The following is a 144,179-nucleotide window of genomic DNA, read 5'->3' as shown; positions in this document are numbered from 1 at the left end:
TAACTCCAAATGATGCGAAGTTCATTACCGGGCTAAGCATATAAGGTAAAGCCGTGAAGCAAAAATAGTACGCGCAAGAGCTTGATTGGGACAAGATTTACAAGTGGACCAAGGAAGTGTTCCAATGGGATGAAGATAAGACCAAGAAGGAGATGCTAGTAGGCAAGGCAAAGCAGAGGATATTTCATCTCTCGAGGCTGAGGAGCAACTTTATGGGAACAAAAAAGCTTCGTCATGAGGGAAAAGAGGTGACGCCGCAACGTATCATCGCCACGGCCAATGCGTATGTCCTTTATATCCTTGGAGTTGTTATCTTCCCCGACGTTTCCGGTGCCCGTGTTAACACCAACTTTATCCAGCTGTTGCAACCATTTAACAAGATACAGGACTACTCTTGGGTCACTGCCATCCTTGCACACTCTTTGACGCAGTTGAGAAAGGCTTCTAGGGTTCAAAGGAACCAACTCGTAAGGAATATGGCTTTTCTACAGGCATGGATACATTTGCACTTCCCAATATTTTCTAAAAGGGCTTTTGAGAACAAGGATTGGGACGAACAACAGTATGGAACCAAGTACACCTACAGAAGTAAGCCGAAGAAATAAAGAATGGATTATTTGAATTTGAGACGCCAGTTAGACAACTTGACGACGAAGGATGTTGTCTTTGATCCTTACAAGGAGGCTTCGGCTAAAGAAAAAGGAAAGATGGTTGGGTGCTCAGACCAAAGTGAATATCATGGGCCTTTGTTTCACCCAAGAGGATATGTAATGTACAACCCGTCGAGAGTCGCAAGACAATGCGGTTACATACAAAGAATCCCAAAGGCGCACAAGGATTTCAAATTAAATTACACAAAAACGAAAGCACATGAAAGTGATATTGTCATTGTTCTCAAGCCTTTGACATCATGTGAGTATTGGGATAACAGAGCGTTTCACAAATATCCTTTGGTTGGTCCTTCTCGAACTGATGACGATGCAATTGCGGGTTACATGCCGTGGTACCTCAATGTTTCGCATACTCGAGTGATACGAGTAGATGAGAGGCCCATGATAGAGGAGAAAGATACGGTTGTCGAATACTTGGTGTGTATTGTTACTCAATTACGATTTTGTTAATGGTTTTAGCATTATATATTGAATGTTTGTTATTTGAAATTGAAACAGAGAAGATGAGTCGAATACTTGATAACCCGGGCAAAGCTGGAAATCAGGTAAGGGAAAAATGTAAAGGCCAATGAAAAACTAATTGATGAATTGAATAGTCTCGAAGATGTAGAAGCTGGTGCAAAGTTTGGGGAGCAGGATGAGGATGATTCTGAGGAGGATGAGGAGGATGAGCCAAAGAATAAGAGAAAGAGATCCCCTTCCAAAAAGATGTCTGAAGGTGCATCGAGCAGCGCCCAACCTACTAAACGAGCACGCGGTGGACGTGGTCGTGGTCGTGGTGGGGATGTTCATGAATGAATGGTTGTAGTCATGTTTATGTCTTTAAGTATGGATAATTATGGAGTCAAAACTTATGTTTTGTCTTAAACTTATCGTCGAATTATGTTTGGTTACACTCCTAGTCTATGAATGACTTAGTCTGGTTTCTAGTTTATGAATGACTTAATGTGTTTGAAAAAAAATCAGGATTCTAGCATTTTTTTCTATCAGAATCGGGTTACATATAACTATATGTAACCCGATTCTGACAATTTCCCAGAGGTTCAGTTTCAGAATCGGTTTACATTTAACTTTATCAAACCCGATTGTGATGAAGAAAACTCTTGTAACTTTTGAAGCCAAGAATCGGTTTTCATCAACCAATATGTAGCCCGATTGCTAAGAAGAAAAGTTCTGTAACTTTTAGAATCGGTTTACATGTACACAAATGTAATCCGATTTTTTTGAAGAAAAGTTTTGTAACTTTGACAATCGGTTTACATGTGCATTAAAAAAGCCCGATTGTTGAGACGCACAATTTATATGATTTTGTAAGGACACAATCGGTTTATGTGGACATACATAAAATCCAATTGTTTGATTTGAATTTGAAAAAAAAATAGCCGTTGAGTCCTTATCTATATAAGGACAACCTCTTTCACCCACTCCCATATCACACACTTAGCCTAGAAAATGGAATGGGAACCGCATGAAGATTTGTGTCTCGTTAAATCCTTTGCTAATACGTTCCGTGAACGTCCGAATGAAATCTATTCAATGTTTTGGAAGAGAGTTAAAGAGTTCTTTTATGGGCGTACCGCGAATCCCAACAACCGCAAATGAAGAGAGTTGGCATTTCGATTCCAATACATTAAAGGGCAATGTGGGAGTACGTAATAGTTAGAAATATGGTGTACCACTATCATCCAAGAGCTCCTCTCAGGGAAAAGTGAGTAATGCTATCATTTTCATACCCATGTCAACTACATTAGTTTCACATACTAACATATAAGAATTCATTGAATTTTAGCTGGAACGTTTCAACGGGCTATGGAGAATTTGTAATGGGAAAGAAAGTTCATTCACCACAAAGAATATACGACGTTGTACCGACGTGCTCGGAGGTTCATTGATGAACATTTGATGTGTCAAATTCTAGAATTCCCATACTGAGTCCTATATATATATGTAGTGGGCTAATTTCCTCAACTATGTAATGAATATTTTGTTTCTGAAAGTAAGGCATAATCGGTTTACATGTGTATTAAAAATGTCCGATTTTTGGAATCGGTTTATGTGGGTATTGATAAAACTCCGATTCTGGGTTTACATCTTCCTAAGCATAAAACTCAACCCAGAATTGGTTTACAAATGCACTAACATAAACCGATTCTGGATCGAGTAAAAACTAAATTTTTTTACAAGTTTTGATTATCGATTAATGAAAGTTAATTTCAGGATTAACTTGATTAAACATTTTTTAATAATCCGAATTAGCACTAATTTAATAAGGGTATATTGCGCATTAATATAAATATTGGATAAGGGGTTTCTATGAATTTTCTCCCAATGATCCTATTTTGTCATCTAGTATTATGCCCCAATTAAGTGGCATAGACCCCAATTTAGCCAGGCTACTTATATATGAATTCTACCTTTTCGACAAAAATAAATAAAAGTACACCTATAAGGCATATTTTTTCATTTGTTTTTTTGATACATTTTGGGACACTACGCGGGGCATCCAAGTTAGTAAGGCCGGCCCTGCGGTTACAACTTGGGTTTCCTCCCCGCATGTTAATTGTGATGTGAATATCAAACCGAACACGTTTGTACAGGTTGCTAATTGCTTACAGTACATGCAATTACACCTGATTCGACCATCCCCTAACGTGGAACGTACAACGCATACTTAGAAAGAGAGAAATTCAAGGATTTGGTTTGTGTAAAAAAAGCAAAAGACAGAATAATTCAAGGATGCTTTGTATAAAAAAAGCAATAGAGAGATTCAAGGATTTTAGTGGCAATACGAAACTCACGCATTTGAATGAACAAGAGTTCTTCCTCTTCAACAAACTCATCATATAAAAGGAGAGACATCGACCAGCTTAATTCATCACTTAAAAACAGAGTTTTCATTAACTCTTTTTTTAAGGGAATAATTGTATACTATATTTTTTTTTCTTTTTCTTTTTCCTTAAATAATTATAAAAAAAAAGGAGAGGGTTTTGAGGTTGCTAGGGAAGCAAAAAGTAAGATCAACGAGATGGCTGCTAGAGCGAGTGCATTTCTTGCATTGTTGATCTGTTTATCAACAACTGCTTTGATTAGAGCTGAAGATCCGTATCTCTTCTTTACATGGAATGTTACTTATGGCACCATCTCACCACTTGGAGTCCCACAACAAGGCATTCTCATCAACAACCAGTTCCCTGGTCCTAACATCAATTCCACCACCAACAACAACATTGTCATCAACATCTTCAACAACCTTGATGAGCCAGTTCTATTCTCATGGAACGGTATTCAACACAGGAAGAATTCATGGCAAGATGGTATGCCCGGGACTACCTGCCCAATCCAACCTGGTACTAACTACACCTATCATTTCCAGGTTAAGGATCAGATTGGTAGTTACTTTTACTTCCCTAGCACGGCTTTCCACAAAGCTGCCGGTGGTTTCGGTGGTCTACGCGTTAACAGCCGTCTCCTCATCCCTGTTCCCTTTGCTGATCCCGAAGAAGACTACACCGTCCTCATTGGTGATTGGTACACTAAAGACCACAAAGCCTTAAGGAGTGTTTTGGACAGCGGTCGATCTATTAACAGACCCGACGGTGTCCTCATTAACGGTAAGTCCAGTAAAGGAGCTGACAAGAACGAACCACTCTTCTCCATGAAGCCTGGTAAGACCTACAGGTACAGAATCTGCAATGTTGGTATCAAGAGCACATTGAACTTCAGGATCCAAGGTCATATGATGAAGTTGGTTGAGATGGACGGTTCCCACGTTGTACAGAACACCTACGATTCACTTGACGTTCATGTTGGTCAGTGCTACTCAGTTTTGGTTACAGCTGATCAAGAACCAAGAGACTACTACATGGTTGCTTCTTCAAGATTCATCAAGGAGAGCACCAACGCCACCGGTTTGATCCGTTACGAAGGAAGCAGCGCCCCTGCTTCTCCTGTTCTTCCAGAGGCACCAACTAGTCTAATCTGGTCACTCAATCAATTCCGTTCTTTCAGATGGAACCTTACCGCCAGTGCTGCTCGTCCCAACCCACAAGGTTCATACCACTATGGTGGTATCAACATTACCCGCACCATCAAGATCGTTAACTCTGCTTCAAAGGTTGACGGCAAGCTTCGATATGCCATTAACGGTGTTTCACACAACAACCCAGAGACCCCTCTCAAGCTTGCTGAATACTTCCAAGTACCCGAGAAGGTCTTCAAGTACAACACAATTGCTGACGAGCCAACCGCAGAGAGTGAAACCAAGATCACTGTCTCACCCAACGTTCTTAACGCAACTTTCCGTGACTTCGTTGAAATCATATTCGAAAACCACGAGAAGTCAATGCAATCATACCACTTGGACGGGTACTCGTTCTTCGCTGTTGCAATTGAAGCAGGAAAATGGACTCCAGAGAAGAGAAAGAACTACAACTTGCTCGATGCTGTAAGCAGGCACACAATCCAGGTCTACCCTGGTACTTGGGCTGCCATCATGCTTACCTTCGATAATGCTGGTATGTGGAACTTGAGGTCTAACCTTTGGGAAAAGTACTACTTGGGTCAGCAAATGTACTTCAGCGTTCTTTCACCGGCTCGATCTCTCAGAGATGAATACAACATTCCCGACAACTACACCATGTGTGGTCTTGTTAAGGACTTGCCTAAACCACCTCCTTACACTATCTAAGTTTAAAATTCTGTAAACTGTAAAGTTTGAGTTCATGTATTTTATACTTGGATATTAAATAAGAGGCTGCTCAATATATCAATTGATAGTTGTTTGGCAAAGCATGGTTGTGGTGTTACCAAATTGATGGAAAATGTAATAAGAGGCAGTGTACTAATGAAGTCATCGTCTTCGAATCAGTGTTCATTTCATTTCCTTCCAAAAAAAAATTTACAAATAAAGAAAACACCTAATGAGATTTGATTTGAATGTTGAACCCTTTTTAACTTTTAGTGATGAATTGCTAAAGGTGTGTACCAGTATTGCTAGGACGGGGTATAGTTAATATAAACAAAATAATCCTAAGTATTGGATCTATGGATTGGTATCTTCCCTTGTCCTTTTTTTTTAGCGATCATGTTACGACATACATATTCAATATATATTAATTTGAAAAAAAATTATATAAATCGAATATTTTTATTACATTGTCTTAAATTTTTATTTGATACTACGTTGTAATATAAATTTCAAAGTAAATGTTTATACAGAAATTTTAGATGGTAGCCTAGTAACAAGCTGGGCAAATATTACGTTTTAATTTCTGGTTTACGAATAAACATACAGTTCAATACATAACATCAAATAAATAAAATCGGCAAATTTAATTTCAAAAAATAAACCTTCTACCGGTAACCAATTTTAGTCAACTCACTTTAAATTAAATTTCTCAAAACATTAAATCTCTTGATCATTTCTGTCTCTTTTAGCTTTAATGATATTATATATTTCAAAATTAATTGGTTATAATGGTACAAGGTTTTTTTTTTTTTTGTATTCTAAGCATGTTTTAAGACAAATGAATTATAATTTTATCTCTTTAATACCTAAAAATAGTTGTCCAAGAATGCAGTTGATTTTAGACCAACAAACTTACCTATAAAGTTATTTCTAAGCTCTTAGCCTCTAGATTCAAAGTCATCTTAGAAAAACTATCTCTTTTTACCGAACAACCTTTGTTACTGGTAGATGCATTACTGATAACATAGTAAGTGCTCATGAGTTGGTAGACTCAATGAAAAGGATCAAAGCTAAGAATGGTTGGATGGCCATCAAACTGGATATGGCAAAAACATTTGACAGGATTAAATGGTCGTTCCTCGTGAATATCCTTAGGAAATTTGGTTTCATGAGTTGGTAGACTCAATAAAAAAGATCAAAGCCAAGAATGCTTGGATGACCATCAAACTGGACATGCCAAAAGCATTTGACATGATTAAATGGCCGTTCCTCTTAAATATCCTTAGGAAACTGGATTTCTGTAATAATTTTTGCACAATGATTGATCAATGTATTAACACGGTTTTAACATTCATTCTATTGAATGACTCTCCATGTGTAGTTTTGTCTCCCCCAAGAGGATTTAGACAAGGGGATACTTTGCCCCCTTATTTTTTCATTCTTCGTATGGAAGCTTTTTCTAGAGTTTTACTTTCTACTTTAATAATCTTATTCATGTTATTAAAATTAATCCCTATCTTCTTGTACTTTCACATTTATTTTTTGCAGATGATTTACATATTTGCTAGAGCCAATGCCGATGAAGCCAAAAATCTGGTAAACCTTATTTAACAATTTAAATATTTTTCATGTCAATATGTCAGCTAAAATAAATTTGGTATAGGTTTTAGTAGTGGTGTTCCTAATGGTACCAGGAATAGGGTTTCCAACATCCTGAAAATTAATAAACTTATTATTAATGACAAGTATCTCGGAGTACCTCTTCTTTTTAAAAAAAGAAAAGTGCATTCTTTCTCTATTCTTCTTAATAGATATGGTGATAGGTTTGATGCTTTGAAACCTAAGTTTCTTAAGCTTCCAGGCAGAACTGTCCTGACTCAATCTGCACTAAGTAGTTTAACATCCCACCATATGTCTATTTTTTTTATTCCTAAAACTTTGACAGGAAAAAAGGATGCTATCCAAATGATATTCTGGTAGAATAAAAATAAAGGTAAAAAAGGTGTTTACATTAAGAAATAGAAAGATGTAGCTCAACCTAGAGTTTTGGGGCTCAACCTAGAGTTTTGGGTGGTTTGAATATCAGACAATTTGAAATAATGAACTTAGCTTTATTGGCGAAATTGGCTTGGAGAATGTTGCATTCTTGAGATGCTTTGTGGGTCAAAATTCTTAGTGGGAGATACTATCATAATTCTGGTCCCCTGTTTGATAGCCTAATTGCTAATGGGTCCAAAATTTGGAATGTCATTTTTACAGGCCTTGAGATAGTTAAAAAAATGCATGCTGGGAAATTGGTGATGGAATATCCATATTTAAAGGAGTAGATGGATTCATCTATAAATTCGATTGTAAACTCTCAATTTGTTTCATTTATGTGTCTCAATTAATCGATTTTGATATAAAACAGTGGAATATTCGTATTCTTAATGCTTTAATTGACCCCCATATTATTGGAAACATCCAGCACATTAGAATACCTTGTGATGGTAAAGATTATCTTAGGTGGCAACCTAATTCTAACAGTGTGTCACTGTTAAGTCTGCTTATAAGGCTATTCTGCATGATAGAAATCAGGACAAAGGTTTGTTAATATTGTCCCCATCTCCTGGAATTCCTTTTGGAAAAATATATTTCCTGGTAATATCCTGTATTTTCTTCGGAAATGTCTCCAAAACTTCCTCCCTGTGGGTGAAAGATTTATTAGATTTGGTTACAATATTGATGCCATTTGTCCTCTGTGTAACAATCATGAAAGAATTCAACATCTCTTTATTGATTGCTCATTTACTCAATGTGTTTAGAATGCTATAATCAATAGTGCTAACATGGTAAATGCTCAGTTTAATGATTGATTGTACATCATGTTTCGGGATAATAATCAAAGAAGCACCAGAGCAAGTATTGTAGAATGGTTTGAATTTGTGATGTGGCAGATGCAGATACAAGAAAGTGTTTTAGAATGTTCAACCTAACATGTAATATGTAGTTCTGATAAAAGTTGATTATGCAGATATGCATAGGATAAGAGTTGTTACTGTTGTACCTGTTGCTAATAACAATGCATAGAAATTTCCAATGGCGAAAACCTGATCAGCCTTTTACAAAAATTAAATTTGATGCATCCTATGAGGAAGATGCACATACTTTTTTTATCGGAAAAGAGAAGATATATTAGATGAGTAAAATGTACAGAAGGCTACCAAAGATAGACTGAAAGAGAAAAAGAAAAGGAATTTTTTTTACAAGGACAACTTACAAGAAAAGATTCTCACAGTCTTTAATCACTGAACTAGAGAAGTTCACGTGTACTTTTTTCCAAACTGCAACAGCCCAAAGAAGAGCAAAGTTTTAGCCTCATTACCTAGATCGTCATCAGTCTTGAAGGTGTGCTTGGCATCAAACACGTAGTTGTTATGTTCTTTCCATAAGCACCAAAACATTTCTGCAGGAATTGAACTCCATATGTAATTTCCGTTAGTTGAAAAGTTCGTACTATGCCAGCAATTAGCCAACAACATAATAGTTCTAGGAGTGTCGTAAGCACATCACGATCTAGGCAATAACATTGACCAAACCCTGAAAGCAACCCTGCAGTGTTGAAAAAGGTGATCTTACGTCTATGCATTGTCACCACGAAAAGCGCAGTAGTTATCTAGCACAATTCCTTTGCGCAGAAGTACATCCTTCGTATTTAACTTGCCATGAATCAAACTCTAGACAAAGATATTGATCTTTTTTTCTTTTTCTTTTTTTAAGTTTTACAATTTAAGTTGTATTAATCTTGCTATTTATTAATACATTTTGGATTTACAAAACAAAAAAAAAAGATCTTTAGAGGTATAATCGATTTCCTGATGGAAAAAAAATGATGCACATATTATGGGAAGTGGACTAATCTTAAAAAATTTTGCAGGCAATACATATGAAATTAGATGCAGCAGGAGTAGAGCACTAGATCCTGAACAAGCCGAAGCTTAAGTCCTTTTGGAAGTTGTTTTATGGGCCGAAGATAAGGAAATTGCGACTTTACACCTTGAAGAAGATTGTCAAAATGTCATCAATGTTGTGAATGGCAATTTTGAAGAAATAAAATGGAAAACCACAAACTTAATCATGGACGTTCTTAAAATTTTATCTTCTTTTAGTAATTGGAGATGCACTTTTGTGCAAAGGGATATAAACCATGTGGCTCATGCTTTCGCTAAACATGGGATCTTAACTCTTGAAACTTTAGAAATGTTTTCTAATTTCCCTGCTTGGATATCTGAATGTATCCATAGGGATAAGTAGTTGTAATTTCCCACCTTTTTAATAAATCTCTTTTTGGATTAAAAATAAATAAATAAACAAAGTCATAATTGTACACTCCCGTACATGCCATGTGTTTCATACAAAAAATAAAATTTGGAAATGTCTTCTAATTTCGTGCTTGGATATCTGTATGTATTTATAGGGATGAATATTTGTAATCTCCACACTTATTAATAAATCTCCTGAAAACAAATTGGTAGTTGTATACTTCACTGCATGCCATATGTTTCTTTTTGTCTGTGAATTCAAAGTTATTGTCACTGGTGATGATCTCATGCGGGAAATGAGTTAAGGTTAAACTTAAAATTGATTTATCAGTTTTACGAAATTATTGGGAGGAAAAAAACGACATTATAAAAAGCCATCAAGTTTGCTCAAGATTCTTCTAAACTTAGGATCAACTCTAATTAGAGGATTTTGTTTAACCATGCACATAAACTTTAATTCCAATAACAAAATAAGCAGGAGGGTTTCAGAGAAAGCTAAGTAATTATCAGAACAATGAATAATTCTGATGAGCAATATAATTCACCTCAAACAAAATGAAGTTAATAATACGACCAAAAAGATTCAGAAAAGAGAAAAAAGAAGAATCATATTATTGGGGCTGCAAATGGTTAGCTTTTTTGGGGCTGCATAGGGTCATGAAATATTATTCCATAGAACCCCTTATCCTGATATTTTTTGTAATACCGAATCTACCCTCGATTTGATTAGTGATAATTAAAATGATTACGGTCCACGAGTTATAACCCCAAAGGAGTCACTATCCATCCACAAAAAACCCGCCAAAACAAAAGCAACACAAAAACCCCAAGAAACAAAATTTTGATGAAACCAAAATTTGGTTTCATCATAAAATTTGATGAAACCTCGTAGAATTTGACGAAACCAATTTTTGATTTCATCATAAAATTTGATGAAACCAATTTTGAAATTTGGGGTTTTTGTATCAATTTTTTAAAATTTTGGGGTTTTTGTATAATTTAGCTTAAGATGGAGTTTTAATGAATCCCAACATTTGAGTGGGGTTTTTGTACCACAAGTTTGGTCACCTTGGGTTTTTATGACTAGTTTTGAAATGATTAAGTTAACTAATAAATATAAGTGAATGGATTAGAATAATCAAATGTTTAATCTTTTGAAAATTAAAAATTGATTTTCCTAGATTTTTAAGATGGACAAGGATGATTATGGTGAAATTGTTTTGGAAAAATTTGAAGAAAAATGATGAAACCCTTCGTCACAATACTCAAGAAGATCTTATAATCAACTCCCAAAAACAATTTTATCGATTCAAATCCTTTAAAAATTCGGTAAAAATCTGAGTTTTTTACTCTTTACGGCTAGGATAATGTGTCAAACCATCCGTAAAAAGGTAAATACAATTGGCAACTGAGGAACTCCCAGCAGTACATAAGCATAACGGATGGGAAGTGGAGAACTTCTGGCCATTATTTGTTCCAAAATCACCTGTTTCTATATTACAGCTGGGTTAAGATGTTTAGAAGGCAATTTTTCCGTCCGTAATTGAATATGTAAGTTAAGAAATTTAGATTTTCAACATGAATACATACTACGATTGAAGTGTAGTAGTAATAATTACATTAATTAGACCAAAATATAACCCATTACATATTTACTAGATCCGCATTACAAAATTGGTTTTAATAACATCCCTTACGATGTATCAAGAAGTCTTTGATGATGGCGAATTGAGCTTCGTAGTTGAAATTATAACATTTTCATTTTATTCATTCTTTCTTAGCTTGAGCTACGAATTCCTCACCATTTTCACCTCTAATTCGAAGTTGCTTGCAAATTCGAAGTAAAGCCATATATTCTTCGACTTTTTTACGTATGTATGAAAGTCGAAGATACGTACAATTTCACTCCGTCACTGTTATTAGTGTTATCCGTTTTACTACAAAAAAAATTCAAAAAACTTACTCCAATGTGATTAACTAGATAAACCACATTTCCTTCGCTCTTCTCCCATCTTTGGATAGCATAATATAAAATTTTTGCAAAGAGATAGGTCTTCATCCAAAGTAAAGTTGGGTTTATCCTTTGAATACATTGCATTGAGTTTGTAGGGGTTTTGGTGGAGATTATTGATGTAAAAGGTGTGGTTTTGATTTAGAATGGATGGTTATATGGAGGTGGAGTTATTTCAAGTATAAATAAGTGGTTGAACAGCTAGAACCTTCTATAAATCAGTCTTTTTAAAATTCAAAAAGTAACCGAAAGGATGTGGAAAAAAGGAAATTCTTGTATTTACGGGTAGGAAATTGATAGATCGACCAAGCCGTAAGTAAGTATAGACCTGTAGGTTTTTGGGTATATCATATTTAAGGATAGGAATCCACACCGTAAAATAGAGCTTTTACTTTATGTCAGATTTACGGTTTGGAGTCCTAACCGTGAAACATATACTCGGTCTGGATATCTAGTCGTAACATGGCCAATTTTTTTGGGGGGGTTATCAGTGAAATACACGGGTAGGTCCTTCCCAACCGTAAATGAAACACGGTTGGTTTACCTATCTGTATCAGTTTTTACGGCTAGAAATTTCTAACCGAGACTATGTGCCATTTTTCTTTACAAACTCAGAGACCATTATGGTTGATAAATCCATCCAGGGATAGGAAGTATGTTTTTAGATAACAATTATAGGAATTTACAGCTACATTTCATAAAGCAACGACCTAGTTGTAAGTGCTCAACAATTTTGATATTGTTGCTTTTTCATCGTTGTACTTAGATATAGACAAAAAGAAATACTAACATTCACTTATACATGAAAGTTATAAAAAATTCATTCGCCCAAATCCATAACCAAACAACGAATATACTAAATACACAAATTCTTAAATGATAAAAAAAATCCATGAAACAATATACTAAAAATCCACTACGTCTCAATTAGTCATTCATTGGATTCCTAGCCCGATTCAGAATCCGAACCCGATCGCGATGCCTCGTCCGAATCCTCGTCCTATTTATCCTCTTCCACAACCTCTTCTAAAACTTTAGGTTTTTTACCTCTTCCATAGCCACCTTGAACTGGAGCTTTTTTACCTCCACCACGTCCACCTCGAACATTTGGGCCTTTGCCACTTTTATCAATTGTACCTTGACCACGTCCACCTTTTTTACCTCCACCACGTCCAGCTCGACCACCTTTTCCTTTCTTTGATTGAACATGCTCATTGGAGGGAGTCTTATCCCTCTTACTTCTTCTTGTACAATCCTCTTCATAAGCATATAGACCTCCTTTGTCGGGGTTTAGTATGCCTTTAACTCGATTTCGGATTAATCTTTGTTCAGGGACCGTTATCTTGTCACCTGGATTAATGCTACGGGTTAGGTCCTCGACCACCCAATGAACTTGTTCAATCTATTTTTTCATATTAAATACACGAACTGTAATTATTCGTAGATAATTATAAAGAACATATACAAACAGAAGATTAGTAGTATACGTACCACCATCTGCCTCCAGTCACTTTCATCATTCCTTGATGTCCTTGATGTCGAACTCTCTCCCTTCTTGAAGTATTTTCTCGCTTCCGGATCCAAATTTTCCACATAAGGATGAGACCGTTCTTGATACCATTCCGTGTAACTCGCATCCGCATCAGAAGTTCCATGAGAAGCTTCAAGCCCTCTTGTACTCATTTGGTTTACTTCTTCGGAGTGAGCAATCCAATAATCGACCAACGGTGCTGGTTCATAGGTCAATTTGACATTCTTCTCAGTAAAAAGGAAGTTGCCAACGCTCAGTTTAAAACGAGAGGTTTCAGGTACTCTTTTCTGGAAAATACCAATTTGACGGAGCGTTATACGAGGATCTAAAATGACGAACCCGGTTGGATGAAACAAAGGTCCAAGGTAGGTCGCCACATCAGAAAATACTCTATCACCAACTTCATCTTCTTCGTCTTCATCAAGTCTCATATATGGATCAAAAACCACATCATCCATTGTTAAAAAGTCCAACGTTTTCCTTATTTCGACCATTTCCATCTATTTAGCTTTGTGTTGAGTCCCTCTAAAGGGGTATCTTCCTCCTGTAGGTTTCCATAGAAGCCACTTCTTATCCCGAGAAGTCCTCAGGCATTTAAAATGGTCGTAAGCCCATGACTACGGGAAAAAAAGAATTATAAATAAGATATACGCACAAACCAATAGAAAAAAAAAACAAAAAAAAATTGTTATATGTGTTAGATCATTGCTCGGTCAAACTCGCAAGCGTTGTTATCTCAAGCTTGTTTGTCAAGTTTAGTTGATCAAAACTATAAGTCTTGATTTCTAGTCTACTTATAGCTATGTCTTGGATTAGGATAGAATGTGTAGTTGAGCTCTAGACTTCATGGCGTTCATCGTTTGAAGACGAGGATCTATTGAGGAGAGCTTGGAGGAACTTCATCAACAAAAGGTATGTGGAGACTAAAACTTATCTATCACTCAGAAGTCTATTTTATTTTATCTCCTAATGAGATTAAGACGTATAGCTATACAGACTTTTATATTATACACATTTGATATTTCGAGATGAGTTTAACTCGGTTATCTATTTATCGAAATATGTGTTGGAAGCTTTTTTCTTTAACTACGTTCATCATATTCTTGACAAGTTTAGTTGGAAATAATTAATTTGTTGGAAACTAAATAATAAGTCAAAAGATGATCATGTGAAAATCGCCTTGATTCATCTTACATGATTTATGTGAGACAATCATTTGATGTAGACTCAGAAAGTTTCATATTGATCATTCAATCACTTGAAAATTACTTATAAGCTTTGGGTGAGACAGCTATTGTCGTCTTCTAAGGATGTTTCAATGATTGAAATGGGAGTTTAGAACAATTAACCTTTGTCTGGATACAACAGAGTATGCATACCAGTATGCAAACTGTTGTGGTATGATTCAGGTCCGGAAACCTTGTTTGCATACCAGTATAAGAACGGTTTTAACTGTTAAAGTCCGACAACCATGTTTGCATACCAGTATGCGAACGTAGATACCTGAGCTAAGGTCCCGGACAACAGTATGCATACCGGTTTGCAAACTTCTGGACAAGACCAAAGTCCGGAAGCTATAGTTTGCGTACCCGTTTGCAAATTAGTGATTAAAGTTCTAAAATTGGTTAAGTATGTTTTCACACTCATGAACAAATACATTTATGAATTAAGGAATGCAATCTTTGCAAACCGTGGATTAATGTTCATAAATTGATTCTCATGAATCAATCCGATTTTGATTCAATTGGTTCATATATATTTCTGTGAAATAGTGAAAAAATGAACAACTCTATATGAAACACAATTAGATTCATTTGATTATCTTTCATGTTTTATTGATCATCATAGTTGATCTAGAAGTGTTAGATGAATGTGGTTAAGATAAAAGTGTTCATATGGCTAACTTCGGTTAACTATTATTGAGCCAACTCAATATACACGTTTAGGTACGGTTACCCATATCTAAATGAAAGTAGATTTCATTTTTGTGTAACAAGCTAAGACCATCTAACGGTGGACAGATATTGCTTTGGTTTTAAGCAGACTTATCTTGAATCTCAAATTAGGTTTTCATACAACGGTGAATATTGACTGCTTTGTTACCAAGCTATCTTAGCTTTGATTGAAAGCAAACCCTGATTTGAAAGACTATGTGAGGGAGAACTCTAGCAACTGGAAAACCTAATTCCGACACTTTCCTGTGTCCTAGTTGCGACTAGAGTCGATTCTCCTTTAACCTAGGTTTTTCCAAAACCATTATAGGTTAACGACTTGAAGACTTCATCTGGGATTCGTGAAGCTAGACCCAACTTTTTTCTCTGTAGTTGCGTGATCTGATCTTACTTGTTCTATCGTATTGAGTATTATCTTCTCTAATATCAACTTGGATTTATCTCCGATAGGTAATGTTAGAGCATTGCTCGGTAAAACTCACATGTGTTGCTATCTCAAGCATGTTTGTCAATGTTAGTGATCAAAACTATAAGTCTTGATTTCTAGCCTATTTGTAGATGTCTCGGACTAGGACATAGATAGTGTAGTTGAGCTTAAATTTCTAGACGTTCATCTCTTAAAGACGAAGAACTACTAAGGGGAGCTTGTGGAACTTCTTCGACAAAAGGTATGTGGAGACTTGAACTTATCTATCACTTGGAAAGTCTATTTCTACTATCTCCTATACTGAGACATAAGTCGTGTTACGATATAGTTTTCTTTATACACATTTGAGATTTCGAGTTGAGTATATCTCGCTTACATATTTCTCGAAATATGTGTTGGTAAGCTTTCTCTTCGACCAAGTTCATCTTATATCATGAGAAAATTTCCGAGTAACATCTTACATGGTTTGTATGATACAATCATTTGATGTATGCTTGGAATGTTTCGACAATGATTATTTCAATATCTTGAAAATTGCTTTGATGCCAATAGTGTGTGAAAATGGCTATTGTCATTATAGAAGAATGTTTCAATGATTGAAATAAAGAGTTGATGATGTAACCATCTTTGGTTATATGCATATATAGTGTGTTCGCACATTAGTGTATAAGTCCATAAACCGGGAGCCAAGAGTATGCATATGTGTGTATACAAAATTGGTGAAGGAGACAGGTTAATTATGCGTACTCGGACGCATACTGGCGGAAGTTCTCGAACCGAGAATTTCTGCTGAGTTTGGTTTTGGCAAAACTCTTAACTAGTCACCTTAAGTATGCGTACCCGTACGCATACTGGCGGAAGTTTTTGAACCGAAAATTTCTGCTGAGTTTGGAAAATTAACAAACTCAAAACCGGTTGCGTAAGTACGCATACTTAAGCTGGTTACTTTGTCAAGTCGGTCAGTTCATGGACTTAAACATTTAAATCATAAGGAATGCAATCTTTGCAAACCGTGGCTTTAATGTTCATGATTGATTCAAGTGAATCAAACCGATTTGATTTCAATTGTGTTTTCTAAATGATTGAACAACTCTTAACTAGTTTTATTTGAGTCATTTGAACTAGTTATGGTTAAGATGAATAAGGTTGATATGAGAGTAATCATATGGATAACCTCGATTAACTATTTGTGAACCAACATGGTGTACACGTTTAGGTACGGTTACATAAACCTAAATGAGGGTACATTTCATTTGTGTATAACAAGCTAAGTTCGATATAACGGTTAAAAGATATTAGCTTGGTTGAATCAGGTTTTTGATCTAACGGTGATTATTGAATGCTTTGTTACCAAGGTAACTTGGATTGCAAACCCTGATTTGAAAACCATATAAAGGAGAACTCTAGCAACTGGGAAAAATAATCCCCACACCTCTTGTGTGTTACTAGTTGCATAACTAGAGTCGATTCTCCTTTAACCTTAGGTTTCTTCTCGAGACCATGTAGGTTAACGACTTGAAGACTTTATTGGGATTGTGAAGCCAGACCCAACTATTATCTTTGTAGTTGCGTGATCTGATTTTGCTGTTTCTATCGTGTTGAGTGCAATTGAAATAATTGGCTCGAGATTTTATATCTCCGATAGGCAAGATAGAAAACTAATCACAAACAAACTTCGTCTCATCGTTTGTGATTCCACAATAACTTGTTTCGCTAGTCGATTAAGTTTATTGTGAGGTGATTGATAATACTAGGTTGTTATTCGGGAATATAAGTCCGGTTTATTAATTGGTTCCTGTTCACCTTGATTTATCAAAAGACGGAACAAAAACTCTTGGGTATTTCTGTGGGAGACATATTTATTCAATCCTATAGACTTTTCTGGGTGAGACAGATTTGTCTATCAAGTTTTCGACTTTGGTTCATATCAACTCTTAGTTGTGGGTGAGATCAGCTAAGGGAATCAAGTGCGTAGTATCCTGCTGGGATCAGAGACGTAAGGAGCGCAATTGTACCTTGAATCAGTGTGAGATTGATTAGGGTTCAACTGCAGTCCAGTCCGAAGTTAATTGGTAGTAGGCTAATGTCTGTAGCGGCTTAATACAGTGTGGTGTTCAATCTGGACTAGGTCCCGGGGTTTTTCTGCATTTGCAGTTTCCTCGTTAATAAAATTATGGTTTCTGTGTTATTTCTTTTCCGCATTATATTTTGTTATATAATTGAAATATCACAGGTTGTGCGTTAATATCAATCAATTAGAATATCCGACCTTTGGTTGTTGATTTACATTGATTGACACTTGAACATTGGTCTTTGGTACCGTTCAAGTAACTCCTCTTATATTCAATCAGGCTCGCAGATTTCTATTTGTTGATTTGATTGAATTAAGAGTTAGAGATATTAACCTCTTTGATATACTTTAATCTAGATTGAGTCTGACGGTCTAGTTGATTCTCTAGAAAGTGTATTGGAGTAAGTCCTCTCAGATTGCGAAACGAATTGTTGGGTGTGGTTGTTAGACCCCCGCATTATCAGGTAAGATATAAAAAGTAATCACAAAGCTCTCCGTATCATTCTTTGTGATTCCATAATAACTTCTTCTACTACCATATAGTTAAGTTATTGTGAGGTGATTGATATTTCTAGGCTGTTCTTTGGGAATATAAGACGGGATTATCAATTCATGTTCACCTTGATTTATCAAAAGACAGAACAAAAACTTCATAGGTACTTCTATGTGAGACAGATTTATCTATTAGAATAGACTTTTCTGTGGGAGACAGATTTTTTTATAAGTCTTCGACTTTGGGTCGTAGCAACTCTTAGTTGTGGGTGAGATCAACTAAGGGAATTAAGTGCGTAGAGTCCTGCTGGGATTCAGAGGCGTAGGGAACGCGACTGTAGCTTAATTGGTGTGAGACTTAGTTAGGGATCAATTATATTCCAGTCCGAAGTTAACTTGTAGTAGGCTAATGCATGTAGCGGCTTAATACAGTGTGGTGTTCAAATATGGACTAGGTCCCAGGGCTTTTCTTCATTTGCGGTTTCCTCGTTAACAAAACTTATGGTGTCTGTGTTATTTCTTTTCTGTATTATATTTGTTTATATGATTGAAATATCACAGTGTAGACACCAAAAAACTAACATGCCACGCGGCACAATACTAAAGCTGGAGCAACTTATTATGTTACAACAACATACACCACATCTCTCCTTAGGATGCTAAATTATGAAGTTATCTCCATCAATGTGTGGCACAATGTTAAAGGTGGGAGTATCAAAGTACGCTACAACGGAGTACACCAAATCACTAATAAGATTGTTTAGTTGTTAAGCAATAGGTTGTAGTATAGGCGCAGTCGTCAACCACGTGGGCTCAGAGTACGTGGCATCCTATGACTAAAAAGGTATGCTGCCAACGAAGGTACAACTTGTACGGAGGTTTCACAATTCACGATGACACGTGGGGGAGCTAAGGTAGCATTGTCTGATTGGAGATGGTGGGCGGCCAACGAAGGTATTAGATTGACCAAGGACCATCTGATCTCGATGGAACATAAGACATCAAAGATATCCATGATGCATGTGGAGCTATAAATACCCATCCTCATCTCAAAATAAGGGGAGAATTGGGTTAGTTAGGAATTAGGGAAAAGACTCTCTCACCCTACTCTTTACTTCTACAGCTTCATACTTTCTTCAATGGAGTTCTTCCACTCAAATGTAACAAGATCAACAATAAACTTATCATCTTTACCCGTGGACTTAGGTTAAGATTAACCGAACCACGTAATCTCTTGTGTGATTTATTAACTTAGTTGCACTTACATTATCTTCTCTCTTAGAGATTTACTTACTGAGTTATCTCTGTTTTCTAAGTTATCTCTGTATTTTGAGCTATATATCTCTGTTTTCTGAGTAATATGTTCATCTAAGATATCTCTTTATTTAGCTTATTTGCTTACTCGCCTTTGTATTACAGAGATACCTTTGTTTCTTAGCATCTTCTCTTAAAGTATCTTTACTTACTTAGTATATGATCTACTGAGTAGATCTTATTTCGAACATACCTTTTATTTACTCAACACTATCAGTTCAACTGAGGTATCCATACTACTTAGTATTGGATTCTCTGAGCTGTTCATATTACGTAGACTATAGGAAAAATAATAGTCACAGTTCGGCGCTAGAAACGAGCTGGACCGAAAAGCTCTCGATTTTTGTTATTTTGGCTATTTCATCATCTTTTTTCTTTAGATCTTCGTTAGAAGATCGAATCTAAGAATAAGATAGTTGGATATTACTTTCTAGTAAAGATTATCGTTCTTTGACAAGTTTTCGAGTATTAAACCTTGAAAAAAGCTTGAAACATTACGGATCTACAAAAAGTGGTTATGAAACACCATTAAAAACACTTTTCAAAGCTTAAAAAGATATTATTTTATTGTTATTTGCTTGCTCATGAGAAAGCCTTCTCTGGATTTGAATACCTTTGTCTTCGAGGGATCTCAGTAAAAGTTTTGGAGTAAAATACCTAAGGTTATATTTTAACTGAGGGTCGTTTTCTTTAAAAGACGCCTTCTTTACCTCAGCTTGCAGTACTCTCTGTCGTTTTTGAATCTGAGGTTCATTTAGGAACTAAATCCCAAACATTGTACAGTTCTATTAAATACAAACTCAGCAAACACATCTCTGTTAAGTTTTATACTAAACTTTTTTTCCGTAATGGGACTACTAGGAACGTATCGTACCCCTTTTTCTCTTTACTCTCATGAAACGGAAATATGAAGGTCAAAATTACGAAGTCTTGGAGCGAAAATGAAGCTTATCTTTGGCTCGAGTGTATTCATATACACTTTCAACAGCCGAATACAAAAAAAAAAGAATTTCCTTGGTTTGTACGTACCTAAGTACGAACTGCTAGGGGCAAATACGAAGGATATTTTTGGCTCGAACGTGTCCATATACGTTCTCAACAGCCAAACAAAAATGCAAAGGTTGTCCTTGACTCGAACGTATCCATATACTTTCTCAATATTCAAGGACAATGATAAAGACGAAGGTTATCTTTGGCTCTTCTCAACAGTCAAAGATAAAAACGAAGGATGTCCTTGGATCGTACGTATCTAAGTACGAGCATCCAGAGGCAAAGATGGAGATTATTTTTGGCTCGAATGTATTTATATACATTCTCAACAGCCAAAGACAATTACGAAGACTTCCTTTGGATCGTACGTATCTGAGTACGAGCAGCCAGGGGCAAAGACGGAGCCTATCTTTGGCTCGAATGTATTTATACACATTCTCAACAGCCAAAGATAATTACGAAGGCTGTCCTTGGATCGAACGTACCTAAGTACGAGCATCCAGGGGCAAAGATAGATCTTATCTTTGGCTCAAATATATTTATATATATTCTCAACAGCCAAAGACTATTACGAAGACTGTCCTTGGTTCGTACGTACCTAAGTACGAACTCCTAGGGGCAAAGACGAAGGCTATCTTAGGCTAAAACGTGTCCATATACGTTATCAACGGCCAGAGAAATATACGAAGGCTGCCTTTGGCTCGTACATACCTAAGTACGGGCAGCCAGGGGGGAAAATTGATCTTATCTTTGGCTCGAACATATTCATATACATTTTCAATAGCCAAAGACAATTACGAAGGCTGTCCTTGGATAATATGTATCTAAGTACGTGCATCCAGGGGAAAAGATGGAGCTTATCTTTGGATCGAGTGTATTTATACACATTCTCAATAGCCAAAGACAATTATGAAGGCTGTCCTTGGATCATATGTATCTAAGTACGAGCATCCAGGGGGAAAAATGGAGCTTATCTTTGGCTCGAATGTACTTATACGCATTCTCAATAGCCAAAGACAATTACGAAGGCCGTCCATGGATCATACTTATCTAAGTACGAGCATCCAGGGGCAAAGATGTAGCTTATCTTTGGATCGAATGTATTTATACGTATTCTCAACAGCCAAAAGACAATTACGATGGCTGTCTTTGGATCGTACGTATCTAAGTACGAGCATCCAGAGGCAAAAACAGAGCTTATCTTTGGCTCGAGTGTATTCATATACATTGTCAACAGCCAAAGACAATTACGAAGACTGTCCGGCTCGTACGTATCTAAGTATGAGCAATTAGGGACGAAGATGAAGCGTAAGGACAAAGGTCCAAAATACGACTCGCATGGAAAGACAAAGATTTGTTCCTTTAAAATTCTTAAGCTTATTGTTTTGCGAAATTCCATTGGCAAATGAAGGTCATCAGAAGACATTACCTTCTCAAAGTATATATCTTTGTATATACCCCGTAAGGCATAGTTCATCGAGCAATGGCTCTGTGAATTATTATAGGTACGTAGAATCAGCAACATCAACGAAGGTCAATCCTCCCAACCAGATCTATAGACGAAGGTGGAGGTCACGATAATCCAAAGACATCAGAAATGATTTTATTTTACAACTTAAGTCTGAATCCGAAGGTATGCATGGGAGCGAAGCCTGTTAAAGGAAGACATACCACTGTCAACTATACATGTGAGTGAAGCCTGTTAAAAGCAGACTCACCATTGCAAATAATGGGTTATTCAAGATACGAAGGTACAAGTCAACAAAGCCCGTGTGTGTATGTATATGCATACTCAAAGAGGCTACAACTCATACTCAGCTACAAGGAGTCACACGACAACACATAAGCAGACGCAATCTCTCAACCACCACTATTGCGATGCTCCCAGCCTACAAATGCACGAATCCTGTATACATTTGTATACCCACAAGTGTGCAACTCAAACGCAACGATGAATGAAGTCTGTATACATATGTATACCCAAAGCCTCGGCAATACCCCGACTATCCCATCTGAGGAACCTATGAAGTGCCAAAGACTAACGCAAGGGGAAGTTCGTCGAATGAAGAAATCCTTCAAGGCTAAGAAGAAGCAACAAGTCAATCCTAGAGGGTAACCTTCGAATATACAGGGTGCCAAAGGAATTTGTATTTTTATGCAGGAACGAACCCTTCAAGAGCAACTCACTGCAACCATAACGAAGCCTACAAGGGGCATCTCACTACAAGCGAAGTACGTTGTGGCACCCAAGACGAATATGTAGCTGACAAAGACGAGGAGGAAAACTCAAATTACACGGACGAAGGCTCCATAGATGCAAATATTTTTCCTTTCAAAAGTTGCAAGAACCAGCTTTCAAAAGAAAAAGGGGGCAAACATACACCAATCATGGCGCCTATACAACATCACTTAAAAACAACAAATGCATGTTATCTTTATAACATATCTTAATACAATTTTAAGATATGTTATCTTTATAGGATATAATTATATACGTAATTGTGTTTTATCCCTAGAATGAGGTATTATAAGCCTCAACAATCAATATAAAGCTTGGATTTCGAATGTAGCTTTTAATGTGTGTGAAATGAAACAAATATGCAAAAACAAAGGGTTAGAACTGACAGCCACCGTCAGAATTGACGGAAAAAAGGAAGGGTTAGAAATGACACCCACCGTTAGAATTGACGATGAGGCAGGGCACGGCATAACTGCGCATATGTCAATCTCGGATCCTCAGGGAAAACGAATCCCACTAAGAGGCAAATAATAAGCAATATGTCCACAAATAGAGATAATTTGTCGAAGTAAAGCATCTTTCGCGCTGAACACGTAGGGTTACAGGAAAATTATTGCCCACGTAGGGACCCTCGCCACCACAGTACCTTCTGGATAAAGGATATCCTGGTAGGACGTCGAATGTTCCACCAAGGTTAATCATACCTTAGCACCGAGCGATGGCTTGATTGTGCGATAAACTGGACATAGTATGCCATAAATATTGTGCAGAAAAGCAAGCAAAATGCTATAACACATATTACCAAAAGGTAAAAAAATACGGAGTGGTATATGTACGTATCATATTTACGCAGGTACAAACAAACACGGCGAAAAGCATAACCAAAGATAAAGGTTCCAAAAGGTATACTTCCATTGCAAATGAGCGAAGCTACAACAACGAAGGTACACCAGGAGACAACTCCATACCAGGCAAGTAAAGAGACATCTTAGAGTCACCTTAGCCGAAAGAAAAACTAAAAGGTAAATAATATATGCCTAAGCAATAAGCTCAAACTCAGCTAAAACTTAACTGCATGCTATGAGGGGGTACCTTCTAGCCTCATTATATCTTGCTCAGGCGACGGCTGGTCCACAAGGTAGCAAAAATACCTAAGCATCGAGCGAAGGCTCCGCTTTAAAAAAAGGGTGAAAACCACCATCCCAGTCAAAGCTGTCATTTACGAAGGCATGTCCCTTGTAAACAAATATATACATACATGCATGCATACATACATACGTACATGCATACTTACATATATACATACATACGTGCATACTTACATACATACATGCATACATATATACAAACATACGCGTATTTGTGTGATAATATCCTTGTAAACAAATATATACATACATGCATGCATACATACGTACATGCATACTTACATATATATATACATACGTGCATACTTATATACATACATACATATATACAAACATACGCGTATTTGTGTGATAATATTATCATCTGAATCGTGTACTTCGATACTTCGAGGGTACCTCAGTAAATTATTTCTATACTTCGAAGGTACCTCAATATATTACTTCAATACTTCTATACTTCGAAGCTACCTTAGTAAACTACTTCGATACTTCCCTACATCGGCAAACTACTTAAATACTTCAATGGTGCCACAACGAGTTTACTTCGATGGTACCTAAGCGAATTATTTTGATACTTCAAGGGTACCTCAACAAGTTACTCCGAAGGTATCTCAGCAAACCAAGTCAATACTTCGATGATATCTCAACGAAATAAACAAAGGAGGATAAGGGTTTTTTCTTAAGGATCATTCTTCGAACAACCCTCAAGAAAAGGAGCAAACTGTAGAGACCAAAAATATACTAATACTAAAGGTGGAGCAACTTATTATGTTACAAAAACATATACAACATCTCTCCTTAGGATGCTAAGTTATGAAGTTATCTCCATCAACGTGTGGCGCAATGTTAAAGGTGGGAGTAGCAAAGTACGCTACAATGGAGTACACCAAATCACTAACAAGATTTCTTAGTTGTTAAGAAATAGGTTGCAGTATAGGCACGTGGGTGTGTCTGTCAGAGGTAGCTGAGCAGTCTGCACAACTTTTAGTACGAAGGCGCAGTAGTCAATCATGTGGGCTCAGAGTACGTGGCATCCTATGACTGAAAAGGTACGCGGCCAACGAAGTTACAACTTGTACGGAGGTTTCACGGTTCACGATGGCACATGGGGGGAGCTAAGGTGGTATTATCTGATTGGAGATGGTGGGCGGCCAATGAAAGTACTAGATTGACCAAGGACCAAAAGATCTTTATGGAACATAAGACATCAAAGATATCCGTGATGCATGTGGAGCTTTAAATACCCATCCTAATCTCAAGAGAATGGGAGAATTGGGTTAGTTAGGAATTAGGGAAAAGACTCTCTCACTCTACTCTTTACTTCTAGAGCTTCGTACTTTCTTCAATGGAGTTCTTCCACTCAAATGTAACAAGATCAACAATAAACTTATCATCTTTACCCGTGGACTAGGTTAAGATTAACCGAACCATGTAATCTCTTGTGTGATTTATTAACTTAGTTGCGCTTACATTATCTTCTCTCTTTGAGATTTACTTACTGAGTTATCTATGTTTTCTGAGTTATCTCTGTATTCTGAGCTATATATCTCTATTTTCTGAGTTATTTGTTCATCTGAGATATCTCTTTATTTAGCTTATTTGCTTACTCGCCTCTGTATTATATAGATACCTTTGTTTTCTTAGCATATTCTCTTACGAAGTATCTTTACTTACTTAGTACATGATATTCTAAGTAGATATTATTACGAACATACCTGTTATTTAATCAACAATATCAGTTAAACTGGGCTATCCGTACTACTTATTATTGGATTCTCTGAGCTGTTCATATTACGTAGACTATGGGAAAAATAGTAGTCACACACAGGTTGTACGTAGTTCAATCAATTGGTAAATCCTACCTTGTTTGTTGGAGTGTAATTGATTAGCACTTGGACATTGGTCTTTGGTACCGTCCAAATTATTTCTCATATCAATCGGGCTCACAAATTTCTAAATGTTCGATTGCAGATTGTATTGAGAAATTGAGATATAACTCTTTGGTATATTTCTTGATTGAGATTGCTTTATATGTTGGTGCTCTCGGAATTATATTGGAGTTAGTCTATAAAGATTGCCGAATGAATTATTGAGTGTGGTTGTTATACCCCCGCTTTTTTAATATGAAAACAAAAAGATACCTGGATAAGAGCAACACATCCCACAATTTGTGTTTCGTTCCACCTAGAAGCTTTCCAAAGATTGTCCATCACACTAGAAAGGAGGGCAGTGCCCCATGAGTACCTAGATACTTTGTTTTTTGACGAATCGAGACTGAGAGACTACAATCACTGCAAGTAACAAGCATTCACCCTATTTCACGAGAAATCGGGGAAAAAGACAGTGCCAAGTGAGTGCAACAAGTAAGCTATAGTTGTATGTCTAGATCTTGCTTCATCCATTACCACCTTTCCACTAACAGCGTTGGAGCCAGAATCCTCAAAATTCTCCCTTAGACGAACCAAGTTAATCTTCCTTGCAATACGCACTGATTCATGACGTTCACCCGGTGCACGAAATTTCCTTTTAGCTCTAGGAAAGGCTCCGCCACCTATCTCAAACTCTTCTTCTGCTTCATCTTTGCACCATCCAAGACACTCTTTCTCCAAGACATAAATCTCTTCAAAAGGGATAGAATTTTTGAAACCCTCAAATACAACTTTTCCTTCCGAAACAAGACCGCTAATTTTTGGTAGGCCTCGAAAGGTGTATAAAAATGATGCGATGAAAACGGGCCTACAGTAATACCGCAAGTGCACGGTCGTCAGTTGTAGCTCGTGCAAGTACGGGTCGATCCACAGAGATCGGGTGTGTTTCGGAAGTGTTTTAGCTAATTGGGTTCCTAGTTTGCTTTGGGCTTAGAAGCCTTTTGGCTTAAATTGGGCCTTGAGTACTAATGGGTTTGAATGCCCTTTGAATGAATTGGGCTTAGTGGGTTTGTTAAAAATAAAAGGAACTGAGCTTGGGCTCAGTATGTTCTTTGAAGTGCAAATGGGCTTAGGACTTAAACTTAAGCTTTTGATTAAGCCCACAGTGGAATTGGATTGGGTCTTAACCTTAACCTAAACTGGGCTTTGAGCCTTAGTGAAATGGGCCTTAGTGAACTAAACCTTGGGCTTTTGTTTCAGTCAAGAATCTGGGCCTTTGGGTTCAGTTGGCTTGGTTTAGCTAGGCCTTTGGGCTTCACTAGATTGAATTTGGGTTCAGTTGAACTTTGGACTTGGGCTTAACTGGGCTTGAATTGGGCTCAGTTGGATTGGAACTTGGGTTCAGTTGTTCTAGACCTTGGGCTTCTGTTTTAGTAAAGAATCTGGGCCTTTGGGCTGATTTGGACTTGGCTTGGCAACTGCAAGGGCAATGCACAACAGGAGCAGGTGCACAGCAAGGATTGCAGCAGCAGCTTCAGCAGCAGCACTAGCAGGGGAAGCAACAGCAGGAGCAAGGGCTGCAGCAGTTGCAGGGCAGGAGAGGAAGCAAAGCAGCACAAGTGCTGCAGTAGAAGAAAAAGGCAGCTGCAGCTTGACAGCAGCAGTTGCAGAAATGCAGCAGCAGCAAAAGTGACAGAAAAAGAACTGCACAGCAGCACAAGAGCTGCAGCAGCAATTGTAGCAAATAGAAGAAATGCAGCAGGAGCAAAAGTGACAGAAAAAATGCAAAACAGAAAATGCAGAAAAACCAAACAAGTGAAAGAAAATAATACTAACAGTTGAAGATGGGTGGCAAACTAGGGCAATGATTCCACCTAGACTAAGTTGGATATTCCAATTACAACCAAATTGTCCTCCCAAGGTACTAGCTATCTGATTAGAGCATAACTAGTCTGAGGTTTGGACCATAAGCAATTCACATGGGTTGCTGCACTTTCAGTCACAGGGGTATCCTAACTACAGAGTATGCCTGACATACAATGTGAGAGCAAAGTGATGAAAAGCAAAAATTGTAATCTCCTACACAGTGGCTTTAAGGTTTCATCTTCACCCTAGTGGTGAATTAGAACATGCTAACAAACATCAAACAGATACACACAACAACATCATACACATCACAGTAAAAAACATATGCAAATGGTTAACAGTGCAGTGTAACAGGAGCAAGATAATAACAGTAACAGTTGAAATTAAGCTAACCCAAATTGGGTGGAAACTTGGCTAGTCCAAGAACAAGTTTTTCATCTCCTACACATTGCCTATTTATACCCAAATTAACAAATTAGGGTTTCACACACATTTTTCCCAAAAGTATCAATACACAGTACAATTTAGGGATAAATTATTACCCAAAATTTGGCCTCCAAACTCCAAAAATTGCTCGACCCATGCTCTGAATCGTCCTTATGATGCTCTTCCTGCTCCTATTGTCCTTCTTTTCTCCACTGTGATACCCTAGCTATGTATGTCTTCTTGGTAGCATTAAAAATTAATGCTAAGAACAAGACAGACACGACTAGGGAAGATGTAGGTGATGGTGGTGGTGTTCTGGTGGTGATAGGGGTGGTGTTGGCGGCATGGCAGAGAGGGGTTGCAGTTGCAGAGCCCTGCAACTGTCGGGGAAGAAGGTGGAGAGGGTATGGTGGTCTGCAGCGCTGGGGTGATGGTGGTGATGGGTCGATAGAATGAGCTTAGGTGATGTTTGGTTGGGGTGTAGTGGCTCGGTCACTAAGGTGTGTAGCGGGATCATCGAGTTTGATGTTTGGCGAATCTCGACCGTGGGATGCGATGATGATTGGTAGATCGGACGGTGATTCGGAGGCAAGCGATGAGCGACCGTTGGATTATATAATACAACAAAATGAACGGTACTTGATGGAGTTAGGTGTTGTAGTGTTAGGCGAGTATATCAAACTTCGATGCGCAGCAAGGGAGCGACCGTTGGATTCAACTACCATCTAATCTGAAGGCTTGGAATTTCAGCGCTGTGGTGCTTGGCAGAGACATCAGATTTTGATGATCAGCAAGGAGCGACCGTCGGATGCTTCTGAGAAATGATCTGATGGCTGAGAACGGAGGCGCTTTTGTGTGTAGAAAATGAGGTTGTGCGCACCATTCTTCGCGGCTTCCTTGCGTAATTTCTCCCGGCTTTTCACTACTTTTCTGCTCTTTTCGCTCCGCGACTCATCCGAACTTTATTTACTACCTAAAAATGCAAAATTAATTAATAAAAATATTTATTCTTGAAAACAATGAAAATACAGAATATGGGATAAAATGTAGAATTAATGCATAAAAGATGAGTTAAATGCCAACAAAAAGGGATAAATATATACAATATTTGGCACTCATCAAATACCCCCAAACCTGAATTTTACTTGTCCTCAAGTAAAACAAAACTAAGGAAATCCTAACTATACCACTGTCGCTGGTCTCTCGAATGCATTTAGCGTATGCACTAAGCCTTTTAAACCACTAAGTGTCCCTAGTGGACGAGTTGAAGTCTCGTGAAGGTTTACCAGAGGTGTGCCTACAAAACCTAAGGACAAAATATAAGCTCATATTCCATCAAACGTGACATGTGCAAAACAGTTAAGCTCACAGCAAAATGGAGATGTCAATCTAGCTATCGAAGGCACAATCCTAGCACTGATAACAAATACGGACATGTGATAAGAGTGTAAAGTGTATCTACACATGTGTAAAGAAAGATCTGAAGTCATGACTACTAATCACCAAGAGATAGTTTCTCAGGCTAAGAACTGAGGTCGAAATCTAGCTAGCTGTCCGGACTTTACGAGAATTGTGAATGAGTTGGAGGTATTTCACAATTACTCGCGTTGTACATCAATGGCATACACCCTCCTTGCTTATTACAACGAAACAACAAAAGATGACTATTTACATGACTCTTATTTACATTGACAAATCTCTTTTTATTTTTTTTTGGAACAAGAGATGATGGAATTGATAAATACTTGATTTTTTTGGTATTTTTCTGATATTTTTTTCTGAATATATACTTTTTTTTTTTTTTTTTTTTTTTTTTTTAACAATTGTATAAGGAAACATTTTGATAATATACAAAAGGAAACAAAAATTACATGACACTTTGCAAGAGGTAGCCCTTTTTGATGCACCCAGTTAAATTCGATGGTTGTCTTTCTTAATGTAACCTCCATCTTCTATCCCAACCAACCAAAGAACAAGCTAGTCAAGTTTCGTTCAGTATTCTAAAGTGATTGGCAATCGTGACTTCCTATCCAACACCTTGAAGATCGAGGCCATACATGTATTGGTAGATCGTGCGCGTGCAAATTTCTTATCACTATGTGAATTGTGCTAGAATCAGGGTGCCTAAATATCTAGACTAAGACTCCTAATAAAAATACATATTTGCACAAGAGTCAACATTTCAAGGTAAATGAGCTCCATTTTTTATGATTTTTTTTTTTTAATTTTTTTTGAATTTTGATTTTTTAATTTTTTTTTGAAATTTTTCAATTTTTTCAAAAAGAAGAAGGAGTTCGTTTTCAATTATAGCATATTATCGTGGCATCTACTCTATACCCCCAAACCTAAACTAAACATTGTCCTCAATGTTTCAAAATATGGAAAGAATTAAAATGCAACATATGGAAATGGACATGCTGAGTAGAGTAAAAGGAGAGAGAATACCCGATTTCGGCGAAAGCAGAATTAAAACTCCGTTATTCAAGGCAAAAATCCAACATATTTCAGCCGAGATCATATTGGATTAGAAAAATATATACAAAAGGAACAAAAGATTTTTTAAGAAATTTTAAGAAATTTTAACTACTGGATTATATACAAAAAAATTCACCATACACTAACAATCTAAAGAGTTGAGGATCAACCCAAAAGACAAAGTGTAGACATTTCAACAGCTTCACACAATAATAATATGATAGAAATGCAAGTGAAACTGTGAAACAAAATGAGCTACCCCCAAACCTGGATTTTACAGAAGATATAGTTTTGAAAACAAAATCGCGTAGTTTTGGGGGTTCATCATGCAAAAGGTCTAGCTCGAAATGAACTGTGCTAGGGACGGGCAAACATGCTATTTCCAACTGTGGTTCCTCAAATGTATTATATTTGGAAGCAAAATAGTCCAAGAGGACTTGGGAAGCACACAGTTCCAAACCTAGGTTAGGAATTCTCAGAAAAATTGGTTTTACAATATTGGTACAAACCAAATCTAGGTTGGGTGGAAGGCCAACATATTGTGACTTAGGTAGAAGAATAGGCATATTATCATCAATCAAATCAAAATCTTCTAAATCATCTACACATGTCACATCATGCTCACAATCATCATTCAATTTAGCAAGTTCACACTCAGAATCATCAACATCATTAACAAATTCATTCTCATGCATCGGCAAATCAGGAGAAATATCACAATGTGACCTAGGTAGAGAATCAGACACATCAAATATATTTTCATGCATATTAGTGTCTGCAGAAGATTCAACTATTCCTATGTCATGCTCATCTTCACAGAATAATTGTACAAATCCCATGTCGATATCAAAATCATATGAATTACAATGAGTATTAGCAAAAACAACATTCATGAAGGTCGAGGGCGAGAAGCCATATGTTATTGAACCAACAGGTTCCATAATATTTTCATGTTCTTCTAATATATCATCATAATCATCATAATCATCGTCATGGTAGCATGCATATTGGTCCTCATTAAAAGTGGTGGTGTCATTAGTCGATTCATGTTCCTCTAAATTAGGTTCATAATCATCATTTACATGGATGGGACTAGACACTTCATTAGGGACAACATACATTTCCTCATGAATTTCCTCCTTTTGTAGGTGAAGCAAAATCTGATCTAAATGTGCCTTAATTCGTGATGTAGATCTATCGAAGTTTTGCTCACTGAGTTTGGAAGCTTCTGTGGTGGAGTCTAAATTCATGGGAGTACAAAATTCTTCATGTTCAAATTGTGGTGAATGGTACATGTATGCATGGTCATTAGGGTCTACAAAATATTGATCGCAACCCTCAAAGGATTGATTATGGTCCCAATGACTACCATTCTCACAATTCATGGGCATTTCATACATTGGATTTTCTCTTGATGGCCTAAAATTATGCAAAATATGACAATGCTCAACAGGGTGGTCTAAACTACCACATGCGGGACATGCATAGATTTCAGGTTGCCTAAGAAAATTAGATGTGACAGATTCCTCATGTGATTGCATTTCTAAAGCTGCGATTCGAGCTTCTAATTGATCCATAAGTGATGATTGTGTGAGTGAGGCACTAGCAAAATGTTCATTTTCACGTTGTGGCGAATGATGCATGTATGAATAGTCATTAGGGTTCATGTATTGCGGCTCGGGACTTTGAAAATGTCCATAATAATTCCTATGACTATTGACATCATGGTCCGTGGGAGGTTCATAACGTGAAGTTTGTCCATACGCAAGTTCTCTAAGGGATTTATTGTATTCCCCAACTGTAGAAAAAGATCTATACATGATTGGGCTCAAAAGCTAAGTAACTATGTTACAAAGCCCAAAATTTGGTTTTTAATGGGTTTGGATTTTTGGGAAAAATTTGGTTTTTATGGGTAACATTTGGTTTTTTGTCGGGTTTGAAAAGAATTTGGTTTTTAATGTTGGGAGCAAGATAAAATTTGGTTTTAAAATCTGGGAGCAAGTAAAATTTGGTTTTTTTTTTTTTTTTTTTTTTTTTTTATTATTTTTTTAAAAAAAAAAATAAAATTTGGTTTTTGAATGGGAGCAAGCCCACTGTTTGTTTTGTATCTGCTTTGGCTCCGCTTGGTTGAAAACTTTTGGTGGAACTGAGTCCAAAATCTCGGCCTAGAATTTGGGTACTCGGCCAACTAACGAGTTCAACTAGCGTGATCGGTTACAAGCTCAGCTGGGTTTAAACCCAGAGTCCAAAATACAAGTCCAATGAAAGAATTTAAACAAGCCCACAAATTAAACAAATACAAGCCCACAAATAAATTATTACAAACCCAACAGAAAATAAGAGAAGCCCAAAAATTGGCTTTAATATTACAAGCCCACAATTAAAAAAAAATTGGAAGCCCACAATTCGGGTTCTCTTAAATGGGTTACCTTTTAAGCACAGCCCAGCTGCTCTGATATTGTTGCAAAAACCCAGTTGGGTTTTGGTTCTTTTCCTTGGTGGCGTCCCAGCAGAGGAAAAACAGGTTCGGAACAGCAGGTCCAACAGCAAATGAAGTGAAGCAGATGCAGATGCAAATGCTATGCAATGAAATACAAAAATAGCTAAGAAAAACACAGATAAAACACAGCACCAATCCCCGGCAGCGGCGCCAAAAACTTGGTAGGCCTCGAAAGGTGTATAAAAATGATGCGATGAAAACGGGCCTACAGTAATACCGCAAGTGCACGGTCGTCAGTTGTAGCTCGTGCAAGTACGGGTCGATCCACAGAGATCGGGTGTGTTTCGGAAGTGTTTTAGCTAATTGGGTTCCTAGTTTGCTTTGGGCTTAGAAGCCTTTTGGCTTAAATTGGGCCTTGAGTACTAATGGGTTTGAATGCCCTTTGAATGAATTGGGCTTAGTGGGTTTGTTAAAAATAAAAGGAACTGAGCTTGGGCTCAGTATGTTCTTTGAAGTGCAAATGGGCTTAGGACTTAAACTTAAGCTTTTGATTAAGCCCACAGTGGAATTGGATTGGGTCTTAACCTTAACCTAAACTGGGCTTTGAGCCTTAGTGAAATGGGCCTTAGTGAACTAAACCTTGGGCTTTTGTTTCAGTCAAGAATCTGGGCCTTTGGGTTCAGTTGGCTTGGTTTAGCTAGGCCTTTGGGCTTCACTAGATTGAATTTGGGTTCAGTTGAACTTTGGACTTGGGCTTAACTGGGCTTGAATTGGGCTCAGTTGGATTGGAACTTGGGTTCAGTTGTTCTAGACCTTGGGCTTCTGTTTTAGTAAAGAATCTGGGCCTTTGGGCTGATTTGGACTTGGCTTGGCAACTGCAAGGGCAATGCACAACAGGAGCAGGTGCACAGCAAGGATTGCAGCAGCAGCTTCAGCAGCAGCACTAGCAGGGGAAGCAACAGCAGGAGCAAGGGCTGCAGCAGTTGCAGGGCAGGAGAGGAAGCAAAGCAGCACAAGTGCTGCAGTAGAAGAAAAAGGCAGCTGCAGCTTGACAGCAGCAGTTGCAGAAATGCAGCAGCAGCAAAAGTGACAGAAAAAGAACTGCACAGCAGCACAAGAGCTGCAGCAGCAATTGTAGCAAATAGAAGAAATGCAGCAGGAGCAAAAGTGACAGAAAAAATGCAAAACAGAAAATGCAGAAAAACCAAACAAGTGAAAGAAAATAATACTAACAGTTGAAGATGGGTGGCAAACTAGGGCAATGATTCCACCTAGACTAAGTTGGATATTCCAATTACAACCAAATTGTCCTCCCAAGGTACTAGCTATCTGATTAGAGCATAACTAGTCTGAGGTTTGGACCATAAGCAATTCACATGGGTTGCTGCACTTTCAGTCACAGGGGTATCCTAACTACAGAGTATGCCTGACATACAATGTGAGAGCAAAGTGATGAAAAGCAAAAATTGTAATCTCCTACACAGTGGCTTTAAGGTTTCATCTTCACCCTAGTGGTGAATTAGAACATGCTAACAAACATCAAACAGATACACACAACAACATCATACACATCACAGTAAAAAACATATGCAAATGGTTAACAGTGCAGTGTAACAGGAGCAAGATAATAACAGTAACAGTTGAAATTAAGCTAACCCAAATTGGGTGGAAACTTGGCTAGTCCAAGAACAAGTTTTTCATCTCCTACACATTGCCTATTTATACCCAAATTAACAAATTAGGGTTTCACACACATTTTTCCCAAAAGTATCAATACACAGTACAATTTAGGGATAAATTATTACCCAAAATTTGGCCTCCAAACTCCAAAAATTGCTCGACCCATGCTCTGAATCGTCCTTATGATGCTCTTCCTGCTCCTATTGTCCTTCTTTTCCCACTGTGATACCCTAGCTATGTATGTCTTCTGGTAGCATTAAAAATTAATGCTAAGAACAAGACAGACACGACTAGGGAAGATGTAGGTGATGGTGGTGGTGCTGGTGGTGATAGGGGTGGTGTTGGCGGCATGGCAGAGAGGGGTTGCAGTTGCAGAGCCCTGCAACTGTCGGGGAAGAAGGTGGAGAGGGTATGGTGGTCTGCAGCGCTGGGGTGATGGTGGTGATGGGTCGATAGAATGAGCTTAGGTGATGTTTGGTTGGGGTGTAGTGGCTCGGTCACTAAGGTGTGTAGCGGGATCATCGAGTTTGATGTTTGGCGAATCTCGACCGTGGGATGCGATGATGATTGGTAGATCGGACGGTGATTCGGAGGCAAGCGATGAGCGACCGTTGGATTATATATACAACAAAATGAACGGTACTTGATGGAGTTAGGTGTTGTAGTGTTAGGCGAGTATATCAAACTTCGATGCGCAGCAAGGGAGCGACCGTTGGATTCAACTACCATCTAATCTGAAGGCTTGGAATTTCAGCGCTGTGGTGCTTGGCAGAGACATCAGATTTTGATGATCAGCAAGGAGCGACCGTCGGATGCTTCTGAGAAATGATCTGATGGCTGAGAACGGAGGCGCTTTTGTGTGTAGAAAATGAGGTTGTGCGCACCATTCTTCGCGGCTTCCTTGCGTAATTTCTCCCGGCTTTTCACTACTTTTCTGCTCTTTTCGCTCCGCGACTCATCCGAACTTTATTTACTACCTAAAAATGCAAAAAATTAATAAAAATATTTATTCTTGAAAACAATGAAAATACAGAATATGGGATAAAATGTAGAATTAATGCATAAAAGATGAGTTAAATTGCCAACAAAAAGGATAAATATATACAATATTTGGCACTCATCAAATACCCCAAACCTGAATTTTACTTGTTCTCAAGTAAAACAAAACTAAGGAAATCCTAACTATACCACTGTCGCTGGTCTCTCGAATGCATTTAGCGTATGCACTAAGCCTTTTAAACCACTAAGTGTCCCTAGTGGACGAGTTGAAGTCTCGTGAAGGTTTACCAGAGGTGTGCCTACAAAACCTAAGGACAAAATATAAGCTCATATTCCATCAAACGTGACATGTGCAAAACAGTTAAGCTCACAGCAAAATGGAGATGTCAATCTAGCTATCGAAGGCACAATCCTAGCACTGATACAAATACGGACATGTGATAAGAGTGTAAAGTGTATCTACACATGTGTAAAGAAAGATCTGAAGTCATGACTACTAATCACCAAGAGATAGTTTCTCAGGCTAAGAACTGAGGTCGAAATCTAGCTAGCTGTCCGGACTTTACGAGAATTGTGAATGAGTTGGAGGTATTTCACAAACTCGCGTGTACATCAATGGCATACACCCTCCTTGCTTATTACAACGAAACAACAAAAGATGACTATTTACATGACTCTTATTTACATTGACAAATCTCTTTTATTTTTTTTGGAACAAGATGATGGAATTGATAAATACTTGATTTTTTTGGTATTTTCTGATATTTTTTGAATATATACATTTTTTTTTTTTTTTTTTTTTTTTTTTTTTTTTTTTAACAATTGTATAAGGAAACATTTTTGATAAATATACAAAAGGAAACAAAAATTACATGACACTTTGCAAGAGGTAGCCCTTTTTGATGCACCCAGTTAAATTCGATGGTTGTCTTTCTTAATGTAACCTCCATCTTCTATCCCAACCAACCAAAGAACAAGCTAGTCAAGTTTCGTTCAGTATTCTAAAGTGATTGGCAATCGTGACTTCCTATCCAACACCTTGAAGATCGAGGCCATACATGTATTGGTAGATCGTGCGCGTGCAAATTTCTTATCACTATGTGAATTGTGCTAGAATCAGGGTGCCTAAATATCTAGACTAAGACTCCTAATAAAAATACATATTTGCACAAGAGTCAACATTTCAAGGTAAATGAGCTCCATTTTTTATGATTTTTTTTTTTTAATTTTTTTTGAATTTTGATTTTTTAATTTTTTTTTGAAATTTTTCAATTTTTTCAAAAAGAAGAAGGAGTTCGTTTTCAATTATAGCATATTATCGTGGCATGGGAGCAAGCCCACTGTTTGTTTTGTATCTGCTTTGGCTCCGCTTGGTTGAAAACTTTTGGTGGAACTGAGTCCAAAATCTCGGCCTAGAATTTGGGTACTCGGCCCACTAACGAGTTCAACTAGCGTGATCGGTTACAAGCTCAGCTGGGTTTAAACCCAGAGTCCAAAATACAAGTCCAATGAAAGAATTTAAACAAGCCCACAAATTAAACAAATACAAGCCCACAAATAAATTATTACAAACCCAACAGAAAATAAGAGAAGCCCAAAAATTGGCTTTAATATTACAAGCCCACAATTAAAAAAAAATTGGAAGCCCACAATTCGGGTTCTCTTAAATGGGTTACCTTTTAAGCACAGCCCAGCTGCTCTGATATTGTTGCAAAAACCCAGTTGGGTTTTGGTTCTTTTCCTTGGTGGCGTCCCAGCAGAGGAAAAACAGGTTCGGAACAGCAGGTCCAACAGCAAATGAAGTGAAGCAGATGCAGATGCAAATGCTATGCAATGAAATACAAAAATAGCTAAGAAAAACACAGATAAAACACAGCACCAATCCCCGGCAGCGGCGCCAAAAACTTGGCAGACCCCGAAGATATTAAATTTAAATGCAAAATGGTCCCCGGCAGCGGCGCCAAAAACTTGGTAGGCCTCGAAAGGTGTATAAAAATGATGCGATGAAAACGGGCCTACAGTAATACCGCAAGTGCACGGTCGTCAGTTGTAGCTCGTGCAAGTACGGGTCGATCCACAGAGATCGGGTGTGTTTCGGAAGTGTTTTAGCTAATTGGGTTCCTAGTTTGCTTTGGGCTTAGAAGCCTTTTGGCTTAAATTGGGCCTTGAGTACTAATGGGTTTGAATGCCCTTTGAATGAATTGGGCTTAGTGGGTTTGTTAAAAATAAAAGGAACTGAGCTTGGGCTCAGTATGTTCTTTGAAGTGCAAATGGGCTTAGGACTTAAACTTAAGCTTTTGATTAAGCCCACAGTGGAATTGGATTGGGTCTTAACCTTAACCTAAACTGGGCTTTGAGCCTTAGTGAAATGGGCCTTAGTGAACTAAACCTTGGGCTTTTGTTTCAGTCAAGAATCTGGGCCTTTGGGTTCAGTTGGCTTGGTTTAGCTAGGCCTTTGGGCTTCACTAGATTGAATTTGGGTTCAGTTGAACTTTGGACTTGGGCTTAACTGGGCTTGAATTGGGCTCAGTTGGATTGGAACTTGGGTTCAGTTGTTCTAGACCTTGGGCTTCTGTTTTAGTAAAGAATCTGGGCCTTTGGGCTGATTTGGACTTGGCTTGGCAACTGCAAGGGCAATGCACAACAGGAGCAGGTGCACAGCAAGGATTGCAGCAGCAGCTTCAGCAGCAGCACTAGCAGGGGAAGCAACAGCAGGAGCAAGGGCTGCAGCAGTTGCAGGGCAGGAGAGGAAGCAAAGCAGCACAAGTGCTGCAGTAGAAGAAAAAGGCAGCTGCAGCTTGACAGCAGCAGTTGCAGAAATGCAGCAGCAGCAAAAGTGACAGAAAAAGAACTGCACAGCAGCACAAGAGCTGCAGCAGCAATTGTAGCAAATAGAAGAAATGCAGCAGGAGCAAAAGTGACAGAAAAAATGCAAAACAGAAAATGCAGAAAAACCAAACAAGTGAAAGAAAATAATACTAACAGTTGAAGATGGGTGGCAAACTAGGGCAATGATTCCACCTAGACTAAGTTGGATATTCCAATTACAACCAAATTGTCCTCCCAAGGTACTAGCTATCTGATTAGAGCATAACTAGTCTGAGGTTTGGACCATAAGCAATTCACATGGGTTGCTGCACTTTCAGTCACAGGGGTATCCTAACTACAGAGTATGCCTGACATACAATGTGAGAGCAAAGTGATGAAAAGCAAAAATTGTAATCTCCTACACAGTGGCTTTAAGGTTTCATCTTCACCCTAGTGGTGAATTAGAACATGCTAACAAACATCAAACAGATACACACAACAACATCATACACATCACAGTAAAAAACATATGCAAATGGTTAACAGTGCAGTGTAACAGGAGCAAGATAATAACAGTAACAGTTGAAATTAAGCTAACCCAAATTGGGTGGAAACTTGGCTAGTCCAAGAACAAGTTTTTCATCTCCTACACATTGCCTATTTATACCCAAATTAACAAATTAGGGTTTCACACACATTTTTCCCAAAAGTATCAATACACAGTACAATTTAGGGATAAATTATTACCCAAATTTGGCCTCCAAACTCCAAAAATTGCTCGACCCATGCTCTGAATCGTCCTTATGATGCTCTTCCTGCTCCTATTGTCCTTCTTTTCTCCACTGTGATACCCTAGCTATGTATGTCTTCTTGGTAGCATTAAAAATTAATGCTAAGAACAAGACAGACACGACTAGGGAAGATGTAGGTGATGGTGGTGGTGTTCTGGTGGTGATAGGGGTGGTGTTGGCGGCATGGCAGAGAGGGGTTGCAGTTGCAGAGCCCTGCAACTGTCGGGGAAGAAGGTGGAGAGGGTATGGTGGTCTGCAGCGCTGGGGTGATGGTGGTGATGGGTCGATAGAATGAGCTTAGGTGATGTTTGGTTGGGGTGTAGTGGCTCGGTCACTAAGGTGTGTAGCGGGATCATCGAGTTTGATGTTTGGCGAATCTCGACCGTGGGATGCGATGATGATTGGTAGATCGGACGGTGATTCGGAGGCAAGCGATGAGCGACCGTTGGATTATATAATACAACAAAATGAACGGTACTTGATGGAGTTAGGTGTTGTAGTGTTAGGCGAGTATATCAAACTTCGATGCGCAGCAAGGGAGCGACCGTTGGATTCAACTACCATCTAATCTGAAGGCTTGGAATTTCAGCGCTGTGGTGCTTGGCGAGAGACATCAGATTTTGATGATCAGCAAGGAGCGACCGTCGGATGCTTCTGAGAAATGATCTGATGGCTGAGAACGGAGGCGCTTTTGTGTGTAGAAAATGAGGTTGTGCGCACCATTCTTCGCGGCTTCCTTGCGTAATTTCTCCCGGCTTTTCACTACTTTTCTGCTCTTTTCGCTCCGCGACTCATCCGAACTTTATTTACTACCTAAAAATGCAAAATTAATTAATAAAAATATTTATTCTTGAAAACAATGAAAATACAGAATATGGGATAAAATGTAGAATTAATGCATAAAAGATGAGTTAAATTGCCAACAAAAAGGGATAAATATATACAATATTTGGCACTCATCAATTTTCTTTACATCATCCGTAGTGATAATCATCTCCCCAACGTGAGTAGAAAAGTCATGGTTTCGGGCCAGAATCTTTCTATAAACCCACAAACAGTTACAACATCGTACGTCTTCTGCAAAGCCTCGATTCCAGACCATAACCCCGGAGCTTTGACCAAGGATACCACATCTGGATGCTCTCTATCCAACGGCCAAAACTTTCCTTGTTGGTGTTTTAGTTTAGGGACCGCTTTATCGGGAAACTACAAACAATAAAAAAAAAATTGGGTTGTTACAATTCACAATCCATAATAAAATTAAAATAACATACACTAAATTTGGTATATTACCTTTGCGGAACAAACTCTAGCAGCCCATGATAATCGGTAACCAAATAAGACGGATCGATCTCTTGGCTCACCCCAAGGTCTCTCATTCTTCTTGGAAGGTAAAAACTCCATAGTGTCAATGATTTTTCTTGCTGAGTCTTTTGGTGGATACTTCTTCTTCTCCCTTTTCTCCTCCACCACTACGGCTTTACCCTTATTTATATCAGCAGCTGCACTTGTTTCGGCCGAGTTTTCTTCTTGAATCTCTAGATTTGGTTGTTCAACAATCAAAATTGCACTTCCTCCACCAGTGGTAACTCCACCTTCAATTCCTCCATCAGTTCCAACTCCACCTTTATTTCCTCCACCTTCACTTCCTTCACTTCCTCCACCGGTGGCAGCTTCACCTTCATTTCCTCCACCAGTGACAACTCCACTTACGTTCCTTGCATTTAAACCCAATATTTTTGTGCGACGAGGTTGCGGAGTCGGTACATTACAAGGTGTTACTTCTTGTGATCTTTTCTTCCTCCTTTCATTTCCTCTGTTCAAAGTTGACTACATATCAAGTTATATATAACGGTGTTCAAATAGATACAAACAAGACCAAAAACCGAAATAAAATAAGTAAATATCGGTTGGGAAAGCTGGAGACAACCAAGCCGAACAGAAAACAACGGCCAGGAAAAACTGAGATTCCTAGCTGCAAACAGGTTTATGAATGGGACCTTGAGAAATCTACCAATAGCGGCTAGAAAATAATATTTACGGCTTGGTTTCTCAGATTACGATAGGAACAACCTACCCGTAAGCACAATAGTTGGATTAATTTTAAAACACAGAAGAAGATACGGCTAGGAATAACCTAGCCATGACTACTACAAATGGTACTTTGAGAAATCGACCAAGCCATAACATACATAGCGATTAAGAAATAATATTTACGGGTTGGTTTCTCATATTAAGGATAGGAACAACCTAGACGTAAAGACTACCGCTGGATTTAGGATGGGAAAGCTGGACACAACCAAACCGTAACATAAAACAACCATCAGGAAAAATTGACATTCTTAGCCGCAAACAGGTTTACGGATGGGACCTTGAGCAATCGACCAAGACGTAACACTTATAACGGCTAGGAAATAATGTTTACAGCTTGGTTTCTCAAATTACGATAGGAACAACATACCCGTAAACATAATCGCTGGATTAATTTTCAGACACAGAAGAAGATACAGCTAAGAATAAACTGGCCGTAAATAATTTGTTGCGGTTAGGATTTCTCAGTTCTCATTTGTGTCACCTACATTACTGCTCGGAGTTCTTAGTATTCCCAACCGTGTTAACGGCTGCGAAAACAAGGACTCCAAGCCGTAAAACAGTTTCTGAAACTGTTTTTCCAAACTTAATTTTTTCGAAATCAACTGACTAATCATTCAAATTCTTAAATAAAGAGTGGGTTTTTCAATTCATACCTCATTGCAGTCATCTCAGGAGTCTCGGCGGCTGGTTCATCTCCTTCATTCTTCAGTTTCATCTTCACTTAATGAATTTGATTTTTCTTGTTCAGGAGGAGGTTGTTTCGGATTCGATCTTGCCTTTTCATTTGTCTTCACCATGGTCTTATATAATGAATTTAATCGACGATGAATTTTTTTGAATTGATGATTAATCGTTTTAAACGAAGAAGAGAAGAAGAATAAAAGAAAAAGAGGAGAAGAAGAGAATGAGAGGAAGACAGACTGATTTTTTCAGTTTTTTTTTCTTAATTAGATTAATTAGTTGATAGAAGGGCAAAAGGAGAACAAGTAAAATTTATTGAGGGTATATTTGAACTTTTAGATAGATTAGGTCCCCATATGGCCATATCCACATTTTGGTTATATTTATCATATTAAGCCCCCAAAAACTAAGCCTAGTGCAACCCCCATGATACGATTCAAGAAGAGAGAGAGGCTGGAAGAGGGAAAAAGAATTATAATCTGCATCCTACTTCTTGAATCAAAGATTGAATGAATTTAGAGACATAAATACATTACAATTGGTGGGTAAAAATGAATAAAAACTCAAAACAGTATTAGGTAATAATAATGAATGAGAATAAAAACTCTTACTACAAAGACAATTTTTCTTAATATCTCTGCCTCTTATACAATATATCTTCTGGTCGTCGTCGCCACTCATTCGGACGTTGACCTTTCACTATCTCAACTTCTTTCTTATTCAAACACACTCCATTCACCATCTCCAGATATCTTAATAATCGAGGAAGAGATGAGAAAAGAATCTATTATGAACTTAGATCGTGTATGGGGGTGGTTTTGGCAAGTCCTTGACAATACCACAAAGTTCAACGTTATCGGGAACGTTGTATTCATCTCTTAGTGATCTGGCCGGTGAAGTGACGCTAAAGTACAATTGTTGTCCCAAATAGTGCCTCTCCCAGAGGGTGGACCTCAAGTTCCACATACCTGCATTATCAAAAGTGAGCATTATGGCCGCCCAGCAACCTGGGTAAACCTGAATTGTATGCCTGCTCACAGCATCAAGCAGGTTGTAGTTCTTTCTCTTCTCTGGAGTCCACTGCCCGGCTTCAATTGCAACAGCAAAGAAGGAGTAACCATCCAAGTGCCATGTCTGGATTGACTTTTCGTTGTTCACGAATATGATCTCAATGAAGTCACGGAAAGTTGCGTTGAGAACGTTAGGCTTAACGACGATCTTAGTGGTACTCTCTGGGGTTGGGTCATCAACAATAGAGTTGTACTCGTAATCTTTCTTAGGTGCTTCGTAGTATTCTGTAAGCTTCATAGGGGTTTCAGGATCAGTGTGTGAGACACCATTGATGGCATAACGAAGCTTACCATCAACAGTAGCGGCAGAGTTGACGATCTTAATGGTGCGAGTGATGTTGATGCCACCATAATGGTACGAACCTTGTGGGTTTGGACGTGCGGCACTTGCGGTAAGGTTCCATCTGAAGGAACGGAACTGGTTGAGCGAGTATACAATACCTGTAGGTCCTTCAGGAATCTGAGGAGATGGGGGGCCGCTGCCACCTTCGTAGCTGACGACACCAGTTGCGGTGTAAACCTCCTTAAGGAATCTGGATGAAGCAACTATGTAGTAATCTTTGGGTGTCTGATCTGCTGTGACCAACACCGAAAGACACTGTCCGACGTGAATATCTAGAGCATCGTATACGTTCTGAACCACGTGAGAGCCATCCATCTCAACCAACTTCATGGAATGACCTTGAATCCTGAAATTCAAGGATGTCTTGATACCAACGTTGCAGATTCTGTACCTGTAAGTCTTACCAGGCTTCATGGTGAAGAGTGGTTTGTCCTTGTCGGTACCGTTACCTGATTTACCGTTGATGAGAATACCATCGGGTCTGTTAATAGATTTACCCCCATCTAAGATCTTCTTAAGCTCAGCACGGCTACTTTTATACCAATCACCAATGAGGACGGTGAAATCATCTTCCGGGCCATCAAAGGGGACGGGAATAAGGTCACGACTGTTAACGCGGAGACCACCGAACCCACCAACCGCTCTATGGAATGCGGTGGTAGGGAAGTAAAAGTAACTACCAATCTGATCCTTGACTTGGAAATGATATGTGAAGTTTTTACCAGGTTGGATTGGGCAGTTAGTACCGGGCATACCATCTTGCCATGAATTCTTCCTGTGTTGAATACCGTTCCATGTGAACAGTAGAGGCTCGTCAAGATTGTTGAAAACGTTAATGACAATGTTGTTGTTAGTGGTGGAATTGATGTTTGGACCAGGGAATTCGTTGTTAATAAGAATTCCTTGCTGTGGAACTCCAAGAGGAGAAATTGTACCGTAACTCACATTCCATGTAAAGAATAGATATGGATCTTCAGCTTTGATCAAAGTTGTTGCTGATAGAATACATAACACCAAGAACGTTAGACGGAGAGTCATTTCTCTTTGGCTTCTTTCTTCTCCAATCAGATCCGTAAAGTGTTTATGAAATGAATTTGAGGAATCCAGTCTCACTTTAATTCCTATATATACTGAAATGGTTTTCTTGTTCTTACAAAACGCGGGAACTACGGATTGCCTACAGTTCAGGCCTGGTTGTCCTTATATTTCTCTTTCGTGTTGTTAAGTTATGTTTCTTAGAATAACTGTACGTTGTCTTGTGGAATCAATAGTTTGACCTGTTTTCTTTTTTTAATCTTTAAAAAGGTCAAATTCTGATGAGAAATTGTTGGGAAGATGTGGCTTTCATGTTTCTTATGATGTTTTTGGCCAATTTTAGTCTGGAGAAATAGTAACCATTTTTAGATGCGAAACACAGAATTACAAGAATCCCCTCTTACATTCTTAGAAAATAAGATGGTTCAGTACTCCATGACATTTGGAAGAGAAGGCACACAAGAGGGCATAGTTATAGCCTTATGTTGTACGCATATAGAAATCATGATTCATTGCCGGCTTCTCTTAAATTCCAAAAAGGCATCTAAATTAGAATGCCGGCCCTTTTTCAAAAGAACTTTTTTTTTTTTTTTTTGAGATGATCTTTTTTTTCATATACTAATGCAACCAATTATTATGAGTTGAGAGTCCTTGTCCGATGATCCGAGTAATCTTTAGACAATGAATCTTGCTTAGACTTTGGTTGTGTACCTCGTCAATAACTAAGATACTTAAAACTCCTCCAGGCTTAAACTGTTAATTGTTAAAGGGTGAAAAACAGATATAGGCATGTTTTTTTCAGGGTTACAATCATAGGCCCGTTTTTTTGAAAGTTACAAATGTAGGCCGATTTTGACCATTTTATTGAAAAAACAGCTAACGGTGGTTATCCACCTTTTTAGCATCGTTAGTGTGTTAGGAAAAGACTTTTAAGCCCTTCGACTCATTAAACTCACCGTGTTAATCTTTGAATCGTCGATTCTGCACAGCGACTCGGTGTTGACTGTGTAAACACGTGTACGTTGTACACGTCATAGATTCTGCCACGTGTCAGTAAAAATGTGTCCCCCATAGTATCCAACGGCAGGATTATCTCCAATAAAAGCATATCTTCTTCTCTGTCTCATTTTCATTCAGATCTAAAAATGGTTGGTGGTGTTCATCCTTCATCAAAATGCAGCACTAGCAGCATCAAGGTGCAGTGTGATATGTGTGACAAAGAAGACCATGAAACCAAGAGTTGTCCCTGGGTATACTCAAGGTGCAAACATGTACCTTGTAATGGAGTTAGAGCATTATTGAGATCTAAAACCGATCAAACAAATGGAAGGGCCTTCTTCAAATGTTTGAATCCCACCTGCAACTACTTTGAGTGGTTTGATCTTGCTTCTTCTCCAGCTACATCACTTCAAATCAAGCTTCCAAGCCAACATAGATGCATTTCCTGTGGAGATGAGAACCACTGTTTCAATAATTGTCCATTAAACAATTACCCCTGCTTCAAACAAAACTGCAATTCAAAGTTAGAACTAAAGGTTTGTAAGAATCAACACAATCTGAATATAGCATATCTGGTATGTAAGAAAAAAGACTGTGATGCTTTCATATGGGCTTCGGATGCACTTGTAATTGAAACAAAAGAGACATTGAAAGGAAAAGTACTAGAAGTATATAATGAGTTTAAGAAAAATCTGAAAATGTAATGAAACAGAAGTTGTAATTGAACATTTCATAGAATGTTATGCAAAAGAAACTTCCAACATACATTGTCTTAAACTTCATTATCCTAAAACTGCACCAACAATCCAAACTGAAAAAGAAACTTCCAACATACATATCTTCTACACAAAATGAAACTCAATCAACATAACCAACTCAGATCTTCATATACTTCTTTGTTTTCTTCTTGATCTTTGGATCTGACACTGTAAAGTTGACATTGTTGCTAACTGTACCAACCTTCTTGAAGTTCTGATTCATACATGAGGTTTGAGAAGTTCCAACTTTTGCTTTTGTCTTTCCCTTAACACCTTTTTTAGATCTTGCAGCAGCTTGCTTAGATGATTCACCAACACAGCTCTGGCTATTGGATTTGGTCTTAGTTGCACCCCTTACACTGGTACTTTGACCTGTAGATGAACCATGAAATAATTGCAGCTTTCTTGTTCCTCTTTGATGGACCAGATTCATAAGCTGTGAAAGTATCACCATCAACACAGGTTCTAGCCTTTGGTACCTTTAGATTAGAACCAACTGCTCCTCCAGCATAGGTCTTTTTATACTAACCTGGTTCTCCACATCTCTTGCATCTTCTACTCTTCTTTCCTGTGGGTGGAGGTTCATCATATGCTCTAATTCTCTTTCCCCTTGGTCTACCTGGTTTTATGATGTTCACTGGAGGTTTAATCATCTTTTTCAATGTTGTCTGGATAAGAAGAAGAAAACAAAGAAAGTATCATATATGAAAGGCTAAAACCCTAAAGGAATCAAATATGGATATTTTATTTATTGCACAACAAATGATAATGACAAAAGCAAGAATGGGTCAAAGACTTTTCATAGTGATAATGTACCTTTTTTCATAGTTTTCTGGGGCCAACAATGGGTTGAATTCTGGAGCATATGTTCTCTTGTAGCTGTCAACCCAATAATACTTGTCACAATACCTGCAACAATACCCAACATGTAAAAAAGAAATCAGTTAGGGCAAACCAATTAAAATGAAGAAATGTACAAAGTACATTATCACCCTGAAAAGTATAGAAATATTATAAGGACAATACTTACTCATCCCAAACAGGTCTCAATGGCTTTAGAGCACATTCAGCATGCTGGCAGACACAATCCCTCAATTGCTATTGCAAACAGCTACAAGTCCTCTTTGGCAAATCCACAACAAAGATGGCTCCATGACAACTTGTAACCTCATATACTTTCCCCCTAACAACACTCTCTAGTTGAAATTTTGTGGTCAAGTCACACATCTTGGTAATCAGATGTATTGCCTTTAGAACAAGGTCACCATCCTTCCATTTTGCAGCTTCATTCCTCCTCTTGTTGAGAAGTCCCATCACCAGTTGTCCATACATCAAACCTAGATTGCAGATTGGCTTGTCTCTAATCTTCTTGGCCATATTGTTGAAGAATTCTGAGAAGTTGTTGTTGATGTGATCACATTTGCTAGTAGGTGGAAAATGATCCCTAGACCAGGTTTCAGGCCTTTCATCCATGGGAAATCTTGCAGCCTCTATACTCTCAGCTACCATAGCATCCATATGTTGCTGAAAATTAAAGTGAAACATTACATTAAAGTGAAGTATTACATTAAAGTGAAGCATAATAATTGTGTGCTTCAAGAGAAGTAATGAAGCTTTACATTAAAGTGTTTGATCTTATAACACTTGGCAGCATTTCAAAGATGATTCTGAATACGGTACCCCTTGTAGTACTTCTTAAAGTTGGCTACCAAGTGCCTGCAAAACCAATAAATGATTAACAACTGAAAATTAAAACAAAATAAATGAAGCAAATGATTAAAACAGAACAGAACAAAACTGAAAATAAATAGAAATAAATGAGATCACCTGACACATTGTTTGTGCTCAAACAAGGGAAAGTGATAATCAACACCTTATAAAATCCCCTTCTGCTTGTCATAGATGAAGGTAAACTCATGATTATCACCCAACAGCTTCTTCCAATCCTCCAAGAATATCTTCCAATTCTCTATTGTCTCATTCCTGCATACCATCATACCTAATGGAACTAATCCATTTTGACTATCCAATCCAGTTGCATGCAACATCACACCACCAAACTTCCCATTCAAATGACATCCATCCAGGCCAATGATCTTTCTACAACCAGACAAGAATCCAACTATAGTGGGTTTGAAGCAAATTGTCATGGACAAAAAAGTGTTGTCTGTAGTTCCATAAGAAAAGGTTGCTATACTGCCTGGATTTTCCATCTACAAACAGAATGACATGAATATTTTTAGGGATTGTTCCATGCTAAAATTACATAGACAAAATTAAGGAGATAATTACAAAAATACAAAAACTTAAAGAAAGTGTTGTCAAACAAAGACATTGAGATAATTACAAAAATACAAAAACTTAAAGCAAATGTTATACCTTGACCATTTCACAGAATGCAGGCACCAGTGAGTAGCTCTTCTCATAACTTCCATGTAGTTTCTCCAACACCTTCACCCTTGCTCTCCATGCAGTATGACACCTTATATTAACTTTCCTGGCTTTATTGAACTGTGTTGCTAAGTCATCTGGACATGGTACTGGTTCATTAATTCTAAGCTCAGTCTTCATCTTCTCATATTACCAGTCAGCTACATACTTAGGTGTTGCAATCTTGTTCAAGTCATCTTTGTCACCATTGCAGGTGTGAGTGACAATAAAGCCTCTAAGTGTAAAAGTTTTACCTTCACTTTTCTTGACCATGCCATAAATGAACATTGGACATTCTTGAGTCCTCCAATGAATGCACTTGACCCTCAGCTTGGTTGTGGAACTCTTAGTAGCATAAGTCTGATGTTTGTTCATGATACAGTAGTTATTCACGTGTGCATAAAAGGATTCTTTACTCATAAACTTACTTCCAACTATGATGTCATTTGGATCCAATGACTCTTCATCTTCAGCTGGGAACATATCCTGATTATCTTCTTCCTTAAGGTGATCTGCATATTCCTTCTCAAACTCTTAATGTCATGTGTAACACCACTACACTCAACTGAAGCCTTCTCCACCCCAACAGCATCATCTTCACCTTCTTTTTCCTTTTCAGACTCAGAATCAAGTAAGTCCCGATAATGGTCTTCTGCAATTAAAGTAAGAAAAAAAAAACATTAGTACCCATTTGCAATAAACAACAAATATAACAATCAACAAAAATGACAAACAACAAATGTAAAGAAACATCATTCCCTTCTTTGTCATTTTCCACCTCAACTTGACCAAAATATGGATCCCCATCAACACTATCAGAATCACCTTCACCTTCACTCTCACTGTCACTTCCCTTATCAGATAAATACCCATTCTCAACCTTCTTCAAAAACTTCTTGTACTCCATATCATCTTTAAGTACTTGTTCATATCCAGGGACATTGTTGATATCCTCATCAGGATGGCACTCATCTTCTTCAATATTTGGAAGTTGAACTACAAACTCATCACTCTTCTTATATTATTCACTCAATCTGTAAATATCTTCAAGAACACTTGCTTGTGTAGTAGCTTCAACCCAGAAATCATGATTAAACTCTTCTTCTTCTTCTTCTGCCATAGTTGCTTGTGTTGTGCTTTGAGGACCAAATTCATCTGGATAAGGCATGTTTTCAGCTACACTTGTCTGTGTTGGTTTTTCACAGAATTGAGGAACATAAGCTTCTGGAATAGGCATGTCATTATCCACATTTGACTATGCTACTTGAGTTTCTTCACATACTTCATCATCTGAGATTTCAACAAACAACTTCTTCTTAGTTTTTCCACCAATTTGCTTCTTAAACAATGCTGCTAGCCTTGGGATTCTTCTTGAACTTCTAGGTGTACTACAATCATGATTAGATACTGCTTGAGTTTCTTCTTGAGTTTGTGCTTGAGTTTCTTCAGATACTGCTGGTTTCTTTGGTGTGCTATTTCTTTTGGATACAGGCTTCTTTGGGGGTGTCTTCTTTACTGGTGTAAAGTACTTGTGTGGAGGAATTGTACCAACCTCACCATCCAACACTTGCATATAAACCTGATTCCAACCATTCTCATCAAACTCAGCAGTATCCCACAAAGACTTGAACTCTTCTTCTTTATCCAGTGACATGGGAGTACAAATATCATCTGACCACAATATTTTTATCTTCTAATCACCCTTCAGTCTCAGCTTTGTCCTGATCATGTCCTTCAACCTATCAAGTCCCATATCCTCTCTAGCCCAGTCCCTAAACTCCAAACTCTGGCAAGTTCCAATCACATTTACCTTAAAGATTCTGAAAGGCATCCTGTCAACAACAACATCATTCCTACAAGAAACATAATTCAAATTATCAGCATCATTCAACAACAACAATTCAACAACAATTGTCAACATCATTCCACACTTGCAGATTCATTCCTACAACATAAATCATATTATCTATTCTCAGCAACTATCAACATATCAAAATATCAACATATGAACATAAATCATATTACATAAACATATTAACTAACATGAAACTATCCTCAGCATAACTAAAAATAGAATGATAAACAAGGTGAAAAACAGAGTGATAAACAGAGTCAAATAAACCCTAGAAATCTAACACAAACCCTAAAAATCTAACACAAACCCTAGAAAAATCAAGGGTCAATTCATTGAGAAACGAAAATCAACAGAATCATCTAAAAATCAAACACATAAATCCTAACCCTAGAAATCATAAATACCCACAACCCAGAAAAATCGAAATACCCATAAACCCTAGAAATCGAAAGTACCCATAACCCAAAGAAATCGAAACACCCATAAACCCTAGAAATCGAAAATTTCCCTAAACCCTAGAAATCGAAAATTTCCAAAAACCCTAAAAATTGAATAAAATACAATAAGGGTCTCGCTGTTACCTTTCAGTTCGTGTTCTACCTCGTCGTTTCTTTGATTCTTTCTTTTATCCATCTTCTCTTCAGTCTCTGAATCCATCTTACTTAGTAGTTTCTTTGATCTATTAGGTATACCCATCTTACACAGTAACAGAAACCAGTGATATTTCAGACGACTGGAGTGAAAATCGCAAAGAAGAAAGAAAATTGTAGAAAAAGAAAAATTAGTTGCAGAGGGAAAAAATGGAGAGAGGGAAGAAATGGAGAGACGAAGGGAAAATAGAGAAACTGAAAGACCTTTTCTCACTACTTTATTCTTTTCCCGCATGTTTATTTCATCTCAGCCGTCCGAAAACATCGAGATCCAATGAAATTGAGATAAACGACTAAGATCTCATGATGGGGTCGTTAATTATGAAGCGAGTTAATCCTAGCCTTCCATTATTCTTTCCATCTCGGATGACCACCACGTGTCTTGGATTACACGTATTTAGAAGGCAGATGGGTAATTGTGCATCAATTACACCTAATATCTCACACGTGTTTAGAGGGAAAATGGGTACATTACGCGTGGCTAATTTACAACACGTGTCTAACTTACACTTAATAGCTTCCACGTGTTGCGCTTCATTAACTCATCTCATCTGATGAGAAATTGACCTTTTTGACCGAGAAATTGACAAAAGAAAGGGATTTGGATGGAAACATGGATGGAGGCCTAGATTTGCAAATTCGAAAAAAAATAGGCCTATGGTTGTCTATCGGATTGAAAAACAGGCCTAAATCTGTTTATATTCCATTATTAAACAACACCATGGAGAGAAGAAAATTTATTAGACAAGTAGACTCCAGCTGAGTTTACTTTCCCCTGACACACTCAACAGGCTAAAACATGAGAAAAGCCCAGCTTTCCCCTGTTATCCCTTAATACAAGAATGTCGGGCCAGAGTTAGTAATAGTATCTCTGATTCTGCATTTGAACCCCACCATAAAAGCAAGTTGTTTAACTCACTGATCAAAGGGGGTAGATTTGGTATTTTGTTTGCCAGTCTAATTTCGTTCCTGTAACACCAAATTGCCCAAACCATAGCAAGGGTCTATAGGCCTCAAATCATTCACAAGTTTTTAAGTTTTTTGTTGGATGATTGTTCTCGAGTCCAAAGAGAATTTCTTTTTTTCCACTGCATATCTCCAGTTACATTTGGCAAGCATAACCTTGTTTGTGAGTCTAAATTTCTGATGGAAACGCCTCCCATTCTTTAGTATATGCCCATGTCATAAAATTGTTCCATTTTTAACCTTCTGATAAGATGGATATATTAAAAGAGAAACTACTTAGAGCCTTACATACATGGGGGGGAAGGCTCTTCCCGTTACATCACTATAGAAAACACTGCGCAAAAAAAAACATGGGAAATATCCAGCCTAACAGAGGTAATACATTCATATGCTGCTCTTCTGCCAAAATATCAGCAGCACAATTTCGTTCACTATGGTGATGTTAAATGACATGATCAAAAAAGGAGGACAACTCACGAATGTCCCTCAGGACACCCCTACAAAACCAAGTACTTTGAAACAAATCATTACAAATACTTAGAGCGTACTTCTTCTTTTTTGATGCAAAAACCACTTATATTACTAAAAGGCATTTATATACATCTAATACCAGCAGCAAATTTATCATTCCTGACTTCTTCCATAAAGAATTCAGGGATGTTACAATCATAATCAAAAAAAGTATCTGCCAGTTCTTGCATAGTTTGCAATAACATGTGTCACATTTTTTGCATGTCTTCTTACATAATTAACATTATACCAAGAAAAGGATGATAGTAAGTGACTTATTTCATGTACAATCCCTTCATTCATCCAATGTACTGAAGGTTTGGCATATTTCACCGAGTTAATAACATTTAAACAGTCACCCTCAAAGATTACTTTCTGCAGACCTCTTTCTTTTGCCCAATAGATAGCTTCTTGAAAGGCCAGGCATTCTGCATGTTCAGGATCTACTCCCCCATTGAAGAATTGTCCCCTGATCCCTTTACAGGTACCTGTAGAGTTACGAATTATTAAGCCAACACCAACACAAGTAGAAGTATGATCAAACGAAACATCAATATTCAGCTTAAGCACATCAGAATTAGGTGGTATCCAACAAGCAGCAGATGGTTTTGAACCATGAAGGTTTCCATTTATACATAGTTTCAACATATTATTAATGGAGTAAATTGTCGAGTGAAGATTTTGATTTTTGTTTTCGAATTCCTTAAGACATATATTTTTCCACACAAACCATGCAGTAATCATTGTTGTTGTTGTCCAGTTATTTGAAACTTGTGCACTTCCAGTAGTCTGGGAGAACCAAGAAAGAATCCAGTCTTTAACCTGAATATATTGAGATTGTAAAGATGAAACATTAACATTCATTCCAAGCCAGACTGCTCTTGAGTGATGACATTCAATAAGTAAATGATTTAAGGTTTCCTTTGCCTGTGTACATCTAGAACAGATGGGTGTAATATCTTTCTTATATCTGTTTAGCTTAACCTTAGTTGGTACTATATCTTTAATGCATTTACAAATAAAGATCTTAACTTTATGTGGGACATTCGTTTTCCACATGCGCTTCCAGACTTGTATTAATTGTAGAGGCATGAGCTTATCTTAGAAGCTCATTATAAGTGGATTTAACAGTGAATTCACCAGACCGACTTGGTTCCCAAATGAGCTTGTTTGTCCCAAATTGTACTAAGTGCATTTGGAGAATAAGTTCAGCTGTTTCAGTTGGAAAGACCCTCTTAACTAGCTCTGAGTTCCATCTTCTTGGGTTTTGAAGCGTAAGATATGAAACATAAATTAATCTAACCGAATCTGAGTAATTGTCTTTTGGTATTGGCGGAATATTTAATACCCTTACCCACTTGTCATACCAGATTAAATCTCTATTTCCACATCTAATATCCCATCTATGAAACTGACGAACATATTGAAGACCAATTTCTAGCCCTTTCCAAATCCAAGACGAGTTTTTAGGTGAATCACATAGGTGTAGAAAGTGGCAGTAGGGAGAATATTTGGCCTTCATAATCTGTGTCCAAGGCTTGTTGTCTTCTGTACACAGTCTCCACGCTAGCTTAGTTATAAGAGAAATATTAAAGAGCTCTAAATTCCTAAAAGCTAGTCCTCCTTCGTCTTTAGGATAACAAAGTGAATTCCAGGAAACCGGACTATAACCTTTAGTTTTCTGACGACCCCATCAGAACTTCCTTTGTATCAAATCTAATTTAGTTATAACATTCTTCGGGATTTTAAAGTTACTCATATAATGAGTTGGTATTGAGTTGAGTACCGACTTAATGAGGGTTGTTCTAGCCGCCAGATTAAGTGTTTTAGAGCACCAACCTTGTAACCTATGTTCATAAGAATCTTTAATAGATGAAAAGGAGCTTGTTTTAGATTTACCCAATAAGATTGGGATACCCAGATACATATCAGATGAAACTAATTGTTTAACTCCTAGTGAACTCTGAATAAACTCTTTCTGAACAGATGAAATATCACCCGCAATAAAAGCTGAAGACTTATTAAAATTAATCATTTCACCAGACAAATCACTAAAGTTTTGCAAAATGTGTTTCACCTGATTAATACCATCATCCTCAGCTTGAAAGAATAACATGCAATCATCTGCAAACAGTAGATGATTGATAGTTATTGAATTTGCTTTAACTTGGATGCCTTATAGTTTGCCCTGTGCCTCAGCTGTCATTAAAGATATAGTAAGATATTCCATCGAGATAATGAATAAGTAGGGAGACAACGGATCTCCTTGCCTGAGCCCTCTAGAAGGAGTATACGAATTACACATGCTGCCATTAAGACGAACTGACACTGAAGTCGTGGAGATACATTGTTGAATTATCATTCTCCAATCTTCACATAAGCCAAGAGATAATAACATCTTATCAATGAAGGACCATTCTATTATGTCGAAAGCTTTCGACATATCTAATTTAAGCGCTATCAAAGCTTGCTTCTTTTTAGATTTCTTCATAGAATGGATTAGTTCATGCGCTACAACAATGTTGTCATTTATGTACCTTTTTGGTACATAGGCTGCTTGGGTTGGGGAAATGATCCTATCTATCAGTGGCTTCATTCTAGTGACAATGAGTTTTGAAATTATTTTATATGTGATATTGCAGAGTCCAATAGGCCGATAATCACTAGGAGTTGAAGGATGAAGGGTTTTTGGGATTAAACAAGTGGTTGTCTGGTTTATATGAGAAAGCATTGTTTTTGTTAGAAAGAAAGTTTGAACCAAGTCAACAATATCAGCTTTAACAGTTAACCATTGTGTTTGATAGAAACCCGCCGGAAAACCATCCGGTCCCGGTGCATTCCAACTAGGAATGGTCTTCAACACCTCATATATCTCATCCTCAGATGGTACGGAAATCAAAGCTTGGTTCTCCTCCAGTGTGATGATAGGATTAATTATATCAAATGAATCAGACTTGAACTGTGTATTGGAAGTGGTAGAAATTGTAGCAAAATGAGAAGTGAGAAGATTTTCAAGATCCTTTCTTATATGATGCCATTGGCCATTAACATCCTTTAAGGCAGAAATATGATTCCTAGATCTCCTCCTATTCGCTTTAGTGTGAAAGTAAGCAGTGTTACCATCTGCTTCTTTAATCCAGTGAGCTCCAGATCTTTGATGCCAGAAGTCTGTTTCAATCCTCTTCCAATAATCAAGCTTTTGTATAGTGAGACATATCTCATAAGAAACATTATCACTATAAGGAAGAGCTTGCAATTGAGAGAGATGTTGTTGAAGCTGCTGGACTTGAATATTAATTCTACCAAAATGAGTTTTGTTCCATTTTGACAAACTACAATGGACTTTAGAAAGCTTAATATTAATATGCGCATTTACTGGTGAAGTATCCCAAGTATGTGAAATTACTTCAGCACACGTTGAGTCCTTTAACCAACACCTATAGAATTTCCATACATTCCTTGGTGTAACAGATTCAGTCTCAGTTATAAGAAGCAAAGGACACTGATCTGAACCTAAAAATGGAAGATGTAAAACTTTAGAGTTGGGATAATCTTTGACCCAGTGAGAATTCTGCAGTGCAATATCTATTCTGGCTCGTTTATAACCTTTACCGTTAGTTCTATTTGACCATGTATGCTTAGACCCCACATAGCCCATATCCATTAAACCAGCACTATTGATGACACTACAGACCCAATTATCTAAAAAGGTTTTACTTGTTGAGGCTTCCTGGGTGTGGAGATGAATATTAAGAGCACCCAAAACTATCCAAGGTCGGAATACATTATCACTAAGTTCCTTAAGGAATTCCCACTGCTTTTTTTTCAACTCATAATAAGTTGATCCATTAACACACGAAAGAAGCCATTCCTGCTTCGATGCATTATATGAAATTAGCAAGTGAATCATGTTGTCATTGTTGCAGACAATGTCACAAGGAAAACCCTCTTTCCATAGTAGTATCATACCTCCAGATAAACCAATTGAGCCAATAAACAAAGACTTGGGATAACAAAATGTTTCAGTTAAAAATTTTGCTCTAGTCTCTGACACCTTAGTCTCTATTAAAAAAACAATATCAGGATTATGCATCTTAATGATGTCTCCTAGATAATCTCTTGTTTCTTTAGAAGCTAAACCTTGAACATTCCAAGATAACACCTTTATTTTATCTCCCAAGCAATGAAAGCAATAAAAAATATTTTGATACTTATAATTGAACCTACTTAAAGACCCAGAATATAAAAAAAAATATAATTGAGAATAAAAGAGATTGAAATGTATAGATTGTACCTGAATATTAGTGCCTGATGTAGAAGCCTTAAAGCATTTGGACTGGTTTTGCTCAGAAACTGTCCCATGAAAGGAATGATAAGAATTAGGTGATTGAGTTGTATCATCTAGATTGACATGATAATTTGATGATGGTTGTTCATTAGATATAGCATCTGATGTATCATAGTTATGACTGGAGATATTAGCTTCAAACTGAGTTATAAGTTCTTGCAATGGTCTTTTATATGCTCTGGTAGGATGAAAGGAGTCTGGATCTATATTACTGATATTGAAATCATCAAAAGTAACATCAAATTCTCCTAATGCAAGATAAGATCTTAGGAGATCCATATTCAGATGGTTGACCCATTTGTGGACTTAAAGCCTGTTGTAGTTGCTCCACATTTTCATCCGAATTAACTGTTATGGTATCACCTCTTCCTAGATCATGTCCAATTTGCTTATCCATATCATTAATGCTACTAGGCTCACCTTCTTCCAGTCTAATTCTCTTACCATTCTTATGGACCACATCTCGCCTAATCATGGATGAATTAAAGTTAACCCTTAACATACCTTGATTTACAGAAGGCTCCAAAGGAATATTTGACTCAGCATTGTTTGTTTCCTGCTGAGTCAGAAGACCAAAATTCTCTGGCATCATCACAGCATTAGGTACCAGATTAATATTGTGGGTCTGTGCATGCATGCATTCCTCATTGATGGCCAAAGCAGTATGCTGGTTCTCAATAACCAAAGATGGTTGATCCTCTACCTCTTGCTGAACTTGATGCATATTAACTTGAACATTTCTAACACCTCGCATGTATGGATTTGTTCATGCAGGAGGATCTAAAATAGAGTTGTTGAGAGATGACCACGTTGTTGTTGAAGTAAAACATTTGCTATAATACCGCATTCTGCCTCTTTATGATCTATGGTATAACAGTATCCACACAAGTTGCGGGTTGCTTCTCATAAAATAAACGAATCCATTTTTCTTCCCCAGCTGCATTCTTCATCCAAAACCCTCTTCTCAGTGGATCACGAACATCAATCAAGACCAAAGCTTTTTGAACTTTCCCTTTTGGTACTATACAGTCAGGTGGATCTAACTCTTTTACCTCACCCATAGCACCAGCAATACCATTGACAATATCAGGAGTCGCAAAACCAGGCTGCATGTTATAAAGCCGCATCCAGAATAATTGTTTAGTTAAGTTTACCTTGCTTTTCGGTATCTTTGGATTCCAGGGCTCTAAAACAAGTAAATCCCCTTCAATGAACCATGGAGGAAACTTGAGAACAGCCTCATATTCATCATGGGTATGGAACTTAATCAACCAGCAATCATTATCTTCTTTTTGATGAAGATATCCTTACTTTTAGGCCACAACTTTTTAAGCTCTTTATCGAGTTGACCCACAGTATAGACCTTGGAAGACTACGCCTTTCCTAAAAAGCTGAATTTGAATTGATCTGCACCTTGTAGCAGTATTTCATAGGAAAGCTGAGGTTCTTTAAGTGCTTTAAGCCTGTCAGTAATGGAAGTATATTCCATTCTTTGTTGGACTTCTGTTATTTCGCTTTCCATTGAAGAACTACAGAGATTGAAAAAGAGAATATGGGAGAAGAGAACGAGGTGAAGAAGTAATATAAATAAATTTCCACCTCTGTTTTGGATGATGAATGTTAAACACTTGGCGTATTTCAGATGACATCTGTAGAAAATTAATTTAGGTTTAACTATTAGGCGGCTGGATTGTCGGAAAGCATAGAAACCGAGAATATAGGTAAGTGAATAAAGCAGAGGAAGAAATCCAATTGAAGACGAGTGCAGCAAAGTAAGTTTTTGTAACATCTCGTGGAACACAGGCATCAAAAGTTGTGTAGAGAGCAAATTAAAAAGAGGAAGAAAGAACATTAGGCAAAACCACTCCAATATCTGAAGTTTCCTCAAGCACCAATATTAGTACCTAGAACAAAAGAAAGAAGTAGAATAGTAAGATCAACATAGATATAATCACTAACACAGATTAAAATTGTATAAACATCTTGGATGATTGAAAACAGAGAGAAATTGAAGAACGAGTTGAAACGATTTCTATCGGAGTTAGTCGCCCGATTTTTCTATAGAGACTTCTCAAATATTATCCCGTTAGTGTGGCACTTGTATTTACTTAGAGCGTACTTAAAGAGCCACTTTCTACAACCTGATTATTCACTCCCATGTTGAAAGCTAGTTTCATACCATCTCTGATATCCCATTAGCTCTGCGACATTGTTAGAATTGTGATGGATAAACTTGAAAAAAACTGCCAGAAAAGCACCATCATCTGAACGAAGACTACCGCCAATACCTGCCTTACCTGCATCATTAGAATCCCCATCTTCATTAAGCTTAAAAAATCCGTCCCAGAAGGAAACCACTAAGACACTGTTCCATGTTCAATCACAATCTATCAGTGTTATGCAAACATGCAAAAAATTAGTTCTTCACCGCGGTATCAACACATAACCCATCAGGCCTCTACGTACTACAAGAGTATATAGGATTGTCTTGTCCGATGTAGGTGTAGATAATCCACAGGGCTAGGTGGAAAGATCCTAAGCTATGATACACCAAAGAAAAAAGAGCGGCGAAGCACATGATAGAACCAAATGGCACAAAGAGCGAGGTATCACGTGGGTCGGACGTGATGGCACAATAAGTGTCGGATGTGATGTGACCTTTATCCTCTCACAGGTCAGGCGAACAATCAGAAAGCACTCAGTCATACGAAGGAAGATGGTCAAACAAAGGAACGAGAAGAAAGGAGGGCGACATCGTGCTAACCAGGCGATACAGACTCGGCCTCGGGTGAAGAACTATCGGTCAAACCAGGAAGTCAGGCGATCAGTGAAGGTCCGATAGAGAACAGCTAAAATGATATAATGTGACCAACATTGTAATTATGTTGTATGTCGACTTTGGCCTATAAATATAAGGGCTAGTAGAGAGAGAAGGGGAGGTGGAAGAGGGAGAGAAAACAAGGCATCCTACTTGAGTTGAGAGAACATCACCACTAGAGAGAGAGAGTACAACTTGTAACCAAGGAAGAAGAATAATAATGCACATCCTTTCACCCTGTGGACGTAGGTAATCATACCGAACCACGTAAATCCTTGTGTCTATATTTGTTTATGTTTCTTCATGTTGTGTGGAATCACCCTATACTCCATCAGATGTAGTGTGTAGTTTCATGCCACTACATTCTGGCGTCGACTAAGGGGACGTCTAAGTTCTCCGGATACCTTGACTGCATGTACCGGCAGAGACGATCCAAAATCTCCTAAAAACACTTTGCGTGTTAGTTGATGCTAGGGGATGAACTCTGCTCAGCAAAAGTATGTTTATAATCGTTTGGTTTAAGTTCTGCTGGTATAGTTAAGTTTTTGTTGAGAAAACTGATTTGTTAGCAAACATTTTCAGCTGGGTTGAATCTGAACAGTCGACTAGTCTTGTCTCTAGCCGAGTCTGTTTTCAGGTCTCAATTTTCGTTTTCGTAGCATCTTTCGTACTTCTCTTCATATTTTGATCTTAGTTATTGTCTTGTGAGTCCGACAGCCGAATACTCATAAAATCCCAAGTAACATCTTTGATGTATGGTGGAAGTTGTTTGAGATTCCATGTTGGCTTGGGAAAGTGCCGAAACAACAGCACGACGAATCATACATCGCTGGTGAAAGAATCCAAGGAATCAAGGGAAGACATCCCTTTGCAGTTCCAAGGAAGTGCATAAGTGTTAGTTTAGCTTTTTCCATGGCATGTTGACCTCATAAAAGTACGAATTTAGACCTTTTTTACTCGCAAATAACTAGGTGCTAATGATTTGGAGTCTAGGGAATGTAGGACAAATTGTAGTTAATGCAGAGTCGTGGTACTGAGAGCGACATCGTGCCCTTGAAAGCGACGTAGCAGGATACCCGTCTAAAAGAAACACTTAGTGTCGGAACGTGGCAAACTGGAAAGGTCAGCTTGGTAGGCTAGGGGGAATCGTACTTTTAAAACTCAGTCTTAGTGTCAGTCACCTTTTTCTTCCAAAAATTGTACGCGCAATAGAAACTTTTTAAAACAGGTCAAAGTAAGGTGTTGTCTGTTTTTGCTGACGTAGGTAGGGACGACTCTCGGACTGACAGTGTACCACGTCCGATGGATAGCACGTTGGGTATAGGGAGAACTTTGAGGAACCGCACGATTTCCGGTAGTAGCATGTAAGGGGGAGTAACTGGGGCAAGGAGAAGGAGTGACGGGCATCCACCACCAGATGAATCACGAGCCGCTGCAAGAGGTATGCAACTGTGGATGAGAAGATTTTTCTAGGACGAGATAATGACCCATCGCCTATAGAGTGAATCGCCTCGCCCGCAAGGAGGGATGGTCAAATAGATGGACTTACCGCGTCAGACACATAAGATGACGAGGAAGCATTGATCCTGCATGCTCAAAGACAAAACATCAGACGACAAGCTGAGTATCAAGAATCCCTCGGACGAGAGCAAGAACGGTTAAGGCGAGTACAAATGGGACGAGAAGCGGTTATCGGGGTCGATCCGGCGACATCGACTCAGATACCTCCCAATATACCACCTCCACCACTCGTGACGATGGCACCACCCCCTGCTCATCTAGGACATCCAAATGGTCACTCCAGCCATGAGAGAACAGATCCAACACTGCTCGCGATTCTAGAAATCCAAAGAAGGCAAGAGGCGTCTTTAATAGATCTGGCTCTAGAGTTCGAGAACCATCAATTACGGAACTTAAGGCCGAGGTCGAGAGGATCCTCAAGTCGAGGAACATCGGGTCACCAAGGCCGAATCGGGAAAGCACCACCTGCAGTGGGACCAAGCAATTCCGGTCGATCGGGACCACCCCCGACACCACCTGTCAGGGGATACGGACCACCCAAGGATTCATCAACAGACGACGAAAGGCGAGTGAGGAACAATCAGCAGAAAAACACAAGGTCTGATAATGCGACTGAAGCCAAGTTGAGAGAGTTGGAGGAGAAGATAAGGAAGCTGTCAGGAACCGGCGAAGAAGACAAGCTCGCCGAGGTTATAAGCGAGGGAGAGAGGAACCCTTTCACCCAAGATCTAGAACTAAGGGCCTTGCCACCTAAGTGCGCGCTCCCCACCTTCCCATCGAGGTTAGACGACACGGGAGACGCAGTTGAGCATTTGAAGATGTACACAATGTCCCTAATACAATGGAAAAACCATGAGGTGGTAATGTGCAAATTCTTCCCTGCAAGCTTGGAAGGCGAGGCAAGGAAATGGTTCTACAACCTCGCACCAGGAACAGTCAACAGTTATGAGACTCTAGTCGAAGCCTTCCTTGAGACATACATGCACAACATCAGACCTCGGCCCAGGGTCAACAGGTTATTCACCTTGACCCGACGTTTCATAGAACCTCTCAGATCATTGACCGATAGATGGAGAAATTTGTGTACAGAGATTAGGAAAGTACCTGTCGACCAGCAGCTATTCGGGTTTGAAAACGCACTTGGGAGATCGGATCCCATCTGGGTATCCATGTTCACTGAGAAACCACAAACGTTGAAAGAAATGAGGAAAACATAAGAGCATTTCATCGCCCTAGAAGAAATCCAGGAAGAGTCAAGAGATAGAGGAGTGCAAGAAGCTAGTGCAGTGCCCGAGTCAATGTCGGACGATACTCAAAGACGGCCCGAGAAGAGACCGAGTCCGCCCGTGCGAGGAAATGGGAAGAAGGAATGGATAGCTAAAGGGAAGAGTCCAAGGCACGAGGCAAGAACGTACACCCCTTTGAATGCTCCACTGGAAGAAATCTTCAAAGAAGTCGAAAAAAGGAGTGACATCATATACCCAGCTTCAAGAGGGATACAGTTCGAAGAGACCAAGGATCACCCGGAATATTGCCATTATCATCAGTATCGAGGCCACTCTACAAACAACTGTCGAGAAGTGAAAGACATCGTGCAACACCTTATCAGAGATTGGAATTTAAGGCGACAAACAACGTCACCGAGTACGAAGCTGCGATTCACGCCCTGAGATTAATCGTCAAGATGGGCCTACAAGATGTAAGGCTAACTAGAGACTCACAGTTGGTAATCCGACAAATCACGGGCAAATATGCAATTCACGATCCAATTCTGCAGAAATACTGGGAGCTCGCTCAATTCTATATCAACCAGATCCCCAGCATCAAATTTCGCCACATATGCAGAAAAGACAATCGACACTCGGACGCACTGGCATACATCGCCTCCCATCCATACCAGAGACACCCGAGATATCTGTCGACGTGGCTATCAATACGGCCGATAGATATCCAGACGGAGATTGGAGAAAGCCGATTCATTCGTACTTGGAGACAGGCGAGTTACCCAAGGGGCGACCCGAGATCAACAAGATCAAAAGAAAATCGGCCGCTTATGAGTTAAGAGATGGAATCTTATACAGAAAATCGTACTTGGGGCCCCTGTTAAGATGTTTGAGCAAGGAAGAAGGCCAGACAATATTGAACGAACTACACTATGGGGAAGCCGGAAATCACAGCTCGGGACGAAGTTTGTCAGCGAGAGCGAAAACGATGAGATACTTCTGGCCGTACATGAATGATGATGCAAAAAAAATGGCACGAGCTTGCGAAGAATGTCAGCGGTTTGGTAAGAAGATACATGCGCCATCTGTAACTCTAAACTCGGTGGTGAGCCCTTGGCCCTTTGCTAAGTGGGGGATCGATATCGTGGGGCCATTACATGTGGTATCGGGGCAGAGAAAATACTTAATAGTAGCGACGGATTACTTCACTAAATGGGTGGAGGCGGCACCACTGAGACATATCTGTGACAAAGACGTCTTCAGGTTTATTTGGGAGCACATCATATGTCGTTTCGGAGTACCGGCGACCATCGTCTCGGATAATGGAAAACAGCTCCAGGGAGAAAACATCGACCTACTATTTAAAACCTACAACATCAGAAAAAGCAAGGCTACCCCCATATACCTCAAAGTAATGGGCAAGCCGAGATCACAAACAAAACTATCGCCGATAATATGAAGAAAAAATTAGATGGAGAGTACGGTAATTGGTGTGAAGAACTCTACAATGTTTTATGGGCCTATCGAACCACTCGAAGGGAAGCAACAGGGCTATCACCTTTCATGATGACCTATGGAACCGAAACGATACTACCAACCGAAGCAATGATACCCACCACAAGAACTAAAGCCTGTAGGCGAAACATATCGGCAGATCTAATATTGGACAAGCTCGATGACTTGGAGGAAACAAGGGAGATGGTGTTGCAAAAAATGGAGAATTACCAAAGGAGATTACAACGAGAATACAACAAACGAGTTCGACCAAGAGAGTTTCAACCGGGGCAGTTAGTGTTGAAATATCTAGCCGATTGGGAACGTGACAAAAGGGGCGGTAAACTAGTGGCAAGGTGGGGAGGACCATACACAATCGTTTCTAAAGCTGGCGAGGGATCTTATCGATTACTCAAACCAGACGGCAAACCCAAGCTAAAACCGTGGAACGCACAACATCTGAAACTCTATTACCCATGAGGGGTTCGAGGGAAACAGGAAAACGTACTTGTCATTCATTTCTTTAAAACCACGAGGGGTAGGAAATATGACATGAGCGACCAATGGTCATTCGTATTCGGGGCAAAGCCAGTGAGGAAGTGCCGAGGTGACTTACACTCGAATGGTCATTCGTACTCGGGGCAAAGCCAGTGAGGAAGTGCCGAGGTGACTTACACTCAAATGGTCATTCGTACTCGGGGCAAAGCCAGTGTAGAAGTGCCGAGGTGACTTACAGTCGACTGGCTATTCGATACTTGGGGCAGCGGCAGTGTGCAAGTGCCGAGGTAGCCTAAGGGTACTGGTGGTTGGAAGCCAGATACCAAAGGTTGTTAAGATACGATTTCTTCTCAGCCAGGTGACCTACTTACATTTGAAAGGTTACTCCCATCGCAGGTGGCCGTGACCACTTGCCCGAGTTGGTTGGTCGATAACCACTCGGGATTATTGGGCCTAGACCTAGGGCGACTATAACCCTTCCACTGAATCTAAAAGATAGTGATGAGATACCTCGGCTGGGACATGGCATCGGGCCCGATGACCCTCCTTGTTGAGTGTGTTCGACAGAAAAGGCACTAATAACCAATACATGTGACATTAAATGCAGGTGCGTAACATAAACAACAAGATAAGGCTGAAATTATCAAGAGAATTGTCAACACAGTGGAAAAGGCGGAAATTGTCAAGGATAATAGGAAAAAAAAACAAACAAACAAACTTGGCGACACAACACCCCATTTAAAATAAGTTGTTCAAAGAAGCATGGGACAAGTGTTCAAACGAATTACAACCTGCAATAAAGGGCAAATTAGTGGCGCAGCACTACAAAAGGCGTGATCAACTCCTGGGTGGAACAGCACCGGACCCTCCCTTCCTCTGAGCAACCTTGCGGCGCTTTTGCGCGATGTACTCGTTCACACCGGCCTTAATCGCCTCAGCTAGCTCGCTCTGATGAGCGTTTCTCTCGTCCACAATCTACTGAGAAAGCTGCTCAGACCTCGACTCGGCGGCTTGGAGCTTAACCTTCGTATCACCTTCAGCCTTCTTCCACTGCTCCACCTCTTGCCCGAGGTTTTGCACATCTCGCTCCAGATCCTTAACACGACCCTGCTCGGCTGTAACAGAGAATCACAAGCATGTTAGACAAGGAGTATAGCAGAATGCAGAATAAGAACAACAAATTAACTCGATCTAAGGCCACCCCAGCATACACCCCAGAGACCTGATAGGGTTGACAACACAGATTCTAACGACTCCACGGACTTGGACAACTCATCCTCGGCCTTAGAAAGCTTCAAAGTTAACTCATTATAGTATTGTTCATTGAATTCATTCGAAGCGCAATATTTCTTGTGATCGCTCCACCCGGCCCTCTGACGATTATAGGACAATTGTAGCATCGACAACTGGGCTTGGGTCCACTCTAGGTCACTGGACATCTTATCGAAGCCCTTGGTCCTTTCAAGAAGATCTCGGTTGGACTGTTCGGCCACAACTTTTTCCCTCAAAATTCGTCGCCGATCTTCATGAAGATCTCGATTTTGAAGCCTAAGGGAACCATTTTGACTCTCCAGATTATCGTCTACTAACGTTCTATCACCAGCAAGTCTCTGAAACATCCCCAAGCGAGCCCGCAAGTTATCTATCTCCTCGGGGACATACTCAAACAGGCGATATCTATCCAATTCCTCTTGAAGTTGTTGGATCTCGGCCTCCTGTCGGTCTATCTTCCCATCCTTATTAATTCGTTGTCGAAGATTCTCCACAAGATCTTTCTCGATATCCCATTTTCTCTTCATAAGCCTATACTCCGAAGAAGCATCTAGATCTATACTAGATATTTCGGCTAGAAGAACAATAATTGACTCAGGATATTGGTACGAAGAACTCAATCAACACAACTATATAAACAATATACGGCGAATTTGATCTCCAGGTCACGAGATCGTTCCTTCTCCTGCTGAAGAGCAGCCTCCAACTTCCTAATCTCTTGTCGGCGGAGTGCAGCCTCCAACCTCGACCGATTCAACGCCTACAAATTTCACCCCAAGACGAGATTAGTAAGTCCTGAAAACATCAAAACGAAGAGTTCATACAAACCACTTACCAGATTATCAAAGACCGGCGCAATGTCAGGATACAGGGGCACGGAAGCAATCATCTGCTCATCAGTATAGGAGCCGAACTCCTCCTAGTGTAATGCGCCAAGAGAATCACACAGAGGGACCGATATGGTAAAAGATGTGTGAACACTCGAGGAAGAACCAACATCCATTGGGGGCCGCTTTTGGAGCGATGTTTCGGTCGTCCCCTGAGCCCCAAGCTGCACGGTAGGAGTCACAATAGTAGTCTCCAAGGGAATCTCCCTTTCTTTCTGCCCACCACCATCCTCATCAAACAGCTGCTCGTCCCCGAATATATCGTCCTCATCATCTTGATCAGGGATGTCGATCACGATTTCCGAACTTTTCAGCATCACTCCCTTCGCCGCCACTTTCCCCCGAGGAGGATTACGCCTTGGAACCAAACCTTCACCACCAACAGTATCGGACCCTCCAACATCTTCATCCTCGCGCCTAGGGATTTTATGCACAAGGTTCAGCGTCAGAACACGTGAAGGCAAAAAACAGGGGCAAGTACATGTACTTAGATTAAAAGTTATATGTTTGTTACCTTCCCCTGGTCTTCCTCGACCATTGTGCCAGCGCTCTTCTTCTTGGAAATAGAAGCCGATTTGGTAGGCTCGCCCTGAGGCTTAACCTACGACAAGAAAGTAATCAATACCCTGAGCCGATGATAAGCACGAAAGTGCAACACATTTTCACCCATAAATACATTAGCTGGGACTCATTTTATCACTAATAAATTTGTTTTAAGTCTTTTCAAGGAAATAAGTTCCTATGGAGAAAGTTGCTCGAAAAGTGGTTTTTGCACCCCGGAGGACAACTGCTAAACGGACCCCTACTTTGGATAAGGGGCACCTCAATTACTAAGGGGCGTCTCAACGGATAAGGGACACCTTTCTTACTATTTACACCACATAAGGCAAGTGCTAAAGGGACACCCATACAGGATTAGGGGGAGGTTATCTTCTTTGTTTGAATTTGGATTTTGGCGGGAATTTTTGGTTTTCACGGCAGAATTTAGGGTTTGTGATTTGGACGTGTTGTAGGTGGATTCAATCGCTGAAACTTCTTGGAACGACTGTATTCGACTGAAAAAGGATGTTATGTTCTCCGGAATCGGTAGAGCTGGGCTAAATAATTCTGTTGAGGCTAAACAGGGGAGGATGGTTGTTCTCGAGTTTTTGAAGATGTTTTGTGGATAATCAATCACCGTAATTGATTGGGTTGGACTTAGTTAACTTAAACAGGACTGGTATGATGGGTTAACTCGTCTGAATTTGGCTGAATCATCAAGTTTGAGTGAAACAGGGAGTTACGGGTTTCTCTTGAGAAAACCCGAGAGTTGTTGTATTCGATTTGGGAGATTTCTGGAGAGATTCAATCACCCCAGTGGATTGGTATGGGCCTGTTTTGACCAAACAGGGATGGTAAGGTCCTTGGAATTGATTAGTTTTGGCCGAATAATCGTGTGGAAGAAAACAGAGAAGCACAAGTTCGAATGTGCATGTCACGGGATTACACAGAGTTTAAGCGTGTTTGAAAGACTTTTGGAGCGTGAATGAGCTAAATAAGGAGAGTTTGGAGTGTGTTGGTGTTTGCAGACGCGTGAAAGAAAAAGAAACAAAGAAATATTCTCGCGCAGCTACATAAAAGGAAGGTAAATATTCTTGAAGTAAATGGTGAAGATTTCGAGTTATTACTATGATTTTCTTATCCTGTCGAGTATAAAAAGAGTGCTAGAGGTTATTAGATTGGATATCGAGTGATTGGGGAGGCTACAGAGTCGAGAGAATTGCTGCAAAGAAATCTGCAGCAGCAGCAGCAGAAAAACAGTGAATAACGAAGAACATTGACCCACACAAGCAGTCGTTTATGTTACATTGAATACGACAGTCGCTAGACAGTCTTATATGCTACAGTGGTAACGACCCACAGCCGAGGGTCGTAGTTCTCTGGTTTGTAACAAATATAATTGTTACAAACTCGGTTTTGAATTATTTCTCCCTTTTCATCATTTGTAAACACCCTTTGAGCAATAATAATGATTTTTGAGCGTGTTTCCAACAACATGATGAGCTAGACCCCATCACTGGGACAACGGAGGAAGCCGGAATTCATACTTGGGTGAATTTGTTTTATTTTCTATTTGACTTTTGCACTTAATTAAAATAGAATTATGATTTGAAAAAAATTAGTTATTATTTTATTAGATGGGTCATGCTTGCTTAAATGTTTGATGTCCCACGCTTACGATTTATAATTAATGTTTGGAGAATCTACTTTGGCAAGAATAAGAGTCGATGTTGTTTTATTTATCGAGCGATAATTGTTTGAGAATGAATAATTGAACCTATTGATATGAGTTTGGCCGAATCCTAGACCCAGTAACTCTCTATTTTATTCCTTTAAAATTAATCTTAACAAGTCTTAGAGTTCGAATCTTTACTACTACAACAATCACAATCAAAAATTTATTTCATTTTGGCACCGCCGACGCGGATTTGTTTTTAGATTAATTTTTTTAGGTTTATTTTTCATTTTGTATAGTATTTTCTTTTCCTTTTTATGCGTTTCTTTTTGTATTTCTTTTCAGGGACATTTTGAGGATGATGACTTCTTCTGAGGAGACGTCACCTACGATAACGCTGGCAGAATATATGCGTAGAAAGTCAAATTATCAGGAAACCTCATCTGAGATGACGCTTGTTGAATACATGCGTAGGCAATAGTATGGAGTTTCTACTCCACATGAGGTAAGTGAAGAATCTCCTCTAGAGATATATGAGAAGTATTATAAACACACACCACCTAGTTTGGAACAAAGACTTAGATTATTGGAATGCCAAAAATTATTTAATGATGATGATGATCAGTCTTGTAGTGACTCTCTGTTCCAGACAGAATTTGAAGATGACCCTATGGATGATTGTGTTGATGATTTGCCTAATTCCATAGATGAATCCATCCCACAGGATAATTCACCCAACTTAGAGGATGTTTCTAGACCCCTAGACTTCCAAAAGTTGCCTAATTTAGGGTTAGAATTGTGTGCTTCTAGAGTGTTGTTGGATTACTTTGCATCTAAGTACCCAGAGGATTTTCCTATTCCTGATACAGTGCATGAGCCGATTGATAATTCCCGAGTCCCAATAGTATCCCCATATTTTGTTCTATACTCACTTCCATGTGAACTAAAAACTAGGTTTGGGGATAATCTTTTATTTCTGACAGTTTCAGTGTCACCATATTTTCATAACATAATTGTGAAGTTGGCGTTTGTAAATACTGTATTCTGGGTTGATCCCCAAATTTTCAGGCTGTTAATTTTTAGGGATCTGTTTCTGTACATTCCAGTAGGTATATTTATTTTATTTTTTATGTTTTCGTTTACTTTTTCAATATTATGAATTTCCCATCTTAATGTGTACGTTGGATGACTCAATTACATTGAGGACAATGTAATGTTTAAGTGTGGGGGAGTGGTTAACTTTTTACTTTATTTTTTTCAGGAATTTTGTTTTTTGTAAATCATGATTAGCTGTGTAGCGGGTCTAAAAAAAAGAAAAAAAAAGGGGAATGATTGATCAGCTGTTTAGCGGGTCTAAAAAATAATATTATTGTTAGGGTTATGACCAGTTGTGTAGCGGGTCTTTTTCTTTACCTTGCATGTTATGACCAGCTGTGTAGCGGGTCTAAAAAACAGCGGGTCTTCAAAAAAAAAAAAAGACCCGCTACACAGCTGGTCATAACCCTAACAATAATATTATTTTTTTTATTTATTTATTATTTTTTTTAGACCCGCTAAACAGCTGATCAATCATTTCCCTTTTTTTCTTTCTTTTTTTTAGACCCGCTACACAGCTGATCATGATTTGCAAAAAAAAAATCCTGAAAAAAGTAAAGTAAAAAGTTAACCAGCCGACACAGCAGGAATCGAAGAAAATGGAAAGAAAACAACATACCATGTCATCATTAATCAACCAGAATAAGTAAGGCTCCGCAGGAAACTGAGGAGGAGGGAAGCTACCATGCAAAATCTGGCCGCGAACAAGTAATGGAACCCGATCCCAGTATGGGTCATTAGTATGGCGAGCACGCTTGTTGGAACCTCTCCCTAGAGGATCAGCATCCAGCATCAATCGTTCAGCACCATCGGGCATAGACTTCAAGCGATGAGGGCTGGCAGCAAAACCAGTAAGGTCACCATTGGTAGATGTCCCACTCCAATAGTTCACAAGGAAATTGGCGACAGTATATTTGGGAGCATCCTCGGGCCTGTAGGTCGACCAATCGGCCGTAGATCCATGACCCTCGCCCCGGTCTCTCCACTCATTCATCAGACGGAAAGTGTTGCCATTCCACTAGGTCAAGGCCCGAGGCGGATGAAGCTGCGACAACACCTCATAGTAGAAAGGGCTAGTAGGGTTATACAAAGGAAAACGAAGGCCGAGCTCTAATTGCCCACGAGTAACGATAACCGCCTCGGATGACTGATCATATCTGTCGACATCAGACTTTCTCAATACATCCGTCTGGCCCGAAACCAGGGATACCTCGTAGTTTTGAAGGCCAAATTCTTCCTTCAACTGTTCAATAAACTCATCATCAGACAAGTCTTTTGAGACTCTCTTATCAGACCTACATGAAAAAGAAGGAGATTCATCAGGGAAAAGGGAATTTATAGCACGATAATCGTGATGGGATGGACTCTCAAGCCAAAACAGGGAATCGAGAGAAACGACATCGCCCTCGGAGAAGGTATCACTCATGCACCTTTTTTCGGTCATTGACGGAGAAGAAGAAGCCATGGCAAGAAAAACGAACAGGGAGATACGAGCTATGATGAAGAGAAAAGCAAAAGGAAGAACTAACCATAACTGTCGTGAATCTCACCAACAGAAACAACAAAGACGAAGATTGAAAAGAGAAGAGAGTCACCGGAATTAATGGCGTCGGCAACAAAGGGAGGAAGAGAAGAAAGATGAACAGCACTTCGTTTCTCTGAAAAATGGCGAACAAGGGAGTGAGAAGATAAGGGAGGGTATTTATAGGGTACAGCGCCTCAACCGATAGCAAAGGTTACGAGTCATAAAGGAGAGTTAGTGGGAGACTGCATGGCGGAATTCCCGGCACGCTCGAGGACGTGGGAAGATGGAACGATTTTCTTTCCCTCGTGTCAAGCACACGAGCGAAAGAAGGGGCATAAATATAGGTGTAGATAATCCACAGGGCTAGGTGGCAAGATCCTAAGCTATGATACACCAAAGAAAAAAGAGCGGTGAAGCACAGGATAGAACCAAACGGAGCAAAGAGCGAGGTATCACGTGGGTCGGACGTGATGGCCCAATAGGTGTTGGATGTGATGTGACCCTTATCCTCTGACAGGTCGGGCGAACAATCAGAAAGCACTCCGTCAGACGAAGGAAGATGGTCAAACAAAGGAACGAGAAGAAAGAAGGGCGACATCGTGCTAACCAGACGATACAGACTCGGCCTCGGGTGAAGAACTATCGGTCAAACCAGGAAGTCGGGCGATCAGTGAAGGTCCGATAGAGAACAGCTAAAATGATGTAATGTGACCAACATTGTAATTCTGTTGTATGTCGACTTTGGCATATAAATATAATGGCTAGTCGAGAGAGAAGAGGAGGTGGAAGAGGGAGAGAAAACAAGGCATCCTACTTGAGTTGAGAGAACATCACCACTAGAGAGAGAGAGTACAACTTGTAACCAAGAAAGAAGAATAATAATACACATCCTTTCACCCCGTGGACGTAGGTAATCATACCGAACCACGTAAATCCTTGTATTTATATTGTTTATGTTTCTTCATGTTGTGTGGAATCACCCTATACTCCATCGGATGTAGTGTGTAGTTTCATGCCACTACATCCACATAAGAGCCTAAACTAAGATAGGATTCAGTTATACATTCATCAATGGAAGCAAATTCAGTATTTACATTCTACTGCCAAGTCTTTTAACATACATAATTTTAGGTACTAACCTGTGTTATTTTTATTCCAGAGTTCTTTTTTTTTTTTTTTTTTATATTCCAGAATTCTTCTCATCATTGCTAGAACTTGACAAGAATCCTACTCATTGTCCGTTGTATCAGCACTTTTACTACCTCCGCTGTCAGAATCAGTTTCTTCTGCCACTTCCGCTCCCTCATTTGCAGTAGTTAGGTTGCCTACCTTCTCTTGTGATGAAATACCCAGTTCCAAATTACTTAGAGATACAGTTTCATCTTTTGATGTTCCATCAGCCTGGATCTTGTTTTCTTCACTCATTCTTAGTGAAACAAGTCTTTGTGGTGAAGTGGTTACGAATTTGTTGACATTTTGACCCATACAACAGACAACAACATCCCCAACACTCACAGGAGAAATTTTGGATGTAGGCCTTCCCCTAAGCTCTTCAAGTTTCTTTGCCATATATTTACTAATTGGAGTTTTACCATCCTCATCACTATCACTAGTTACTGTCTCTGAAAGCCTCTTTCTTTTTAATGCTGATGAAGATAATGGGATATCAACCGCTTTGCATATGATACCATATTCCTCATTTTTCTGACCAGAAAAGGATTGTTTTGAGGTTGTCATACATTTTGTAGAATTTGAACATCCTTCAACTGTAATGTCAGTTGAAACATTCAGCTTTTGTCTGTCACAAGTATGCTTTTCCATCATTTCTGTATCGTCCTCATTTTTATTGATCTGAATATTACCTGCTGGTTTTAATCTATCTGGCTTAAGCAGAGCTACCTCTCTCTTTTCTAACTCAATATTTATCTCCTTATTTTCCAACTCCATGCTGAATAGTGAAGAAGCTTTCTCCTTGTCTCCATTCAAATTTACTAAAGGCTCTGATTGCTTTTCAGTAGACATAGAGCCTGCGAAAAAATTAGTAAACGAAGATAAAATATTAAAGGACTAATAAAATGCAAGCAACTTGTTGACAAGGGTCTTCGACTCATTGTATTCACTTTCTAGTATCCAGTAGAGGAAACAACATAGAAAGCTGAACCTTGCTTACACACAAAGTTACTGAACATAGTCCAATGGATACATTCTGTTACTTTGAAGATACAATGTTGAATTTTTAAGGGAAGAACTGGAAATATCTCCAACAGTTTTCTAATGAATTTTTGTGCAAACAGAATGTACAATAATTTACGGCTCTTGCAAAAGACTGCAGGTCCCTCCACAGGTAAATCAACTTTAAAAAGGAATACCATGTGGAGACACTAATCAACATATTCTACTAAAAGATAGAGTTCTGTTATATTAGTTAAAGTAGAATTACATGAGACAGAAACCCATCGTACAAGGACTATCAGATGCGACTGATGATTCGAAATAAATAAAAATTACAACAATGCATAAAGATAACTTCGACCCAGCTAATACTGTAAATTACTTGTTCCCCTATTCAAATGAACAATTCTGACAAAGAATACAGTGAAAGAGACAGAGGTTCAGCTAGTAGGCTAGTTAAATAAGCACCAAAGATGTAGAAAGTATCAAGTTGCAAAGTACGAAGTAAACGGCATTTGGGATATAGCTAGCACGCCTTAGATACACTTGCCACTTGAAGTATAGAACAGAAAATAAACAATCCAAGTGGTCAATGAAAAAGCTAGTTCGCAATTTCAATTTTGCAGACGAGGGACAGCCAATGGTCAACTAGACATAGCAGCATCTATATTGTCACATGAGGGGTAGTGGTTCTTAGATGGTCATAACGAGTCCTCTTCTATTTATATACAAGTTTAGTTAAACAAAAGGCTAAGTAAATTAGTGTTTGCATTCATATAAATTACTGTGAATCAATAGACAACAGCCAACGCACACGAACATATATGATCATGAAACCCACCAAGAAAGAACGAAATGTCTATACGACATTAATGACTGATAAGAGTGTCAATCATACAGCGAATTAATTGCCAGTGGATAGAGAAAGAACGGAAATGCTATACAACACTAATGACTGATAAGAGTGTCAATTTTCCAAATTAAGGTTCACATGAACACTAAGAATAACAAGCGGGTGAAGGTGAAAACTTATTAACAAAACTGATATATAGTATCTATAGAGAAGTACAGCATTCATACCTGAGACATGCTCATCTCTGTTTACACCAGGATGGGAACACATTTTGCTCTCTCTACTGAGCTGAACGCATTCTGCTGCTCCTTCATCATTTGTAAGTTTCTTATTACCTTCAACCAAAGTCTTAATTACCTCTTGCAAGCAAGAGATTCTTTCTTCTGCTTTCTTTTCTCTATAGCACAAAATCTTTCGATCTTCAGCTAGACTTGTAATCTGCTCTCTTAGTCCCTTCAATGTTGTCTTGTAGCCTTCGCGCTCATCCTGAAAAACACCCATAACCGATGCTAAGTCCTTCCACTTACTCTCATATCCAAGTCACTTTTCCTTCTCCTTAAGCTCCACAGATAAACTATGACACTTAACTTTATAATCGTCTAATTCTTTCAGATGCAAGGCTTTTTGACTCTCCAATTCCATAAATTTGGATATTAGAATTTTAGTGTCATCGTCCGCACTTCTTTTCTCATGCCTCAAATCTGTAATCTCCTTATTAAGCTTATCAATAGATTCAATACATATTCCGCCGTCGACACTTTTAGCTTTCCTATTATCTTTTTCTAAGCTCTCGACCCTTTCATACAGCTCAATGCATGTTCTCTTGTACTCATTCAGGTCATTTTCAAGCGAAACCCCTATTTCTTTATTCTCCTTGAACCTCACATACATCTCATTATACTTAGTTTTATAATCTTTTAATTTTTCCTCCGAATTAACTTGATTCTTCTGCCTTGATTCTGCTTGTGTCGCCAATTCCTTGCATCTTCTCTTGAACTCCTCTATCTGTTTGTTTAATTTGTCGCACGTTGCCTTGTACTTACTGAGCTCATCATTTTCAGTTGTGGAAACCCCATTTGTTAAGTCCTTCAACTTGCCCTCAACTATGTAAGCATCCAATGTCTTCTCCTGAAGTTGGACATATAACGCATCATACTTCATTTTATAATCATCCAATTGTTCTTTCTGAAACCCACATTCACTCTGTACCACAAAGAATTTCCTCTTCCAGAAATCAACTTCCTCTTCTACTTTTCTTTTCTCACACTTCAAGTACTCAACTACTCGATCCGTTATCTCTGCAAAAATAGTTGAAACAAGATACCAACAGATCAGTGACAGTACGAAATTTTTTTCAGAGCAAGGTCTTTTAGAGGAACCCTACAAACAAATCTCACGGATGGACTAATGGGTTCATCAGGACCAAGATATAAAACGTAGTGCAGAAAACTGAAAACCCTATTTTTGAAGTAGAAGATAAAAATTCAAGAAATCTTAAACCCTCTACAGCAGTACTAGCTACAAAAGTAACATTCTAAAACCCTTAAAAGAAAAAACAGTTTATGGACAATGGAGAGAAGCAGAGAGATACTTACAGAAGCCAGAAAGCTGAGAGACTGAAGAAGGTGAAGAAGCAGCAACAAGAATTACTTTCTCAATAAAATCTTCCTTTTTCTCGATAAAATAAACAACCATGATTTGTGGCGCCCGATTCATGTGCATCCAACATGGCATCCACACAATCATGGTTTCTATCTTTCCTCTATTTTTTTAGTTTTATGTTCTCCGAAGGTGAAGCGCCGAGCTGATTTCATCTGATTTTTATCAACGAAAATACCCATATCCATAGAATTTCACAGATGAGATAAAGACTGGGATGAATTTTTTCTTAAAAGAACAAAAACTAATTGTTCTCAAGAGTTCACTGTATTTTAATGGCTTAACATCTCAAATAACAATTAATAATAATAAAATTGTCCTGCTTGAACCCTTTTTTTTTTGCTTGAACCCTTACTTATCAAATGCAATACCCGTATCAAATATTAGTATCTCAAAGAATCAGTTACAAAATGCAGATTTAAGTTTTAATTAGATCAAACCCAGTTTTTTGTCACTCCGGGTTTACCGATAACTCTTAAACCCATCCATTATCAAAACCCACAATTTTTTCTTTTATTTGGTTTAAGCTTGATCCAGTATTCGAAGAAATAATCTTGATCATTTTTCTCTTACTTACTCATAAAACTTAATCATGTTGTTGGGTTTGTTTCATGGATTTTTTTATATTTTTTTTTAAAATCGACCATTAACCGAATTGTCTGATGATTTTTTCCTACTTTTTCCCATCAGTTCTTCCCGATATATGGTTGCATAGCAAATGGAGAAGAGATGACGGGAAAATTTAAGAAAAGAAACGTGTAAAATTGGAGTTGAATGCTCATGTGGATGCCACGTCATGTTGGGTGCATTGGGTGCACAGAATTCGGGTGCCACAAATCATTTTCGTAAAATAAAATAAAAGTAAAGTGGTTCTTTGGCGGTAGCTTACTAAATATCGCTGAAAGAGACGGCTATATAAAATAAAGCGAAGGGACATTTTTACTATTTTACTTTAGTGTTTCAACTATATTTACTTTACTGTTTCAACTTTTTTTAGGGCAGTTCTTATCGTAATGTACAAACGAAAATATTTGATCAGCCAGGTGGATTGGCAAACTCAGTTGGCGGCCTTATATTAGATGTGTGGATCGACATAAATCGTCGGCGTCCATACTTTACTCGCGCGACTTAATTACACCCGCCCAGTGCTCCTATTACTCATTAGTTTTACATAAAGTTAGATTATAATAATAATTTTGAAAAAGTTATATTGATAAAGTAGTGATGATAATAATATTATAATTTTTATAAAAGATAAACAATACATAAATTTATTATAATAATAATATTTAAAAGAGTCATACATATAATAATAATATGGTGTATGTCGTTGTTACTTCACCCGCCAGCAGGTTTACTTCGCCCGCGCGGTTCTGCATTAAGCACGCGTTTAGTCTACTGCCGCAGTGAACAAACTCTCAAATTTATTGGTTTGCTCGTATGTTTTTCATGTTTATTGAGTCCATAGTGGGAGCAAAATGAACAAATTACAACGTTGTTGCGTCCATAGGAACTGCTCCTAAGCAAGAAACTACGCCTCAGCCATAGTTGGCATTACAAAGGGAGTAGAGACATCTAATATGAAGTCATGAGTAGGTCTCCTAATATTAGATTTATCTACTGATAAATGATGCAAAATACAAGCCGGAGGCATAGTCCCCCAATCTAAAACAGAGTTTACAGACCTTACATATTTAGCTAAGATATCTGCAACTATGTTTCTTAATCTAGGAACAAAGGAAAAAACAAAAAGTTAATACAGAGATTTGTTGTTCTATGTGAAAAACCGGGGGTATAACAACCACACCGAATAATTCGTTCGGAAATCTGTATGGACTAAACTCCAATATAATTCCGAGAGCACCAACTTAAAAGTGAAACTCAATCAAGAAATATATCAAAGAGTTTTATCTCTTTCTCAGAGCCTGATTGATATGAGAAATAACTTGGATGGTACCAAAGACCAATGCGCAAGTGTCAATCAAGTTATATCCAACAAACAAGGTCGGATTTATCAACTGTGATTGAACTACGCATAACCTGTGATATTTCAATTATATAAACAAATATAATGCGGAAAAGAAATAACACAGACACCAAAAGTTTTGTTAACGAGGAAACTGAAAACGCAGAAAAACCCCGGGACCTAGTCCAGATTTGAACATCACACTGTATTAAGCCTTTACAGACTCTAGCATACTACAAGTTAACTTCGAACTGGAATGTAGTTGCGCCCTAACCAAGTCTCACACCGATTAAGGTACAGTCGCGTTCCTTACGCCTCTAGAACCACGCCGGATTTTATGCACTTGATTCCCTTAGTTGATCTCACCCAAAACTAAGAGTTACTACGACCCAAAGTCGAAGACTTATAAACAAATCTGTCTCCCACAGATATGCCTATCCTTTATTCTTTTTATTTCGTCTTTTGATAAAAAGATCAAGATGAACAGGAATCAACTAATAATCTGTTCTTATACTACCGAAGAGCAGCCTAGAAATATTAGTCACCTCACAATAACCTAACTGATTAACAGAAGAAGTTATTGCGGAATCACAAGAGTCTGAGACGAAGAACTGTTGTGATTACTTTATCTTATCTATCGGAGATAAATCTCGAGTAAATCTTAGAGAAGATCAAACTCAATACGATAAAACAAGTAAGATCAGAATACGCAACCACAGAGAAAATAGTTGGATCTGGCTTCACGATTCCAAATGAAGTCTTCAAGTCGTTAACCTAATAATGGTTTTGGAAAACCTAGGTTAAAGGAAAATCGACTCTAGTTTGCAACTAGGGCACACGGAAGTGTTGGGATTAGGTTTTCCAGTTGCTAGAGTTCTCCCTTATATAGCCTTTCAAATCAGGGTTGCTTACAATCAAAGCTAAGATAGCTTAGTAACAAAGCATTCAATATTAACCGTTAGATGAACTCCTGATTTAAGATTCAAGCTAAGTCTGCTTAGAAATTAAGCAATCAATCTCCATCGTTAGATGGTATTATCTTGATACACACATATGAAATGTACCTATATTTATATATGGATGAACCGTACCCAAACGTGTATACTCGGTTGGCTCAATAATAGTTAACTGAAGTTAGCCATATTAACACTTATAACTTGGCCATATTCATCTAACACTTCTAGATCAAATATGATGATTAATCAATCATGGTAGATAATCAAATGAATCTAAATGTGTTTCAAGAGAATTGTTCAGATGTTCATCATCTTATAGGAATATGTATATGAACCATTTGAAGCAAAATCAGTTTGGTTCGTAATTGTACAAAGTACTTATACAAGAACCAATTCATGAACATAATACCACGGTTTGTAAAACTAGTTCACATACCTGAATACATTAAAGTTCCAGGGACTTCAGTTCGCAAACGAATCTGAGTTCATGATTATGAAAATCACAGTTTGCCGATTTTAGAACATAACCCCTCTGTTCGCAAATTGAGTACGCCAACAAGAGTTCTGGACTTTGGCTTTGTCCAGCTGTTTGCAAACAGCATACGCGAACAGGAGTTCCGGACTTGGCCTTGTCTAGTCTGTTCGCAAACAAGGTATACGAACACAAGTTCCGGACCTTTTCACAGGTGAACCAGTTTGAAAACAAAGTTTGCGAACAATAGTTCCGGACCTGAACTAGACTTACACAGTTAGTATACAAAGTATACAACTTGTATTATATCCAGACATGGTAGTTCTAAAACTCTCATTTAATCATTGAAACATCCTTGGAAGACAACAATGGTAATCTCACATATACCACTAGCTTCGAGTAATTTTCAAGTGATTAATCGATAAATACGAAACTTCCCAAGTCGACATCAAATGATTGTCTCACACGAATCATATAAGATGTTTCAAGGTAATTTTCACATGATCATCTTTTGACTTAATATTTAGTTTCCAACAAATAAATTATCTCCAAATAAACTCGTCAAGAATACGATGAACTTAGATAAAGCTAAAATCTTCCAACACATATTTCGAGAAATAAATAAGCGAGATAAACTCGGCTCGGAATATCAAATGTGTATAATGTAAAATCCTATATAGCTATACGACTTAGTCTCATCAGAAAATAGAATAGAATAGACTTTTGAGTAACATATAAGTTTTAGTCTCCACATACCTTTTGTTGATGAAGTTCCTCCAAGCTCTTTTGTAGATCTTCTTCTTCAATTGGTGAACACTGTGAAGTCTAAAGCTCAACTACACACTTCTATCATAATCCGAGACATAGCTATAAGTAGACTAGAAATCAAGTATATAGTTTGGATCACCGAAACTTGACAAACAAGCTTGAGATAGCAACGCTTGCGAGTTCGACCGAGCAGTGCTCTAACATTATGTGCTTCATCTAGACAGGCTTTTGGCACGCCAAGAAATGTCAACATTCTTTCCATGAAAGTAATTGAAAATACTTCCACAGTCTCCTTCAATACAAAAGTTCTGAAACTTCTTCTCCTTGCCCAAATTGTTGCTTGCAGTACTCCTATAGCTTCTGCTTCTTGAGGATATGTGCTGGTTGACTGACCTGCTCTTCCCCCCTTAAAGATTCATGTATCATTTCTCAAAATTAAGGCATAACTGGAAGGTATATTTTCAGAAATCCAAGTCGCATCTACATTGATTTTAGAGTATCTTTTTGTGGTGTTATCCAAACAGGAGGTATTGTGTTGTTACGAACCTTTTTAAACTTGTTAGAACTACAACTTTTTTAGACCAGAAAGAAACATGCCCCTGAATTTTAAGGACAGATTAGTTGCAGGTTTAAATTTATTTTCAAAAGCTTCGTTGCATCTTTCTTTCCAAATAAACCACATCTTAGTAAGCATCAGTTCTATACAAATATCTTTTTTAGGGCTATGTAACCAATCTTTACAAAGATCAAGAATTTTTCTGGAGGTATCTAAGTTTAGGGAGATTAGGTTAGGTGCAATGTTCCAAACTTCCTTAGCATAAGGATAATGAAATAAAAGATGCTCACTTGTTTCTATTTCTACTCCACACATGGTACAATGAGGATCATTGTCCTTAACTTTGCCATACAGTTTAGCATTAGTGGACAGAGCATTTTGTAAATATTTCCAAAAAAACAGTTTAATTCTTTGAGATGTGTTCAAATGCCACATAGATTTCCAAAAGGATTCAGGTAAAGAAAGGCTAACAATGTCAGTTCCTGATTCATTCAGTTTTTCACAAAGAGATTTAATTGTATATTCCCCTGATCTACTTAAGGTCCATCTAAGATGATGTTTTTAGGGTTTGGTCCTTGTTTTTGAAAAGGAAAATATTACAAATCTTATGAGCAATGTCAGCAGGAAAGATATAATTAACTACAGCTAGATTCCAAAAGCAAGTAACAGGATTTATTAAGTCAGTAATTAAATAAAATTGGTTGTTATTAGAAATATTGAGATTGGATAGAGTGCCATTTAACCCTGGTACCCAATTATCAATCCAGATACTTATATCTTGTTCATTCCCTACTTCCCAAATATTGTATTTCTGAATAAGAGTTATCCCATGACTAATACAATTCCAAGTCCAAGAGAAGCTTGCTGAGGGTTTGGCTCTAAGAGGAGATTTATATCTAAAGTATTTGGAGCCCATAGTTTTTGCCCATAGAGAATATGGCTCTTTAACTAGTCTCCAATCTACCTTTGGTATTATTGCAAGATTAAACCTACGACCGTCTCTAAAACCTAGTCCTCCTTTCTGTATTTTTTACACAGGTTTGGACAGGCTTTGGGGAAATATCCTTCTCCTCCGGAATCTTTCCCCCCCCCCCCCCCCCCAAAATCTCTTTGGATAACATTCATTTTTTTTGTTAACTGTTTTGGCAGTATAAAACACCCCATTTGGTAAGATGGAATACTGGACAAAACAACCCTATTTAAAACTGATCTACTAGGTTGTGAAAGAACTAAGACTTTCCAACCTTTCGATTTAGATTCCATTCTTTCAAGGACTGGAGATCTTTCCATAAAGAGGGGAGCTCCTAGATAAGGGTCTCCAAGGTTTATATGTTTAATTTTCAAAAGTTTGGACATCATTCTCTGATGTTTGGGTTCCACCCTTTTACTAAAGAAAACACCAGATTTTTCAAAATTTATGAGCTGACCTGAGGCTTTACTAAAAATTGTTATAGTTTCTAGTAAATTCCTAAATTCCACCAGATCAACTTTAATAAATAGTAGAGAGACGTCTGCGAAGAAAAGATGAGAAATTGGTTCACTTTTCTGAGTTATATTAACCCCATGTAACACTTTTTGGGTTTCCTGGGAAAGGAGAAGTCAGGAAAATATCTCTGTAGATGGGGCAAAACGATTTGCTGGTTTTTTAGGGAAGTGAAGAGACGATTGTGCGGACGGGGACTCCTCGACGGGGTAAACTTCTTAAACCTGCTTCTAACAGATGCACTGCATGGGAGTGCTTTGAGTTCAAGAAATCAATTTGTAGGACTCCGGTCTAAACCAAGACAATGGTCGTTCCAGAGTCAATTCGGTCACAAAGAGGGAAGAGGGTTGATCTGTAGGAGGGAAGATGAGAAGTGTGTGGATCAATGATGATCAAGGATTGTGGATGTGTTTAAGGTTTCTGCAAGTTTTCTGCGAACTGTTGAGTTCGAATAAGTTCTGGTTGATTGATTGAATTCTTGAGAGTGGTTGCTCGGATGAGAATTTTTCTGTTTTTCCATCATGGATTCAGAGACTTTTTTTTATTGACAGAATACTAGACACGTTGATCTCCAGTAAGTGTGACGGTTTCTCGAGTGAAAGAGTGGGAAAGTGGGAAATCGTGGTTAAACCAGTTCCAGGTCGTGCTGAGACTTGGTTGATTGTCCACCCACTACTTTGTTAACTCCCTCAACTGCTTGCATGACTTACTCACATTTCTCATCGTGGATGAACACACGTGTCGTAGGCCGCCAGACCAAAATCCTAATTAATATCTCCCCATGTGACATGATTGATGTCTCGTGATTGTGGAGTCTGCAAGGAAGGCATGTATTTAATTAGTCAGTTGTTGACTTGATTAGACAATGAGTCTAAGTTTTGTTGAGTTGAGGATGATTGGTGAATGCTCTATGATACATGGATTGAACATGTATGCTGGGATATATGTATAGTTCTCGAATGCATGTTGATAATTGAATCAACATGATGAATATTGATAGCCTGAGCAAACATTGCTCGTCCAAGCGAATATTGCTCGCTTGAGCGAATATTGCTCGATTAATGAAGTATCAAACGTTGATAATTGAATAATATTACTAATCTTATCTGAGCAAATATTGCTCATTTAATGGATTATTGAATATTGATAGTCTGAGCAAATATTGCTCGTTTGAACAATTATTGGTAGCATGACCAAATAAAATAAATTATTAATTTAAAATATTGGCAGCTGGACCGAATATTATATAATTAATAAAGATGTTGATTGTTGGATCAACATAAAATTATTAGTGCTTAAATTTGCTCAGAATTATGATTTGCAGAGCATTCAGTTCAAAACCCTAATTTTGATCGATGGTTGATCAATTGATGATTTACTAAAAATAAATCACGAAGTGGGAGAGGGACCGGCTACATGGGATGATGGCTAACCATGTAACGCCCAGGTGCTCGAGTGAGCATGCACCAAAGTCCTTTGTAGACCAATTGGTGAATGGATGATTAAATGCTGATTTAATCATTTATTGAGTGCTCGTATGAGTATTAGGCAATAAAACATAATTTTGTAGAGATGAGGGACCGACCAAGGGATATGAAACCGACCCTTGGTAGTCGTGGGACCAGCTGGTAGTCGATCGAACAAGTTCCAAGTTGGTTGATAAATGCATATTTCACATATATTTGGTGCCAATTCCATGCTAGTAATTGTTGATCTTCTTGCAAATTATTGTGTATTACGCTTGTTTTCTTTTATTTGTGTTTTATTAGATGAATCATCCAAAAGAAGTGCAAATAGCTAGAAAAGTGAAGTCACAAGTGAAGAAGGGTCAAAGACTCAGTGGAACTCGTTCAAATGGGGGATTTCTAATCATCATTTTGTAGAGGAAGAGAATACGAAGCCAACAACGAAAGAACGAAGTCATTTTGAGTTCGTATGAAGAAGTTATGAGCAAAACAAGAACTTGGAAGACTAAAAGGGCAAATTGGTCATTTTACAGGGAAAGTGCTATTGGCACCTCGCTGTACGTTAAGGGTAGTCATTCTGTTAAGGGGCAGCCAAGTTCAAAGGAACTGCTAAAAGCAGTTCGGTGTTTTACAAAGGGGAAGGAATGAATTCAACATCTGTTGAAGGCACTCGCGCTTATTACTCAGGGCAACCATTGTCTTCTCCAAAGAAGAACTGAAAGTTCAGGAAATCAAGTTTACGTTCTTCATGCATCAGTCATGGCTTGGCGTTAGTTCAGGGTTGTTGCCAACCATGGGCTCGTGGGAGTTTGCCAAGGAATGAAGTGAGGAGATGATCAATGGAGTTGGGCTTTTGGCAGAACAGAGACTGTCGAGATGGATTGAGCAGTGATGATGATCGATGTTGTTGATGAAGAGAAGTCGCTGTAACGGAGTTTGATGGCAGCGATGGTGTTATGGGACAGTGATGGAATTTTCAGATGTCATTGGTGATCGATTGCTGATCACGGTAGATGCAGTGATCATGATGGAGTTTGCTGTTATGATCGGTGATTGATCGGGGTTGCTTTTGGAGGTCGATGGAGCTGATGCCATCGGCAGTAATGAAAATGCTGGTTCATGAAGAGAAGATGGATTAGTCGGGGGTTAATGAACGATATGGAGTTGTGGTTCTTTCACGGCTGGAAAGGGTTTGCTGCCGGCTAAGCCATGGGTCAAGTGGATGTGCAGCTCGAGTTAAAATGAAAGAAAACAACACGACTCTAAAACTTGGCCGAGAATTCAGTTGGGATAAAGCTTGGGAAGAGGTTGAGCAGAACTGATACAGAGTTATCTGTTCGAGATTTTGTCTCACGCGTAGAAGGTAAAGAATGGAGATCTGTTACATTAACGTACTGCAAGTTAAATGTGCAACCAATCATAAAACAATGCATACTTGTCTATTTGGGGCCCAGCGAACTCCAACCAATCACTAGACGGGTTTATTCTGTTAGAATGGTCCCTGTAACAGGGAATTAGCAGCACATGTTTTCTAAAGCTTCTGAAACTCTATTAGCCGACTATGGATCCTTATCTAACGAGGAATTCACGGGAATTGGGTCGGTAGAAAATCCTGTATAAGGCTGAGTACCCGCACCTTTCAAGACAACTTGGTAGAGAGAGAAATACAGAAAAATAGTGAGGAGAGAAAGGTTCTTTATTTTATATTTTAGAACCCTCGTATGGAAACCAAGTTATTTTCTTCTTCTTATTTCATACTCCCTCCGTTGCACAAAGACAATCCGCTTTGACTTTCTCAAAATATTAAAGAGACCATACTATTTTACTTGACTATCCTTAATTATTACCTATTTTAAATACAAAATATAAAAGGGAAATTTATAAGATATTGAATTTAAGAAGTATAAACTTTATAAGGAATCTAATTTTTAGAGTTAAATGTATATTTCCTTAAAAGGAATGAAGGATATAATTGTTTCCTCAATTATACTAATTTCTTTAATATTTTAGATTGGGTCACGTTAAAAATGGATTTATGAATATAAAGAATTCAAGGGTATATTAGAGAGTTCATTGAAAAAGTATGACTATAAACAGAAGCTGGACACAATTTTGAAACTTACGAAAAAGGAATAGAGGACGGTCTTTCAGAAACAGAGGGATTATATTTTATTTTCTTCTTATTTCATATATTTTCATGGGTTTTAGTAAATCCATGTGTAGCTAATTTTACTGATTAAGGATGATTTCAAAGTCCTGCATAATGGAATTCTAATTCTTTTTACAAGTTTATTTTAAGTTGATTTTTCTTGTCGATTATCTCTATTGATTTTAGTGTCACTATTGGGTTATTCAATTGGTCATTTGAATTAACCTGGTAGTATTTCTTCTATTAGTATTGGGATTGGTGATACGTGTAATAGTCACTCAATTTCATACACAAGTAGTACATTGCAAAAGCTGACAGAGGGATTCTGTTAAGCAATTGTGTATAGAGATGAAACTATTAAGCAGACCGAGCTTATGCGTCTGATGCTAGGGTCAACCTAATTCACAAAACATAATGCATTCGATGGGTTACAGCTTGAGAGCTTATTCATGGTGGCTCAGATGGATAGAATCTGGTAGTCAAGCGCTTTCGTATCCAGTGACAACAGAAATTCTGGGGATAACAAATCTTATTGCTATTCTACGGTTGGTGATAATAGAAAATTAACAAGGAATAAACGAGTATTTTATGTTCAGTGGCGGTGAATGATTCCTTAATCATCTTTGCTTTCTTTGTTATTCTTTTTATTTTACTTTAATCAAACAATCCTCCCTTTTTGTGTTTTTTCTTTTATTACAATTTTGTTGATCAAATAACCTATCAATTACACAGCTCTCTGTGGGAACGATCCTTACTACCGTTATATTACCAGTTAATTAGTGGGAAATATCTTGATTAATTTTTTGTGGTTACGACACGCATCAAATTTTGGCGCCGCTACCGGGGAGCGGTTGCTAGTTGATTTGTTATTTTTTTAGCTTGTTTTTGTTTTTGTTCTTAGATTTTTTTTTCTCTTTTTTGTGAGTCGTCATGTTTCCTTACGGAAATAACATGTACGGAGCACAAGATCAGACATATAATAGTGGTTATCAGTATGGTTTTCAATCTCATTCTTATGAAAACTACCAACCATCCTATGGGTATAATCAACACCAATCTTTTGGCTATGATCAACATCCCATGGAACCTTACGGGTATTCTCATACAAGTCAACAACCTTATGACGGGCATATAAGTGAACAATCACAAGGATGGGAGGATAGTTATGCTTCTAATCCTATTTTTTCAAATGTTGCAGAACAAATGTGTACCATAATGGAAGATATTCACATACAAATGGAAAAATATTACCATGGGTTAGAGCAACATCAACAAAGTGTTGATCAATCACTCCAAGAACTTCAAGAGGGCATTAACAACTTAATAAGAGAAATGGATCAGATTAAGGAAGAAAATGAGAAAGATGAGCAACCTTTGGAAATTTCATATAATAGTGATGAAGTTATTCCAGCTTTGGATCATTATAAAGATCACTCACCTATTCAAAAGAAGGAGCCTTGGAATGACCAAATCATTTTTATGAACGGTGTAACATACTCAAATGCATATCAATGTTATGAAGATTATCCGGATTACAATGTTTTTAGGACGGTTGATTTGCAAGAAGTAAACCCAATTATTCCTTCGTCGGAGACTCATACGGAATACCCTAGGGTTTGCACCAATGAACTAGACTTTTTAGGGGAAGATTCTGATTCCGATGACGAGATTGAGAAAGAAACCAAATTGATTGAAGTCTTGGAAGACCCAGTTGAACTTGCCAAGGATTATAATGATGCTGAGATTTCGATTGAAGCAAAAATTAAGAGTTCGATAGAGGACCACGACATACTTGAGGTAAATAATTCACAAGAGATAAAAGATGAGGATCTCGAACAAGGTTTGTCTAATCCTTTACATAATTCTATATCTATTGATCCTTCCCATCCAGTTGAAGTAGCTTTTCAAAGAGTTATTAACCCAACTTTTAGGAAAATACCTCACTTAGGATTGGAGTTGTGTGCTTCTAAAGTTTTAACGGATTATTTTTCTTCTAAGTATCCATCACTTGATGTGTTTGATTCTAGTATTATGCAGGTTCAAGCTGAGGAACTTTTTGAAGTTCCCGAATTTTATGTTCTTTATCCACTTTCGAGTGTAGAGAGGACTAAGTGTGGGGGGAACTTCAAGAAAGTGATAGCTTTAATATTTTTATCTTGTGCTAACGTTTTTATGAAGCTGTTATTAGAATTGCAGATTGTTTTCTGGGCAGACTACCAGATTTTCAGATTGTTAGTTTATGGACGATAACAAGAAGGTCAGGCTGAGGACGTTAAACCAAGCGCTGCATGGGAGGAAACCCATAGGATTTGTATTTTCTATCCTTTTTGTTTTTATTTTTCTTGTTTTGCATATCATATTAAGATTTCCCACCTTGACTTCACTTAGGACGAGTCAATTACATTGAGGACAATGTAGAGTTTAAGTGTGGGGGAGTCTTTCGCATATAGAGTTTTTAACCTTTTTGAGTCAAAATTTTCAAATTTTTTGTATATATTTGAATAAAACCTCTAACTTGTAGAGATTTTAGAGTCACTAGCATACTTCTAGGTATGCTTACATAGAGAATTCTGACCGACATAACTGAACTTGGAAGTGTTAGAGAACTACGTTCGGATTTCTTGCTTGTTAGAGTGTTAAATAATGGATTTAATCATGTCGGTGATGCAAATTAGGAGCAGGGAGAAATGCATTATTAGAGTTGCTGATCAATCATTAGTGGAGACTACCTATTTTCAAATCAACAGAGGCACCAGACCAAATTTCTTTGTAGCTGACTAAAGAGCTTTCTTTTGAGTGTGTGTCATCGTACGTTAATTCCGGGTAGAATGGTGAGCTACCCAACTTCACACCAATAGAAGCACTACTCTTTGATCTCTTGAGTGCTAATTTTGTCAATCATGAGAGTGACGTCTATAGATGAAAACCACCTTCTTGTAGTTTGATTTGCAGTTAGCACCATTCTCTATCTCTCTCGCCAACAACAGGTCCACAGAAACACCATCATCATCAACAAGTGGAGCGACATCGAAATCTACAAGGAAATTTGAAGACGTTTAAGGTTTACAAGCAACAGTACCAAGGAATAGCAAATTTCATATTCAAGTAAGCAACAAATAGTGAGCGGATTTTATATACATGTTGAAGACTTACATACAAGGAGCGAAATTATATATCTAAGTATGAAGACTTATTTACAAGAGAGAAAAAAATCAAAAGATGAGAGTTATTGAAGTTTATGATACGAAGACAATACAACTTGTGAAGATTCAAGTGGTAAAGTACTTCTTTCATGGCCATGTTAATATTTTATTTTTATTATTTTAGCTGCAATCGTTTTGGTTTATGGAAAAAAAAAGACAAAAGAAAAAAATATAAAAAAAAAAAAGAAAAAAGAGAGAAAATACCAAAAGATTTGCATTTAGGTTGTTATTTGTCAATAAGGCCCTGAGGAAGATAAATATAAAAAGAAGTTTCAAGAAACAAGAAAATTGAGGAAAAGAGTTACAAATTATCAAAGTTCTAAGAAGTTCAAGAGCTTATCATCAACAGTTGAAGACCGAATACCAATAAGATGAAGAAGACGAGCTGAAGACTACGTTTCTATTGGTGCTGTGAGAGTAGTGTTATCATCATCGCAATCGGATGTGAAGGTGGTAAGTACTCTCATCCTCAATAATAATGGTTGATTTCCTTTCTTAGAGATCATCAGAAAAATGTATTTGTTTTCCACGATTTTGTGGAGTCTCCATAAATTATTCGGAAGGTTTCCTTCCCACCATTCAACGTGTGTAGGATTTCTCTCTTCATTCCTACCTGCACACATGTGAGACCCATAAAAAAAGTCGTCTTTTTGGGTGCAATTATCATAAAATCCTTTTAAGTGAGTCATGAAGTCGAGGCGAAATGCTTATTGATCGCTCTCAAACACCCGTTCTCTCATTATGGTGTGGTTATTTCTCACTCAACATTTAAGAATGAGAATATGTTCTTTGGTATTTCTAACTTCTTATTACTAGCATGCAGAAACTCTATGTCCTCATAGCTCTTTGGATGCTTGGGAAGCTGGAACGCTTTGAAGTTGGAGCAAGTTTTGTGGGTATATCTCTGGTAAACCCTCATGAGACTATAACTCGTCCACTAGGGACACCTAGGGATTTAAAGGCTTGTTGCACATGCTAAGTACAAACGTATCCTCAACGACCGACATGGAGTTGTTGCGTTTTAGATAGTTTGCTCGAGGACTAGCAAAAGCCAAGTTTGGGGGAATTTGATAAGTGCATATTTCACATATATTTTGTGCCAATTCTATGCTAGTAATTGTTGATCTTCTTGCAAATTATTGTATATTACGCTTGTTTTCTTTTATTTGTGTTTTATTAGATGAATCATCCAAAAGAAGTGCAAATAGCTAGAAAAGTGAAGTCACAAGTGAAGAAGTGTCAAAGACCCAGTGGAACTCGTTCAAATGGAGGATTTCTAGTCATCATTTTGTAGAGGAAGAGAAGACGAAGCCAACATCGAAAGAACGAAGTCATTTTGAGTTCGTATGAAGAAGTTATGAGCAAAACAAGAACTTGGAAGACTAAAAGGGCAAAATGGTGATTTTACAGGGAAAGTGCTATTGGCACCCTCCCTGTACGTTAAGGGGTAGTCATTCTGTTAAGGGGCAGCCAAGTTCAAAGGAACTGCTAAAAGCAGTTCGGTGTTTTACAAAGGGGGAGGAATGAATTCAACATCTGTTGAAGGCACTCGCGCTTATTACTCAGGGCAACCATTGTCTTCCCCAAAGAACAACTGAAAGTTCAGGAAATCAAGTTTACGTTCTTCATGCATCAGTCATGGCTTGGCGTTAGTTCAGGGTTGTTGCCAACCATGGGCTCGTGGGAGTTTGCCAAGGAATGAAGTGAGGAGATGATCAATGGAGTTGGGCTTTTGGCAGAACAGAGACTATCGAGATGGGTTGAGCAGTGATGATGATCGATGCTGTTGATGAAGAGAAGTCGCTGTAACGGAGTTTGATGGCAGCGATGGTGTTATGGGACAGTGATGGAATTTTCAGATGTCATTGGTGATCGATTGCTGCTGACGGTAGGTGCAGTGATCATGATGGAGTTTGCTGTGATGATCGGTGATTGATCGGGGTTGCTTTTGGAGGTCGATGGAGCTGCTGCCATCGGCAGTAATGAAAAGGCTGGTTCATTAAGAGAAGATGGATTAGTCGGGGGTTAATGAACGATATGGAGTTGTGGTTCTTTCACGGCTGGAAAGTGTTTGCTGCCGGCTAAGCCATGGGTCAAGTGGATGTGCAGCTCGAGTTAAAATAAAAAAAAAAAAACAACACGACTCTAAAACTTGGCCGAGAATTCAGTTGGGATAAAGCTTGGGAAGAGGTTGAGCAGAACTGATACAGAGTTATCTGTTCGAGATTTTGTCTCACGCGTAGAAGGTAAAGAACGGAGATCTGTTACATTAACGTACAACAAGTTAGATGCGCAACCAATCATAAAACAATGCATACTTGTCTATTTGGGGCCCAGCAAAGTCCAACCAATCACCAGACGGGTTTATTCTGTTAGAACGGTCCCTGTAACAGGGAATTAGCAGCACATGTTTTCTAAAGCTTCTGAAACTCTATTAGCCGACTATGGATCCTTATCTAACGAGGAATTCACGGGAATTGGGTCGGTAGAAAAGCCTATATAAGGCTGAGTACCCGCACCTTTCAAGACAACTTGGTAGAGAGAAAAATACAGAAAAATAGTGAGGAGAGAAAGGTTCTTTATTTCATATTTTAGGGTTTACTTCTCGGAGGAAAATCAAGTTATTTTTTTCTTTTTATTTCATATATTTTTCATGAGCTTTAGTAAATCCATGTGTAGCTAATTTTACTGATTAAGGATGATTTCAAAGTCCTGCATAATGGAATTCTAATTCTTTTTACAAATTTATTTTAAGTTGATTTATCTTGTCGATTATCTCTATTGATTTTAATGTCTAAGATTACTATTGGGTTATTCAATTGGCCATTTGAATTAACCTGGTAGTAATTCTTCTATTAGTGTTGGGATTGGTGATACATGTAATAGTCACTCAATTTCATACACAAGTAGTACATCGCAAAAGCTGACAGAGGGATTCTGTTAAGCAATTGTATATAGAGATGACACTATTAAGCAGACCGAGCTTATGCGTCTGATGTTAGGATCAACCTAATTCACAAAACATAATGCATTCGATGGGTTACACCTTGAGAGCTTATTCATGGTGGCTCAAATGGATAGAATCTGGTAGTCAAGCGCTTCTGTATCCAGTGACAACAGGAATTCCGGGAATAACAAAGCTTATTGCTATTCTACAGTTGGTGATAATAGAATTAATAAGGAGTAAACGAGTATTTTATGTTCAGTGGCGGCGAATGATTCCTTAATCATCTTTGCTTTCTTTGTTATTCTTTTTATTTTACTTTAATCAAACAATCCTCCTTTTTTGTGTTTTTTCTTTTATTACAATTTTGCTGATCAAATAACCTATCAATTACACATCTCTCTGTGGGAACGATCCTTACTACCATTATATTACCAGTTAATTAGTGGGACATATCTTGATTAATTTGTTGTGGTTACGACACGCATCATTGGTTGGAAAGAGTTTGAACCCAACATGAACTGTATAAGATTAATTAGGTCAAAATCATTAATAGGAGGTGGGACCGGCTTCTGCAAGCCTAAGGGACGACTTTGGTCATTCAATATGGCATGCCCGTGTCACCATATTGTATGTGTCTCAATTCTGAGAATTTTGGTATTTTCTAGTGTGTGTTTGAGCAATATTTTGGATTTTCAGTAGAGTTTGATCTTGACTGAAACTCTCAATTTTTCTCGAATGAGCAAGTAGAACTTTGCTCGTGGACCAATATTTTGAAAATATTAAAATAATAATATTTTAATATTTATCGTGAGAAGCCTAGTCGGTCATGTGACCATTTGAATTTTGGCCTTTTGATATTTTGAGGAATATTTGAGAAACATGGAAAAATCAGGGTTTTGCTCAAACGAAGGAGTTTCATTAGATGAAGGAAATAATAATAATAATAATAATAATAATAATAACAAGTTGGGAGCACAACTTGTTGCTCGACTCCCTGCCAAATCTTTGTAATTAACTCTTTTTTTCTTCAATATAGCCTTAGTGGCTTCTTTTATAATAATAATAATAACGGGCCCTAGCTCAGCTGGTCAACCCCGTTCTTCAAAGGTGATGCGTTCCAGGAGGTCCCAGGTTCGAGTCTTCGATGGCGTAACATTGCAGGAATTAACATGGAAGGTGTTGTTAGCTTGCCCCCCTTGTGCCACAATCTCGCCCCCCAGTCCGCCGTTTCGGCTCCCCTTGGCAAGGTTACCCATGAGGCCCGCTGGTAGGCTACCACAGCAACCTGTTCAATTAATGTAGTAGTATGTCGTTGGATCCTAGCTTGTTAGGCTTCCAACTAGTTTCATGTAATCATCGTTCTCCCATTAATGGAAAAAAAAATTATAATAATAATAATAATAACGCAAAATTGGTCAAAAAGACCAAAAGCAAGAATTTCTGGGTGAAATAAATTTCTAGGTTTAGATATTGTTTATATAGCCAAAAATCAGAAATATACTATTTAAATAACCAATTTGGTTATTTCACCCAGAATATTTTTTAGGGCTTTTTAATAAAGTAACCACCTTTTTGAACCATATTTAAGAAACTGGCCGTTTTTTTGAATCTTTATATAAACTGGCCGATATTGACATTTTTCATCCCGTTTTTTTCAAAAAACGGATTTAGGTAGTTAACTGGCTACGTGGCAGTTAACCTGCTAGGTAAAAGACGACTTAACCCTCGTCTGAGTTCGTAACCAAACCAGTATCGAGTCAACTCGGTGACTCATTGCAACGGTCGGATTTGTAACGGTTGGATTTGTAACGGTCAGATTCAGCTTCATTCATATAAATTAGGCCCTGCAGAGAAGAACCATAGTATTTGTCATACTCAACAGATCAAAAAAATAAAAATAAATAAGACATGAGCCAAAATGAAGTAAACTCTCCAGGCAGCAGTAGCAGCAGCAAGGTAAGATTAAGATTAAAACAACCCCTAATTTCATGTTCTATCTGTGCACAGGGAATTCATGATCCAAAGGTATGTCCTTGGATTTATTCCAGGTGCAAATATATACCATGTAATGGTATAAGGCAACTATTGTGTTCAAAAGCAAAAGAAACAAACGAAAAAATGTTTTTGAAGTGTTCAATTCCAACCTGTCAGTACTTTGAATGGTTTGACGATGCCATCGATCCTGTCAAATGCAAGATGGTGAAATTACCAGTAGAGAATGGTTGTTACGCTTGCGGAGAATCTGGTCATTGCTTCAAAAACTGCCCACTGCAAAATCAAACCTGCAACAAAGATCACTGCCAATCAAAAATGGAGATGAAATTTTGCAAGAATGAACACAACAAGAACATAGCATACCTCACTTGTGACGGTTTTAAATGGGTCTCAGATGAAGTCTTCATTGCTGCAAAAAACAGAATTATGCATTCAAGTTTACAACTTAATGCTATATGTAAGGAACTCAACAATCTGAAAATGTAACCTGCAAATGTACTAATAAACAACCATCCACTTTTGATTCAGCATTAATTCAAGTCTACAAAAGAAAAAATATTGTCTTCTTAAACACAAAAAATCAGAAAACGGATCTCAAATCATTTCTTCTTAGCCTTTCCATTTCCCCTTCCCTTTCCTTGTTTTATATTCTGAGATACAGATCCAATGCCAAAGAAGTTCTGATAAAGGTTATTTATTGTAGAGGGTGGAGTAGAAGATGGTGCTATAGATGGCAGACTCATAGGTGTTGTGGAAGCTGGAGTAGAAGATGGTGTTGCCAAAGGCTGACTGCCAGGCCCTGTAAAACATTCACCAACAAATGATGTCGTTCTCTTCTTCTTGTTTGACTTAGCTGCACCCCTAACTTCGGTAGTCTGACTTGGCTCTATGTTGCTGAAGGTGAAGCTTTGTGCATCACATTCAGTCCTTTGCCTCTTTGCAGTTGGATTAGATCCCACTTCACCACCAGCACATGTTCTTTTGTTGTGGTTAGTAACATTTCCACATTTCCCACACCTCCTTTTTGTCTTCTCAACAAGAGGTTCATCATAACTTCTTACCCTCTTGCTCTTGGGTCTTCCTGGTTTCCTACTGTGAGGAGGGTTCAAGATCTTCTTGTTCATGTTTGGCTGCAAGAACAAATGCACTTATATTAATGTAGTTGAGAATATAAATAGGGCATATAGTTACAAATTTAAGAAGAAAAAGTACCTGGACCCATTCACTTTTATCATCTAGTGGTGCAAAAGTTGGTGCATATGTGGCCTTATAGTTCTCCACTGAATAGTAATCACTGCAGTACCTGCTCAAGCAGAGTATGTAAAGGTTAGTGCTAGATACATTTAAGGCCTAGAAATTGCATAAATAAGTTCTGAGACAAGGTACAGATTTAAAAAAAGAGAAATCTTACTTTCTCCATTGTGGCCTTATGCGATGCAATGCACTCACTGTATGCATACAGGGGAACCCCCTCAACTGCCACTGCAAACAAGAGCAAGTCTTGGGAAGTATGTTCACTGTGAACACAGAATTCTTTGGACTAGTCACCATATATAACTCTCCAGCCACACAAGGGTCAACACCATAGTCAGTCACAAATTCCAACATTTTCTTAATCAATGTAACAGCAGTAGGAACCAAATTACCATCTACCCATGATGCAGATTCAGTCCTCCTATTGTACCATGTACCCATCACTAAGTTAGCATACATTATTCCTATCATTATAATTGGTTTATTTCTCATCTTGTTGATCATATTGTTAAAAGACTCTGAAAAATTGTTGTTCATATGTTCACAACAGTGAATAGGGTTAAAAAAGGCCCTGGACCATGTAGCAGGATCTTCTCTACTGAGATAAGCACCAGCTGCAGCACTCTGTTTCACAATATTGTCAAAATGTTCCTGCACAGCCAATCAAAAACTAGCTAACTTGACTGTCAAATAGTGCATAAAACCAATAACAAAGAACTGTTGTGAACTGTCAAACCTGAAAATGCTTTTCTTTGTATGCTTTTGCTGCATTCCATAAAGAACTGTATAATTCAAGACCCTTGTAATCCTTCTTGAAATTTTTGTATAAATGTCTGCATTTTAACACATTGCAATTAACATAAGGACTTTATCTGATCTGACAAACAAAAGAAACAAGAAACAAAGTTAGACAAGAAAGTTACCTCCAACAGTATCTGTGGTGATGGCCAGGGAACACTATACCAACAGCTTCCAATAAACCTTTTTGCCTATCTGAAATGAAAGCCACTTTCACTGGATGTGCTAATATTGCATCCTTCAAATGCTTCAAAAAAATGATCCAATTTTCCTTTGTTTCAGCTCTGCATACCATAATTCCTAACATTACTAACCCATTCTGTCCATCAAGTGCAGTTGCAGCCATCAATACTCCCCCATATTCCCCTGTTAGATGGCAGGCATCAAGCCCTATAACTCCCCTGCATGCTTTTCGCCAACCCCTCATTGCAGGTTCAAATGAGAGTGTCATGCTTTCAAAGGTGTTATTCACTGTGTCAAAAGTGAACTTAGCAACAGACCCATCATTGCATTTTGTAAACATCTTGCAGAATGCTGGTACTTCATTGTAACTTTCTTTATAGTTCCCATATAATGACTCTAAAACTAGATTACTAGCCTTCCATGCACACTGATATGGTATATTTACTCTCTTTTCAGCTAAAAAGTCTTCCTTGATTTTATAAGGGTCTGGAACAACTTTTTTAGGCTTATTCTTCATCTGATCAAGAACAAAAAATCCTTTACAAAATGAGGATCAGCAGATCTATTCCTATTTTGGGGATCCCCTTCACACTTATGTTCCAAATTCACTTTCCTAAGAACAAAAGTCTTCTCACCCTCTTTCTTGCTAGCATACACAAACCAAGGACAATCATGTTCTGTTTTAAACCTACACTCAGCCTTAATTCTAGAGGGAGCACTTCTATCCAAAATATATTGACACTTATTAAGAACACAATAACCCCTGAGATGTTTCTTAAATGCTTCCTTATTTGCAAATCTAATTTTTACCTCCATTTTGCTAGGATCTACTGGAGTAAAAACTTCTTCTTCAGGGAAAAGATCTACATCATGCTCACCCTTCATGTACTGGCCAAAATCATCATCAAAGTCATCCATGTAAGCAGGTCTTTCATCCACATCCTTACCTTCACATTCAAGATCAACATCAGTACCATATAATAAGTTACAAATTATAATAAATGAAATCAGTTATAAATGAAATATACCTTTTTCTTTGCCTTCTTTTTCTCCTTCTTCTTCTTCTTCTTCTTTCTCTTCTTGTTCTTCTTCATCTGACCCGTACTCAATGTCTTCATCACTGTCATATACTGGAGGAGCTTCTGGATTCTCAATTGAGTGACATTCATCTTCTTTGGTGTTTTCCAGCTGAATATTGTCCACATCTTCAACAAACTTAACTTCATTTGTAGCTTTTGACTGACTGCAACCACTGCTACTAGCCTGAGAATGTTTGGACATGGGCACATCCATGAAACTCAGCTTTCTTGATCCACCTTCAACTGATTTATCCACACTATTTAGCCTTGGGGATCTTCTAGGGGTGGTTCCCTTACTAACTGTCTTCTTCTTTGGTGTAGTCTTTGGAGTCCCAAACACTGTGTCTTTCATCCCCATCCACAAACATATACATCCATCCTCATTTACAAATGAATCCTCCCAAAAATTATCAAAATCATCATTATTTAACAATGGCAGTGGCAGACATTCTTCCTTAAACCAATATAAATTAAACTTCTCTTTAACATCCATAGACAAACCCTTATACACCATATACTTAAGTGTCATCAAGTCTGTTTCATCTCTATGGCAATCAGGAAATACCAAAGTCTCATTCTTTGGCTCCGCATATACACTGATATTCCTAAATTTGAACTGACTGCAACACAAATGAAACAAAATCAGATATAAACCTATGAAAACCCAATGAAAACCTAATTAAGCAATATTACTTAAAATCAAACACCCAATCACGAAAATTAAACCCCAATTAAACAATAAAAATTTGGTTTCAAATAAACCCTAATTACAAAGGAAAAAAAAAAACAGAAACCCTAAAAATCAATCGATCAATTAAATTAATTAACTATCAATACAATGATTTTCATCATATATTAAGTCACGGGTTTCGTTAATCTTACCTTGATTCAGACTGTTTCAATCCCGGTTTGTACCTCATCTTCACTGTATCACCACTATCTCTGAATCCCTAAATATGTAGAACTTTTCTTCCAAATACACTCTGGTCTTTCTGCTAACATCTATGTCTTCAGCAAAAACAACTTCAATAACATCAGTTTTCTTTTTCTTTTCAAACAGCTTCAATACCTAACCCTAGTTTTAGAACGAGGGAGAAGAGAACGAGGGAGAAAGAGAAAGTGTGGTGAGAGATTACACCACACGGGTCTTTAAATGGGCAAGGGCACAGTCGTAAATTCTCCTACCGAGTTTGACTTATTCAACGCAGCTGACCGATCTGGTGGGCCCAGGTGTCAACTCTAACAGAAAGGCCAGTTTCTAAAATAATTTAAAAGCTTGGCCGGTTTATTAATTATATGGTTTGAAGCAGGACACTTTATTAATTTGCCCTATTTTTTATGAATTAATTGGAACAGACCAATATGTCCCTATCTTCTTCAAATGTTTACTGGGTTGGAGAACAAAGAGTAATCTCCAAAAAAAAAACAGAGTACAACAACAACAAAAAAACAGAATTAATTGCTCTGTTTTACGAATTAATTGCAAGCAAAACAGAGTACGTAAAACAGAGCAAAAACAGAGTAAAAAACAGAGTACGTAAAACAGAGCAAAAAAAAACAGAATTTTTTGCCAAACTCAGCTGCAACTATTCAATCTCAGTTCACAGCCACTGTGCAACAGCAGCAACACTTGTATCTTCTTTGTCCCGCGTCTGTAGATCCAATTCAACTGCAATTCCATTTCTGCAGCGCAACGTTTTACTCTCTCCCTGTAACATGAACCTGCAACTTGAGCATTCAACCATTGTAACTGCAAAATCCTTCCAGCTTCCCTATAAGCAGTTACAAGACCACCTGCAGTTCACTACCTTCTCTTCCAGGCCAAGTGCTAGAAACAACTCCACTTCCATAGTTTAATAACTTCAATCCATCGCAGATCCTTCATCTCTGCGTCATGCCAAACACAACTGCCGTCACCTGCACATCTGTAATGTCATCTCCTGCATTCATTCCATTGCAATACCAACCAGTCCACCTGACACTTCACTAGAACCAGTTTCTCCATCATCAAAACAACACCACCAGTACCCATTAGCTCCATTACTGCCACCAGATCCAACAACTGCAGCTGCAACCAAACTCCAGTACAAGCACCTCCAAGCCATTACATTTAACCGCAACAACATCAGTTTCATATCCTCGACATCACAACAATCTCATTTCAGCATCACCCCTGCAACTTATCCGTTCAAAAAATTGACCAATTTTTCGTTCAAAAAATTGACCAATTTTTCGTTCAAAAAAATGAAGAAAGAAACCTATCCGTAACATTGACAGCATATATCAAACCACGTCTCAAAAGAATTGTCTCAAAAGAATTACGCCGGATATATTAGGATTTTCCTTCTTTGAAGAGTATAAATCCATTGGCACAAAATGCAAATAATGGGACACAAGCTGCTAACTACCCAAATTTTTTTTGAAACTAGAGCTAAGACCATACTACTGATAATTTTTATTAGTGTGATGTGTACTTTACAGGTTGTTACAGTAGTCTTGTGACCCTATGGCTAATAGCACCATGGAACTTTTCTGCTTGGACTCTTGTTGCAAAAGCGGCTGGTGGGTCTTTCCCTGCATAAACATCATCCATGAGGGACTTGAAGCTGAGAGATGTCCAGCGGTCTCTGGTAGGCCTCAAAGATATTATATTTAAATGCAAAATGGTCCCCGGCAGCGGCGCCAAAAACTTGGTAGGCCCGGAGAGGTGTATAAAATTAAGCGTAATAAAAACGCGGACCTACAGTAATACCGCAAGTGCACGGTCGTCGGTTGTAGCTCGTGCAAGTACGGGTCGATCCACAGAGATTGGGAGTGTTTGGAGTTTCTAGCTATTTTGGGTTCTAGTTGGCTATTGGGCTTTAGGTATCAAAGGGGTGTGGCACCAATGGGTTATGAATACCTTTTGGAACTGTTGAGCTTTGAATACCCTTTGAGTAAATTGGGCTTAATGGGTTTGTTTTTAACAATGAAATGGTTTTGGGCTCAGTGGGCTTTTGGATTGACTGTGAACTTATGGGCTTTTGGTCTTTTGAATTGCACTGGGCCTTGGGATTAAACCTGGGCTTTTAGCCTTTGGTTTCAATGAACTGAACTTGGGCTCAGTGTTGAAGTGAGCTTTGGTTGACTCAACAGTGGACTGGGCCTTTGGCCTTACAATGAGCTGGTCCTTTGCAAAACAGAATGCAATTAAGAGACAATGGCCAAGGCAGGGCAGTAAGCTAACAAGCCAAGATAATGGCTCTAATGAGGCAAAGGAATCTAGAGAAGACAATGCTATTTACAATGCAATGCTATTTACAGTGAAATGAAAACAGAAAAGAAAAAGCAGCCCAGTTGCAGCAGCAGCAGCAGCAAGGAAAAGAAAGCAGCAGCAGCAGCAGTACTGCACAGCAGGGGAAAGAAAGCAGTGCACAGCAGCAGCACAAGCAATGCAAGTAGTAGCAGCAGCAGAACAAGGAGTAGTTGAAGTAGCAGGAGCAAATGACAAACAAAATGAAAGACAAGTGAAAGTAAAACAGTGGCAGTGAAGGAATGAGGAAAAGTGACAGTGCAATGAAACTAAACAAGAACAATGGAAGTAAACCAAGGCCTAAGACAAGGGCATGGGAGATGGTGAAGGTGAGATGGTGAGGGTGAGCCTAGGCATACTACTAGAGTGAGAAGAGAACCAGCTTGCTCACAGTCACTAGTGAGCACTAGTTTCTCCCCACTGCTCAATCAACACAATGCTCTAAAGGCTTTAGCCTAACATTCACACAAAACAGTAAACATGAGTGATGAAAGAACACTAGGATGTTGAATCCACCATTAACCTAGGGGATATTCTACTCACAGCTAAAATAGTTACCAAAGTACTAATTGTCTGATTAAAGTACAACTAGTCTAAGGGCTTAACAACATTGGACAAGAGCTGCACATGATGAAGACTATCTTATTGATTCATGGTTTCATCTAGTCCTAGCATTTGAGGTTTAGAACATACATAACAAGAAATTAGAGAACATGATACAAACATTACAGAAACATAACATAACAGGAATATGGGAGTGACAGCAGAGAACAAACATAACAAAACAGTGGAGTTCATAACAGGAACAACACATAACAACATCACAGTGACATAAAATGGAGAAAATCAAAACATTAAAATGGATAAACAGTGAACAACAAAATGAACATTTAACAGAACTAAGTTCTGGACGCCGGCTATTCCAGGCATATTCTCTCACACACACCCTCCAGTTCTATTTATACCCAAAACATCAAATTAGGGTTATCACCCATTTTCCCAAAATCCCAAAATAAAACAGTACAATTAGGTTTACTGTTTTTCTAATTTCATGGGTCTAATTGAGCCCATTTCCCTACTCTAATCCTCTCCTGGTACGGTCCCAACATGAATTAGGGTTTCTAGAGAAACCCCCAAATTACAGAGAAATTAGGGTTAGTGATACTCACCCAAATCGAGGAAATTTCTTCCATGTAGTCTCGACCCATGCTTCCTCTGACCTTCCTGCTCTTCTCGGCTGCTTCAATTTCTGTCTCTAACCTCACATATTTCATCAACTTCTAAACTAGGGTTTTCGGGTTGAGAAGTTGATGTAATAGATGGCTAGAGAAGAAGGGGACGTGATGGTGGTATGTGCTACGGTCGGGGAAGAAGTGATGGTGGTGGAGAAGGAGAGGTAGTGACAGTTTGCAGAGACAGGGCATGGAGGTGGTGGTGGTTCTGCAACTGATTTTGGGAGAAGGGGAAGGAGCTCGACTGTTTTGGGAGAAAGGAAGTGTTTGTTTGGGTATAGGGTATCGGGTTCTACGGTGTGAAGCGGGGATAGCGCGGTTTGATGATCTGCGACAAGGAGCGATGGATGGGAAGATGGTAGGTGGATCCAACGGCGATACGGAGGTAAGCGTGGAGCGACCGTCGGATGAAGTGATGTAGCAAAACGGACGACCCAAGATGGAGATGGGCGTTTCGATGTAAAGCGGGGGCTTCGGAGTTTGATGTGCGATGATGGAGCGAACGTAGGATGCTGAAATGCTTCGATCTGACGGCTGAAATCCGAGACGGGCTTGGATAGTGGAAATGTGTTTGAGTAAGGGTTTTGGGCCTTGGGTATGCCAAGCCCATATCTTCTTTAAGGACAATTCTTCTTCTTCAAGCCCACTTCTAACCTTTTGGTCTTGTGCACAACATTCTTCGCGGCTTCCTTGTGTAATTTCTCCCGGCTTTTCACTACTTTTCTGCTCTTTTCCGCTCTGCTATTCATCCAAACTTTATTTATTACCTAAAAATGCAAAATTAAGTAAGAAAAATATTTATTCTTGAAAACAATGAAAATACAGAATATGGGATAAAATGTAGAATTAATGCACAAAAGATGAGTTAAATGCCAACAAAAAGGGATAAATATATACATTATTTGGCACTCATCAGTCTCAGATACTCAAGACAGTCGACAGAGTGAAATTTATTTGGTGATGATGATGATATTCCACAACTTTGAGTGGAGCCACTCGCATAAAAACTCCCTGTAAGACAAAATACATGTTTTAGCTGCCTGTTTTTGGTTTTATAATCCCAACCTCATCCTCACCAGTACTAATCTCTCTAAACTCCTACTTAAACTCATATTAATCCCTACTATATAATTTTAAACATTTAGTATCTCGGAGGAGCCCTCATGTATGTTTCGTACACTCTCTTCATTTTTTAATCAGATCATTAGAATCTACATTCTGTGATCATTAGAATCATTACCATTTTTACCATTCTCTCTTATGTTAATAGCATGCACTAATCCTTTCCTCCTGTATTGGCAACTACCTATGGTCCTATATACCCTAGCAACTTTGATTACATTCTATCCCTTCCCTAAGAAATTCACCCATATTGCAATGATACATAAACGTCATGTTACTAATATCACAAACCTACCCTCCATTAAAATTAGGTGTACTAGTAGTAAACACACTACTACTACTGCTTTATTCTACAGTTTGAGAAATGAGATTGCTGGTTAGTAAACACACTACTACTACTACTTAAACAGGTACTCACACATTAAACCTGGATGAAACCAGTTTCATCCTAGTTTAAACGTGTTGAAACAATATACACCAAAAATTAAACCTAAATAGAACTGATATCACCCTAGTTTGTACTATACTAAACCTGGATGAAAACCATTTTCATCCTAGTTTAAACATGCTGAAATTATATACAACACAAATTAAATCTAAATGAAACTGGTTTCATCCTAGTTTATATTATATTAAACCTGGATGAAACTGGTTTTCATCGTAGTATAAACATGCTGAAAAAATATACACCACAAATTAAACCTAGATGAAACTTGTTTAATACTATAGGAAACATTCTCACTTAGCCAAATTAGTCTTGTAGGAAGTAGTACAATGTATATATGTATCATGCTATGGATATTAGCCACATTCTCATGTAACCAAGAAAAGTTCATATGAAGTCAATTAGATTTACAATCACTAATTAGACTTAAATTCATCAATCATAAGAAATTGGGGAAAATTACTTACTTAATTACATCAAATAACATGAAAACTAGGACGCGGACAAATAACAGAATCAAATAACATGAAAACCAGTTACATCCTATTTTTATGCTAGATGAAAACCAGTTACATCCTCCTTATTATCATCTTTATTAAACTTCAAATATGCATGTATCATATGAAAACCAGTTAGATCCTATCTTAGTGCTAGATGAAAACCAGTTACATCCTTCAACATTTAGCCATAAAAACGCACTTGGGCATTTCTTACAATCACTTGTTGCGGCATGACTTCGATAACCAGATGAAAACCATACAATACACATAACCAGATGCAAACCATTTTCATCCACAACATAAACTTTAAAGTCATTACAATAACCAACTAAAATCCAGTTACACCAATAGATTCATCCTACCTATAGATGAAACCGGTTTCATCCTAGTTTAAAATGGGTGAAAGCAAATTCGACCCAATTTAGTATAGGATGAAATCCATTTTCGCCATGTATGTTCAACTCAATCTAGCACAAGATAAAACCAGTTTCATCTAATTAAGATGAACAAATTTGAAATCAAAACACAATTAAGGTCAAGAAACTTACCAATTTGAGCATAGTCTTCATCCATTTCTTATCAAAAAACAGAGTACTCTGAAGAAATTGCAATGAAGATGAAAATTAAATTCATAAAATCAATTAATTTCAACTTAGGTTCAGCAGGTAAGGTTAAATTAAAATCACCATACACCAATTTGTGCTAAAATAAAGACAATCAATCCATTAATTTTTGAAAATAAAATAAAAAACAAAATTAGGGTTTCCAGACCTGCGTGTTTTGGTATAATCATGAGTGATTTTCTAAAATTGGTTGATTCAAACCCAAATTAGGCATCTGCAGATCTCTTTAACGATGGTGGAGTTGATATTGGTGTTTTGTGGATGTTGATGTGTTTAATGGTGAGAAAAGTTTGATATGGCGGAGGCGGTATAGAAGGATGATGATGGTGCAGACGGTGTAGAATCATGGTGGCGATAGTTATTGTCGATGGTGGTGCTGATAGATATGCTTATAGTTGATGATGGTGGTGGTAGAGAAAGAGAAGATCGAGAGCAGATAGTAGAAGAAGAAAGTAATGGAAACGGTGGAGGAGATCAATATTATCTATAGAGGAAGAAGAAAGGTAAGGGTAATTAGGTCAGTTTCATATAAAAAGTTTCACTGTCCATTTGACCCAGACGAAATCTCTACCCTTCCATTTGGCCCATAAAACACTCCTTTTTGGCTATATAGCCCATTTTCTGTAATAATAATAATAATAATAAAACACGCAACTTCATACCAGGTCATGCCATTTTTGCAGCAATTACTCGCAAGAACACTAAATACTTAGATGTTTGCACTTCTCTCGGGTATGGGTTCGGTGTTTTGGCTTTCTCCACTTTTGGTGAGCTTAGTACGGATTTCTTAACTTTCCTGAAGAGATTAAGGAATTGCATGGAAGGACATGATGCCAACTTCAAGATAGACAATTCTCTTTTTCATAGGCTAGGGATCGTTATTCAAAAAGGTGTTGGTGCACAACTTGTTGCTAGGATACCCACCATCTCTTGTAATATTGATTTTGATTAATAATAATAATAATAATAATAATAATAACAAAATAAGGGATTATAAAGTGTGGGACCGGCCACGTCTAGGGCATGGCCGGCGGACTAGTAGGCCCGGTCCCGTGACACCCTTCCTTATTTTTTATTTTTCATCGTCTGAAGGAAAATATGAAGAAACTAAGAGTTTTACTCAAACAAGGAAGTTTGCTCGAATGAAGGAATTTTCATGAGATTATGAAAATAATAAAATAAGATAATATGAAAAGAAGAGGCATGGGACAGGCCGGCTAGTGGGCCTGGTCCCCTAAGCGCCTCTTTATTATTTTATTAATATTATTTTTCTTCCCTATTTTGCATAGGTTTCCTAGTTTGTCCATATTATTGAATGCTCGTTCGTGCATTATTGCTAAGTAGACTCGCACCATTTTCTCGGGGCTTACTCGGTGGTGGCGCAGATGCCCGATCAGTGAATATTTATTACTAATTCATGGAATTCAGCTGAGAATCAGCGATGAAACGGAGTAATAAAATAAGTTGAGTATCTATTACCAATCCATGGAATTCAGCTGAGAATCAGCCACTGAATGGAGTAATGAGATGGAATGATTACCTATTACTAATCCATGTAATCCAACTGAGGATCATCCAGGGAACGGAGTAGTGAGATAGAATAGATTATTTTCTAGGAATTCAGTTGATGAATGTCACACTAGAATTAATCTATGAATTGCTCTATACTAGCATGCAATATGTCTAGGAGTGAGTTTATTCGAGAATCGAGGTATGAGATAATGGAAGCATCATACTCGTTCTGAATATTGGGCGTGTATAGTCAGGGAATAGTATGGCATCCTGGAGACGTTATCGCTCTATACTAGCATGCAATATGTTTAGAAGATGTCCAATCATTAAGAGATTCTATACACATTCTTTCTACATAGTCAGGGAACAAACAATATGATGTCCTGAAGACGTTAACGCTCTATACTAGCATGCAATATGTATAGGAGTCGTCCAATCATTTTGATTCTATGTAGAAGTGCTGATGAAATATGCGAAGTGTCGAAAAGCTCAGCTGAGAGGCTTTACGAATAACATATTCACCGTAACTCTGTGAGGATGTTCGCTCAGTCAGAAATCGTGAAATGGTTCACGAATCATAAAATATGAGTTTCACATACATTTTTGAAGTCGTGTCAGAAACATGCAGTATCATGATTTTACGACTTTAGCCTTTGTCGAAAATCCACCATCAACAATCTCCATACAAATGATAAAAAGGTAAGGGAAAAGAGGATCTCCTATTCGAAATCCCCTAGAAGGTTTAAAATATTCTCTTGGGGTTCCGTTCAGTAACACAGAAATAGTAGTTGCAGAAATACATTGTTATATGACCATACAGACGTCCTCATTATTAAAACCAAAAGTTTTTAAATCAGAAGAAGAAAATCCCAATTTACTCTATCGAAGGCTTTAAACATATCAATTTTTATTCCTAAACCACCAGTCCCACCTTTTTTTTTTAAGAAATGAATAATCTCGTGAGCCACTATGATATTATCAGATATTTGTCTAGAGGAAAAAAAGGCAGATTAGAAAGGAGAAATTATTTTTTCTAAGAAAGGTTTGGGTCTGTTAGCTAAAATTTTAGCAATCACTTTATAAACTATATTGAAAATCCCTATAGGCCTGAACTGACTAGGATTTTTTGGTTGTTTAATTTTGGGTATCCAGAAAAGGTGAGTTTTGTTTATTTATGGGTGCATAATCTTATTAACAAAAGAAATTTGGACTGTCGACATAGCTTGAGCTCCAACTATATCCCAGTTGTGAGTGAAAAATCTAACTGGAAAGCCATCAGGGCCAGGAGATTTATTAGGTTTCATATTTTTCAAGACAAGGAAAATCTCAGCACTAGTAGGAGGAGTTAGGATATTAGAATTATCTAAAGAATAAATGAGAAGAGAGATATTGTTAAAAATAAGGTCATTTTCAGCAAGATCAGATGTGTTTTTAGTGAAAAGTTATTGAAAATAGTTGGTAAGAATTTGACTTATTTCATTTCTATTTCTAATGGAAACATTCTGATCATTCGTCATACTTTCAATATTATTCCATTTTCGTCTTCATAAGGTAATTGCGTAGAAGTATTTTGTATTTTTTTCCCCTAACTCTATTATATTATCCCTAGATTGTTGTTTAGCTATTGCTTCCTAAGTGTCATAGAGGGATTCTAGTTCCAGTAGTTTCTCTTTTAATTTTTTTATTGATACATTATTTTTCTTCCCCCTTTACTCTATCAATCTCTTTAAGCAGCCTATTTATTTTGTTGGCAGGAAGGCCAAAAATGTTCTTTTTCGAACCAAGCAAGTTAACACCTAGGGTCTTTAGGTTTAGAGTCGGGCTTTGAGAAGCCTGCTCATCAGCATTTGATTTTATCCAAGTTTCTTTTATAATTTGCATGTGTGATATTTCCTTTAACCGAGTATAAGATATTTTAAACACCCAATCTGACTTAGTTAAGTTATTATCTAGATTAAGAAGTATAGGGCAGTGATCAGAACCAGTAGCTACAAAATGAGTCAGAGAAGCATTAGAAAATTGGGAATGCCATTCAGCGTTGATGACATCTCTATCAACTCTTTTTTGTATATTTTGATTGCCTTCTCTATGATTGTCCCAAGTAAAGTCATACCTCGAATAACCTAGGTCATATAGACCAGCTCTTTCTAGGATTTTATAATAATATTCACTATTAAATTGGTTAAAGCGCAGACCTCCTTGTTTCTCTTCTTGACTAAATATCATATTAAAATATCTTATTACAATCCAAGGAATATTTCTGAGAATTATTTGCACAATTGTTTCTTCTAAAAAATCCCAAGCTATGTTCCCGTTTGAGGGGTATGGACTCCATAAAAAAAGGTTAAGGCCCATTGTTTTGTATCAAATACAGAGTTTATAATTATGTTAATTGATTCCATTGAACTATTTCAAAATGGAAACCATCAATCCAAGCCACTATTAAGCCACCTTCCAATCTTATTGGATCCACTATATGGTAATTAGGAAAAGAGGAAACTGGAGATTTCACCAAATGCCTTTGATTTTTTGTCTCAAAGAGGAAAAGAACTTTAGGATTTTCCTTACTGATGAGATTTTTTAGATGGTTTTGGATTAATGGATTCCTACATCCCTGAACATTCCAAGCAAGGATTTTCATTATAACTATATGAATTAGAGGATAAGAGTTAACTAGGTGAAAGTGCTAAATTAGTAAGATTTATAGAAAGTAATCAAACAGTGTAGTCAAAAATAGAGGAGCCAAGGACAAAACCTAACTTAAAAATAATTAATAATGTTGAAATTTAAGTAAAGTAACTAGCATTTGATAAAGAGTGCATAAACAAAATAGTGAATTATTCTGAAGTAGTGTCAAGACATAATAATGTTTATAACCTAGGTCTAGAATTTTTCAATCAGAGAAGTACTATGATAAAGGTTTAACAAGACAAACAAATTAGCAGTATATGATTATGTAGATTCGGGTTTAAGGGGAATACCTGTGTCTCCTCCTGTTCCTTGAAGGAGTGAGAGAAGGAAATGGTAAGGGGAATACAGTTTTATTCAAACACAGGTTTACTCGATGAATGTCTTCACTTTTATTCAAATATTATGAGATCTCCTTTTCCGACTCAGAAACAGAAGCTGGATCAGAATCAACAGATATTTCTCCACGTGGGGCAGAATTTTCTTTCTGATATTCATAAGTAATCTCATCAGAGATATCTATTGACATAACGAAAGCATTATTTCCTTGAAGAGAACTTCCATCTTGAATAATTGAATCATCTTGAAACTTGGTTCGCGAGCGTTGCTTCCCAGTTTGTATGTACTTTCTCAGGATCTTTTCGACTTGCTGTGTGATCATAGACATGTTTTCTTCATCATGATCAACACAACACTCATCATCCCAAGACAAGTTTTCCTTCGAAGAAGTCATACTTGTATTAGTTGTGGCTTTAAGTGAAGTAGTGTTATCTTTAGCCACACTATGCTCGTGAGCAAAGATCTTTAACTTTCCAACGAGGATTTTTCTGGAAAGTGTATCAAGGTTATTCCCTTCCATGATGGCGTGTTTCTTAGACTCGTATCTAACTGGTAAAAAACGGAAAATTTTCATCACAATGTCCTTTTGGAAAATAGTCTTTCCTAATGCAAAACAAGCATTAACAATACTATAAACCTTTTGATTAAATTCATCAAACGAATCTTCATCAGACATACAAAGATTTTCCTAGTCATAATTTAGGTTTTGAAGCCTAGTATCTTTCTCTAAGGTATCTCCTTCAAATACGTTTATAAGATATCTCAAGCATCTTTATACTTAGTGCACGATGTCGCATGGTGCTGAAGATCTGGGTTTATGGCATGGATAATAGTGTTTAACCCGTCATAATTATTCTTTGCAGCACTTATCTCGGATTCACTATAAGCTATTAACGGTTTGGAAATAATGTTTTCGTCTCTAATAACTGTTGGCACCTCGTATCCAATAACTACAAGTTTTCATTTATCAAAGTCACGGGCTTGTAAAAAGGAACGCATAGAAATTTTCTAACATAAGTAATTTGTGTCATCAAATGTTGTCGGTATATTTATCGAGACTACACTCTTGTCCATATAGTCAGACTGTTTCAAACACATACTTGTTAGGTCTTAACGTGTTTGCCTGCTCTGATACCAATTGAAAACGCGAGGTACCAAAATAGACCACCAATTTTTTCTTAGGCAATTTGTATGGACAAACTCAATACAACTCCGAGAGTTAAACTCAATCGAGGAATAATATCTAGAGTTATGTCTCCCTCTCTTGCGATTAGAACGTTTACAGAAACGAGTCCGTGAACCTAATCACAAAGAGATTACTTGGACGATACCAAAGACCAATATCCAAGAATCAATCAAGTCATATCCAACAAACTAGGTAGGATGTATCTACTATGATTGATCAACGTACAATCTGTGATATTTCAATTATAAAGATAAACAATATAATGCGGAAAAAGAAATAACACAGACACCAAAAGTTTTGTTAACGAGGAAACCGCAAATACAGAAAAATCCTGGGACCTAGTCCAAATTGAACACCAAATTGTATTAAGCCGCTACAAACACTAGCCTACTACCAATTAACTTCGGACTAGCCTAGTCCAAATTGAACCAATCTTCCTCCCACAGATTAATCTTATTTATATGATTTCCTTTTACAATCAAATAGTTTGATCAATGGTGTGGAAATCGATAGCAATAGACAAAGTTTAGGTAACCTCAAAACCCGGACTCATGCAACCCGAAGTGCATCCTAGATTATTATTCACCTCACAAGTATAAAACCCGTGGAATCAAAAAAATTTAAGATGAAGAGAACTTTGATGATTTTTATCTATCTTGATCGATGGAGCAAGCTCAACAAACAATCAAGATCAGGATACTTGAGTTATCAAGGAAAGATAATTGGACCTAGATTCACGAATCCCTATGAAGACGTTGTAGTCGTTACACCCTAAAAGGGTTAGGAAGAGTACGACTCTAGATACAACTAGGACACACCAAAAAGTAGTGTCGGGATTCAAAGATCCCAGTTGCTTGAAGTTCCCCTTTTATAGACATTCAAAGCATAGGTTTGATAGACACATTTTTGTGTCTAATTTGTCCTCAATGTCCGTATTGTTGGCACTCGATTTTGTACTAATTTTGTTATTTTATGTATTTGTAGGTATTTTTTGGAAATAAATATTTTAAGAAAATTCGGCTCGAAAAGTTGATTTTGGCACCCGGAGGACAAGTGTTATTCGGACTCTCGCTTTTGGATAAGGGGCGACCACTGGATAAGGGGCGACCTTCTTTCAAAATTCAAAATTTGTTTTGGCGGGAAAATTCTTTCCTTTACTGGCAGATTTTCAATTCGACATTTGAAGGTGTTTTAACGAGATTAAAGAGCTTAGACTTAATGGGTATATGTGATATGAGTATATGAAGATATTATGGTGGTTGGGATCGATCAAATTTGTCCATAAAATCAATTCCCAATCAAAACAGAGAAAAGAATATCGTCTCATTTTTGGAAAGAAAATCACGTAAAAGATGTTGCATGTTTGTGTAGTTAAGCCCAGATATTCTCCTAGGATGCGTATCAATCAGTTTATGAAGATTTCCAAGACAATTAACGTACACAGAGGAAGAAATAAGAAATTATTCTCAAAAATATTTTTCTTCATTGTGAAGATTTTTGAGGAGTTATGGCGAGATTCAATGAGTCTTAGGTGTATAAATAGGTTGCTACTATCACAGGGAAGGGCTGTCGAGATTGGGAGTCGAAAGGAGGGCCAGAGGAGCAGAAATCAGAGTTTTCAGAACTCTGTTGCTGCTGCTGCTGCCCGTGAAGAACAAGGAATCGGCCACGGTTCCTTCATCCATTTGCAACTGTTTCTTCAACTGCTCTGCAACGTTTATCTTCATCGCAACAGTTTCTTCATCATATTTTGCAACAGAGAAGTAAACCACAGCATTTAATTTTCCGTCACCTTTTGTTTCTCTGTAACAGTCCAACATCGTCTTCGCAACAGGAACTGCTGTTGCGATTTCTCTGTTGCATTGTTTACTCAATTGTAATCAACTTTGGAGCAATAATAAAACATTTTGAGATTATGATTAATATGAGGAGCTAAACCCAACATTGGGACGACGGAGGGAGTCTATTTTCGTCATTGTGGTAAATTTAATTTATTCTTTTTATGACTTTTGCACTGATTAAAAATTGAAAAATGATTTTAATTAATTAGTTATCATTTTATTTGATGCGGCATGCTTGCTTAAATGTTTGATGTCCCATGCTTACGATTTATAACTAATATTCTGAGAATCTATTTTGGCAAAATAAGAGTCCATATATTTATGTTTTGAGCAGTAATTGTTAAGAATAAATAAAATATACCACATGCATGAAGAATTGGCCAAGTCCTTAGTCCCAATACCTCTCGAACATCTTGTGACAAATTTGTACATATATTTTCGTTTTAAAATCTATTCAAGTCCGAGCAACGAACTTTTACTTACCTCTTGAAAAATACTATAACAAAATGGCGCCGCCGACGCGGACTTGTATATAGATTGATTTTTTTTTTTAGGTTTATTATTTTTTTAGAATTGTTTGTTCCTTTTTACGTTTCTTTTTTTCTTTATTTTGCAGGTTCGAAGTGGAGCACTAAGGACTTGGAGAGGAAAAAGCTTAAAGCGAAAAGCGAAAAGAGAAGAAAAAAGGACAATTTTAGGATTTAATTTTTATTTTTATTTTTTTTAGAGTGTGTGAGGAAAACTGTAATTATTATTTTTTAATTTATTTTGGACTTTATTCTGGACAATTGGACTTTATTTTTTTTAACCCTACGGAAGGGTATTATTATTAAAAAAAAAAAATATTATATAAACTGTGTGCAGGGAAGGACGACGATTACTATATCGTCTCGGCCCCTCGGGTTCGTACACGGCATAGGAGTCGTGGCCCGAGTCGACGACAACGGTTCATCGCCCGTCTGGTACGGGAGGTAAGTCCAATCGAAACACCCGCGAATCTCCTGCAAGCGGGTTACTGTCTGCCTTAAGGTGATAATTGTTTGAGGACGAACCGGACTGTCTTTATTTTCCTAGTAAAGGGCAAGGCCTGGCCAATACAAGATAAGGGTTCGGATTTCATCACCGCTCCCTTCTTGCCCGCCTTAGGAAAACGAAACCTAACGCGAACCTAACCTTAAAATTTGGAATAGAACAAGACCGATAGGGTAACGAGCTTAATAGGAAACTCGTTCGAAAAATATTGGTTGCTCTTTAAGCACACTCCAAAGTTCATGATGGTTTCTGTGAGTTGAATGCGTGACTGCGCCGCCTTGTGATAGCGGTGAGGCCTTGGGTATCAAAGCTCCACTGAGCTTCCCTCGCCTCAATTCAACTTACTTTGACTCGGATTGATTCCAGAGGGGTTTGCTCAAATTGCAACGAATTCCCTTTCGAAAGATAGAAGCTGGTCTAGAAACAATCTAAGTGGAGCCATCATGCTTTTTGTTTGCTAGAAATCTTTAGGTTTGTTTTGGTGGAGTCGAGTCGGCCTTGTTTGTGGTTGTGTAGAATTCCCTTGCAATTAAGAATGTCGAACTGGTATGATAGAAGCCAATACAATGAGTATCGACCTGAATTTGAATATGGACATCATCAGTTTTATGACCATGGTGGGAATAGTAGTTGGGAACGCCAACCTTTTCAAGGTTATGGTTCATACCATGGTGAGCCCAATTACTATCCACACATGCATCAGTCTTACGAGCAAGAAGATTATAGTAGTTCTTCGTCTCTAGAGGATACAATCAAACTATTGAAAAGTAGTCCTTTTTATGATCCTTCTGATAATTCCTCTTTACTAGAGTCAACACGTAAGTTAGCTGAGTCGACGCGTAAGTTAGCTGAGATGAATAGTATAATTATAGACGAAAGAACAACAATAATGAGTGAACCTTCTTTAGAAGACCACCTCAAGCGGATAGCTGAGACGAACGAAAGAATTGCTCGAAATTACTTGAATTGCCAATATAGTGTATCCAATAATACCCTTGAGAATGAAGATAGTTATTTACACAATCAAGAGAACGAGGTTATAATTGGTAACACTACTTATTTAGATAAGGTTCAATCATCTTCGTACTATTATGATGATGAGGATAGTAGTGATGAAGAATCTGAAATATGTAGGCATAGTGATCAGGAATCTAGTAATCCAATTGAGCTTTATAGTGATTATATTATTTCTACTTCAAATCCAAATAATTTTTATGATTATTCACCTATTCAAGAGGACGAGGATTTGATTAGGAATACCACCGTTTTAGACGATGTAGTATTTCCTTTTGATTACGAAGCCGATAGTGGTTTAGAGGAACGGGTTTATTCTGAAAATGCTGTTTTAGAGTCTAGCGACTAGAAACAATAATCTTGAATGAAGAACATAGACTCGTAGAGATGAGTAAAGATGCACTACCTGATAAAAATTAGAAGAATCAATTGACCATTTTCAAGAATCTAATGATCCAGAATTAGGGAGATTGTAACTAGTCTATCTAGAGACACTAAAAACTCTAAGTTTGGGGGTGATTATCACTTCTAGTGCCTTACCTTTAACTCTCAGAAAGTCCCTCACTTAGGACTTGATATCTCTGCCTCGACAATTTTACAAGATTACCTTCATACTCGTTTTCCCGAACCTAATGATGTCCTGAAAAAGGTTCAGTCGTTAGAAACCCATCCTCTGGTCGATGTGGTTTGCCCAGGCTATGATACCCAGATTGACTTTGTTTTCCCACCAAATAGTTTTCTTCCAATTGTGGGAATATATTCAAATGTGTCATATTAAGTTCTGAGACTAAGCCTAAGTACTTTAGGAAATTAGAATCGACACATTTGCTTAAGAATGACCACTACTCTTGTGGTCAATTTGTAAGTCACATCTATTGACTTAGAGGATCCTCATTATTTAGGTTATTTGTGCTCTAAGTTCTTATTGAGTTTTTCCAGACTCTAGGACCTAATAATTTGGATCCAACCTATGAGGAAATGCATCCGAGGAAAATTTTATTTAGACCCTTCATAGAACCTGAACCTGAACCACAATTAGCGATATATCAGGAAACTAGGTAAGGGCATGCTAGTCTTGTACTTTCTTGGTTCACTGCAGTTTCCTTTGTCAGCTCTTTTTCGTTTTAAAGACCCACAGTTATTTCGACTGTTACTTTATGGTTCGAGTTGACTAATCCTTTCCTAAGTCTGGCTGAAGACTTTAAACTTAGCACTTCTTGGGAGGTAACCCAATCTTGCAACACGGTAATATCTTCCTTAACTCTTTCGCTTCAAATGGTAACAGTTTCTCCTTGTTCATGCTTTTAGTTTCATCTTTAGAACATTGAGGACAATGTTAGATTTAAGTTTGGGGGTATGGGAGAAACTTTTTAGTTGCAATAAATAAACTCCAGAGCCTAGAAATTTATGCTATTAGGATAGCACTAACCAATCTAAGTGGATGGAAACATTTTTGTTTTAGGAGTTGAGGAACCAATCTGACTAGATGGAAACATCTATAGAGTCTATTCATAAAAGCACAGAGCTCAGGTGTTAGAAATAACATGATAGTTTCGCCATATCTTGTCGAGTCCTTTTCACTTTCTATTTTTAGTTTTCTTTTGTTTCAAGTGATTTGGTGGGGCACACGATTCAAGTTGTTACCTTTGCTAGGGTGAAATAGAGTGACTGAGTTACCTTTTTCAAAAAAAAAAAAAAAAAAAAAAAAAAAAAGACCGGACCAGTTAGACCAATCGGAATAAGTATTAACACTTGGATAGCAATATGCGTGTGTTCTCCCTGTTTCCGTCGCCTAAGCAAGCGTGGAATGCAGGACCCGTGGGAACTATCGTGTAATCTGCTGACAAGAAGCATGCGCTTGGATCCAAAAGATCTATTCATGCCGTTAAGTTAAAAAAAAAAAAAAAAATGGTTATTGTTATGTGTAGTCAACTGCTGGTTCCCTTGTATTTGCCAGTTTGTTGATCTAGATTTAAGTTATTGACCACTGGTTCCCTTGTATATGCCAGTGTGTTAATATTAGTCAGACCGGTATCTCAGTCATTTAGGTTAGGTTCATCTTGGCAGAGGCCTTCAGACAGATATGGGAAACACCGTTCACTTTTCAACCATCTACATTTTTCTTTTTCCATCTTCTTAATCTTTTCATGTGATTAGTCTGACTCCGAGTATGATGTCCATCGTGAAACTATCTTAGTAGAGCTCTGTCACTTATATGGATTTTAGTATGCTTGAGTGCAAACTCGTGTACCAATTGGAATTTCGCATCAGGGTTCTTCCTCTTAGAGTCAATAATTGTATGCCAACCAAGGAGGTTCTTTAGTGCTTTCCAAGGTTCTGCGTAGATAGCTAGGGTCTGGAGTATTGGTTTTTGTGGGTACACCTCTGATAAACCCACCCGAGATTAACTCGGTCACTTTTCAAGAATAAATTTTGCTCGAGGACTAGCAAATAATAAGTTTGGGGGTATTTGATAGACACATTTTTGTGTCTAATTTGTCCTCAATGTCCGTATTGTTGGCACTCGATTTTGTACTAATTTTGTTATTTTATGTATTTGTAGGTATTTTTTGGAAATAAATATTTTAAGAAAATTCGGCTCGAAAAGTTGATTTTGGCACCCGGAGGACAAGTGTTATTCGGACTCTCGCTTTTGGATAAGGGGCGACCACTGGATAAGGGGCGACCTTCTTTCAAAATTCAAAATTTGTTTTGGCGGGAAAATTCTTTCCTTTACTGGCAGATTTTCAATTCGACATTTGAAGGTGTTTTAACGAGATTAAAGAGCTTAGACTTAATGGGTATATGTGATATGAGTATATGAAGATATTATGGTGGTTGGGATCGATCAAATTTGTCCAAAATCAATTCCCAATCAAAACAGAGAAAAGAATATCGTCTCATTTTTGGAAAGAAAATCACGTAAAAGATGTTGCATGTTTGTGTAGTTAAGCCCAGATATTCTCCTAGGATGCGTATCAATCAGTTTATGAAGATTTCCAAGACAATTAACGTACACAGAGGAAGAAATAAGAAATTATTCTCAAAAATATTTTTCTTCATTGTGAAGATTTTTGAGGAGTTATGGCGAGATTCAATGAGCTTAGGTGTATAAATAGGTTGCTACTATCACAGGGAAGGGCTGTGGTGTCGAGAGTTGGGAGTCGAAAGGAGGGCCAGAGGAGCAGAAATCAGAGTTTTCAGAACTCTGTTGCTGCTGCTGCTGCCCGTGAAGAACAAGGAATCGGCCACGGTTCCTTCATCCATTTGCAACTGTTTCTTCAACTGCTCTGCAACGTTTATCTTCATCGCAACAGTTTCTTCATCATATTTTGCAACAGAGAAGTAAACCACAGCATTTAATTTTCGTCACCTTTTGTTTCTCTGTAACAGTCCAACATCGTCTTCGCAACAGGAACTGCTGTTGCGATTTCTCTGTTGCATTGTTTACTCAATTGTAATCAACTTTGGAGCAATAATAAAACATTTTGAGATTATGATTAATATGAGGAGCTAAACCCAACATTGGGACGACGGAGGGAGTCTATTTTCGTCATTGTGGTAAATTTAATTTATTCTTTTTATGACTTTTGCACTGATTAAAAATTGAAAAATGATTTTAATTAATTAGTTATCATTTTATTTGATGCGGCATGCTTGCTTAAATGTTTGATGTCCCATGCTTACGATTTATAACTAATATTCTGAGAATCTATTTTGGCAAAATAAGAGTCCATATATTTATGTTTTGAGCAGTAATTGTTAAGAATAAATAAAATATACCACATGCATGAAGAATTGTCCAAGTCCTTAGTCCCAATACCTCTCGAACATCTTGTGACAAATTTGTACATATATTTTCGTTTTAAAATCTATTCAAGTCCGAGCAACGAACTTTTACTTACCTCTTGAAAAATACTATAACAAGGTTGCTTTAGGTTTAAGCTAAGATATCTTTGGAACCAAGCCATCAATATCCAATTTCAGATGAATCTTTGAATTTGATTTATATAAGCAAGATATACACTCTGGTTAGGTGAAACCATAGCAGAACCGTGTACAAAGACTATGTTCAACATGGTTAGCCGGAACTAGCCGATTTGAACTTAGAAGCTTAGTATTCATTTTCATGAACACTGAAGACATTAATCTGGAGTCACAATCATGTGATCGAATACGTCTAGTATTTTTAGAGAATTAATCAAATGCTAATTATCTCGTAGAAATAATTTAATCGCACTTGAATATAATCGACATGGTTAGTAAATGCACAAAGTACAAATACATATTTGTTCGTGACTTAGGTCAGTCAGAGTACGTGTACCGGTTTGTAAACATTTAACCAAACCAAGTTCCAGAATCAACATAACTATTTAAGTATGCGTACCGGATTGGAAACCTTAAGACTAAGACCGGTTCTGGAATCCACATAACTATTTTGGTTTGCGTACCGGTTTGGGTACTAAAATCGAGTTCAGGAACACAAAACTATTTTTGTTTGCGTACCAGTTTGTAAACTAACCAGGTTCCGTAACCACACTTCCTAAATGGTTTGCATACAAGTGTGCATACCGATCCGGTTTACGAGTTGAACAAGTTTTCACATGATATACATAAGAATATGCGTACCACAAATTTGTAAGTCGATGCTTCGCTACGTGTACGAATACATGTAATACGGGTTCAGACTTATAATAGTTTTCCTGTTTGTAAGACTGATAACACTTTCTTGTATATGAATCTATAGTAGTTTTATATTTCTCTCTAAATTGATTCAAAACATTCCGAATAACATCAATGACACATATCACTGTTCTAGGCTATTTCGAATGATAAAACTTGAATCATGATTTTGATTCCGAACAATAAATTGTCCTTAACCGAAATTTATCAAGTATGAAGAAATATTCATTAAGCTTAGTTATTATATTTCGAGAACTAATTATCAAGATAAACTTGACTCGAAATTCTTGTTTATGCATAACAGTCTAATTAGTTATGCGATATTGTATCAGTGATAGAAAAGTGAATATAACTTGAGAATAGGTGGTTCAGTCTTCACTTACCTTTTGTTGATGAATTTCTCCAAAAGCTTCGGTTGATCTTCGTCTCAAACGATAGAACGCAATGATGATTCCCGTGATCCTCTGTTTCCCAACTACATTTTTATCCTAGTCCGAGACTTAAGTAATTGTAGACTAGAAATCAAGATATAGTTTTGACAACTAAATTTGACAACAAGCTTGAGATAGCAACACTTGTGAGTTCGACCGAGCAATGCTCTAACACAAGAGGCATAAGATAGAAAAGATGAAGATGATGATGTTGAAGGTATCGAAGAGATTTTGAGATTATTATATTTTGGTGTGTAAGCTTTAGAATGAGTGTTTGCAGGTGGTGAATCATTAAGCATTGTTTCTAATGGTTTCTTTGAAACTTGAGAAGGATGTTCAGGCGTGCGTAAAGTTGCAGGGGTTGTGTATTGATGGTTGGCTGAATTCTTTTCCCATGTATTGGTTGGTGATGGGGGTTGATCTTTAGCCATTTGGAAGAGACGGGTTTGTGAAAAAAATATTAAGAAAATGAACGAGTGAGTAATGTCTTAGAGACTATGTGAAGGTTTGTGTACCACCATCCATGACTTCTACCTTGGAGGTGTGTGTGGGGGTGAGTGATTATAGTACATGTCTGATTGATTTTGTTGATGTTGAACTACATCTTCAGTGACTCAAGACTATATGAAGAACATGAACCCTAACCAAGATGAATGTGATTTTGGTTTTCCTTGACTTTGGTCAGCGGAAACGGCCAATTCTTTCTTTCTTCTGGATTATTGAAGAAGAAGATGGTATTCTCCAATTTGTATAACTTTGAAACATTTAATCTACTTTTCTGTTTGTACTTTGGGATTTTTCCCTCCGACATTCTTAGTTATGGTCTCTGAGGCGAAAAATACCCCTTGAGATTATTGTTTTGAATTCGCTCTCGAATTTTTATGATTCATCGAATTTTGGCGAAGAAAATGTTCTCTTTTATATCGGAAACCTTCATCGACTCTGGTATCCACTGGATTGGATACCCGGTAAAATTTGGCAACAATCTTCATTCTTTGTTTTTGTAGACGACATTTTTGTACGACTTTAGAATTAGTGCTTTAGGAACAAAATACTGGAAAGATACGTGAGAAGTAGGTGAGCAGCAATTGGGACCTACTCACCAACCTCCATTGTTGAATTATGAAGTACTTACGAGTTAAGCCTGATTTCCAACTAAACACAGTCATAAATTAATCGAGTGGGTTGCACATGATCCACGTGTTTTCAATTTTGGTCTGTGAAGCTCACTGGGACTTCACTCCTATGAACTAAACAGTTACATTCCAAGAGTTCAGGTTGCGCTTCTGCTTGCGGTAACCAGGAAAACAGACGAACGCAGTGTACATCCTGAAGAGTTGAACTTGAATGATCCTGCACCGTTTTTGGGAACAGCTCTTTTTATTTTTCTTTCCTGCTATGAGCGAAGGTCACGTGAATCTCGGCTTGTTTTACTCTAAGCCCACGTGCCAAGACCACCCTAATCCAGTAGCAGTAACAAAATTGGAAAATTTCTTGTTTGGTCCTAGGCCCATATAGTTATTTATAGTAGGGTCCAACCGGATTTTTTTTTTATTCGGAGGTCCAAAATTAATTAAAACATGGAAATGTCCATAATGCCCATTACTACCAAACGTGTGTGTCTACACTGCTTACAAATTTGAGTACATATCTGGTACACTGCTTAAAAATTCGAGTACATATTTGCTACACTGCTTACAAATTTGAGTACATATCTGTCGCACTGCTTAGAAATCTGAGTACATATCTGTCGTACTGCTTACAAATACGATTATATATCTGAATGCTTACAAATTCGAGTACATATTTGCTGCACTGCTTCCAGGTAGAGTACAAATCTGTAAGAATCAATGATAAATAAATTAGAAAACGTCATATATGTACTGATAGGTAATACACAAAAGAAAACTGAAAAACAATTGATAATAACAATTTATGAGTCTTGTGACTCTATAGATTATCATTTCCACATAGTGACTAAGGGTGAAAAAAACAGTTGTGTATCAGGTGGTGTCTGTTTGTAGCATGAATCAGGAAATGGGTATTCCAGTGAGACATCAATATCGCACAGCAGCAGGTAGTCAGGAAACTTGTGGTAGAAAAAAGAATTGTTCTGCCTCAGAGGTCTACATGATTTTGGGAGAACGATAAAGCTTTCAAAAAAAAGTATCAGTTAACAAAATCACATTATCTAACTGTAAATATTAGGCTAACCTTTTACTTATCCGCATGCCCATGAGCCTACATCAGGCCATTTGGCATTTAAGAAACTACACAAGGTGAGGTCTATCTATCCAGTTGAGGATAACAGTTCCAGAGCAGTAAACAACATCGAGAAGATGCACCAAGCTACTATTCTATTTATTTTGGTATGTATGACAAAAGCAACAAAATCCGAGCAACATACATGTTCCATGTGCACCTCTGCCTGCTAATTTTTCTTCTAATGAGGATGTGGATGAAGGGCATGGAGTAATTTATATAGCTGAGATGCATCCACTGGTGATCCAAAGTTGAGTAACGCAGAACGGGTTCCCACCTTCACCTGTCCGTGATAGATAAGATACAAATTGTATCATGAATCTTAAAAGGAAATACAGAAAAGAGGAAGACCACATAAGAGGAAGAGCACATACACATGAATCAAAATCCCCTTCAATTCTTCACCAAGTGGAGCACCAGCAATGAGTAAGATACAGTCATGCAATTCCAATTTAACTCCTTTAATTCTCATCTCTCTAAAGATACCCAACGCTTCTAATGCATTTCAAGAACACTTATTCATCAAACACTTCACAACATCACTAACAAACATAAAATTCAAATACTACACATATGAATCAAAGAATGTCTATAAACAAATCTAAGCAAAACCCAACTGTGTACATTCTTTTCATCAATTATATCCCCACAAACTTTTAAAACAGCAAGAGAAGTATAAAATTTAGGACGAACTCTGGACAGTGATGTTTATCAACAATTGATAATAACAAAAGAAAACTGAAAAACAAACCATAAAAGTATCAGATCTACTAATGAAATAAAAAAAAAACATGATTGTTTATTTAGATCTGAACTTGTTCCATCAAAATCCACCAGTATATCATATACGTACCGATGATTAATACACAAAAACAACTTAAAAGCATATCAAAAACAACCAAAATGAAACTAAAATCAGTTGCATGTGAAAACCAAGTAATGAATATCTAAAAACCAGAATCGAAACACTTTTTTTCTTCAATATTCCATATATATACTTCTAGATCGAAGAAGAAAAATATCAAAAACTACAAAAATAACAAAATTACAGCATAATTTTTCAGTACATCATATATGTACTGCTGATTCATAATCTAAACTTCAGCTGCATGTGAAAAACTAGTAACGAATCTATGAAAAAAATAGAATGGAAACCGAAAATCATTGTTAATATACATACCTGGAAACACAAACAATCTTCTCGTCGTAAATCATAACGATGCATCTTCTTCTTCTTCTCAAAAATAAACTAAGTTTCTATCAGTACGGGATATACGTACTGTTGATTCATATACAAAAAAGAACTGAAACACGTCTAAAACATCTAAAATGGAAGTGGCATAATCGAATCTAGCAACGAAATGAACAAAAAATGTGATTATTCATCTAGATCCAATATATAGTCGACAAATCAACCATGGAGATCGAAAACATAATCAAGCACAACAATGATTAGATCGCCAAAACCTTAAAAGAAACATTACAATGGCAAATATTCATCATCTGATTCGGTAGAAACGAGAAAGAACAAAAACAAATCTTCATCTTCATCTGCAACAATGGTGAGAGGAAAGAGAAGAAGAAAATGAATATGAAATGTGAAAAATATTTCTCATGCTTTTAACATATTAAATAGGAAAGGTTATTTGTGGTATTTTCATATTACGTACACCTGATCTCGCACGTGTGCAGGACCTGGGCTAAAAAAATTTGGTCCATTTTCATGTTTTCTTTTAATTATGGATCTCTGATTACTGGGATTTAATGGGTGGACCTGCCACTAACTAAGAACACTATAATGGTACCTATTGGTAATTCCTACAACAAAATTTGTACGGAATCCCAGAACAAGCGTGGATTTGCTGCACTTGCATTGCATGGCCTCATACCACTAATAATAATGGGATAATTTCCATAATTTCCCCCAGAGTGTTCTGCCGTCAAAATATGTGGACAAGTTCTGTTTGTTCCTTTTCTGTCTTAAATGTTTAAGTCGTTGTCTGGGAGTGAAGCATGTGGGCATGTTGCCACTATTCGGTGCATAAAGACGTAACCTAGAGATTATTTGTGGACTACGGGAAAAATGGCTTTGGGGTATAATTGACGGCCCCTTTGGAAAAATCATTCTGGCTCCCAAATCTGACGAAAATGATTAACTTAATGAAAGAAAATCATGAAAAAACTCTCGTTAGAGAAAAATTGGGAGACTTATTTTGCCCAACACATATCCAGATACCAGAAGAACTGAACCATTAAACTTTCTAGGGATTTTTTAGGGTGAAAAATTGGTTGTGTTTAGAATTGTTGATTATTTTATACCTCAGTTGAACTACTCTAGCTTTAATAGATAATGAGAGAGGATTCCCTCGTATTCTTTGGAGCGGTGCTATCCTGCACGATCTTGCGGGAAGTCATCCCGCTCAAGCGACCTCTTTTATCCTTAGATCATGCTAAAATCCAGATCTAACAGCCTTGAACCGTCTAGGGAAATGATGGGTCATTTCCTGAAAGTGGTGGGACCCTCCCTAAAAGTTATAGGTACCTTCCTGAATGTGAATCTAATCGTTGATTTGATCATCCAACGGTAAAGAAGCCGATTTTGCGGGAAACCATCCCGTAAAGTCGTGTGGGATAGCATTTGTCTATTCTTAAAGGGGTAGCCGTTGACATGGTTATATTGACATAATCCGTTGACATGGTTATAGTTTTTTTCACTGAACCCAAACTGCAAGGAATTTGAAGCTAATTTTTTGGTGACATGTTCTTCTTATAAGGTTCTAAATTCCAACCAAAAATGAGAGCATTCCGAGATGTATAAAACCGCCATCTATGATTTTGAATATTAACCGTTGAAGATTAACGGTTGAAATTAAAATTTGTGGATGATGAAGTTTCATATTTCGGAATACTCTCATTTTTGGTAGGAATATAGAGTTTTATATGAGTAACATGTCACCAAAAAATTAACTTCAAATTCATTGTCGGTTGGGCTCAGTAGAAAAAATGGCGCTAAAATGTGAAGATTATGTCAATATAACCATGTCAACGGATCCCACCCCATTCTTAAATCCACATTATCTCATATTTTGGGAGACATTTTCTTAATAAAATTTAAACCGTAGCGTATTTGAATAAAATTTAAACCATAGCGTATCTGAAACTAATATTTTAGGGATATACTTGTATTGCAGTGCTTTACATACCCCCAAAAGTTGAGCACATTCTGAAATTCCAAATCTCACCATCTACCAATCTTAGTTTTAACGATTGAAATTTCGATGGTTGACTTTCAAATTAGTAAATGGTGGAGTTCTACGTTTCGGAATACGCTCATTTTTTTATGGGTTTGTAGAGCTTTGAAGGAAGAACATATCTCCAAAATATTAGCTTCAAAACGTAAATGTTTGGTTTTTAGGAAAAAAAATAGTATATAAAGTATGAGAGAGTGTGAAAATAGGAGTGTGAGGGGATACTCCCCCACAGTTAGAAGGCTATTTAAATAAATAAATAAATAAATTATATATAAGCACTTATTACAGTCTTGGAAAAAGGTTGAAATATCAAGACTAATAATTCTCTGGCATTAGGATTTCCACACTTTTTTCAAGGCATGTTTCACGTAGCAATTTAACACATACTCGTTTCCCTCCTCCGACAACTCTCTGCTCTATCTTCTTTTTCTAAAGTGTTTTTTCAAATTCAACATTCATGGCTAAACAGTTCCTATTATAGATCCGGGTATATCGGTAGATTGATTCGGTTAAACCAACCATTTGCTTGTCAGATTGAGATTCTCATGCATGAACCCATATCTACCGAGTTATTCAGCTCTGACATCATATAATCAAGCGCCTCCTAAACCTTGTAAAAAGCGATCAAAGGCATTCCCTCGCGTTTATGAGCAGGGGTTGGAATGAAGAATAATTATCACAATACAGGTGGTAATGAAACACAAGATTATTTTGTAGAGCTATTTCAATCATGTTTTCAATATCTGGGTTAGGGATATATTTCTCTTTATCTTCCTTGCTTTGTTCTTCATCTGGTTCCCTTTCTTGTTTTTTTCTTCTTCTTTTTAGCCTTGATATCAGTTTTTTTTTTTTAATATTTAAAGATGTTTATAGAAACTTTGAGGACATTGTGCGATATATTAACTTGTGATCAAATTTGTTCGAGGTATTAGATTTTTTTCTTTTACTCCTCTTCATTGTAGTTCTTCTATTATGTCTGAATCTTTTTTTTTTCCTTTAATGTTTTAACCTCGACTTTCTTTCTTATTTATTTAATGTTGAATCCGATAATTGACTTATTTTCTCTATCTCGATTTCTTTATTTTTATAGCTTAATGATGAGTTGCGTTCTTTACCTTTTGTCACTTTTCTTTAGTTTTCTTATGGAGCCTCTCCAATGTTTATATCTCTTTTTTAACTTTTGGTTAAGTTTTGCATTATTGATTTTCTTCTTACTGTTTTGGTTTTAATCAATTTTTTTGTTGGGTGATCTCGTCTTGGATCTTTGCATCTTTGCTTATGGTTAATAATGTCTCAAATTTCATGGTTCTTGCTTTGTTAGTTTATTCCCGAGTTTCTAGCTGGCATTGATTTGAACTCAGAAAGTTTAAACTCTTTAGGTTTTGAGAACCGGGTTATGGTTATCTGGATGCAGCCTTTGGGTATCAATTTTGAGTTGGTTTAACCACTTTTCATGTTATTAGATTCGTTTATCTTTTTCTCTAACTCATTCAGTTCTTATAGGATAACTTTGTAAACTTTGGGAGAAGGAAAAATATCAATTGTGTTTTGCAAGCAAGAAAGAAAACTCAGTACCACACCAACTTAATATATCATATAAAATACCTCGGTCTATCCGTTTGTTCAGGTTTCATATGTATTTCCTTTACTTAATATATCTTCTTATTTTTGTTCTAGCTGCAATCACATTTCAATTATTAGAATTTTTTATTATGTAATTTATGTTGGTCTCATTTATCATTAATTCTCAATTACTTACAGAAAATAAGACTTTTGTGAAACAACTTGATGTTAAAATCATTGCCGGATATATATTGCTCTGGTTTGGTTTCATGAACTAGACTGCAATTGCTTGTATCCTTTACAAGATACAACCTTAACCCTACGATTGAGAAGAAGGCTAAAACGTCTTTCTCAATCATTTAAAAGACCATTTTATCATGTATAAGCTATCGTGGAACTTCTATAAACTTTAATAGAAAGGCTCTGGACCATATTTCGATAATCCTATTGCGATTAAAGGCGTTCATCCTTGACAACGTGTTTTTTGAGGCATACGTATTCCCGACACTAGAATAAAATTCAATGGGTACCAAAGAAAAACGAAGAAGTATTATATTTTTGAAGAATTATAAATGTTGCTTAATTTTTCTAGTTTTAAATGATTTCCCCTATCTTCTCAAGAAGGTTACATCTACATACGCGTAGCTTGTGGCAGATTATATTCTTAAAAAAAAAATCATCATGCTCCAAGATTCATGGAAAATAACTATGAATCTAAACTAAAACGTCAATTCGAACATTGTTGAACACCATACTGAATGACCTCAATCTCGTGATTGATTTTTTTTTTAAACGTGATTGTCATTTGTTGTGGACCAATACCGAGTACAATTTAGATTGGTGTTTTGGAACCCATTTACCTTTAACCATTAGACTTAAACTTCCATAATGTACTCCAAGTGATGAGGTCTCATGGAACTTGGAAGATTAAATTCTTTCACCATAAGACTTGCTCTAATAATCAGGAGTCGGCAATAGGTAAACTCATCAACGCTTGAAACCGGAACATATATATGTGCAGATTTACAACATATCTGTCCATTTCTTTTTCAACATACTTCTAAATCTTATTTAAATACTTGTTCTTTCTTATGTAAAGCTCTCTCTCTTTCTCTCTTTCTTTCTTTCTTTCTTTCTTTTGTTATTTAGTTTTTCAAACTCCTTCTAATTAGGTTTCGTCCTTAGATTTTTTTCTAACACCGTGGTTTGTTTGATGATGATGTTTAAGAGATGTATCTTGGGCATTTACAAAAGAAGCTCATTTTAATTTCCATTGCAATATCAACAATAATTCCACCAACTTTGGCTCTTTCAACAACAACTCCAGCTACAAAAGGCACCGCATCCATAACTTCAACTGATAGAAAGATCCGGTTGAATGTCGACACTGTCAAACCATTCAAGAAATCCGATACTACCATGTCCAGTTATCGGCTTTTCATATTAGGTAGAAAGCTCAACAACAATACATCAGCAAATAACAAGGAGCTTGCATGTTATGTCGTGCCACGTCGTTCTTGCAATCTTGGAATAATGATAATTTACGAATTTAATTTTTAAAAGTAAATACATCGTAAATTCTAAGATGAATGGTAATAGCAAGAACAAGGGCTATAAATCACTTTTTCACTATGAGTTAGTTTGGTAAGAAAAAAAAGACCATCACAAAAGGAATGACCCCCCTAACTGCCACTCTAAAGTAACCTTTTTTTTTTCCTTCTATTTTTTTTTCTAAACCTAAGCGAGATTTCATTTTCTGCCATACGATTATTTTTAGTTCTAACATATTGTTTTAAATTTTTATTTTTTTAAAATTTAGTTTGTGGTTCATTAATTTGGGTTCAAGTACTTTGGAGATTGATAAGGTTTTCACCAGATTACTCTCTACAAGATAACAAGATATTGTGCAAATTACTCTTATATTATAAGAGCGTTCTCCAAGAAGAGAACCAGTCAAAATCATGGGATATAATTTATAATATCATTCCCTCACTCTATTCTCCATACAAGAATTTTACACGATTTTCATGTATCTCAATATTTTTTTCACGATTTCTTTTTAAAAGCATAATTTATTTGTTTATTTTATCTTTCACTATAATAAATTATTGAGCTTTCTGTTATTTAGGGTACTTGTCCTTGGAAACAAGTTTTAGGATGAATGAACTGGCTAGTTTAATTAAAAATAAATAAACATCCTAGACATAGAGAAAATGCTGTGTAGACTCTGGAGACGAAAAACTTATTCGCTATGGTCAGAGACGGATCTATGTAGTGATTTGGGCCGGCTTAAGCCAGTCCAAAGTCTAAAAAAAAATTACATTTAGTAGTGCAATTGTGTTTGGTTACAAAAAAAATAAAATAATCAAGCCTAAATAATAGGTTTAAGCCAACCCAAATCAAACCAATTTGTTTCCGTACAATCCCAACATTCATTTTCTGGTTCCGCCACTTGCTATGGCTATGGTGAAACTCTGTAGTCGGTGTAATAGTTACCACATGAACAAGAGAAACAAGACCTCAGATTTGGATTGCCAAAGGAGCGCAAAATTGAGCCCGCATGTGGTGACATGATGACATCAGTAGTGTACTGTCACAACCCGTGGTAGTCGTACAAACCACAATTCTTTCTTCAATATAATTTGTCGTGGTGGTAGGTTTTCGATAGTGCTCGAAATAGTTGGTGAGTGATTGCGATTTCGTTAATAAATCACGATCCAATGGTGTAGGAATTGTTTTAGGGTTGTTGGGGGGCTGCCCATCAGATCTCACAAGATATCCAAGTAGTTTTTTTATTTTTCTCCAAACTTTTTCGTTTCGTATATAAAGAGGAAAATATAGAAAGTGATAACGAGCTCGTTATCTTCTTCTCTCTCTTTTTTCTCTCCATTGATACACCACGTTTCTTTCTTCTGGATCTTAATTGCAGAGGAAGAAGAATTTAAATAAAAAGAGAAAATGAAGGTAATTGAGAAGATCCAAGAAGCTGCTTTAAATGACAAAGTAGTTTTCTCATTCGAGTTTTTCCCACCAAAAACTGATGATGGAGTTGAGAATCTTTTCGAACGTATGGATCGTATGGTTTCTCATAATCCTTCCTTCTGTGATATTACATGGGGTGCTGGTGGTTCTACTGCTGATCTCACTCTCGACATTGCCAATCGTATGCAAAACCAGGTTACACATTTTTCTTCTGTAATTTATTCTTCAATGTGTTTGTTTTGATTTTGATTGGATCTGATTCTGTTATTATGAATAAATTGTGTTATGAATTTGTTCCTTGCAGATCTGTGTTGAAACAATGATGCATTTAACATGTACAAATATGCCAGTGGAGAGCATTGATCAAGCTTTGAATTCAATCAAGGGTAACGGAATTCAAAATGTTTTGGCTTTAAGAGGGGATCCTCCTCATGGTCAAGATAAATTTGTTGCTGTTGAGGGTGGATTTGCTTGTGCTCTCGATCTGGTATAAATATATTTTTCTGAATTGGTTATTTAAATTTCTGAAGAAAATGTAAAATCTTCAATTCGGTATAATTGTTTTTTTTTTTTTTTTTTTTTTTTTTCTTATGTTCAGGTGAGGCATATTAAAAAGAATTATGGTGATTTTTTTGGAATCACTGTTGCTGGTTACCCAGGTCTGTTCAAAATTCTCTGAATTACAGTATGTTTCTTTTAAGTTCCAATTTATCAGGAAATAGGAACGGAAAAGAGAAAAATGTATTTGATTTATATGTAGTATTGGTTTTGTGGGGATTTATTCTTACAGCTTTTTCCTGCTTTAATGTCTGACTTTGCAGAGGCACATCCGGAAGTGATTGGAGAAGATGGTGTGGCATCTCCTGAAGCTTACCAGAAGGATCTTGCTTATTTGAAAGAAAAGGTGTAATTTTTTATTTTTTTTATGTGCTCATTCATCAGTGACATGTTCCACTTCAAATTTCGATAACGTTTTTCTCCCAGTACTTCACTGAAGTTCTTCGCCTCTTTTTTACATGTGTATTTGGTTGGTTATATGTTAAATAATGGTGTTTCTTCTGTTCCATTTACAGGTTGATGCTGGAGCAGAAGTCATTGTCACTCAACTGTTCTATGATACCGATAACTTCTTGAAGTTTGTTAATGACTGTCGGCAAATTGGAATTGCTTGTCCTATTGTACCGGGAATTATGCCTATCAACAACTATAAGGGTTTTGTGCGCATGACTGGCTTTTGCAAAACTAGGGTGAGTAAAACTTCCTTTTCACCTAGGTAGCTTCAGGATGGTATGTATATAGGTTTTTCTTGTAAAAGGAGTTACTTGGAAACCTTAAAAGTAAGAATTGCAGTGTTTATCCAGATTTTATATTTTCTTCTAGCTTAAAATATGGGTGAAAATTGAAACTTGAAGCAGCTTCTGCGCAGATACTGCTCATGTTTTGCGGCCGTAGTATTTTGATGGATCATTTGCCTTGCTTATTTTTTTCTTCTCTAGTTAATACTGTTTCAAAATTCAATTTATAGTATCATATAAGTTTTTAATTGCTTTGAGTCCAAGTAGAAGGCTGGACCTGACTACTAACATTTTGTCTTGGACATGTTACTTAAGATTTTCATTGCTGTTGCGTACCTTGATATGCTATTGACTGCCCTCCTTTACACTTTCCAATTATTGAAAGGAATGAACTGTGTACTCGTAGATATTAAGTTGTAGTGTGTTTACTGCTACAGATACCAGCTGAGATTATGGCTGCTCTAGACCCTATTAAAGACAACGAAGAAGCAGTCAAAGCCTACGGAATCCACCTTGGTACAGAAATGTGCAAGAAAATCTTAGCTAGCGGTATCAAAACATTGCATCTTTATACACTAAACATGGACAAAACAGCGTTGGCCATATTACAGGTTCATTCCTATATTCTAAGGTGACTCTTCAAATATGCTTTATTAATCGTAATTCGGTTAACCTTACTTCAAGATTTTCTATGACAGAATCTTGGTCTTATCGAAGAATCCAAGATCTCGAGGACACTGCCATGGAAACGGCCAACTAATGTCTTCCGTGTTAAAGAAGATGTCCGACCAATTTTCTGGTAACCAAAATCCCTGCAAATCTGATATTTACTCGTGCATTTTTAGGGTGCAGAAGTAGTCCAAGTTCATTTACCAATATAGAGGATCTTATATTTTCTTAACGTCTTGACAGGGCTAATCGTCCAAAAAGCTACATATCAAGGACTAGAGGATGGGAGCAATACCCCCAAGGTCGATGGGGCGATTCTTGCAGCCCCGCTTATGGTGCGCTGACTGACCATCAGGTAAATGAACTACTCATGTTACATTTCTCCATTTAACTTTATAGCAGAGGAGGGTGGGCAGAAAGTTGATCAACTGAACAGTATGCTTTGAAATCACAAAGAGGAGGAAATACATGTTACTGATGTGAACTTTTGAAGGAAAGGAGATAATGTTAGTTTACTTGCAGGAAAAAGATTCTGGATTAGTCACAATGCTGATTGTTTATTCCATTACCTTATCGAATTCATATGCAAAATTTAAATTTCATTTCTACCTGTATTATATAGTTTTTGCGACCACGTTCAAAAGACAAGAAGCTTCAGGAGGAGTGGGCTGTGCCATTGACATCTGTTGAAGACATTAATGAGGTGATATATTTTTTCAAGTTATAACTCATGTCTATATCTATCTTCATCCTCTCTTTTTTTTGTTTGTTTTGATCGATATATCTATCTTCATCCGCAATAGCGCTTTATTTATCTTTAACTGTGGATGGAAATAAGGTATTCACTTTTGCCTTGTTGAATACATCAGAAATTTTCAAAACTATGCCTGGGGAAACTTAAAACCAGTCCTTGGTCAGAATTGGATGGACTTCAGCCAGAGACAAAGATCATAGGTGAACAGTTGGGAGGCATTAATTCAAAGGGGTTCCTTACCATCAATAGCCAACCTGCAGTCAATGGGGTGAAATCTGATTCACCTGCTGTCGGTGAGTAGTATATTTGTAGTAATTACTATTGATGTTTATATTTATCATTGAGGTCTTTGTGCAGTCCGAATTTCTCATACTACCCGCACCGAGTTTTGTATTGTTCTGTTTTTTTTTTAATGAAAGTTGATGAATTCCTCTTTTAAAAGTTACTTCCTGTTGGTTTATCAAATGTGTTTCAATCACACCTCAACTTGAAACCCAACTGTAGGACTCAGTAACCGAAGTGTACTACATGCTCAAATTTTTTCATATACATTCATTGTAGTATCAGAACCTTGAAATGCTTTGGGATTATGGGTTACTATTTGATTCATCCCGATGTACCAGCATATCCATTGAGTGGTTTATTAAGTTAAGCAATTATCGATTTGACCCAAGTTAAACGTTCACATTCTCTTGAACAATTTTTTAGGGTGGGGTGGACCCGGTGGATACGTTTACCAGAAGGCCTACCTTGAGTTCTTCTGCTCTAAGGACAGGTTGAGTTCACTGGTTGAAAAATGCAAGGCCTTCCCATCTCTCACCTACATTGCTGTGAACAAAGCTGGAGAAACCTTGTCTAATGTGTCCCCTGCTGATGTGAACGCGGTGACATGGGGAGTCTTTCCAGCAAAGGAAATCATCCAACCAACTGTTGTGGACCCTACTAGCTTTGTTGTGTGGAAGGATGAGGCTTTTGAGATCTGGACAAGGGGATGGGCACGTATGTATCCTGAAGGGGATTCTTCAAGGACTGTATTGGAGTCGGTAAGTACTATTCCTTCTTGCATGTCTTCTACGTATTCAGGGGTTTGATCGGATTATCCCAGTTTTTCTTTACATTTTACGAAAATAAGCTGCCCTTGCATGTTCCACTTCCATATGTACACCTGCATTCTATATAAACCACAGTTACTTATTCCTTTAGAATATATGTAAACACATTCTGAAAAGTCGTAAATTAGTAATCTCATTTATGCCCAAACACTAATACTTTGCTTTTTTTTTATTTTGCAGGTGCAAAGCAATTATTTCTTGGTCAGTTTGGTTGATAATGACTATATCAACGGAGATTTGTTCGGCGTTTTCAGGGATCTATGAAAACTACCAGCATTCAATCTCTTCCCCACTGTTTCATTTTAAGAGTAGCATATTGTGATTTTACGGAAAGTGTCATCTTGGTGCAAATTATCTGCATAATATCATATTATTTTGCGTTTTAGTTTTCGTTTGTATTGCTCTTCTCCTGAGTGTTGGCCCTCAGTCTGGAAAGTGACCCTCTTCTCATGTTTTCTTTTTTTACAATTTGTATCAAATAATTAATTTATTATTTGAGCAAAGCTCTGGAATATTACGTATTTCATCTAAAGGTCCTAAGCTAGTCTAACTCGCTAAGAACTATCAACTATGTGCGTATATCATTGATAGCAATTTAGGAATTTTGCTTAATCTGTCTCAGAATTTTGGTGTTTCTTTGGATTTGATAAATCAGGTTTTGATTGTCTTATTTATCCTTGTCTTTCTAATCTAAGTTTTGTTATGTTTTGTATTATTTGGTCCATCATTATTACGGATGGTGGATTAGATTTCATTGCCTTTCAAAACAGATGTAATAGATTATTCAAGCTCTGGGTTTTCATATTGTGTTGAGATATAAGCCAATTAGAGCATAATATTCTTGTTCATTTTCCGTCATGGCATTAAAGCTTAGCTTTTTATGGCTGATTATGGTGATAGTGAAGAGGAGGAAGAAGAATAATCAAGTTTGCTTGCTGAGGCAGAGTAACAAGGTAATACTATAATTTGGCTAAGCGTTGTTGAAAAGACAAGAAGCTGCGGCCAAGCGTGTGAGAGCAATCACATAGGCCTCGTCAGGTAATTTATGATGTATAAAAACATTTGTCATCGTTATATCTGAAGTTGTTTCTTATGAGTTCTCTTGGCCTTAAACAGCTCCTTACAGTGCATGACGGTGGGGAGTCGTGTCTTTTTTCTTTGTCGCACCTTCATCCCGTCACCGCGCGCGGTCATGGAATTGGAAATCCTAAGACAATCGACCTGAACTCATAAAGGTGAATTACAAGTTTCTTTAAATTACTTATGTATAAGTCTATGAAGTAATGTTAAATTAGTTGGGTATATTTTTCATCAATTAATGTTAAATTAGTTAGGTAGGTGTTCCAGGAAGTAGTGTTAAATTAGTTAGGTACAGTCGATGTACAAACATGCATGATAGATACAACCGAAGTAATCAAACTATCAAAGTCTTCAATTTTCAGCTATATTTCCCAAGTCATGCCAGATTTGATCAATTGTCAAAGCAAAATGTTGGCCCTGTCTTGTGTTGGTCTTAAAGGAAGTCTAGCTATTAATGCTTTCGATCTTAGCACCCTTTGTTGTATGCATTAACTGCACAAAAACAGAAGCATCATGTTATTATGTACCTGTACCTGTGTTACAATGACACGGACACGGTGTCAGTGTCTTGTATCCAATACGCTACTTCGACACGACAACTTAAAAAACTAAAATACATGGACATGGCACAGACAATATAGAGTTTAGCAGTTTAACATAGATATATAACTATTTTAGGTAGTGAATTTGCAAGATATATGTGTATTATATGTATGATTAGTCCAAAAGGCATTACATAAACTTCACTAGAGAGAACAATTCGGGATAAGAAGGGAGAAAGTCTAGAGCAAGATCAGTGGATAGATTTAGAACTAATTTTTCAAAGTTTTCTAACTAAGTTGTATCTTGACGTATTGGGAGTATTAATCCGCTGCGTGTCCGTGTAAATACGTATTGACACGGCTGAAACTGTTTTTTATGCGTGTCCTTGTAACACAGACCTGTACCTATTACTTTCTCATGTGAAGTCAAAGTAATCTCTTAATTTTAGTGTTTTTCATTTTGGCCCGCTTTACCTATTATCTTTTGTAATTGTCCAGAATTTACGTTTTATAATGGATGCTAATGAGTGTTGTAAATGATTTTTGGCTTAAAAGTGATTCATTTACTTCCGGAACATGATATATGATTTGCAAAAAATATATCTCTAACAAATTTTATTGATGCTGTTCAGAGCTTCCTCATTGTTGCCTCTCACAAGAATATATTACAGGGTTGATGTCATTGTCGCAACAATCATTTCGCATCTCTGTCAGAGTTCTAATGATTATTGAGCTCTTTTATGTTTAAACTGATCTCTTTTTATTCCCACATGCAGGTAGTCCTGAACTGAACTCTGGTGGTTATTTGTAATCATTGGACAGATCCACTTCACTCTCTGAAAGAAGACTTGTTGATGTTCCGGTACTATTGCTGACATAAATACCCCGATGAGCACCTTCACATGTTTTGCCACAAACCACGGATCCTCTTCGTCGGCCCCCCACTGCTGCAGCATCATCATTTCCGAGTCAATTGATTTTCTTTTCATGTCAACTGCTCAACGGATGCTGTATAGAGAGACAACATTAACAAGTGGTTTTGCTGATTACCATGTAATCTATTTAGTCACACTGGTCTACTCGTAGCCATGGTGAATCAGTCAATTAGGGTGACTGAAACTGAATTATGTTTTTGCAGGGTCTTACTACCAGTGAATGATTTCTCAGATTTTAATTTTTATTTGACCATATACCCTACAATTTATTTCCTACCCGTTTTATTGTAGACAACATTGTGGCAGGGATCAAAAAATCTGAAATTAGTGATATGTAAAAGATTTCATTACATTTGTTCAAACCAGCATTGAAGGAAAAATGTTGGCTATATATGCAACAGGTAAGAAACGAGGTTAAAGCATATGTACAAGGAAACAACCTTGCTGAATTTCGAGATTCTGAGAACGAATTACTTTAAAGCTACAACTGAACAAGGAAATAACCTTACTGAATTTCAAGACTCTGAGAATGAATTACTTTAAAACTACAACTGAAGATTTTGATCAGTTAAAAGTTTTAAAAAAGAAACTAACCAACTGCTTGCAAACCGTAGATTGTACTTTTCAGAAGAATTATTCATGTTGGATTCTCAAAAGATTGTATTTTTCCACTGTTAGCTTGTTCTATATAAATCTAAATTTTCTTAACACACATTCTTCATATACTGGGTTTCCATCTTCTACAATGGCAGCTATTGGCGACAAAAGGTCCCTCATTCCCTGACAATACCTAATCTCGTCATCATAGAGTGCTTAGGTCTTCAAGTACTGCATGGAAGACTACACAGGGTTCCAGGTGCTCATAGTCCTTCGACCCCACTGCCCCTGCTAGACTGTGTTCCCTGTCCTTGGACAACAGCGGCCTGGGTTGGAGAGTAAACAATCCATTCTCCATTGGTCCTAACAGCATCCAGCCGCATGATTCTCTGCCATGTCTCGAAGTCTTTATCTCTGTGGACTTTCGAACCGCCTGCTTGGGAGGGTGAAGACTTTCCATTAGTGCACTCATCAGGATCATTTTCATCCCTGCTTTCAATAGCAGCAGAATTCTGTCTGCTCTCAGGTTCTTCAATAGAATCTGAGTGTCATTGTTGTCTGAGTAGGCACAATGAAGGGATTGATCATGAACCTGGTCATGTGAGTCCTTACAATCTGGGCTTTCTTTAAGGGCGGTGGAGGATTCCTCGGCAATCACATCTTTTGAAGCAGGTGAATCTGGATCTTCTACAATACTCTCATTGTCCCCATTGTTGTCCAGTACATTGGCTGCGTTTTGGTTTAACATGCTCATCATCGATGCGCTTTAAAAGATGTTTCCACTGGTTCCGCAACTTGTCAAACTGTTTTCTGCATCATGGAAAAATGAATCCCCAACCAAAATCATATAGATTAACTGGAAGAGGATATGAAAAAGCATTTTAACAATAACACAAGATTCTACCTGAAGCACTGAACCAAAAAATAACAGGAATAAAACAAGAAGTAGACTATTCTACCTCTTCTGACTTCTAGTGATCACTCTTTCTTCTTGAGTGCTGCTCAGGCCATAACTGCAGAAAGATAGGGATACAATGGTAAGTAAAACAAAGAAGGCTTGCCATTTCAAGACAGGATTATAACATTATACGGAGGAGAAAAAAACAAAAGCCAGGAGCATGGCCTGCACAAAGAAAGTGGCGAGTAACAACTGTAGCTCTGATTAGTGCAGAAACCATAAAAGTCTCGGGGTGAGATTCCGATATTCTGTATCACACCAGAACACACGAACAAGGTCACTAGGACCTTCAGACAGCCCTGCGAAGTGCACAAACAAAGTCCCCCTGATCTATCACCATTGGAATGAGCTTATAATATACAAGACAAGCTCTTTCCTATACCTTGTAACCAATCTCGTCCATTTATCATCACCAATAATAGCGAAGTTTCTTAATTGCCAGCACACAATCTAACCATAGAAAATTCCAGATTTTCTCATCCTGCCAACTAGTTTTGTTTGTTCACAACAATACGGAAGGATGTGACTGTGAATTCAGTAATAGAGCAATTAGGATAAACATGCAGCGAATGTTTAGAGCTGGTTTCATATAAAACATATGCTGCGTTTTGAACTCTCTATTCCAGAAGGCTGATGAAGATAGTTATGAACTAGAGCTTCCCTAGCTACAAGATGCGAATAAAGTCCGTACATTTCTCAATGTAAACATAAAAACTGAAAAGAGCCAGAGTAAATATATCTAATAAAGCTTACACCAGGCAACAAAAGAGAATCGACCACAAGCAATCTAGCACCAAAATGTTTAGCCAGATCCTTCGCCAAGGTCTCTTGATATATGTCAGAACCTACACGAGGAAAATACCATAGAACAAAATTCAAATTTAAAAACAAGCTAAGTTAGAACCCAGGTGTGAAACACAAAAGGAAATCCATATAATGAGCACTGATTCTTGAAATACAATATTCGTGGGCTTATGGTAGGAAGATCTGAAGTGTATTTTGTAAATTCGTACACTTAAGGTTTATAAATGTGGATGCAACTAAGACGCTCTTCGTTGTCTCACTGCAACAATTGAGCTGTCAGAGGTATACAAAATTCAGATATACTTAGCCCAAAAAATCGATAAACGGGAGGCAAGAAAATATTTCTTAATGTATCTTAGATCCCACTAAGGATGAGAAGGAAAGTAATCAAAGGAGTAATGCATTAATTTCATGATATAAAAGGCGCCAAATCAATGGTGTGTTGCAAAGTTGTATTTTGTTAGATGGGAGCACTACTGTTACTTGGTGTGTTTTGACTCCTATGAATCCTAGAAAAATGTAGGCCTCCAACCAAGTCCCACCGTACCTCCTCAAAGACAAGTCCGAAAATTTTAACAAATTCATGTTAAGAGAAAGCACACGCCAGGGTATCAAATTTCCCAGTATTCTTGTTTCCTGGGATCTACAGATACCCAGGTTAAACTGGATAATACGTCCAAACACGGCAATGAAACTTTTAAGATTAGCAACAGGCAATGAACTACAAGTGCCCAATCTTTAACACAGGACAATAAGGTGCACTGTCTTGATGTTTACTACAAGTTAACATCCAGAGCAGCAATCAAGAGAATGGTCAAGTGTTTTTGTGGAGACCCCGAAGCTTCAACAAATCTACTTGAAACCCTTCCTATGCTAGATGACCTATACAACTCTTCACAATGGTATGATATACCAAAGGAGTTTCACCTAAAAGCTTGGTTTCTATCACGCAGAATATATCCAAAGGCCGAAGAAAATTATACAATTATGCTTCAAATAAAAAATAAAAATAAAATTATACGATTATGCAGAATAGATCATAACTTTAATAACATAATTAAATAAATGTACTTATGCACAGATTGCAAATTTTCTGAGAACACCTACTTTGAATCCACATTGGGTTCAGGAACACAACATAATTATTGAAATAAAAGACTACAACCACCTAAGACGAACATGGACATATTCAAGGTTTCATTGTTCAAGGACTCTAGCTTGTAATATGACCAGATAACAGTAACTACTTGGCTATCAATAAAAAAAGACAAACAGTAACCATCTACTTTGCTGATTACTAGAAGAAACACTAACCGAGGATCATTAGTTTGACTCTCTAATGTATCAGTATGGTCTATGTTATTATACGTCTAGCTGCTGCTCCTCCATATCCGAGTTCCTTTCATCTTCAGGTTCGACATCAATATATTTGTACCACCTTGCAGAAAGCAAATAGCAGATGAAATTAACAGCACTCAGTCCGACAAGGAGGAAGAAAAATCTGTCAACATGACCTTCATTGAGATTGCCTGGAATCCAACCAGGCTTACTGTCTCCAGCTGTGACTCCCATTACTATGTTAATGATAAAGCTGCTGACGAAGTTCCCAGACGAGATAGAAGCCATGCATAGAGAGCTTCCGAAACTCTTAAGTCCATCTGGAGCTTGACTGTTGAAGAACTCTAACTGACCAACATACATAAACACCTCGGATGCTCCAACTAACACGTACTGAGGTATTTGCCAGAATATGCTTAATGAACTAGACTCTTCTCCAGGATTTACACGTCTTAGCCTTTCTATCTCGGTGAATCCAGCAGCTAGCATAGCTAATAACCCGATAAGAAGTCCTACTCCCATTCTTTGGAGCTCAGAAAGCCCCTTAGGGTTTCCAGTTAATTTACCAGTGACTGGCACTAGAAGCTCGTTGTATATGAAAGTACAGAGCAGAACACTAATAATATCGAATGCCGACATGCTTGCAGCAGGGATGTGAAAATTGCCAACTTTAGTGTTCATGACAGCTCCTTGTTCAACAAAGAGTGAGGCCATTTGAGTGAACACTGCAGAGTATATTATAGTCCACATCCAGATAGGTAACAACTTCAGGAGTGCTTTAACCTCTTCCACTTGTGTTACGGTACAAAGTCTCCATGGATCCTGTTTAGCTTTTTCTACATTCTTGTCCTTCACTGTTATAGTTGCTGCCTTGTCAAGCCACCTAAAGAAATTGGAGTAAACAAAAGAATATTAATCTCCAAAAGTTGATGTATATGCGTATAGCATATTCAGCACATACCCTCTGGTTCATCGATATATACTTACCTTAATTCATTACTGTGGTGGATCTTTCTGCTCCCCTTTATAGCTGAAGCTGAACCTTCCAACTCATAGAGCATCTTCCCATCAGTAGGGACCTTAACCTTCCATTTCTTGATGGTAGCAACAAATACTTGAGCTATACGAGTCAACGGATTACCACATGGTTTATAGCGCTTATACCCAGATGTCCCTAACAAGAAAAGGACGAGTCCTAAAATGGCTGAACCAGCTGATGCCAAAAAGCCAACTGTCCATAACCCTCTATCCTCAAAATAGACTAGAAATGTATTTGAAAATAAAGAACCAACGTTAAGTGCAAAGTAAAAATATGAGAAAAATAGAGCTCTAGAATGCTTCTCGACAGGGTCCATCTCATTAAACTGATCTGCTCCAAATGTTGCTATTGCGGGTTGGTGACCCCCATATCCCAAGGCAACCAGATAAATTGACAAGTAAAAGATGGCAACTCCGACTGAAGACGGTGGATTACAGTTTACTTCTCCAAATGCATCTCCACAACGTGGAGGGTTGATTAAGAAAAAGGAGGTTGTTATGGACAGCAGAACCGTACCCTGTTTTGTTGAGTCAATGTATTAGCAAACTTGCATTAGACATTATAGGAATTATAACAAAATGGTACAAAGAAGAAGCATACCAAATGAATGTTGCCTTCTTACCATTACAATAATCACTTGAAAAATTGAACATGTCAAATATCTTCCCCAATAGGAATCGCTTAGGAATGCTCCAACCAGCGAGAACATGTAAACCGTTCCGGTCCAATTACTGACAGTGTTTGCTGCTGACGCATTTCCATGACGAAGAACTCTTGTTAAGAACAAGACTAAGTTCACTCCAACCCCGAAAAATGCAAGTGTTGCTAAACCTTGGTTCACTGCAACGTGGAGTAATTAATGTTATTGCATAAAATGGGCGAAGTTCAACTTATGCAAAAGCCTAGGAGATAAAGGATATTGACCACGTAAATGTTAATCAAACTAATATATGAAATTGTGATCATTACCCAATATGAGTCCGGCTGATTTCCAACCTCCTTTTCCTTTGTGGATTTTGTGGTGATGTGTTTCATGAGTTAGTTCAGGTGTAACTCCAGGTCGTTCATTAAGAATGTCAGAATGGCCATCATCATTTAGTTCTATGGCAAAGCTTTCCACCTGTTTGAGTACCCAGAACTCACAATAGTCAATACAAACAGATTAAATTGTCAGAGTTGAAGGACCAAAATGGAACCTCCCAAGACCAGTAGGTTTTTAACATCATTAATTAGTCTCGAGTTATACAAGGCACACAACCATACTACCTGCCAAATCTGTGGAAGGACCACGCTAAATATGCAAAGCAACCGTGCCAATATAAAAGGGCTGTTTTCTATCATTTTTGCAACGTATAATGGTTCAGTATATCGCATTGTAAAATGTATATTAAAAATAGCATACCTGGTGAGCTGATGATACATTGCTGAGCTCCTGATTTGCCATTGATATTCAGCAAAATCTACGATCTAGTACTTTTTGCGAGATTTAGTTACGGACAAAGTGACGTGCTCCCAAATTCTTCCAGATTCAGGGGATGAAGGAGATGGGTGAGTATCGATAACAACACGTGCCCAGGTAGCTTTGTATAATCGAAAAGCCTCTCGTCTTCTAAATTCTATTGTCATTAATTAACTAATGAACAAAAAATAAAAAATCCACCAGAATAGTTTTTCTTCTCTCTCTTTTTTTCCCTAAAGCAGTTGAGTATGGAAATTTGAATATGAGAATGGCGCAGTGAAAGAAAGATGTTTGATAATAATAAGAAGAAGATTCGAAGATGAAGAAGAAGAACAATGAAGAAGATTCGAAGATGGATAGCAACTGTATCTGATATTCTGATGATATATACTGTTACCTATATAAGATGATAAGAAGATGCACTCGAAATATATAAGCCTTGGAATTAACGTGATTTGTTTTCAAGTGAAAAACTGAATCCAACACGTTGCGCTCCAAAATGTATCAGAATCCAACACGTCGCCCTTTATTTACTCTTTACTAGTTCTCCATCTCTGACTCTCGCACTCCAGCTCCCAACCAATTTTCATTGACTACTTCTTTCTTCTCCTGCATTTTCTCTCTTATCATCGAATTACTACTAAACACAGTAAACCTAGATGTTAACCCTAAAATCTTACCGGGAAGTTTGAAAAACTCATAAAAAGACTTCGTGTAAATATCATTAGAAACAATAGACAAAAAAAAAAATCACTAAACTTGTAGAAGTATTATTAGGGGTGCACATACCCTACCCATACCCGCCAACCCTACCCTACCCGCTAGTTTTTTAACCGTATCCTATCCTATCCACTATTTGGCGGGTAGGGTGGCGGGTAAAGGTTTTCTTAACCACCAGTAAACGGGTAAGGTGGCGGGTATAGGCCATATCCTACCCACCCTACCTAGAAGTGCACATACCCTACTCCTACCCGCCAACCCTACCCTACCCGCCAGTTTTTTAACCGTATCCTACCCTATCCATTATTTGGCGGGTAGGGTGGCGGGTAAAGATTTTCTTAACCGTTGGTAAACGGGTAGGGTGGCGGGTATAGGCCATATCCTACCCACCCTACCCGTTGTGCAGCCCTAAGTATTATCTACCCAACACTGATCAAAGTAAAACAAAATCTCGTTGTTGACAATAATTACATCACGAGGAGTGCAAATGGATATAAAAGCTTCTCCAATGGTGAATGTGAATATTTCATACGTGGCATCATTTCTAAGACATTCTTTGAGTATAAAATTCTAAATATTAGGAAAAATAAAGTTTTTTCTGGAACCCATAAATTTTTCTATTATTTGTTTACTTATTTGCGATTTTGCTACTTGAACAGCCAAGTAACCTCTACTTGACAGCAAAGCTGATGTGACAGTGAGAGGTAAGTATTTTTTCTTTATCTAATTATTTTTTCTTTTATAAACGAGTTAATTCTTTAATTATTATTACCGTTGGATGTACTCGACGGTTCAGATTGAAAACAAAAACTTTAGAAATTTGGCAGCGGGAAAAAAAGGAAGTCCAACGGTTCCTATTCAGTTTCTTATTTTCTTCCTAAAACAAATCTAGAGTTTCTTCGTCTTCCTAAAACAAATCTGGGTATCGTGCAATCAAAAATAATCGTTCTCTTCGAATCTTGCAATAGAAAAAAGTTGTGTGATGGTAGTTCCATAGATCACTACCATTCAATCTCAAACTTACTAACAAGGTAAACTTAAAAACCTAACTCTATGTTTATTGTATAAGAGTTTGTGAATGCCAAAATCATCTTGATTGTTTAAGGTTTGATACAAATCGTATTTTATAAAGTGTTTATAGTTCTTGTTTCTCTTTTGTTAGATTCGGTTAAGCATTCTTATAAGGACTTTTGATAATCTTAAAACTATAGCTCATGTGATTTATACGTGTGTTGTTCATAGAAGTTTTTATATCGTAAACTTGTATTAGTTTTGTGATACATCTAATATGATTTTACGTGTAGATGGCGGTGGTCAGTTTAGATGATACCAAGAAGGAAACGGGTGAAAAGACTCAAGATACTGATGAGGATGAATTGTACATTGGAAAAAAGTTTGAAACACATGATGATTTGTTTGGTGCTTATAAGGCATATGCAAAACGAG

At 37.6% G+C, this 144,179-nt stretch overlaps 6 protein-coding genes and 1 long non-coding RNA gene across 7 annotated transcripts; 2 read left to right on the top strand and 5 right to left on the bottom strand.

The window, feature by feature from the left end:
- The first annotated feature begins 3,551 nt into the window (after nt 1-3,551).
- LOC113310010 (L-ascorbate oxidase homolog) lies at nt 3,552-5,537 on the top strand. The gene has a single exon (XM_026558546.1). The coding sequence runs from the start codon at nt 3,697-3,699 to the stop codon at nt 5,356-5,358; it is 1,662 nt and encodes a 553-aa protein (XP_026414331.1). The 5' UTR covers nt 3,552-3,696; the 3' UTR covers nt 5,359-5,537.
- A 36,918-nt stretch (nt 5,538-42,455) lies between these two features.
- Nucleotides 42,456-44,476, bottom strand: LOC113310926 (L-ascorbate oxidase homolog). Its single transcript, XM_026559742.1, has one exon. The coding sequence runs from the start codon at nt 44,411-44,413 to the stop codon at nt 42,758-42,760; it is 1,656 nt and encodes a 551-aa protein (XP_026415527.1). The 5' UTR covers nt 44,414-44,476; the 3' UTR covers nt 42,456-42,757.
- Nucleotides 44,477-72,609: 28,133 nt separating this feature from the next.
- LOC113314139 (general transcription factor IIF subunit 1-like) lies at nt 72,610-76,734 on the bottom strand. The gene is made up of 3 exons (XM_026562906.1): nt 76,095-76,734; nt 74,727-75,797; nt 72,610-73,501 (listed from the first exon to the last, which is right to left on the bottom strand). Exons 2-3 carry the CDS (start codon nt 74,998-75,000, stop codon nt 72,702-72,704), a joined length of 1,074 nt encoding a protein of 357 aa, XP_026418691.1. The 5' UTR covers nt 75,001-75,797; nt 76,095-76,734; the 3' UTR covers nt 72,610-72,701.
- Nucleotides 76,735-95,159: 18,425 nt separating this feature from the next.
- Nucleotides 95,160-95,624, bottom strand: LOC113313995. Its single transcript, XR_003342202.1, has 3 exons — nt 95,531-95,624; nt 95,332-95,422; nt 95,160-95,249 (listed from the first exon to the last, which is right to left on the bottom strand). It is a non-coding gene; the product is annotated as an uncharacterized LOC113313995 (long non-coding RNA).
- Nucleotides 95,625-95,768: 144 nt separating this feature from the next.
- On the bottom strand, nt 95,769-97,239 carry LOC113312363. The gene is made up of 5 exons (XM_026561121.1): nt 96,964-97,239; nt 96,297-96,871; nt 96,110-96,206; nt 95,973-96,024; nt 95,769-95,794 (listed from the first exon to the last, which is right to left on the bottom strand). The coding sequence occupies exons 1-5, from the start codon at nt 97,237-97,239 to the stop codon at nt 95,769-95,771; spliced, it is 1,026 nt and encodes a 341-aa protein (XP_026416906.1).
- Nucleotides 97,240-129,288: 32,049 nt separating this feature from the next.
- On the top strand, nt 129,289-133,819 carry LOC113310592 (methylenetetrahydrofolate reductase 1-like). The gene is made up of 12 exons (XM_026559316.1): nt 129,289-129,626; nt 129,736-129,918; nt 130,030-130,090; nt 130,253-130,335; nt 130,505-130,678; nt 131,164-131,337; nt 131,425-131,525; nt 131,639-131,750; nt 132,018-132,098; nt 132,265-132,442; nt 132,858-133,192; nt 133,442-133,819. The coding sequence occupies exons 1-12, from the start codon at nt 129,408-129,410 to the stop codon at nt 133,523-133,525; spliced, it is 1,785 nt and encodes a 594-aa protein (XP_026415101.1). The 5' UTR covers nt 129,289-129,407; the 3' UTR covers nt 133,526-133,819.
- A 5,354-nt stretch (nt 133,820-139,173) lies between these two features.
- On the bottom strand, nt 139,174-142,323 carry LOC113310591 (protein NRT1/ PTR FAMILY 7.1-like). The gene is made up of 5 exons (XM_026559315.1): nt 141,957-142,323; nt 141,524-141,674; nt 141,177-141,394; nt 140,503-141,071; nt 139,174-140,398 (listed from the first exon to the last, which is right to left on the bottom strand). Exons 1-5 carry the CDS (start codon nt 141,996-141,998, stop codon nt 139,540-139,542), a joined length of 1,839 nt encoding a protein of 612 aa, XP_026415100.1. The 5' UTR covers nt 141,999-142,323; the 3' UTR covers nt 139,174-139,539.
- Between the last annotated feature and the right edge of the window lie 1,856 nt (nt 142,324-144,179).

Source organism: Papaver somniferum, chromosome 9, assembly GCF_003573695.1.
Source record: "Papaver somniferum cultivar HN1 chromosome 9, ASM357369v1, whole genome shotgun sequence".
Classification (NCBI taxonomy): Eukaryota; Viridiplantae; Streptophyta; class Magnoliopsida; order Ranunculales; family Papaveraceae; genus Papaver; species Papaver somniferum.
Note: the sequence above shows the minus strand (reverse complement) of the source record. Positions and strands in the feature narration are given on the sequence as shown.

Bases quoted from the DNA above. Each gene is read 5' to 3' on its own strand.
- LOC113310010 (XM_026558546.1), top strand. From the start codon at position 3,697: ATGGCTGCTAGAGCGAGTGCATTTCTTGCATTGTTGATCTGTTTATCA.
- LOC113310926 (XM_026559742.1), bottom strand. From the start codon at position 44,413: ATGACTCTCCGTCTAACGTTCTTGGTGTTATGTATTCTATCAGCAACA.
- LOC113314139 (XM_026562906.1), bottom strand. From the start codon at position 75,000: ATGGGTGTTTTTCAGGATGAGCGCGAAGGCTACAAGACAACATTGAAG. The intron at 73,502-74,726 runs GTATGAATGCTG...ATTTTTTCGCAG, and splicing joins CAGAGATGAGCATGTCTCAG to GCTCTATGTCTACTGAAAAG.
- LOC113312363 (XM_026561121.1), bottom strand. From the start codon at position 97,239: ATGAAGGGTGAGCATGATGTAGATCTTTTCCCTGAAGAAGAAGTTTTT. The intron at 96,872-96,963 runs GTGAATTTGGAA...GTTCTTGATCAG, and splicing joins AGACTTTTGTTCTTAGGAAA to ATGAAGAATAAGCCTAAAAA. The intron at 96,025-96,109 runs GTTTGACAGTTC...TTGGCTGTGCAG, and splicing joins ACAAAGAAAAGCATTTTCAG to GAACATTTTGACAATATTGT.
- LOC113310592 (XM_026559316.1), top strand. From the start codon at position 129,408: ATGAAGGTAATTGAGAAGATCCAAGAAGCTGCTTTAAATGACAAAGTA. The intron at 130,679-131,163 runs GTGAGTAAAACT...TTACTGCTACAG, and splicing joins CTGGCTTTTGCAAAACTAGG to ATACCAGCTGAGATTATGGC. The intron at 131,338-131,424 runs GTTCATTCCTAT...TTTCTATGACAG, and splicing joins CAGCGTTGGCCATATTACAG to AATCTTGGTCTTATCGAAGA.
- LOC113310591 (XM_026559315.1), bottom strand. From the start codon at position 141,998: ATGGCAAATCAGGAGCTCAGCAATGTATCATCAGCTCACCAG. The intron at 141,675-141,956 runs GTATGCTATTTT...GTACTCAAACAG, and splicing joins ATGTATCATCAGCTCACCAG to GTGGAAAGCTTTGCCATAGA. The intron at 141,395-141,523 runs GTAATGATCACA...TCCACGTTGCAG, and splicing joins ATCAGCCGGACTCATATTGG to TGAACCAAGGTTTAGCAACA.